General features: G+C 37.9%; 3 protein-coding genes across 7 annotated transcripts; 1 reads left to right on the plus strand and 2 right to left on the minus strand.

The window, feature by feature from the left end:
- Positions 1 to 26,764: 26,764 nt before the first annotated feature.
- inab (internexin neuronal intermediate filament protein, alpha b) lies at positions 26,765 to 31,899 on the minus strand. Its single transcript, XM_084107145.1, has 3 exons — positions 30,438 to 31,899; positions 29,488 to 29,612; positions 26,765 to 29,246 (listed from the first exon to the last, which is right to left on the minus strand). The coding sequence occupies exons 1-3, from the start codon at positions 31,467 to 31,469 to the stop codon at positions 28,991 to 28,993; spliced, it is 1,413 nt and encodes a 470-aa protein (XP_083963271.1). The 5' UTR covers positions 31,470 to 31,899; the 3' UTR covers positions 26,765 to 28,990.
- A 9,363-nt stretch (positions 31,900 to 41,262) lies between these two features.
- Positions 41,263 to 74,941, plus strand: nt5c2b (5'-nucleotidase, cytosolic IIb). 5 transcript variants are annotated; one of them, XM_084107137.1, is made up of 18 exons: positions 41,263 to 41,378; positions 43,460 to 43,583; positions 47,298 to 47,371; positions 56,514 to 56,631; positions 56,712 to 56,807; positions 56,904 to 56,995; positions 60,250 to 60,307; positions 60,931 to 61,024; positions 61,499 to 61,552; positions 61,658 to 61,741; positions 62,708 to 62,749; positions 62,831 to 62,938; positions 64,639 to 64,705; positions 67,843 to 68,013; positions 68,590 to 68,641; positions 69,600 to 69,660; positions 70,713 to 70,889; positions 72,054 to 74,941. In XM_084107137.1, exons 2-18 carry the CDS (start codon positions 43,480 to 43,482, stop codon positions 72,294 to 72,296), a joined length of 1,695 nt encoding a protein of 564 aa, XP_083963263.1. In that variant the 5' UTR covers positions 41,263 to 41,378; positions 43,460 to 43,479; the 3' UTR covers positions 72,297 to 74,941. The 5 variants fall into 5 exon arrangements, with proteins under 5 accessions (XP_083963263.1, XP_083963264.1, XP_083963267.1 ...); XM_084107138.1 differs by having other exon boundaries at positions 41,275 to 41,506; XM_084107141.1 differs by lacking the exons at positions 41,263 to 41,378; positions 43,460 to 43,583; positions 47,298 to 47,371; positions 56,514 to 56,631; positions 56,712 to 56,807 and adding an exon at positions 59,644 to 59,704 and having other exon boundaries at positions 56,913 to 56,995.
- Positions 74,744 to 117,633, minus strand: cnnm2b (cyclin and CBS domain divalent metal cation transport mediator 2b). Its single transcript, XM_084107130.1, has 7 exons — positions 115,983 to 117,633; positions 92,708 to 92,851; positions 86,984 to 87,121; positions 84,354 to 84,523; positions 83,826 to 83,919; positions 79,690 to 79,868; positions 74,744 to 77,367 (listed from the first exon to the last, which is right to left on the minus strand). Exons 1-7 carry the CDS (start codon positions 117,430 to 117,432, stop codon positions 77,155 to 77,157), a joined length of 2,388 nt encoding a protein of 795 aa, XP_083963256.1. The 5' UTR covers positions 117,433 to 117,633; the 3' UTR covers positions 74,744 to 77,154.
- Positions 117,634 to 118,876: the final 1,243 nt, after the last annotated feature.

Raw genomic sequence — 118,876 nt, forward strand, 5'->3', positions numbered from 1 at the left:
TGCAGCATCGCGTGGCGGTCGGGGACAGTGCCTTTGGACTGGCAGACCAGGGTGGTGGTCCCTCTTTTCAAGAAGGGGGACCAGAGGGTGTGCTCCAACTATAGGGGGATCACACTTCTCAGCCTCCCAGGGAAAGTCTATGCCAGGGTACTGGAGAGGAGAATCCGGCCGATAGTAGAACCTCGGATTCAGGAGGAACAGTGTGGTTTTCGTCCCGGTCGTGGAACACTGGACCAGCTCTATACCCTCTACAGGGTGCTGGAGGGCTCATGGGAGTTTGCCCAACCAATCCACATGTGCTTTGTGGATTTGGAGAAGGCATTCGACTGTGTCCCTCGCGGCATCTTGTGGAGGGTGCTCTGGGAGTATGGGGTTCGGGGCCCTTTGCTAAGGGCTATCCGGTCCCTGTACGACCGGAGCAGGAGCTTGGTTCGCATTGCCGGCAGTAAGTCAGACTTGTTCCCGGTGCATGTTGGACTCCGGCAGGGCTTCCCTTTGTCGCCGGTTCTGTTCATAATTTTTATGGACAGAATTTCTAGGCGCAGCCAGGGGCCGGAGGGGGTCAGGTTTGGGGACCACACGATTTCATCTCTGCTCTTTGCGGATGATGTTGTCGTGCTGGCCTCATCAAACCAGGACCTCCAGCATGCACTGGGACGGTTTGCAGTCGAGTGTGAAGCGGCTGGGATGAGAATCAGCACCTCCAAATCCGAGGCCATGGTTCTCAGTCGGAAAAGGGTGGCTTGCCCGCTTCAGGTTGGTGGAGAGCTCCTGCCTCAAGTGGAGGAGTTCAAGTATCTTGGGGTCTTGTTCACGAGTGAGGGAAGGATGGAACGGGAGATTGACAGGCGGATTGGTGCAGCTTCTGCAGTAATGCGGTCCCTGTACCGGTCTGTCGTGGTGAAGAAGGAGCTGAGCCGCAAGGCGAAGCTCTCGATTTACTGGTCAATCTACGTTCCTACTCTCACCTATGGTCATGAGCTGTGGGTCATGACCGAAAGGACAAGATCCCGGATACAAGCGGCCGAAATGAGCTTTCTCCGCAGGGTGGCTGGGCGATCCCTTAGAGATAGGGTGAGAAGCTCGTCACTCGGGAGGAGCTCAGAGTAGAGCCGCTGCTCCTCCACATCGAGAGGGGTCAATTGAGGTGGCTCGGGCATCTTTTCCGGATGCCTCCTGGACGCCTTCCCGGGAAGGTGTTCCGGGCATGAGTTCCGGAGGAGACCCCGGTGGAAGACCTAGGACACGCTGGAGAGACTATGTCTCCCGGCTGGCCTGGGAACGCCTTGGTGTCCCCCCGGAAGAGCTGGAGGAAGTGTCTAGGGAGAGGGAAGTCTGGGCATCCCTGCTTAGACTGCTGCCCCCGCGACCCGGTCCCGGATAAGCGGTAGAAGATGGATGGATGGATGGATGGGTCTTTGTAAATTATAGTGTGGTCTAGACCTACTCCATTTGTAATGTTTTTCTTTTAATTTCTTATGATTTGATACTATAAATAAAATGTAATTGAATTATTAGTAAGATTTGCCAGTGTGTAATTCTACATACATTTAATATCCTTTTATAAAGGACAACAGCATAGTCAAAAGTTTGAGGGCTGGTTTATTTTATAAAAACATCTTTCAACACGTTTATAAAAGCCAACCTAAATTACATAATGTACACTCATATACAACTTTTATAACGTTTGTCCTGCATGTTTCAATTTAATACAAAGTGTGAATGTGTTAAGGGAACTGACACATGACAATTTTAAGAGGTTTATAAAACAGCAGAGTGATACAGTAGCCACTGTACACACCATCTTACATTACGCAGCCAATAGCCTGATACATAACTTCAATAATAGTATATAATAGATGGTCTTAAAAGAGCTCTCATCCACAAATATGGGTTCTATGCAACTATTAACTAATAACTCTGTTACATTTCAGCTGATTTTAATGGATAAGTAAACAATTGATTGTTAAAGGGATACTCCACTTTATAATGAAAATTCTGTCACCATATACTCGCCCTCATGTTGTTTCAATCCTTTATGAATTTATTCAACTATTTACACTTGGAATTGTTACTCAAATAAATATGTTTAACTTTGAAACTTCTCTGTTAAAGAATAACAAGTTTTTTTTTAGCTAATGAGTTTTTTTAGCTAATCAATTGGCACCACTGAGGGGCACAGATTCGTCAGGGCACAAGCCACTCTGACTATTTTGTCAAGAGAGGTGAACTCTTCTTCTTCTGATGACTTAATCAGAAGACTAATGGGCACAGGTCCATGCAACATTCTGTACTTGGATCGTGCTTGACCAATTACCCTCTCAACATGTATGCGGACTGCTGCAAGTTTTCTGGAATCTTCCAGTTCAACAACGCCCAGCTGTTTTTTCCCCCGTGTAAAGGCAGGAGTTTCAACCCTTGCACAGTACAAGCCAACTTGTTCCTGAATCCTAAAGCCACGGTCTGCTAGGATCAAGTCTCCTGGTAGGAGATTATCCAAAAACCCACTGTTTGCTGTAATGTGAGCATCAGTTGACCGCCCACCCCAGCCCTTGGAGATGAAGGAGATTATTCCTTGTGGAGTTATACCTATTAGGTATTTTATGGTGTTGTGCGATTTATACTGAGAGCATGTCTGGGCCCTTGCCTTCAAATCTTTAGGTCTGTCAATGGTAATTTCAAAACAGTCTATTACTGACATGCAATGCTTGAAAGACTTTCTGAAACACATTGGCAGAGATGTTTGGACATCATTTCTGTCAGGCCATACCACACACACAGGTACTAAGTTGTCATTTAGTATATTAATGACATTTGTAAACACTCTTGAAATTGTAGACGTATGAACACCAAACAGATATGACAAAAAAGCAATCGGAAGGTTAAGCCTGATCCTCATTAATGTCAACAGTAGCTGGTGGAAGATGGTGATGTTTGCCGTATCCTTAAGTAATGGAGTTACCAGATCAATCATTGCCATAAACACTTTATAGTTGGGCAGTCCTGTAAAGGTTTTAAGTTTGTCACTGTTTTCAAAAGTGCTCTGTTCCAGATCTGAGGGCTTCAGCTTCTCCTTCAGAGCAAACGTATCACCCCGGAGTTGCTGACACTCAAATTCAAGAGACTCATTGTAGTCTGAAGTGAGGTTGGTTTGGCACATTGCATCACATTTGCCACTATTTTCACTAATACTAGCCTCTTCTACAATCTCCTCTTCAACCTCACATAACACATTCATCTCAGCTGACAGATTGAGGAGTGCCCTGGCAGCTTCACGTTTGTACGACGCCTGACGGTTTTTTTTTCTTCATTGCCTCTCTGACCTCATACTTCCCTAGACTTCCCAGGGCTCGCCGCTTCTCGGGGGACTTTGTGTGCGCAAACACTGACGGCACATAATCAGGGGATAAAGGGTCATCACTCTTCTGTCCTGATAAAACAAATCATCTGCCTGAGTACCACCAAGAGGGAGCTTAGAACCATGGTCCCAGCCTATAACTATCCTCCTGACACATCATCCATTTTCTATTTGTAAAGTAAATTACAAAAACAACCTCTGGATGGGAAAAGGGTAATTTACAATCACTTTGAATGCAGCATGAGGTCTGCTCTGTGTTGTTTTTTCAACTTGAGGGTGAGTATATGATGACAGAATTTTCATTTTAAAGTGAACTATCCCTTTAAATAGCCTCACATGTGTCAATGTTTACATTGCCTCTAACGTAAATTTATGAGCATCAGAGAGAAGCATAGACATTTAAGTGGCACCAAAATCTACTATTCCTGACATTAAGCTAACGTTAGCTACCTTTGTGAATGGGTAACGTTAGACTGCACAGCCCTATCACGCTAGCTGGTACTTGCTCATTACATAGCTAACTTAGGTTACTCATGTTACAAATGACAATTTGACTGGGTCTCCATCTGGACAAGGATGACGGTATGGTATTACACAAATTAAGTAAACGTAACTGGGAAATACATGAACCTTACCTTGTAAAAAATGCTCGCTGCAAATCCTGGAGTACTTGGAGGGCTGCCAGTCCTTTCGGCTGATAGCAGCAACCCATCGCTGCCTTCTCTCCACATCAAATGGTATTTGATAAAAATATATATTGGCTTTACCCTGTCTATTAGCACAGCCCACGGCACAACACGAAATAACCATTTTACTACTAGAACGAACTCAAACACGTACTCATTTGGCTTGCCGTCCATCTACAGAATAGCTCTTCCGCCGTCCGTCATGGCGTTCAGAATTCGCACGAGTAGAGCGTGACGTCACGTGCAAAGGGTCTATGGTATAAATTCCACTACCTTAGCACGTCTTCAGGTAGTTCAAAATGCTGCAGCGAGACTATTAAAAGGTATTCGCAAACGTGATCATATTACACCAATCCTAGCATCACTTCACTGGCTGCCGGTTCGCTTTAGGGTTGATTTTAAAATTCTCCTATTTTGTTTAGTGCTTAAATAACCTGGCTCCCACCTACCTCTCTGACCTTTTAGTGCAATACAATCCTACCAGAGGTCTTAGATCAAGGACACAGAAACTTTTATCTATCCCACGGTTCAGACTAAAACAAAGAGGTCATCATGCCTTTGCTATTGCGGGCCCTAAATTATGGAATAGTTTGCCATTTCAGGTTAGATCTGCATCTGACTTGTAAATTTTCAAGTCATGGCTGAAAACCTACTTTTACTCACTTGCTTTTAATAATCAGTAATTTGTGTCGTGTTTTGTTTTTATTTTTAGATACGTATTTTACAAATGTTTTCTGTTTTAATTTTCTACTTTTCTGCATGTCTCTTTCCATGTCTGACGTGTTCTTGTTGTATGATGTTTTGTAAAGTTCGTTGGTCAGCTTCGGCTGTATAAATTGTGCTAGGCTATATAAATAAACTTTGACTTGACTTGACATGTATTACCTTTGACTCTGTCAAGTCTCCAACTGCCTCCGTCACTGCCGAGCTAAGCCAGTCCTCCAGCCCCGCATCTGCTGGAAGTTTGCAGCTGTGACGTCGAGCCGCAGGCAGGGTAACCAGACGAAAAATTCGGGACAGTCCTGAAATCTAAACTGTTGTCCCGAATCCCAAATCCGGCCCTAATTGTCCCGAAAATTATACTAAAGCAAAATCTTTGAGTAGTTATTGTCTGATAAAACATTAAAAACTGTCCGTGGAGGTTGAGCCAGCCCCCGCCGGCTGCTCATTGGCTGCAGCATCTTTTTTTGAATTTCTACAAAGATACCATAGACGCGAATTTATATGCATTGATAAGCGAGCTTAAGTTGCAGCAGCCGCAAGTCAGTCGTAAAGGAGTGATTGATTAGTCGCGGCACCTTGTTCAAAAAAATACTTTGGCCTAATGTCTGTCGTTTTTTTCACAATGACATTTGAGTTCATGATTTTAATGTTGTTTTTTTGTGGCAGACTAAAGAATAATGACAGACTGTTGAGGTTCAGGTTTGAAATTCATTATATTTTATTATAGGCTATGTAGTCTAATATCATAGTAGGCCAATCTCATCTGGTCACCCTAGCCGCAGGTCATGCAACCATCAGTGCCTGAGCGAGTGTATCTTGTGGCTCCGCCTCCAGTCTCAGATCACCTTGCTCCGTCTCGGCCCGTCAACCTGTCATCTTCACCTTGGCTCCTCCCACCTTCGGCTCCACGAGACACCCTCGGCCTTTCGACTCTCACGGGTTCCCTCGTCCAACCGGCTCCCCCTTGGTCAGTCGTCACACCACCTCCGCCACTGACTTGCGGATCTACCGCAATGCTCCGTTCCTCTACCCCTACGGCTGCAGCAGGCTTCTCCTTCCCACGGTCCTCCATCACACCGGCATCGCCTCAGTCCTCGGACAATCTGGCTCCACCTTCATTCATCACCGCGGCATCACCTTGGTCTCCAGTGCCAGCGATGTCGCTTGATACCATCGACTCTCCGTCCTGGCTTGCGGATCCATCGGCCACGTCTCCGTTGGTCTAGACCATTGACGTGATCACAGAGGGAGCACATAGCTAATACCTCTGCACTCCTGATACTGGAGGGGGAAGTGAGACCAGTGAGGATGTGGGATGCAAGTTGTGGTATTGCCCATCATCACAACCTAACTGTTATAGAAAGAGCACATTGCTACCACTTCTAAACTCCCGGCACCGGGAAATAATAATAGACAAAAAACTGAAAAATGGGATGTAAGCAGCGGAATTGCTCATCTTTCCTCCTTTTGTCTATATGAAAAATGAAGGATAGACTGGGACGCAATAGCATGAATGCCCAATCTTTTCATATAAGTCTGTTATTTATGTGTCACCAGGGAGGCACATCAATATTGACTCCATACTCCTAGTACTAGAACAGGCAAGAGATGAAAAAGAGATGTGTTCTAAGTCACATTCACTTCACTACTATATCGCCCATCCTGCAGGAGAAGGGCAGCAGGTAGAAGAGTAGGATGCGACATTGTTAGAGCCCAAACTCTACACCTGCAACATCCCACACTCAGTGGAAGCATGTCCATATCATCGTCATCACAAGCCTCTGGAGAGACAACTATAATCTAACTACACTGCTACGGAGAGGTACGGATGCAGCACCAATGTGTTCAAGGGCTTGTCGGATAATGAAGTGGGGCGCTAACAGCAAAATTCTGCTTCCCTATCTGTGTGAAGCCCTTCCTCTTAACAACAGAGGGAACAAACTGCATAGATAAAAAGTGGGTCACGAATGTGAACACACCAACTTTACTAAAGAGCGTGATTACAAGGGAGGCACAATAATCGACTGAAAAGGTGAGGCAAATGTAGAGCCAATTATTTCATTTAAAAGTGACTGCGCTTCCGGGGCTCATTAAGATAATCAATACCACTGCGTTAGTTTGATTGTCATTCATGAAATGACAGATATATTCCTTAACCTCAGAGCTTGTGACTCTATTTCTTCAGGAAACTTGTATGATATAGGTCGCATGAGGCCCACCCCCTGCAATAGACTTATTTAATTTTCTCATCCATAACTGAAGGGACAAATATTTGCACAGGAGGGAGTAAAAACTTGACCTTGACCGCTGCTTCACTCATTTGTCCATAAAACATTTTGGACAATGTATCAGTGTCCTCCTTTATTTCCAGACTAATGCATATTACTTCCCTTAGATCCTCTTTTGGTTTCTCAAGACATTGCCTATGTGGCAGCAAGTGAGCGGCTGATGGCACTGGCTGCCTGCTTGGTGGCACGGCGGACAAGATCAGTGGTGAGGCAGAGCCCCAGATCGAGATCCTTTAACCCTCTGGGGTCTGAGGTGTTTTCTGGGCTCTGGAGGTGTTCTGACATGCTCTGACATTTGTGCTTATTTCTGTTACTTGTAACATTTTCATCGCTAAAGTCTGATTACACTGTATTCAGCACAAACTCTGCTACAATAATATGTGAGCAGCATGAATGTAAAAGTCTGTAGATTTGAGAAAAAAACCCTAAAATAATTAGTCACTGAAATAAGGCCATAAAACCTATACTGATAATTTGTTCACAAGACTTTTGAAAATTGTATCATGTAGCCTAGAATTTTTGCTTCAAAACTATTTGAAAATCATCCTGTCCTAACCCATTCACATAAAACAAATATATTGATTTAAAATTTGTAAGACGTGTGTATGCGAGGAGGGCGTGAATCATCATGAATATTGATGTATTTCACACCTGGGAAGACAAAGACACTCCCCTAATGGCCCTATCAAGTGGGACTGTGAGGGTACTTGCACAAAGAATGTGAGGAGATGTTAACCATCTTTGGTTGGCGGTTGCGCTGGCGCGATCACCTCGCTTTTTTTTCTTATCAGTGCGAAAGAGACTCAAATAACTCCAATGATTTTTGTCATACAGGCAAGTGTTATATATCATTCAAAACTCGTAAATGTCTACTTTTATTTGTGTACACTTATAATAAAAACAAAATGTTGTGCTTTTCGTAAAATAAAGAAAATAAACATGATGCGCGTTCTGCCGTCTCTCTCAGTGTGAAGTTCATTCTGAAACGTGACAGAAAATGATCTGTAACTCAGCTCTATAAAGTGCTGGAAAAGAGAGAGTCAATAGCTTTTAATAATAACCAGTATGGGATTTATCATTTACACTAGATATCGTTACAAAAAGCACCATCACTTCAAAGAATTAGAAGTGAGTAATAAAAAAAGAGTAATAACGAAAATATTAAATTACAGCAACACCTCCCGCCTTTCAGATGAGGCTCATGGCAGTAAAGCAGTTCATAAGTTTTCCACACAGAGCTTTTGTTACCTAGGCAGTTAAAATGTATTATACAGAATATGCAGTATAATTTGTCATGTTTTAAACAATTCTGTTTGAAACGCTACTATAAAACGTATCACAGCTGTTAGATGCAAAAATATATCATAATATATTATTATTCATCATATATCGTAAAAAATAAAAATCATAAATGAATGTACATCACATTTATGATCTTTAATTACCAGTGTTGTGTTGTTTTGCTACAGTAGCTACTGTGCAACTACTATATAGCCAAATATTGCAACTTATTTGTCATGTGTTTAAGCATTATGGGATGTGTCTGTATGCCTCCACAGTGCCCCACAGAGAATGTTCAAATGTCATGCAAATTTTTAAAAATCACATTGTGATATGACTGATTGAATAATTAAATTCACAGTGTCGTACATGGTACTGTAACAATATAATTTATCAGATTTTTCCCTATTAGTTTAAATATGGTATGATGTGTCGTCTGTCTCATATCAACATAACATACTGCCCACATGTCCACTGCGGCAAATAACGCATGTCTATGTACACCTGTGATGAAGGGCAGTGTAGCATTACCCCTCTCCCCTCCTCCTCTGCAGTATGACATGTATGCAACATGGGTGGGATGTGCCTGTGTGAGCTAACCGCACTGCTCCCTTCATGCATTACATCCCCCCACCACACACACACACACACACATTTCACAGGGTGTGGCACTCTGACACTTTTATCTCTCACCATCTTAATCCTGTTCCTTGCTTTTCCCAACCATATCTTTTTCTCTGCCATTATTTTCTCACCCTCTCGATATTTAGAAATAGTCCTCACATCAAAATTAAAAATGTATATATAAGTGTGGTACTGCCTATGTTTGGTACCAAACAAAGATAAAAAAATAAAAAAAATTACCTTGGGGAGTTCACTGTAAAAACAAATATTTTAAATAATGGTAAATTACTGGCAGCACAGTTGCCAGCAATCTACTGTAATTGTACAGTATTCATACTGTGAATTTTGGTAGTGCTTTAGATTACAGCCCAAAAAAGTACTGCGTAAGTCAAAATAATTTACAGCGTACCTTCCAGTAGTTATAAGGGAACAATATGTAAAGTTTGGTGAATAAAGGGGTACAGTTTCAAAACTGTATTTGAAAAACAACTTATTTCAAAACATATTTACAACACATCTAATTCATTTAAACAAGTTTGTTTTTGTTTTTACCATTTTTAAATCCTTAAAGTCCTGACAAAAAGTTGCATGTTTTGTCCCATTTTTTTGTTTATCTTGCTTGGCTTCTTCCTCCTCTTGTTCCTCTTCTTATTTTTCTTTCTTTCCACTGATAAATCTGAAGAAGGAATCCCATGTCTCTTGCTATTCTGTATTATGTATTAAAAGAAAATCCAATGCACCCAGAAATGTTTTTATAATGTACTCATCTTTTACCCTCATGAGATGTATTTGACTTTCTTTCTTCAGATGAACACAAACAAAAGTTTTTAGAAAAATAAATCCTCTCTGGGAATACATATAATGCAAGCTCATGCTAAAAGTTGAAGCATCAAACAGGACATACAGGAATAATTATGGTAATCCATATGACCCCAATGGATGAATCGATGTCTTCTGAAGTGAAACAATAAGTGTTTGTAAGTAAAATACCAATATTTTAAACGTTTTAAACTGTAGACTATCATATCCGACCAACTGGGCGCCAATGAGCACATGTCTGGCACATTAGCAGGGGTGTGTGTAAAGGGTGTCACAGCCACCCTGAAATATGATTGCCACCCCCCACTGGTTCTGCCAACACTATTGGGCTAGAGTACAGTCAATCTAACGATTCCTATATGCCATTGGATCAGAGAACTGTCAATTACTGTCTGACTGTTGCATGTAAAGTTTGCATTTGGAGCGCTCAACAACACCATTAGATCACAGAGCTCGGTCAACTCTTTGGCATGGTAACAATTTTTTTTAACCACACAATAACACTAAATTCAAAGGCTAATTTAAAAAACAGGTACAGTAAAAAGTGGACAAATCCTTATTTTGTTAGAGCAGTATTTGTGGTAGTCAAGAAATCACACTGTGAGATGGGCAGATAGCGTAATATTGCTCAGTGTGAATTTTAGAGGCAAAATAAACTGCACATTTCATGATGAATTAAGTGTGCTGTTATATTTGGACTCTATAAAGCATTCATCTCTTTCTGTCACCTCAGGTGTGCGTTTCTGCGCCAATGCATTGTTAAAGGATCAGTGTGTTTTGTAATTGTCCTATATAAAACTTTAATAACCATAGTATAATAAAATGTGCTAATTCACAACATTAATACATCCTTTATTAGACCGCTTTGTCGAATTTAACGCATCTTTACGGATGGTGTTGAAATGTGTTCTAATAGTGCTTAATGCGAGCAGTATCATACAGAGGGCATAATAGTGTTGTGTTATTTAAAGGGGAAGTTAATACAAGTAGTGCTGAAATGAATACCAGAAACATTAATGTTGCTTTTTAAGATTTGACTGGGGGGGCGCCTATAAGGATTTTGCCTAGAGCGTCAAAATGGCTAGAAACGGCCCTGGACGTAAGGGTGATGTAAGCGCGTCGAGAAACTCAGAAAGTCAGATATCGCTTTTTTTATTTTTTTTTATTACTCAACAAAATACAAACAATAGCAGACAATAACAATGAGAAACAAACAAGACAGGACAGAGACACCAGTTCCATATCAGTCAGTCACTTTCGACGTGAAAGCCCAATCACCTTTGAGTGGTAACAGAACAAGCCAATGCACATAGGCAAGTGAGATTTGCATCGCAAGCCCTCCCCCACTTCCGGGTATATAAGGCAGCATGCAAAAACTCACATTAAGCTTTAGCTTCGGAGCCGAGCTGAAGTTGTTTCACTCTGCTCTTCAATCATCATTCCTGGGTAGCAGAACAAGAGAGATCCTGTACCTGTTCAAGTGTTGGTGTGATGGTGCGTTCCAGAGGAGGTCGTGGTTGCTGAGTGAGCATGATCTAGTACAGTGGCTGTTCCCCAGACCTTGCTTTTCTATGGCCAGGAGTTCCCCTAGAACAAGACTGTCCAGGCATGTTGGCAACAGTTGCCTCCAGCACGGGCTGGAGTGCTGTATGCGACGAGCAAGCAGCCTCAGATTCCTGGACAGGACCTCGTCTGCAGTGGCATATCAATTGCCTCGAGTTGCTAGCAGTGCAGCTGGCCTTGCGCCAGTTTCTACCATTGCTGCGGGGAAAACATGTACTGGTCCGTACGGACAACACTTTGACCGTTGCGTACATCAAGTGTCAGGTGGTCTGTGTTCCAGTTGAATGAAGCAATTCACCCTCCGTCTCCTCCTATGGACTCAGGTCGCTTCGTGCCATTCACATTCCTGGCAAGGTAAATCGTGCAGCCGATGAGCTCTCACGACAGCTTACCTCCAGGGAGGAGTGGAGACTACAATCCGGACAGTCACATTCCCAAATCATAACATGGCTGTTTAAGAAAATAGCGTTTTGGATCCACATGCAGTTTAAGATTTTATTTAAAGAAAATAAACAGAGGTAAATCCAGACAGAGAACACAAGATTCCAGGCAATGAAAAAGATAATCCATACAAGGGAAAAACAGGAACTAAAAATAAACGCACACGATACATCCGATACATAACAAGCTAAACAAGGTAATGAGGTGGCGTGGTAAATTGACATGGGAAAACACAGTAACCAAGGGAACTAACAAGACACACCTGGGGAGACTAATCAACATGAAAAACTACAAAGAACTACAAAAAATGGCACCAGAGAGGAAATAACAAAAGTCCTCACACAAGACAGCGGAACACAGGCTGGGATCATGACAACTATATGGAGGAAAATCCATAAAAATCCTGGAATGTTTAACCTAAAAATCTTTCTCTTTTTTTTTGACTGAAGAAAGACATGAACATCTTGGATGACGTGGGGGTGAGTAAATTATCAGGAAATCCTATTTCCTAGAATCCTAATCCTTTAATGGGGGCCTGATCAAGGGGCTCAAAAGGGGTCCCACAAAGGAAGTTCAGAACTGTGGGAAGATCCCATAGTGGTGTTCCAACTAATCAGGGTGGACGTAGCCTCCTCACTCCCTTAGGAAAGGCCACAGGTAGGTGGTGTGAGCCCAGTGAGGAACCATCAAGGAAGTCTTGATGACTAGAGATCACAGCTACATAGACCTTAAGAGTGGATGCTGACCTTCCTGCTTCAAACAGCGACTGTAAGAGTGTGAGTACTGACTCAGTTGAACAGGATAGTGGGTTCAGCTGGGGATTTTTACACCAGTCCTGAAATATTTTCCATCAGCTATCATACATTGCCTGGGTGGAAGGGGCTCTTGCATTTAATATTGTGTGCCTGACCTCTGGAGTGCATGAAGTCAGCCTAGAACTGGTCCCAAGGGCCACAGCCACATTTGGAGAAACTCCAGCCAAGGGTGCCATATCTGCCCAGCCATCTGTGATAGGAGGTCCTTCCATGGAGGAATCTCCAGTGGGGTCCCTCATTTGAGTGACAGCAGACGGATGAAATCATGTCCGTGATGGCCACCGTGGAGCCACCAGGAGAATGCTGCGTTTCTCTCTCTGGACCCTGTCCAGTAGTGCATGGATGAGAGGGATTGGTGGAAAAGTGTACAGCAATAGCCCATACAAAATAGCCCATACAGTGTCAAAAATATATGTGGCATATATTCCAAATACATTGAAATATATTTGCATTGTTGTTCACTTATATTTATCATTTTGAAATATATTCTGAAATATAACAAAAATATATGATGTTAAGTGTGAAATATATTTACATTTATAACATGTAATGTAAAATATATGACAAAATATATGGTCATAAAATGTTTAGCTTGCTAAAGAAGGGTCGAAAATGTATTTTGATCATAGTAATTCCTCTACCTTTTCCCCTATACACAACAGTATGCTACCATATTTCACTACTGTATTATGACACACAGCTATAATAAATACTGTACTTACATTTAAATGACTGCAATGTACGATAGTGACAGATAGTTGCTTTCCTAGGACTATTAGGCCATATTAGGTGGCACGTACCTAACACTAAGTGCAATTATTAGATTTATTGTTGTTTTATTGACATCTTTCCTGAAGTCATTTAAATATTGAAAATATGCACAATATTTATGATGCAAGTATAACAGTGACACTCCAACAGTGAAGTGCACTTAAACAATAGATAGAACTCAATGTCTAACACTGCATACACACACTATTAAATAACTGTATTCAATTCTGTAAAAATAGGGAAAAAACTCTGCATTCTATGTGTTATTTCCTACATAAAATTGTCATTTTAGGCCAATAAAGCCAGTAAAGGGGCAGCCGTGGCCTACTGGTTAGGGCTTCGGGCTTTGGGCTTGTAACCGAAGGGTTGCCGGTTTGATCCCCAACCAGTAGGAAAAATGTGGGCGGGGGAAGTGGTAGAGCACTGCTCTCCCATGCCCACATCCACGGCTGAAGTGGTCTATCTAAAAAATAAATTGAAAATGTGTTGTTTGTGAAAATGTTAACTTTTTAAATTTCAAAATATATTTCAAATGAAACAATTTGCAAAAGTTAAAACATATATGAACATATATGTAAACATATATGAAAATATATTTACATATATTTAACTAAAATATATTTATTGGGCCAATTTCAAATATTTGCATATATTCCAAAAATATATTTTGAAAATATATTTCAAATATATTTCTTTTGTGTATGGGAGGTCTGGCCAGTTGTGTGCAAAAGCATCATGTCCCAATGGGGTGTCATGGGCGTGTTCCGAGAACCATAGATGGCAGTGAGGTGTATATGCAGAGGCGAACAGGCCCACGTGTGCCTTGCCAAATGTTTTCCATAATGCCCCTTACTACCTCCGGGTGCAGTCTCCAGCGGCCAGGATTCAATGCATTGCGAGACAAGGCATCCGCTGTGCTGTTTTTCACACCTGCCAAGTGCATTGCCTTCAGAGAGAAATCTGGGGTGTGCCCATGTCCAGAGCTCCTGTGCTAAAGCAAGTAGTGCTGTTGATCTGGTGCCAGCAAAATGGTTTACATAAAACAAGGTACATAGCTTGTCCATGCGCATAAGTACATGATGACCTTGTAGGACAGGGAGGAAATGTTTTAGTTCATGCAGAACTGTGCGCATCTCGAACATGTATATATGCTCCTGTGTCCTCTGCACTGACCACTCGCCCCGGACTCCTCTGTGGCTCCAAACTGCACCCCAGCCAGTCTGGGAGGCATCTGTTATTACTTCTCTGCATGATGGAAGCTGTCCCATGGCTATTCTGGATAGGAGGACTGCCACCTCTGAAGAGCAGCAAAGCACTCTAATGAGATACTTACTAGAAAAAGTCAAGTCACCTTTATTTATATAGCGCTTTTTACAATACAGAATGTATCAAAGCAGCTTCACAGTGATAACGTAAAAATAATACAACAAAGTTTGTTTCTAGAAGAAAATTGCATCATCATCCACCTTAAAGAAGGCAGATCAATAATATTGTTGAATATTAAATGTCCCCAACTAAGCAAGCCAAAATTCAGGCAGCATTACAGGTCAGAAGTCAGATTGGATCAGAACATTCAGAATATTTATCCAGTTCCATCTGGTTGGAAGTCAGAGTCATCATGCCGGTCATCAGACGAGTTTGATGAGGATCAGGCACTTCAGGGATGCGTTGTGGATGGGTCCAGGCGCAGGTCCACCATCTGATCTGGATATGGCCCGGATTTTTGAGATCGCAGTAGACGTGAAGGACTATAATGCGTTAAGAGCTCGCTCAAGTACTGGGAAGCTAAACCATTTTGTGCTTTGTAAGTAGTCAGCAATATTTTAAAATGTATACAATGTTTAATAGGGAGCCAATGCAGTATTGACAGAACAGGGCTAATACGGTCATACTTTATGGTTCTAGTAAGAACTCTAGCTGCTGCGTTTTGGACCAACTGGACTTTGTTTATTATGCGCGCAGGGCAACCACCCAGTAGAGCATTACAATAATCTAACCTTGAGGTCATGAACACATGAACTAACTGTTCCATATTTTTCATTGAAAGCATATGTCGTAATTTATATATATTTTTAAGATGGAAGAATGTGGTTTTACAGATGCTAGAAACGTGGCTTTTTAAATGAAAGATTGGTATCAAAGAGCACACCCAGGTTCCTAACCAACGACCAAGACTTGACAGAGCAGCCATCAATTGTTAGACAATATTCTGGTTTAATACGTGCAGAGGTTTTTTGCCCAATAATTAGAAACTCTGTTTTTTCAGAATTAAGTAGTAGGAAATTACTAGTCATCCAAATTTTTATATCAGCTATTCATTTCATTAATTTTGTAAATTGGTGCGTTTCGTCGGGGCACAAAGAAATATAAAGCTGAGTATCATCAGCATAACAGTGAAAACTAATTCCATGCTTCCTAATTATATCTTCCAAGGGTAGCATGTACAGGGTGAACTGCAACGGTCCTAGTACTGAGCCTTGTGGTACTCCATACTGAACATGACCGATATGACATCTCTTCATTTACTGCTACAAACTGATAACGGTCAGATAAGTATGATTTAAACCATGCTAATGCAATTCCACTAATGCCAACATAATTTGCGAGTCTATTCAAAAGAATGTTGTGGTCGATGGAATCAAATGCAGCACTAAGATCGAGTAACACTAATAGAGAGATACAACCACGATCGGATGATAAGAGCAAATCATTTGTAACTCTAATGAGAGCAGTCTCAGTACTATGATATGGTCTAAATCCTGACTGGAAATCCTCGCAGATACCATTTCTTTCTAAAAAAAGGAACATAGTGGTGAGGATACTGCCTTTTCTATTAATTTTGACAGAAAAGGTAGAGAGACTCTACAGCCAATCATCCAGGTATGGCAAAATCTTTAATCCCTGGAGCATCAGGGGTGTCAGGGCTGCTTGGATTTTCTTGGAGTAAGTGAGAGGCCAAATGGAATGACCTTGAATTGGTATATGGTGCCCTTGAATGAGAATCGAAGAAACCTTCTGTGTTCGGGTGCTATTGGGATATGAAAGTAGGCGTCCCTTAAGTCCACTGAGGTGAACCAAGATTGCGTACTACAGTACAGATATGTAATACATAAACACAGTAGATTAGTGTTAAAAATGGGCCATAAATTAACAGAAATTGCCTATCATGAAAAATCTTGCCCAGAATGCATTGTTTTCTACAGTACATTACTGTTTTAATGGAAAACAGTATTGTCAGAATTTGGCCGTTTTTAACACCAATTTCTTACAGTGTTATGTTTAAGGTTATGGTTAGGCTTAGGGTTAGGTTCCTGGGGGTAAGGATTTGGGTAGGGTTAAAGGGATATCCTAGTTCACCTAAAAATGTTTTTTTTTATATATATATATATATATATATATATATATATATATATATATATATATATATATATATATATATCTTCTTTTGTGTTCGTCAGAAGAAAGAAATTCATACAAGTTTGGAACAACTTGAGTAAATGTAAATGATGTAAATGAACTCTGTAAAAAAATTTGGGGTGAACTAACCCTTTAAAGTTAACAAAGTTATCTCTTTAAAGTAACTAAACTGTAGTCTGTTAAGTCATTTACTGACTGGGCAGTGACTGACTTAGGTTTTGGACACAACTGTTGAAGACAACACAGAATGACTTTTGCAGTGTGACATGTCATTTTGAATTAGTGTCACTGTTTTTAGTGCACTTTTTTTACTCTACATTTCTGATGTTTCATAAAGGTGTTACTGTTACATTCTCTGGTTTAGCTGTGCCAACCAAGTCATGATTTGTCACCTACTTGAAAGATCTTATTAGCAGAGGTAAAGGTGCAAACTCTCTACTTATAGCTTAAAATATATACAGCCTGAGGATATGGAGGCCATCTGTTATGAGAAAATTTTCTGTAGAATGTTCACACTAAAGGAAACACCCATCAGTCATAGTGCATTTGAGGAAAAGTCTCAAAGGGAAAGGGTTGTTGTCTGGTGCCACTGCAGCCAAAATAATGAGCCTCCTCTGAATAGACAGGTACCTTTTGAATGCTATTATCTAACAGGCCTAACAATCAAAAAGTAACAACACAATTGTACAACAACTTTCGACGTTGATATACAATTACATCATAATCAGGATTATGAGGATTATCAGTGTAGTTGAACAAACAGTGCATTGAGTGAGCGTGGTGTTTTTTTTCTAACATGCCATAGGTGCGCAAGCTGTCCAATCACATTCCTTAAGTGTGTATAAAAAGGTTTGTGCGTCACAGCCTGTGGACTGCCCGTTCTGGTATTTGTCCCCCTTCCACTTTGCAGGTATGTGTTGTTGGGCTTAATAGTTAACATCGAGATGTGTGGATTGATGTAACAAGTTTATTAATTTGGTTTATAGCTTACTTACGGACAATTGTCATTGTGATTGGTTGGTGGCTGCCTTCCTTTCTCCTTCAGCGTTCTCCTTTTGTAATCTTGTGCTTTATTGGTGTGTTGATGTTCTTTTGTGTTTGTGGGTGCACACAATTGGACTTACAACTATAGCGACAACATGGATGCATATTCTTTTATGTTTCAGTTCAGGTGTGTCTCGTTAATTAGTCTCATTAGTTCCTCTGTTTGCTATGTGTTTAAACCCTGTGTGTCTTTCAGTTCACTGCCATTTCTATGTTATTACTATGTTGGTTGTTCTGTTCATGTTCCTAGGATTCCTGTGTGTTTTGTGAAGATTTGAGTTTGTTCTTGAAATTAAAGTTAAAGCTGCTGCACTTAGATCCTGCCATCATTACTCATTTCAACCAACTGTGACAGAAGAACTGACCTTAAACATGGATCTAGCAGCAGTGAAGATTCTCCCAGGGGGATCTGTCCCACGAGGCCCACACACAGAGGTATTTGGATCTGGTTCCTTTCGTTCATTACGATGACACCAGCCTCTGTGTGTTTTTCTGGGCAGCTCTCAACGCAGAGCCCAGAGCACACCTGCCAGGAGAAGGGCCTTGTGGGAGATTGCAGGACTATGTGGAGTGGGGGCTTGTCCACAATGGATCCCTATTTAACATCGTGGAGAGTGAGAAGAAATCCAGCGTGTCAGCCACAGCCACCTTTCCAGTGAGGAAAAGTCCTGAGTCCGTTCCAGTGAGAGAAATTCCCAAGTATGTTCCAATGGGAACAATTCACCAGTCTGTTCCAGTGTTCCGAACTGCCAGCGCCACCCTGGAGGATTCCTGTTCTACTATGCCACGCCCTCACCAGCCTCCAGGGCGCCCACCCTTCCACCCCTGTGGATGTAATGTGGTGCGAGGGACACGTCTTCCGGGAGGGCGGGGTACTGTCATGTTTGTCACATTTTGAGTTTGTTTCTGATCTGTTTTCCTGTTCTGTGAATGTCTGTGTTTCTTAGGGGCTGTTTACACAACACAGTTTTCAACTAAAAACGGAAGACGTTTTATGCGTTTTTGCCGTTCATTTACATGACAATGGCTTTTTAGGTGCCTGAAAACGCAAACTTTTGAAAACTGGTTTCAAAGTGCAAGTTTTTGAAAACGGTCTCTGTGTAAACAACAAAAATGTGAATCTCTGAAGAAGATGATGTCTTGCACATGCGTATTACGTGTTCAGTTTATAGTGTTGTAAGGGTGGATTTCCTGCAGTGGTTCAAGCTGCAAGACTGCCGAATGACTAAAGAAACTTTATTAGCAAGATGGTAGAAAACTGCACATTTCTTGTCTATTCCATCCACTGCCACTTATACCAACGACGGAAATAAGCGCAGTTACAATAGCTTAATATGTGGGAGAGCGTTGCTAGACAGTGACGATGTTGTATTGCAATTTGTAGCACTTCAAAGTCAATACCAAATCAAAACTAGTTAGCACATTAGTTGTAATTGAAAAGGTTTAATGACAAAATATGGTTATGGTTACACTTAACCATAAAGAGAGAGAGAGAGAGAGAGAGAGAGAGAGAGAGAGAGAGAGAGAGAGAGAGAGAGAGAGAGAGAGAGAGAGAGAAAGAGAGAGAGAGAGGAGGTAAAGGAAGAGAGCCCCAAGAAAGGGACCCAGAGAAGAAGAGAGCCAGAGCATCAAAAGAGACAGAGCAACAGTTTCAATCTTCTTTTATCCTTTCCTGACCATGTGACTAAAACCCAGATGTGAGACATTCAAACTGACCAATCAGATAATTACACTTCCCCCACCATACTAAAGGTGTGACAATTCATCGACCCCCAAAGTACAAACATATTGGCCTACAGGCCTAGATCAGAAACCTTCGTGCCTTTAGGAACTCCAAATGGTCCTTGTGGTAGAAAGAGGGGTGGAAACAGTAAAGCAAATATCTTTGTTCATTTAAAATAGCTTGGATTATTTTCAATCCTACAGTGTCATCGCCATCTAATGGCCTGCCAGCAGAATACAGCGTTTTTAGTTGTTTCCGCGGGTCCGCTTGACGTCTGCTTGCCGCTTGACGAGTGATCGTGTTGAGATACTAGGATATACTAGATGGAGCTGCGAGCTTGTGCATGCCATGCATGAAATAAATGTTAGAAAACACAGAATCTGTCGTTTGTTTAGTAATTGTTTGCAGCAGTTTCAGTATTCACACAGTGGGGTTAACGCAGCTCATAACGGGGTTCATTTGAAAAATACGGAAATCCTTATGAATACTGTTCAGTGTATTGTAGTGTAGTGTAGGCTATGATCCTCAGTCCTGTAGTGTATGATGGCCAGCTTTTCTCTCTAACCATTTACAAAGTCGGCAAGTGTATGATGCCTGCTGTTTAAAAATCTGTTCAAATTTTAAAAGTCATAGTGTATTCCAGCCTTTAGTTAGCTTTCTAGTTTTCTATTAGTTCTGTCATTTGCCTGTTTGTTTACATGTTTGTAACTAATTTGATTTGAGTTTCAGTTCAAGTGTGTCTTTTTAATTAGTCTCATTAGTTCCTCTGTTTGCTGTGCATTTAAAGACTGAGTGTCTTTCTGTTCACTGTTAGTTATACGTCATTACTGTGTTGGTGGTTCTGTTCATGTTTCTGCCATTTTTGCGAGTGTTTTGTGAAGATTTGAGTTTGTTCTTGAAATTAAAGTTAAAGCTGCTGCACTTAGATCCTGCAATCATTCATTTCAACCAGCTGTGACGATTAGCTTGTCTATATTGTTTTGCTTGTTCATATTTGTTCTTTAGTTTGTATTTGCTTTGGTTTGCTTTTCTTGTATTTTTGTTTTACTTTGCTTTATCTGTACTTTTGCTTCGATTAAATTGGCTGTTTAGTCTGTATTTACTATGTTTGTATTTATTTTCTCTTTTTGTATTTGTTTGTTTATATAAAAGTGGTTTGAAAATCCACCTCCATATGGTATTAGATTTTGAACCTCATAGCAGGTGGTTTGCCTTCTATTTTCTGGTTTAATACCTAAATATCAACCTTTCGGTCTGTTGTATTTTTCAGTTAAGTGGTAGCATTAGTATAATTACTATCATTTTGTTTTTGTTGTTTGAAGGCTATCTTGGTTAACTTTGTTTTTTTGTTTTTTGTTTTTTTGCAGGAGCTAAGGCTTCAGGGCAACACTGGTCCTCATGTGGCCTTGGTCTCCTTTTCCATGTTTTTTAGTGTCTTCAATGTTTGTATATCCTAGCCCCGGTCCTACAGTCTGTTAATGTTTTAAGATTCATGCTTGATTATTGTTGAAATAAACCTTTTGTATTTTGGTATCTATGTCTCAGGCCCTCCTTTTGAAACCATGTTCTTGTGTGTCCTTTTGTAGGACTGAATTATTAACATGTCCCTGTTTAACAGGTTGGCGTAATCAGCTGTAGAGTTTCCCTTTCCGATTTTTCTCCCGCTACATCAGGATTATATATATGGTATATGAGATCAGTTGATCTATTGACTCATATTAACTATTATGAGATCGGTTAATCTATTATCAGGTTTTTTTTATATTGATTGATTAATTGATCTGTTAATCAACTTGTGGGTTTTTTTTTTTTTTTTTTTTTTCATTGAACAAAAACCTATCAATTGCTCAATAAGAATATTCCTTATTATGGAATTTGTGTACGGTTATGGGCATTAGTAATTATTAATAATAATCATTGATATACATTTTTAATGCATTTTTAGACTAAAATAACAAATGATAGCCTAAACATGAATCATATTTAAATGTTGTATTATAAAAATTCATTTTAAAAGACCTATGATGAAACATTGATGACAGATGATTGTGACAGGATGAGGGAAGACGGACTGAAGACATGGTTATAAAATATCAACAAGATTTTATTAACTAGAAGGCTGGCAGAAGTAACAGTGTGCACGAGAGCATAAACATAACACTAACACATACAACTAAAGACTGAACAAATACACAGAGGTAACAAGCTAAATGATGTGCAGGTGTGGTGGAAGATTAGTGTCCATGGAAACAGATGAGTGGCGGGAAACAAGACCAAGAAACATGTGACTGATGAAAACAAACTGAAAGTGAAACTAAAGATGAATGAGTCCAGATAACCATGACAATGATTGAGTAATGAATGAAATATACCCATAGAACCTTAACACTCACATACATAATACCATTCTTTTGTATTTTGATATGTGTGTGTGTTTGGGGATGGTGTAGTAGTTTGTCAAGTAAAATAGTGACAGTGTCTCTCTGTATACAGAGCTTAATAACCGTCTCTCTCGCTCTGTTGTGTCTGTTTGTACTATTTTTAGCTCAGTTTCTTACTCTCTCGCACCCACACACACATACAGACAACCCAGAAAAAGCACACTAGATAGGATCCAACGCTATCTCGCACATTCCCAACACTTTCCTTTTGTAACTCCATATCAATGAACTATTTGCTTCTTCTTAATTTCCTCAGTTGTTTTGCATACGTCAGATATATCTGATCAAGAACTCTTTCTCATTCCCTCTCTCCCCAGGATACCCATAAACTGATGACTCATTGTAGACTCTATGCAGTCTCATTACACAGTATCTAGTGATTTCCCTCAGGAAAGCCCCCGCAGGTTAGTAATGTTGATGAGAACTCAGTTCAGCTGCATCATGGGGGCTGTATTATTTATCATCCACATGGAAATACCATCTAATCCAGCTATATTTGAGGACTGAGCTGTTTTCTCCATTTTAACTTGTTCATTTGAATTGACAAACGATTGTTTAATGTACAGTAATAGCAATAGCATCCATTCTGTGGTCTAGAGTATGGATTGAAATGGCTCTCATCCTATTTTTAACATCTGGATAAACATTTCCAACCACATATGAAACAGTTTTTGTGGAACACAGCGTTAGAAGCATAATACTTTAAGAGACTTATTGAGGACAATAAAAGTCTATTTTTTGCAGATCTTCAGGCTGTTCCTTCATCTGTCTCCTTATAAATCCATTTTCTCTTGATTATTCACCATCTGGAGGGTGGGCTTCTGAAGTGTGCGTGCAGCTTCCCACAAGCATCTCTCAGTGCTGCAAGGGCACAGTGGGATGGGGCTTGGCAACAGTATCCACGGCAACAGTTGCTGCAGCAGACTGGTTAACACTTTGCTGACAGGTAACTCGACAGCCCTGTGCTCTTCACTGATTTTCTGTTCAATCTCTCTGTCATTTTGATGGGCATTTGTGATGATCAAATTGATTGGCTCATTGTGCCTTGGGCATGAAGAACTGATAAAGTCAGCATTTGTTAGTGACTGATGATTTAGATTGTGTCTTATCATATGACAGTTACTTCTTTTTACTATTTTTTCACCAAAGGTGATTATATTAAATGACATCAGCTGAATTATCAGTATTTTTCTCAAGACCCTTAAGAATGTATTGCCATTTTGTGCATAGTGTACGGTAATAATAAGATCTCTTTTGTTTCAGAAAAGGACTCTCTCATCATCCTTCCACTCCTCTTCTGCCCATGTGCAAGATGACCGCTGTCTGAGAGGAGAAGGTCAGGGTGAGGACACTTTGAGGTGAGATTTTCCCTCTCTTGCCTCATCCAGTCATTCCAGTCTTCACACCAGCTCAAACACACCAGGAGAAAAACATGAATAATTCAGTATAGCTTCTGTATGCATATGCATGTTTGATTGTGTTAAAGGGATAGTTCACCCAAAAATGAAAATTCTTTCATCATTTTCTCGACCTCATGTTGTTTTCCAACTGACTTCGGTTGTCCACAAAATGGAAGTCAACGGGAGCTGAAACTCCATGTCATTCCAAACCTTGCATTTTATTTTCTTTGGAACACAAACACTTTTTTTAAAGAATTTTTCCCACACAGTGATGGTTCATAATGCAAAAAGGACAAAAAAAACATCATAAAATATTAACTTTTATACCACTTTAGAAACTATATTCCAGGTTTTCTAAACAATAGTTTAGAGCAGGAGTAGCCAGATGGTGGCCGTAAGAACGAGGGTCCCAGGTGGAGCCAATAGCTGACAAGTCTATGAGCTGAGGTGGAGTGATGGGCTCAGTGGCTGGTGTTCGGAGCCGGGGATCCTTCTGCCAGGGCGGAGCTGGTGGCCGAGAGGTCCGAGGTGTATCCACGCAGCATAGTAAACAAAGGAGGAGCTGAAGGGAACCAGCGGAGGTGGGGCCGACGAACTGGTTGATTTTGGAAGAGGAGGCGGGAGAGGGAGGTTGGGCAGTATCAGTGTCTATGACAACTTGGTGCTGGGTGATGAAACAAAGAAGACTTTGAATTGGGTGGTACCACCGGCAACAGAGAAGAGTCTGAGCTGGGCAGAACCAGCGGAAACGGGAAACTCGTGAAATGCCCATTTCTTAATCCTCATAAAAATTATAATTCACACAGGCCAGTCTTAGCTCACCCACAGCAGCAGGATTGTGGGCTTTCTTCCATACCCTCGAACTCCACTAGCAGTCCCACGGTGAAACATAATCAGACAGACCATTATCTGGTCAGACATTTTTTGGGGTTTGGGTTCCAGGGCGATGGTGGGCTCAGTCCTTTTTTTCTGGCATACTCATAGAGGCAGACTCTGGCTCTCTATCATTGGTGGGCTCTGGCATCATGTCTGTGCACCGGGGCCATGGCTGGCTGGGCTCTGGGTCTGGAGTGGTGAGAGGTATGAGGTGGGGCTGGATGATGGAGATTATTGAAAAATAAAAATAACGGCTGCTTTTGGCCTGTGAAAACTTTTCTTCTGGGCCTATAATAATTGTGTATATATAATAATTATTATACATGCATACTGTATATGCATAGTTAACAGTCCGTTCTTTTGTCGCACTTTGGTATGTACATATATAAGTGTTTTGTGTGAACTACAATAAAATTTCAGCCACTAATTTTAATAGTCCTTTTTTTAACTTTAATTGTGTATTATATGCTCAGTAGTGAAAATGAGTTCTTAGCTTTGTTGCTTTGCAGGAGCTTTTTTTTTTCAATGGTATCTTATCAAACTTATTTCAGTTGGGCTTTGTTTTATAATTTTATTATTTATATATTATGTAAAACAAATCATTTAAAACAAAATTGTCATTAAAAACGTCATGCATCATACATGTCACAATCTGTCTTGCACCGTAATGGCCATGTGACATGAAAGTGGATAGCTAAACATTTCAGACGCCATCTATTCCCAACTGCTATAATTTTCCTGGGTGAGTTTTTTTGTTGTTGTTAATTTAACCTGATCTAATAGGTTTAACACATTCACATGCAATTAAACAGTGTCTATCATTCTGACATTAGGGTACATCTCTAAACTCTCTTTTCTCTTGAAATGCCAGTCTGCTCCGACTGGTCTATACAGAACAGCTGAAGAGGTCATTTAGACTCTATGTGCACTGAGGTGTGGATAACACATCCAAGTAACTCCAAGTAAGTCAATTTCTATACGTTGTCACTGGAAGGAAAGGAGATACAGAGAAAGAGATATTTGTGTAGATAAACAATTATACATCGTATGTGTATGTCTGTCCATACTATAGAGAAATGCTGACACTAGGAAGTTAGTCATCGATGTACAAATTACACAGTCTTTGATGATGTTAGTTTGGTGGAAACAGATGTAACGGATAATACAAAGAATGGCAAAGGAAAATAAGTCAAATAAGGCCTCTGTTTAGGTGGGTAATGGTGAGCGTTTGTCACAATGGGACATTCATAGCTTGTTGGCAGCATTGCAGGGATATAAATCTTTGAAGAACTGCAGTGCATGTAAGAGCCCACACAGCTCTCTACATCAGCTAACAGTACAGAGGTGCATTCATGAGTGTGTTACCACACGGTATGTGGGATTGATAAAGGCAAAGGTTGTGTGTGCTTGTGTATGTATTCACATAGCAGAGATGTAGCTTGATTCTGTGTGTCCATTGTACAATAAATATGTTTAATTTCTGAATGTATTTCATATCCATTGCTTTTTACTAGGAGAAAAATCCACAATGGACCCAGACTGTCCTTCCACTCCTGATCCAAAGACTCACAACTAGAATATGATGGATTGTGGGGTCACTGGATCTCCAAAGGCACAAAGTTGAAGGTGGAATTCCTGCTTTGTTCTTACTCACATTGTCTGTGGAGAAATCTGTGGCACATTGTTTTTGTTTTGTTTTCACATTGTTACTTTACTGTTAATATTTAATAAAATTTAATTTGTTCAGTAATGAACAGTTCTGAGATTTTTAATTGCTTTCACATAATTTGACAATTTATACATATATAGAGTAGGCTATATAGGCATGTATAAGTCAGGATTATTATAGTTAAACAAACGTATTGATATATTTAGTAATAATAAAACAAAACAGAAAATATAAAGACAAAAACGTTCAAAATATTATTAAAAATTATAATAGTATCTCAAAATCAAGCTTAAGTGTCATACTTAGCATTAATTGCTAGTTATATCAATGAAACTCCTTCCTCCACACTAAGAAAATAATATATCATCATCTGCTAGGCAGGATACACATAAGTAGGCTATACATTATATGTATGTTTTAAGTGGCTGACCATTGTTAATAAAATATAGATGCAACTGTTTAGTTTGCCTTTAACCACAACATCTTCAAATATGATCAATATTGACAAACTGTAAAAAGTGATCTTAAAGACTCAACTTAAAAAAGTGAGGAATTGCCTTAAAATTATTAAGTAAATAAACTTCATGCATAATTGAAAAAAATAAGTTATGTGGAATTGTCAAGTTCACAACTTAATTTTTCAATTACGCATGAAGTTTATTATAGTTTTAAGGCAAGGGGTTTCCTCACTTTTTTTTAAGTTGTCAACTGATCACTGCATGTAATGCCTTGAGTTCTACTGCAACAGTGAATTATAAGTACAATACTAAAATAAGTGCCATGAAACAAAATCACATTAAATTACCAACAACAGACACATTAAGATGGGTTTCATAATGTCAAGTCTTTATTGGTCATGTGCCATATAGCAATAAGATAATGATTAATAAATGACATTAACTACATTCGGCTTCTAAAGTTTTCAGTCATCCAGTACACAGTGGCTCCTACACACTACTAAATGGCAAACAAGGTCACATTCTTAACAGAAATAAAATATTAATGCACACCCTGCCAGATTGAGAAAGCTGCTGGTGGCTTAAGGCATTTTTAAAAACCTAGAGCATTCATACATAAACAGTAGCATTTTAGATGGATTGTTATATATTGGTGTAAAAGTGGGTTGCCTTTTTATGGAGGAATGTTGATCGCACATGCATTACAAAAGTTTGGCAGTGCAGGTTTGAAATTCTTCTTCTTCAAACTGCATTGTGTCGTTACGCTTTCTGCAATCACCTTCAGCCCTCCCAAAAATAATGGAACAATTCCTAAAACGTTCAGATTTGATGCTGATTTTTGTGACTGGGTTACCAGGTCTAGTTAATGAGCATCTGTGAGAATGGAAAGACAAATTTCCAGATTTGCCTGACACTCCCTCGCCGCTAAGTATGCCAATGTCACAGTGTTTATCGGAAAAATTACTTTCGACAGAAAAAGTAGTCCATTCACTTTGCTTTCTATAATACAATTCTTCAACTGAATTAAGCCCAACTATATAAATCCGTTCAAACTATCCATTGAAAGGGTGCAGCAAGTCAGGCTTAACAAATGGCATAGAGGCAAGAGGTAAGTGGTATCAAAACCTGGCAGTGTAGCAGAAGTGTTATACGGATATTTCACTAGCATTTACATTTAATATGTTTATGTTTACCAAAGGGATTTATTGTTGAGCTATGGTTTCACTATGACAGTGGCTTCTTTGCATGAGAGTACACTGAGTGTAGAGAACTAGATTCAAGTATGAAGTTTAGGTGTTCGAGATGCATTGTGATAAGTTGTGTTAGTGACGGCGTTTCCACGCTGTCGATGTGCTTCAGGCATCCATAAGTATAGAAAGATAATGTTGAGATGTTTATATATATTCTAACTTCTAAAGATAGTTAGATTTCTTAACAATTTCAAAACATTTGTTTCTTCCGCCCAAACACAACCAATTCTGGACAAACGCAGAAGCAGCAGGGTATACTGAACTTAAAGCTGGCTCAAAAAAATTCGCCATTTTTTGTTTCCCATTCAAACTTACACTTTCTTTTCACAATACCCATCTACCTATTTCTCAAATAATTCTACCCTATCCATTTTGTTATGACAGTTGATATGGATGAGATGCTGTTTACATACATTTAAGTGCCCTGACTTGATTGGCTTTACAGTATTTGTCAAAATGTTTATTAATCACAAGCATTTTACAGCATGTGAAAGGCTTCAGCAGTGTTGTGTAACATTCTCGTTCCCAGTATTGCCCATTGGCTGGTGAACTAATGCAGCCTTAAGTACTGAGAGGGATGGCAGGCACATTGCTATGAAAGTATTTGTAAACTGCTATTGGACCTACATACAGTCACCATGCAAACAGCAGACACACCTCATGCAGTGAGGATTTGCTATTAGGCTCAAATCCTTGTCATTTTAAAGGGTAAGTGGGTGTGGGTTGGAAGAAATGTTTAAAAATGAACTAAGAGCAGTCTTGGAGAGGAATTTGGCTGAGTGGAGTTTGTATATATTTATAGTTCTGGATTTTTATTTATTTATTGGCAGGAATATATGAGCATGCCGAGAAGTTAACTGGAGTCAAGAAACAGATGCAATTGTTACAAGGGCTGGCATGATGCACAGACAACAATAATTGCTTCGTCATTTCTTATGCTTACATTATAAGACAAGTTTTGTGATGGCTTTTGGAAAAACTGCAGCACAAAAAGCTACCTTCACTGAAGCTAAACACTTAAACATTTCCTTAACGGAGTGTGCTGAGAGAAACCCATTACAGTGCAGTTAACAGGAGCGATATGACTCTGAAACAGTGCATCCACAGAAATATATGCATCAAACAATGTGACACCTGGGGTGTCTTGAGTAGTTAATGGTTTGCTACAGAGGGACTGCTGCCCTGTGACTGAGTGCGAGGCTAATTAGTGGAGAATAAGTTGAAATACACTAGATTCCTCTCTGAGACTCTGTGTGGAGGGGATCTGAGTTATTTGGGAAAAGGAAAGAGAATAATGGAGAAGGCAGAGGGAGGAGAGGATGAAAGTAAGAGGGGTGAGACATTTAGTTTTTCTGGTTGGTGGGATTCAAGTCTCCAGAGTCGATCTTGTCACCCTTCTTGGAGTCGTCAGACTGGGAGGAGCCTTTGACGGATTTGCTGCTCTGCTGATGTTTGTCGTCATCATCCTTGTCCTCTTTCTTTCTGCTCACGCTAGTGCTGCTATACATACGGGACTGGTAGCTGTAGCCGGACATCGAGCCGGGGGTGGGATAGTTGATCCCAGTGCTGATACGTGTCTCCTCCCCTTCCAGCAGTTTCCTGAGACGGGCGATAAAGGAGAGGGTGAACAAAGAGAAGGTGGTGAGGCAGGGTGTGATGGAAAAGGTGGGGTGAAAGAGCAATACATTTCTGTATGAAAATCACATCAGTAGATGTCATAAGAGGAATTCTCACAATTTTCATTTTAGGTATGTTGATAAAAATAGATCAAATTACAGGATGGACATTTCACTAGCATTCACCTACACATTGTCACATGTCACATGTCAGTTGTTTATACCTGTAAGCAGCAATTTCTATGTCAAGAGCCATCTTGACATTCAGCAAGTCTTGGTACTCCCTAAGGTGACGGGCCATCTCATTCTTAGTGCCCCTCAGTTCATTCTCCAGCTGCCCAATTGAATCCTGTGTGATGTTACATGATATAGTTATAATAAAAAAGACTTAATGATTTGATTGGATGATAGACATAAATATTTACACTTAAAAAATAGAGGTTTTCGCAGTGATGCCATAGAAGAACCATTTTTGAGTTCCCCAAAGAACCTTTCAGTGAACAGCTCTCAAAAGAACAATTGTTCTTGGTGTGAAGAGCATTTTAATAATCTAAAGAACACTTTATCCACAATTAAGAATGTTTTGTGCAATGGAAAGGTTCCATGAATTTTAAAGGATCTTTATGGAACATTCAATGCAAAGAAAGAAAGAAAGAAAGAAAGAAAGAAAGAAAGAAAGAAAGATTTTACTGGGTTCCTTTTACATAAATGAAAATGTGCTGCTTGTGGAAAAGCTTTTAGATTTTTCTCATGGGCTAGCACTCATTATTTGCATTATTTAATAACACTTTGTTATCATTATTTTATGATAGGCCGAACTTATATTAAAAGGTTTGGAAAACCTTATAAATAAAATATCTAATACGGGCTTTTGATTTAGTTATGTCTGGGAAGTAGCTAATTTTAGCACCATGGACAGAGCAGTAACATTCACAGTCTGTGGTCACGCCCATTTCACAGGGATCTTTTGTCTGCTGTTTGGTTAACAGAAGCACAAGTTCAATCGCTGATATTTTATTTTTAAAAAACATTTGTTTGGCTATTTATTTGTTTTGGGTTGTTTTAAGAAAGCGCCAGTATCCTCAGTATTTTAATCATTTAAAAAAGTTAAACTCTTTACATGTTTGCCTTAACTCAGATGAACACGCGTAAAATCAAAATTGAGGAAACCAACCTGGTAACCCATGACCTCAGCGTTGTGACTGTCCTCCATCTCACGAATCTGCCTTTCCATTGATTCGTTGGTTCCCTTTAAACTCTCGATTTCAATGGTCTTGGACTGCAACTGTCTCCTGAACTCGTTGAGCTCTTCCCTACTCGCGCGAATGACCTCGTTGCTCTTGTTGGCCTGTTCGCTAAGATCGGCGAACTTGGACTTGTACCACTCTTCAGCGGACTGCAAGTTCTTACTTGCAATCACCTCGTACTGGCCGCGAATCTCCTTAAGGGCGGAGGTAAGGTCGGGTTTAGCCACTTCCATCTCAACGGACACCTGGGCAGCCTGGATCATGTTCATGAGCTCAGCCACCTCCTCCTCATGCAACTTTCTCGTGAAGTTGATCTCGTCCAGAAGGGATTCGATCTTTTTCTCCAGGTCTAGGCGCACCATGGTGGCGTTGTCCACGTCCTTTTTGAAAGCTCTAAGCGTTTGCTCAGCTTCCTCGCGCATTCTCATCTCCTCCTCGAACTTCTCCTGGAGTTTCTGAAGTTCGTCCTCAATGCTGTCGCGCTCGAACATCATCTGATTCTTCTCTGCGTTGAGTTCCTCGAGTTGGGACCTCAGTTCCCGGATCTCCTGCTGGTAGAGTTCGGCCAAACGGGACGGTTCGGTCTGGCGCTGGCGCAGGGTCACGAGTTCGGCTTCCAGCACTTTGTTGTGCTGCTCCAAATTGCGAACTTTATCAATGAACATCGCGAAACGGTCATTGAGACCTTGCATCTGCTCCTTCTCGTTGGTACGGATGATTTTGAACTCATTGTTAAGCGCTGTGCTCTGGGTGAAGTCTAAGCTTTCCAGCGTCAAAGATGGATAGGCAGATCGGGTGGAGCGCTTGTAGGAGCTTGGGATATTGGTGCGGGTCACGGACTGGTTCTTAAACCCGCTCCGGGAGCTGCTCATCCGGGATGGAGAGGCTGAGAAGCGGGTGGAGTCCCCGAAGATCTTCCGGTAGGAAGAGGCAGAGTAGATGTCGGATCCGTAGCTCATCTTGGCGTTTGAAGACAAGAGAGCAGAACACAGGCGGCGTCTCCTTTTATACCAGGACCGTCCCAATCAATAATTTACGGGTCCGTGCTACTCTTCGCATTCAACCTTCCCCACTGCAGATGTTTTAGATGGACAGACCCCGAATAAATCCGACAAATCAGCTGATCTATTGGTTAATTTTAACTTTTAAAAGCGCAAAGAGTGCTTTCTGCCCGTGTTCTGCTAAGTCCTTCGCTGGAAACAGGTCGGCAGCAGCGAGCGGATGGAACTGTCCGTTTTGGCGCAGTGCTGATGTCAACAAAATAGCCTACCTAAATCTATCGTTTATTTACTCACTCACACATCATAACGTCACATATATGGAAAATACCTTATGCCATCCCATCTGTGAAAATAATCACACCTATATCAAGTACACAGACCATACACATATCATAGCACTAACTTGTATTATTATTATCATTAGGCTATTATTATTATTATTATTATTATTATTAGCCTATTTATTGTAAAAATAAGTAAATAAATAAATAATAACAATAATTGCTCAATTGTATTATGTTAATTCACAAATGTATTATAATTATTCTATTAAGATCTGTTCGTAAAATATGTTTGTATGGAAGGTCAAATAGGTCTAATAACGAGTTCATTGAGTTCAGCTTCTGCTACCTACTTCCATGGTTGGTGCAGAGACTTCTGGGAATATAGTAATAATATAAAACGATGATTTATTGCTAATGAAAACCATCACTTTTGTATGTCCAATACGTTTGATCTTTCTATTTAAATTTGTTGGTAGGCTAATTCATATTGTAGATCCAGTTTTTCACTGTGGCATTTTTATTTTTAAATTACTGTAACAAAATTATTAACATTTGTACAGTGTAGATTATAGTAAAAAAAAAAAAAAAAAGTTTCCTTTTGTCCATTTTGAACCGAGTTATAAAAATATTAATGCAACAGAAGTCGACATAAACGTAGTGACTAGGGTTCCTCACATATCAACCAATAAATCACAGATAGCCTGTCACAGATTTAACCTGTCAGTGAATGTCATTATGTTAAACTCGAAACGACTGTAAGTGTAAAAGTAAGATCGGGCTAAACAGCCATCTCATAGCAGTTATACACTGCTGCCATCTGTTGGCTGCTTCGAGATCTCAACAGATTGAAGACAAACGAACAAGGTTAATTTTGGCAAACGTACCATGTCTTGTGTGGCCTTCATATTTAGACAGTATTTGTGATACCTTTTTTTTCTTTTTTTTTCTGAGATTGTAAATTTGGGTTGACAGGAATTTTGTTTTTAATGCACCACATGAACTCACGAACTCCACAGTAAGAGTATGATGGGGCATATAGGGCTCTACAATAAAATAAAATGTATTAAATAACACCATACAAGATACATTTTAGGTTATTTACAGTTTTTCTCAGTCGCTTTGGTACATTTCTTGAATCATCCTTAAGATTTGCAAACCAGTAGGTGCATTTTTCAAAACAATTTGTACAAACAGAACCACACAATGGATTACTTGCAAAAGCCTGTAACTTGCTCAGAATCTTTAGTCCATCTCTTAAAAGTAAGTATTTATTATGTCAATAAACATATCCGTGGCCTCAGAATGACAAGTCCTTGTGTCATTGCTCACAAATAAAATAGGCAAATGCTTAGTCATGTTGTCAATATAACTGTGTACTCGTCAGTATTTTCAGATGAAAACTATATTGATTGCAAGAGACTGGACAGGATTCACAGTTACATTTGTATTGTTGGTCTGCCAATAAATTACAGTACAATGTCACTGCGATATAAAGAAAAAGACAATACATATATGTGACCCTGGATCACAAAACCAGTCACAAGTAGCACGGGTGTATTTGTGGAAATAGCCAACAATACATTGTATGGGTCAAAATTATTGATTTTTCTTTTATGCCAAAAATCATCAGGATATTACAGTTTTTCTCAGTCACTTTGGTACATTTCTCAGATCAGAAATGAAATTCTCAAAACTACTTGTTCAACCTCCACATCATCATCTAGTCACAAAATGTATTAGTTCTCTGTGCAATAGTCTTACCCCTCAAAACATCTAGTCATTAGTTCATCGTATAAGTCATTAAATGCAAAATGGTTGATCTAGTTGTCATAAACTGTCAAGCATATTTTCTACACATTAGACTTTTTGTAAATGTGCCATGCATTGATGAATTGTGCAGGTGAATCTTGACTTTCACTAATGAAGAGAATGTAGATCAACCAATGAGAAACCAGTTCTCTGAAATAGCTCAAAGTTGCATCTCATGAACCTTCAATTGGCAAGCATATACACAGTGCTGCATGCAAAAGCAAGATCTGCCTAAGAGGTCTTTCCTGTGTTTGCCTTTCTAATGTTGTATTTTCGCCTTTGTGCCCCTATTTCTTTTTCTTTTCTATCACAATAATATTGTAATGGTTTTTTTTCAGACCACTAGTAAAAGTGTAACTGTGAATCCTATCCAGTCTCTTTCAATCAATAACTCACGTACAGTAGTGTGTAAATTTGTACTTTTGAAATGGATATGGCATACAGAAGAAGCGCAGCTTTGTACATTTCAATACAGTAACTGTCATCCAAACTGTTGCGTTTACATCAGGTAATACTAACAGAGTGCAGTGTTTTATTGACAACATGGATAAGCATTTTGACTATCTTGTTGTGGTAACACAAGGACTTTTCATTCCGATGGCATTGATATGTTCATTGACATGAATGCTTACTTTTGAGAGATGGACTAAAGATTTTGAGTAAGTTACAGGCTTTTGCAGGTAATCCAATGTGTGGTGCTGTTTGTGCGAATTGTTTTGAGAATGCACACACTTCTTTGCCAATATTAAGGATGATTTGAGAAATGCACCAAAGCGACTGAGAAAAACTGGATGTAAAGATCATGTTCCATGAAGATATTTTGTAAATTTCCTGCCGTAAATATATAAAACATTTATTTATGTGAGTGAATGCAGCACAATCGTGAACATAAATGGACAACTTTAAAGGCGATTTTCTCAATGTTTAGATTTTTTTGCACCCTCAGATTCTAGATTTTCAAATAATTGTGTATCGGCCAAATATTGTCCTATCCTAACAAACCATACATCAATGGAAATCTTATTTATTCAGCTTTCAGATGATGTATAAATCTCAATTTCAGAAAAATTCACCCATTGTGGTCCAGGGTCACATATATATAGGCCTATATATATAGTCAAGTCAAGTCAAGTCAAGTTTATTTATATAGCGCTTTTCACAATACAGATTGTATCAAAGCAGCTTCACAGTATTAAATTAAAATAATACATCAATGCTTGTTTCTAGTGGAAAACGTCCACGTTTGGTAATGCTGATCAATAGTATTGTTGATTGATTAATTAAATCAAATATCCCCAACTGAGCAAGCCAAAGGCAACAGTGGCAAAGAACCGAAAAACTCCATCAGGTGACCTAATGGAGAAAAAAAACCTTGGGAGAACCCAGGCTCAGTCGGGGGCCAGTTCTCCTCTGGCGTTTATGAACTGTACACACACATATATATAAATATATATATATATATATATATATATATATATATATATATATATATATATATATATATATATATATATATATATATATACTGTGTGTTTGTGTGTTTCATTACAGTAAGTATACAGTGTTACAGTATAGTGAACATTGTCTGATTACATGTTCTGTCTACAAACGTTTGAATGATTGAGGAGACGGTTGTTCTCCCAACATTCAGCTGCACCTTTCAACCCGCCTCGGCCGTAAGGTCATGATTGAGAACATGGTCCACAATAGGACAATAGAAACATCTCTACAATCTTGGCCTTTTCTACCTCTTCCTCTGTTTTGCCTCCACACCCTTCCACCACACTTACTTACTCCACTTCTTTTTCCCGACTGTTGACCCTGTTTGTTTCATTGTTGTTCTTCCATTGTCAGAATTTGTAACACTAAGTTGTCCACTGTATATATACTTGCCAAATAAAGTTTCATGAGATGCACCTCTGAGCTATTTTAGAAAACTGGTTGATCATTGGTTGATCTAATGCTTTACATTTCCCTTCATTAGTGAAATCAAGATTCACCTGTGCAATTCATCACTTTAGGACAAAAAAAAGTTTGATAGAGATTTATGGCAACTAGTTCAACCATTTTGCATTTAATGACTTACGCAAGGAAGTGGTACCAAGATGTCTTGAGGGGTATGACTATTCAACAGAGAACCAGTATAATATATTTTGATCAACATGACATAAGCAATTGATAATGTAGGAAACAGCAGACAGTTGTACATAATCAGTTGCATGAATGTACCAAAGCATTTGAAATTTGTTCAAAAGAATGAGAAATTGCTTTTATCATGTGCCCAAGTGACTAGATGATGTGGAGGTTCAACACAAAGTTTTGAGAATTTCAGTTGTGATCTGAGAAATGTACCAAAGCAACTGAGAAAAACGTAATAAAATCTTCTAACAAAATATTGAAATATTAATGAATATGATTGAATCTACCTGACTATAGCTACACAAATAATAAATGTAATCATTAAATCAAATTTGCTCTTAAACTTTTGTACTCCATTTTTTTCCAACTTTTATAACGGTGTGAGGTTAAAGATGATTAAAGCAATTAACCCAATTTACCACCAATGAAATATTGAAATAGACACTGAATTATATTTATTTAATATGTCAAATGTTTGTAAAGTGATGTAACCTACAGCCATGAACCTTTTATGCTTAAATATTTAACTGATTGAATTATGGTTTTAATGTTCATTTTTAGTTGCTGTCACGTTCTTTTTTTCTTTTTATATTTTATTTATTTTTTTGTCTGTGGGATACCATGAAAATTAGTGTTAGTTCAATAACTTACCTTTCTTCAGCTGTTCTGAAACCAAAAACGGAGTTTCCCATCTCAGGGTAAATCAACTCAGAGTTTAAGTTTTAACTCAGAGTTGGTTGAACCTCCTTATTGAAACAGGCCCCAGGTAATGTAAATGGTATGAACCATTTCAGGGGTGGCCAAAATTACGATTTAAAAGACGGACGGACGGACGTTTTGTCTAACAACAACATTGAACAGAGACAGCACAGTATAATGACAAACAGTGTCATCATGTACAATACACAGGAGACCATTTGAGAAAACATCTGACAGGTGCTGTGTGATGATAAAATAAATATCTAAATATATATGTGGTGAACATACAGTCATGTGAAAAAGAAAGGACACTCTTTAGAATTGTATGGTTTTGCGTATCAAAACATAATAAAAATCATCATGATGTTGTTGTTATGGTTTGTGTTTGTTTGTTCACTTTAGAGTTTGTTTTTGATCTGTTGCTCATGTCTGTTTCTAGGTTGGTTTTCAGTCTGTTAATTGGTTCACTTCTCTCCCTGTTTGTCACTATGGTTTCTAATTGATTGTCAGTTCTGTCCAGGTGAGTGTTGGTAATTAGCTCCTCAGTTTCTGTCTATTTAAGCCCTGTGTCTCAGTTCTTTGTCAGTTCTGCGTTGTGTCAAGTTGGTTGTTCTGTTCATGAGATTCTGTTTTGGAAGTTTTGAGTTTGTTTTTGAATAAAACAGCTGCACTTAGATCCTGTTTCATCTCTGTTGCAACCAGCCTGTGACAGTTAGCAGTTCTTAAATACAACCTCAGATGAACAACAACACATGACATATTACACAGTGTCATTATTTATTTGACAAAAATAAAAACAAAAAGACAAACTAAGTAAACCCTATGATTCAATTGCTTGTAGAGTCTCTTTTAGCAGCAATAAGTTGAATGAATAATTTTCTGTATGACAGTATCACTCTCTCGCATCGTTCTGGAGGAATTTTGGCCTGCTCTTCTTTACAACGATGCTTCAGTTCATTGAGGTTTGTGGGCAGTTGGGTTGAGGTCTGGACTTTGACTGGGTCATTGCAACAACTTGATTCTTTTCTTTTTCAGCCATTCTGTTGTAGATTTGTTTGGGATCATTGTCCTGTTGCATGACCCAATTTTGGCCAAGCTTTAGCTGTCAGACAGATGGCCTCACATTTGACTCTAAAATACATTGGTATAAAGAGTTTAATTTAGTTTAGTTTAGTTTAATTTTATTTGCACAAATGTTAAATGTATACAATAAGAGCAAGAAAATGCAATCCAAATACTGTGCAGGGAGAGGCAGAAAATCCAAAAGGGCTTATTTAAAGCCTCTCCTTAAAGGGTTAGTTCACCCAAAAATGAAAATTCTGTCAGTAATTCCTCACCCTCATGTTGTTCCAACCCTGTCAACTTTAAACAACAAGGAAAAAAAGAAACTTTAAAATTAAAGAAAGAGCTAAACTATAATAACAATATATAAATGTATATGACAGAATCAAATGAATTACAACATATATCGAACCCTGTATGGCTCATAAATGCATAAACAACAACAACGGAAAGCAACAATGAAATGATCCTTTATACATCTTTTATAATATATTGAAGATGAACATTTTCTTGCTAGATGGGATAAACCATTCCATAATTTAATACCCCTAAATCTTATTGAGTATTGACCTCTACAACTGAGAAATTTTTGAAGATAAAAATTAAGTAACAGTGAACCTGTGAATTTACTTTAAAATACATCTTAAATTGCTCTGGAATGTTACCTTCACTTGAATATATCTTATAAATAAAAACACATATTTGAGAAATATTGATATCATAAATATTAAGAACTTGAAGTGTCTGAAATAAAGGCGCAGATGAGGTATATGCATTTGATCGAGTTGCAATCCTAACAAAATGTTTCTGAGTAGTAGGAAAAGTGTTTGCCCAAACAATGTTACAATATGAGAGATATGGATAAATTAAACTACACTGAAAAAAATTTGGAGTAGGATTTACTTGAAAAAAGCTAGGCAACTTTTTCCACTCAGAAAATGCTAGTAAATTTACAAAGATTTGCCAAGTAAAAACCTAAACATATTCATCAGTAGCTTTAATTAGAAATCTTTAAGTTAAATTTACTTGGAATATGGAATTAAGTAAACTTTACTTAACCTAGTTAAGTGAAAGTAACACAGAAAATAAGTAATTTTAACTTGGCTAGTAAAAGATTGATTAATATCGATTTAGTTGAAATTTCTTTTGCATTACATTTCACTCAAACAATATTATTGAATTATACCAGTCATTTATAGTATGTGCTTTACTTAGATTATCTAAGTAATTTATACTACAGCATGTCAGATGTTAAGCATCATGTGAATGCAAAGACCTCAATACTTGGTAGACAATACACAATGACGGTAACATTTGATGGATCGTTTTTTGTGTTTGAATGTGTCATTTTGAGCAGAAAATTTACTCGAAATGTCACAAAATGGCAAGTTACTAATCCTGACAACAAAAGCAATGATAAAACAATGTAAATACAGCTGGAAACCAGTGAAAAAATAACCTCATTAATTATTCAAGGTCCAGTGCATGATGGGAACCCCAGTATCAGAAAAGCTGAGTCATTTTTACTTAATTTTATTGAGTTGATATTTATGCTTTCATTTCTACTCGTACTGATATGGAATTTACTTCGTTTTTTTAATTCTTGCCTGAACTAACTTTTTCATGTAAATTACATTGTTTTTTTTCAGTAGTATTTACTTCACCAAAAAAACATTTTTTACAGTGTATAGTAAAGAGTAAGAAGACATTCTGTAGTAACAAGATGCCTAACTCTCCTTATTATACCGGTAGATTTATGTATTTTTCCGCTTACATAGTCAGCGTGTTCCCTCCAACTCAGGCTCTCGTCAACAAAAACTCCTAGGAATTTTGTAGTTGACACTTGAGGCACCTCAATGGACTCAATTATATTTTTTGATAAATCCTTAGGATATAATTTTTTAACACTAAAAATAATAAAATTAGATTTATTAATATTTAAAGATAATATGTTTAAATTAAACCAATTAGCATAATCAATTAAACTATCATTTACATTCTTAATCAATAAATTAAAATTTGAATGAGAGAAAACTAACGTTTTATTGTCAGCAAACATTATTGGAGTAAGAATATTTGAAACATTTGACAAATCATTTATATAAATGAGAAATAGTAAGGGTCCAAGAATGGACCCCTGAGGAACCCCACAGAGTAATCTTTCTTTGCTAGAATAGCAACCCTTAAAGCAAACAAACTGTCTTCTATTAAATTTTTTATTTTTCAGCCGTTTGTATGTAATATCATGACAAACATTTATACAGCTTTTCCAATAAAATGAAATAATTAACTGTATCAAAAGTTTTTGACAGATCTATACTAATCGTAAAGATCATACTACATGTAAATTCACGGTTTTCAAGTGCAAGGTTAACCTTGTCAATCAGGTGAAGCAAAGCATAAGTAGAGTAATTTGAACGGAAACCATATGAATATATATTTAAAAACAAAAACACAACAAAATTACTAAAACTTAAATTAAAACAGAAAGCAGAAATATTAATGTTAATACAAACTTTAGTAGTATCTCGATACTAACAAAAATAAAAATATTAAAAATATTTAATAAATAAAAACAACATACCCTTTGGCAAATTTGGAAACACTTATAAGGTCTCATTTCTAGTTAACAGGAACTAACAATATTTCAGCAGGCAGCATTTATTAGTCTTAGTTAATGTTCATTTCAACATTTACTAATTCATTTTAAAATCAAAAGTTGTAGGCCTAGGCCTATCTGTTAACACTAGTTAATGTCCTGTGAACTAATGATAACATAAACAACCTCATAACCCTAACAGTTGTATTTTTATTAACCAACATTAACAAAGATTAGCCTGATAAATGCTGTAAAATTATATATTGCTCATTGTTAGATCATATTAGATAATGCATTAACTAATGTTAACATATTGTTAAGTGTTATCCAAATTTCTAATAGGCTAGTTAATTCTAATAATGATGAACAATATTTGTTATACAATTTATTAATCTTGGCTAATAAAAAATATGGGAACTCTTTATTTTACTTATTTACATATTTTTACATAGGCTATTTAACATGCATTCTTGTTAATATGTTGCATGAATTTACTAGTAATAACAGTAAATTATGCTTAATTACATGCAACTAACCCTCAACCAAACCCTAATCCTACCATAACCCTATAGTAATTGATAATTACACTCTAACAATGACACTTAACTAATGTGTAACCAAGATTATAAATATGGTTCATAATAGGCCTATTTCTTAAAGAAATAATTTATGCTATCGTTCACAGCAATTTAGATGTGTATATAAAATATGATCATCCTTTCATGTAAAAATAATTATTAAAGCTATGTGAAAATGATAGTTTTTGAAAATAAAATATTATTTTTTAAAATATTTAGTTTCAATTGTTTTTTTCCAAGTATAGTACTAGTTTCTTTTTAAAATGTAATCAATTTTTATTTATTTAGTCAGTTCAATCTTACTTGTTTGTGTTGTTGTTGTTGTGTTTTTTTGTGTGTGTGTGTTTTTACATTTTTCCACAGCTTTTCCACTGACGCCCAGCACTCCCTTTTGTGGCCTCCTTTTGAAAACACCTAAATATGTTTACTAGATTTAGTTAGCTCATTTAAACTATTGCGTTACACCTTAAAGTATTACCGTAAGCAATCAGGTAAACAATGATCTGCCAGTAGACCAACCATCTTCAAGAGTCTGCCTGTCCCGCCTTCGCATTTCGCCGTCTCTGATGTGTTGACAGGTTTCGCTCCTCCTCCTCCTCTTCTGGATGTAGCACAGCGCAAGCACCGCCTCGTCCTGCCCCTCAACAACTGCTTACAACACGGTTATGAAAAGACGAGCTTTTGATTCACATTAACAGTAAGACTTGCAGCTTCACTTTGAGTAGCTACTGCAGCGATTTCTGTCTTATTTATAGGTTATTTCCTGAAGCGATCGCGGTTTACAGCGCTGCCGGTGCACTTGAGCTTTTTGTGCATTGACGGAAGGTGAGTGAGCGAATCGGGTTGAACTTACAGTTGTTGTTAATGTCAACGGTCTGTTTGTAGGCTTTGTGTGAATGTCTATTCGCTACTGTTAAACAGATCGGTGATGTTTGATGCTCTGCGCGAAGCTCAAAATGATGTTTAGCAGTGCGCTGTGTGCTTCAGTCAGGATCTGACGAACTCCAGTCAAAATATATTTTACCACAGCGTAAATAAACAAGATACCAGACGCGATACCGAATATCATGAATGCTCAACGTTAATACATCCTTTACACATCAATACTGGTTGATTGTCAAGCTCTATTTCAGCCATTTTCGTGGGAAATTCTATCGCTGCTTGGCCTTAGCCAGCCCATATAACGTCCTCGAGGGCTTTGTCCTTGTTTTTAGCTGCTGAATGTAACTTTTTGTGGTTATGATTGTGCAAAAAAGCATCTAAATAGGGCAAGCAACAAATTGGTTCAGGTTAGTTGCTTAAATTAGTAAGTTTTCATCTCCAGTGTTTTAACTGCTGCTGTAAGATTTTGTAAGGAGGTAATGACTTGGAATAACATTTCGAAACTAAATCTGGGTCAAACTATTAGAGTTTTGGGAATACCTAAACTGTACTATTTGTGAAAAAGAGTTTAATATTGCGCAATATGCTACCCGCTGCAAGGTTACCAAAACCCATCCACCTCCAACTTCTCCCATGACAGCTGAACATCCTGCCAATATAAACAACTTTCAGAAAAAAAAGGGTTTTCTTTTTTTTGTGTCTATTTGGTGTTCAATGATCAAAAGGTCTCAAAAAAGAAGAACAACCTTCTTTCTTTTTCTGGTTTTCCCAAATATTCTTATGCAAATCCGTCTGATAGACCACACAAAGCCATTAGCCTAGCTGCCTGCTTGGGGTAGCCTATGTTTTTGCTTTTAAAATAAATGTAAGAGTTTTAACCTACTTTTTTTGGATGGAGGACTTTTTTTTCTGTTGTATAGGACATGGAGCATGTCTAAATATTTAAAAAAGAGAAAGAATGATAAAATGCATTTCTAAAAAGCAAGCTGTCCTACATCTGAGAAAAATGATGTCAGCACCGCCTGGAGTTCTTTTCAAACCGTACTGTCTCACTGACATCCCCTTTTCCCTCAACATTAGGATCATAATATAGACGGCTGGTGGGAAAAACTCCTTCCTTTGCCCTTAAGGTCTCCAGCTTGTTTGTGCAAGTCAGCCTTTGTGAAGGCCACTGGCCCCAGTTTGCTGACTCAAGCTTCTATGCTGCATTTCATTCATCTTGCTTCAATAGTTTGGATGGTGCTTAATTTTCTTTTCTGAAGTGTAATTTAACGTCTTTCAAGAGAAAGAGGGTAGAACATATTAGGTTGTCTGTGTTCTGCTTGCTTGCTTTCATTTTGCTCGCATACTTAAACTGTTTCCATACCAAAAATGAAGTATTTTAGACACATATTGTGAAACTAATTAGGAAGACACTTCTTTACCAGAAGTTTTGAAAATATAATACAAGACGTAGGCTACTACCTGTCAAGCAATAAACAAAAAATCGATTTCACAATGACTCTTGCTGTTTTTTGGGGTTTTTTTTACAGTATGTGAGAAACAGTCAGACAAAGCATTTCAAGGTTTAATGCTTTCTATTTAAATTCCTCAGATAATTAAATCAGTCAGCTGTTATTATTGTCTTTCTTGATTCTGATCCAATTAGATTAGAAGTTGGCACATAAGCGGGCCCAGAAGTTGTGTATTGGCTTGCTTAATAGGTGATAGAATCTACAGATAATAACTAATACAATCAAAGAAATCTAAGTGCATTCATTCTTTAATGGAATCTTTTGGTGCCTAAGATAGATAAGAACAGAGAATCACTTAAAATGCATTGCTTGAGGTTTTTCTATTTCTGTTTTTTTTTTTTCTTCTTGAAATGTTTAATAGGTCTTTTAAATCTCTTTACAGACTCAGAACTGACAAATTTAATGATGACGACATCATGGAGTGACCGACTTCAGGACTATGCAGACCTTCCGGCAAACATGGATGGCCTGGCAATGAAGAAATACAGGAGAGAGGCCTACCATAGGTATGAAAGAAGAACAGACTGACTGTATTGTATAATGACTAAGGCTTCCTTTTGAAGGAAATAGCATTTTGAATATTTACACAGATTTCACTTTAATTCTTTCTATTTAGAGTGTCATTTGTTTGCAATCCACTCATTTTAGAAGAGCCCATTGAGTCTCAGAGTGTATAATAGTTATATTTGTATACTGAGCATCCCATTAGCACATACTCTATGATTTGTGTGCTGCTTTAAGAATGTAAGCAACTCTTTCAAGAAAGGATACTAGTATTTAGACAGCAGCTCCACTGGTAATTTGGGATATTCAGCTAAAATAAGAAAAAAAGCTACCTAATTATAGGCCAAACCCTGCATCTATATTTCAAACTACATACTGGAAATGGGCATGGCGGAACACATGACTGAGAAACATAGAGGAGCTTGCAACCCCACAAACATCCCATGCAGTGGAGTTATGCAATCTTCAATATATATAAAGGTGGGTCATTCGGTTCTTCGCAAAAAACTGCCTCTTTAATACATGACGTCACACTTGTGGCATTAATCCAACCAAAGGTCACGTCTGTAAGTGTAGTTTACTCTTCCTACTTAACATGAACTTTGACTTTACATTTCTCCGTAGTGAAGCCAAAAGTTCACCATCTTTTTCCATTACCCAGATAAGTGGGTTGAGATAAGGAAAAGTAAATGTGAGTGTCAAGGCAAGGATTCCACTGTCTGTACAGTCTATTTGAGGTCCAAAGGCAGTGGTGTTATCTGGTGTGTGTGATGTGCAGTGAAACATTTGTCAACTCTCTGAAACTTAGTGGTGGAGCTATTGAATATATTACAAAATAGAAACAAGATAATAGTCCATGTATATTGCAGAATGACTAAATCTGTGACCCTCAGTACAGTCAAAGTCTTTTTAAGGTAACTCAGTTCATGCAGCGACCATCTTTGTAACACTCCCAGGCTATTTATATAGGTAATAGGCATACAATAACCTGAAAACCATCCATGGGCGGATTAAGTTCTACACAGGCCTCTAGGCTCAGGGATTTTCTCAGTGATGCCCCAAAATGTCAGCAACCATTCTAAAATATTCAGTCAGAACCAGATTTTTTTTGTCTGGAATGTTTTGGAATATTTTCAAACGGTTGCCAAAATTTTGGTGTATCACTTGTTGAAATGTCATCATTAAGAAATGGAGATCATTGACATTGACTAAAACAGTTAATGTTTCTCCGATAACATGTTTGGACCATGTCAGGGTCTATTTCGTGCAAACAACTTGAATAAGCTACAAATATTATGCTAAAGCAGCAATATGTAATTTTTTTCCAGCTGAAATATGACAACTCGTTACCAAAGAACTTAACTACAACTGATTTAATTTATCACCTGAGAACACAACACCCTGAACAGCATAACGAGTTAAATTTCCCAATTGTCTAAATTTTATTTTTGTTTTTTTGGGGCTAATTGTAAACATGAATTTTGGTTTCGTAAAAAAAAAATAATTGTGGTGCATCACTAATTTCAACAAAATATTACTAAACTTAAAAAATCTGACAATAATGCTGAAATCACAAGTCCCCGTGTAGTCAATCATTTCATCCCTTAAAAACTCACATTTGATCACCAAAATGACATATTTAAACATTTTTTCCAACCTATTTAAAAGTTTTTCGCAGATCCATGAATGTGCAAATTAGCCCCGTCTCCACTCACTCATACAGGCTCTCTACAAGTCGATGTATCAGAATGATAATGTGTTTTATGTATCGCTCTCCACAACGTTGGACTCTACAGTAATTAATATGATTAGCCTTTTCCTTGACTAAGTTATTAAACAGCTAATAATGTGTCGCTATTGTTACACAAACCATGTTCCATCTCATAGTCAGACTGCTGCCTTCTAAAAATCAGCATCCTTAGAAACACTTTTAACAACTCAGAACATCAGTGGAGAAAGGCATATAGTTCATCATAACATCGTAATACACATCATCATACACACAATTCACCCTCTAAATTGCTAAATGTACCCGATTTTTCATATCAACAGAAAAACACACCGGGATAACCTGGCTTCTCTTGAGACTCCCCTGCTTCAGAGCATAGTAGTGATATGATAAAGCCCACCCACATGTTGACGTGATTGCTTACAAGGTAGTTAAGTTAACATAACATGAACACTGCAGTTTTAGCAATGGTGTTGAATTATGAATTTGCATATGGTTTGTCTTAAAGCATACAGTATTAAAAACATCACATAGGCATAGACATATACACAACATTAAAAACTTGATTTTTATCACAGGGGGTCTTTTAAAGCTTTAATTTTCACATGCAAGTTCGTGAGTAAACAAACTCAAAAAGGCGGGACTTCCCAGTTTACAGGTGCTATATTTTTTCCATTCATTTCTATACTAGTGATCCGCCTCCTCCCCATTATAGTGTCTCTGGTACAGTATAAGTAGCCTATTACAGAAAAGGGCAACAATGAGGATCCATTTGAGATACTAGAGTAATCTGTTTACCAGCTGTCTCTAACTAGTGATGCACACTCTGTTGTCTGAGCCGCTGCGCCTGCCTGGTTCTTCCTGCTGTTGTTGATTGTTCTAGATGTCTTTGAAGGGAAGCAAACAACCCCTAAATCAACAACTGGCACAACAACACAGAATGCTATAGAACTGGCACAATCATTTTTGCAACAAGTCAGAAATTCAATGACAAGAAAGCAGAGAGAGGGGGCTATTGTTTGAACTGTGGGGGTAACAGGGTGAACAGGGAAATGGGCTTGACAGACCAGATAGAGCAGTGACATCCACTCAGAATGCAGCGCACAGGTTCTACCTGGAAAAGTGAATCATGGGATGTAGTCCAGTGTTATGCCACCACAAGGTAGGTTTGATCAATAAATAAAAATTGGATAGTGATAATACTCTTTTTTTTTTTTTTTAATTTCTCTCTTTTTTTTTTTTTTTTGTAAATTTTTATCGGGTTGAAGAATCGTTAAGCGTTAAGTCTCTAATCATCTTTTCTTTTTTGTAGTGAAAATATACTAAACATATATTCAGCTGCTGTGTGACAATTTTGAATTTGTTATTTCATATCATTGAAATGGCTTCCGGATGCAATATAAACTTTAACACTTTTGTAAAATTGTGGATGCAATGGCAAGTGCATACACAAATATCTGTCTGTTGTTTTCTGTGATTTATCTCTGTCAGTATCAGATTATATGCATGCACAGAGAGTGATTCAGAATTTCCTTTGTGTTCATATCTTGGCATTAAATATCATGACTTATGGACTAAAGCATAGAGTTGTCAGTGTGCACTTGCATAATGTTGTCCTACTGTTAGTTTAACTGCTTCTATTGTTCTCATTTGTAAGTCGCTTTGGATAAAAGCGTCTGCTAAATGAATAAATGTAAATTTATTTTATTTTTATTTTTATTTTATTTTATTATGAAATGATTTAGCATCTGACTGGAGTTTGTCTTAGTCCTGCAGAGATTGATTGATTGATTGATTGATATAAATCCTTCACCTCAATAATGTTTGAATAAGGTCCTTAGGTGCTAAATCGTTGGTTTTATAGACCTGAATTCTTACGAAATTCTGGAAAATCACGGTCTTGTTTTTAAACTTTTTAAATTGGTTCCTAATCCTTGCAGAATATTGCAACCAAACATACCTCTGACTGTTTCCCCTTCTTCCCCAGAGTGTTTGTGAACAGAAGTCTGGCCATGGAAAAGATTAAATGCTTCGGCTTTGACATGGACTACACTTTAGCAGGTGAGGTGTTTCCTACTTTAACTGATGATCACGCATAATTGTTTACAGTCAAACGTCTATTTTGATAGATCCGTCCCTATGTTTATGTCCCTCAAATGGATCCAGTAACACTCTTGCTTAGAATCTCAGGGTAAACATACAGTAGGATTCTTGGGTATATTTAGCTACCCCTCGTCTGGTTTTGGAATCTGGAAAAATGAGGTGATGTCTCTTATACACAAAGGGCCAGATTTACTAACAGCTTGCGCCAGCGCAAACCCTCTTTTGGGGTTAAAAAACTACTGTCAGAATTGACTAAAGACACGCAGTGGAAATTAGCGCTGAAAAGGCGTGGACACAGTTGTTTTTGCGGCTGACCTTATTGCATATGCATTTGTAGGAGTTTCCCTTTCAGATGCAAACTTTATGGGAGAAGAGTATTTAAATAAGGTGATTTACTATTATCAATAGTTTGTGCTAATCAATTTACTTGTATTTGCACCATTATTTACCAGTCTTAAACCAGATGCTAATTTGCGCTGCTCTTGGTAATTACGTTGGTAATTATGGAAATTATCCAGCTGCGTCTGTGTTCTTTAATTTGCGCGTCGTCAGTAGATCAAATGCAGAACTGTCCAGTCCCATCTGCACTTTTTTGGAATTGCGATCTCATACTAATTTGCCCTGTTTTGTAAATCTGGCTTAAAGTGTTCTATTTTATGTGGTCTAAACCATAGTTTGTCTTGTTGGCTAGGGGCTTAGTTTGTTTAAATGACTATCAACATAAACAAGCCAATTATTTACAGCTTAATATATTTATGTCAGTTAGGTGATCCAAGAACCAGAAATAAGAGAGGGTTTGTTTTTTATGGTGCAGCAGTTTAACATGGATCAGATGCATTGGGTTTCTGAAATCCCTTTGCTTTCTGTTATTGGTCCCAGGGACTCAGCTGCTGGTGGCGGATAAAGTCCTCACTAAATCCGGGCTGTGGGCCATGAGAGAGCAGATCAGTCCTTTGACAGTTAGAATTGATGGCTCTTAAGAGGTGGATAGCGTGTATCGTAGCCAACCGGCTAATGTGGCCTGAGCTGAAGGCTTCTCAGCTGTTGACATCCTCCACATTACAGCTGGCTGTAACCAAGTGCAAATGTTTACAAGTTCAAACCCTATGTTGTTTCTTATCCTCTGATCAGGTTGCAACCACAGTTCAGAGGTCCTCAAAAATCAATATCAGTCATTAACAGCAAATTCTTTGGCAAACATTGTCTTACAATCTTGAGATGTGCTTTTTAGCCATCTAACTTTTAATACATCACTCTTGATAGTTAACCAAAAAATGTGCAAGAATGAAATTGTTTACTCACCCTGATGTCGTTCAAAACCTGTATCACTTGATTTATTCTGCAAACACAAAAGACGATATTTAAAAGAATGTTTTAACTGTTTTTGTCCATACAATGAAAGTTCTTGCGTTCAAAACAACAATGGGCCACATTGACTTTATTTAAAAACATGACATTTGAAAAACAAGAAATACATATTTTGAAAAAATGTCTCGGTGTTAAACAAAATAATGAAAGTCATACAGGTTTGGAACATAATGGTGAATAATGATGACATAATTGTCAACTATCGCTTTAAAATTCTTTAATTACCAGTCTATCTTTTATTTATACCATTAAAATATTATACTCTCTCAAGAAAAAAAATCACTTTTCACTCTTGGTGGAGACAAATTTTCTTTTGACATTACAATGGAATATTAATAGATGTTAGTATTCGTTGTTGATCTCAAATCCAGGCTACAAAGAAGCATTGTACCAAACCATACAGGGTTTTAGGCCCACTTTCCAACACAATGCTAGATCCAAGCCCTGTTTAATATTTCCTGTCGCTTATTGAGTCCACTGCCCAACTAAATCCCCTTTGTGATTGGGAACAGCGTGCAAGATAATACCCAGCACGTGTACAGAGCTGTGGAACAAACTCTCCATCTAAGCTTGGTGTTGACAGCTCTTCAACCTGGCAGTCCATTAAATCACAGAGGAAGCCCGTCACCTCTGCATTCTTTGTATAGGCTAAAATCTTTTTCACAGGACAGAGAAATAAAACCCTGTTTAAATAGCAGAGAAACATTTACTTTTTTTAAAATTAATTTAGTAAATGATAGACACATTCAGTACAGTCTATATGCTGTTGTTTAAGAACCTGACAGCAGTCCAAAGTCAACCAGAGGCTTAATGCAGCCAGAACGTGTTAATGAGGGAGAACTTGATGGACGGACTGAAAGGTTGGGGGAGTTTGTTTATCCTGTACAACGAATATAAATTACATTACCTTACGAAAGGTAACATGAGCTATGAACTCATACCCTCATGCTGATCACGTATGCATGTGTAATAATCTGTCCAGGAGTGTATTCGGTGTATGGAGGAAGAAACATGAATCTTCACGGCCTGAGTGGACCTATAGGGTGATGCACAGCACAGGCTGTAGAATCTGGAATGACAAATATAAGAAGCATGGGGACTTTGGGGAGCTTAGCAAAATACAAAAAGTGTTTTGAATTTCATGTTTTCTGTCGACTGTTACTAATCAGTTTACCTAAAAGTAATAGAGTGGACGTATTTGTCATATATTATACAGAAGTCTACGGCATTATTTATCTGGCATCGTCTTACTGTCATCAGTCATGGAGGTGAAAGCTCTCTGGGGACAACTTAAATTAGTTATGATGAAGATTTGATCTTGCCCATTAAAACTGATATCCCCATTAAAAAGGGGGCTTACTAGTCTTTACTGGGTTTGCTGATCAGTGATGACCAGGCAAGGTTTTGGCCACAGACCAGATAAACCAGCTGAACATCAGCTTTGTCATGTTAGGAGACTAGCAAGCCATCTTTGGTTGGGTTTGGCTAACAGGGGTTTGTGAGTTTCTGAAAAGCTAATAATTCAATAATGAATCTAACTTCATTCCTGCCAGCTAGGGCTGCACAATATATCGAAATTATCGAAATATTGCAAATGTATATATCGCGATTTGCATATGGCAACGGCTTGCAATAACTAGGGTCATGAACAAAAGACGAAGAGAAAATCACTCACTGCTCTTGGCTAAATAACTTTTGTAGCTTTAATAAGAATCAGTATATATTTCATTCATACAGTGAAAACTAAGCAGCGTTTTATTTTTACATTTGATTATTCAGTTTCTGTTGTTAAATAAACCTAATGTAGGCCTACCTGAAACTCTAAACCCAGTGGTTTATACTGATGTTAAAATAACACTTCTTATGCTACAGTAAAACACTGCTGTTTGCTTTCAGAAGCTGTAGGGATGTTTTCTTGTCACAAAAAGAATGTGAAACACTCATGTAGGTTATATTTTACATTTTAAAGATAATTTAAGTTTATTTTACACACTTTAAGCATTATCGTATTGCATATCGAATATCACATTATTTAATGAGTTATCGCATATCGTAATTTTCTTCAATATAGTGCAGCCCTACTGCAAGCGCTGTGAGTTTAACGTCATTTGGGAATGAAATGTGCACTATAGGTTCACTTTATTTGCATTTACATTTGCATAATTTCCAACATTTTTGTGGACAGAAGTTTACAGCATTTCACCAATATTCAAGATTTGACGTGTTAAAAACTCAAAGGTTCGAACCTTTGAAAGTAAAGAATTTAAGACAAATATTTGTATTGTAACTTGTAGTATTAGTTGTTCTTGTAAAGAGTGAACCCAAGTATAAACACCCTTAAAAGTAACTGTTTCCATTAGCAGTCTTTGTTCTTTGATCTCAGCGTCAGAGGAGGGAGAAAGTCACACAAGTTCAAGTCCCAAGTCCCTACCATCGTCTCGGGTCAAATCTCAAGTTTTTTAGTAACTCATATGTTTAACTTTGCTTTTATATTTTCTGTGATTTCTGTCTATAGACTTGAGAAAATAACTTTGCTATTAAGTGCCGATATTTGCCCCCTTCAATTGATTTCCAACCTTTTAAAATGTATGCATCATCTTAGTGGTAGCATGAATGGCATTTGCACTAAAATTACAACTGCATAAACAATGTTATGAGATTAATGTTTTAAATAAAATAATTATGAATACAGAAATATGAAATTATGTGGGAAAAAAAAAGGTGGTGGCAAGTCATTGTCTTAATGAGTATAGAAGCATAGAAGCAGTCATGCACGTTTATTTTAAAGTGGCTGATTCATTCAGGAACGTTTTTTCAAAACCCTGGATCGAAACCCTTTGTGCTGGCAGAAAGCGATGCATTTTTTATAATTTTTTTCCGAATTGTTGACTTGATTGACAAGTTGACTGTTGATTTGAAGAGGCAAATGTCAACGAATTACGTTAACAAATTACACTATGAATGGCATGTTAACTACAAAACGTTAATAATTTACTTCTTGAAAGGCCTTGGGCCCTATCTTACACTCGGCGCAATGCAGTGCCAAGCGCGACACAAGTGTTTTTTGCTAGTGTCAGTCCAACGCAGTTATCATTTTCACGTCCTGTGCCATGTTGTTTAAATAGCAAATGCAAACTCTGCTTATTAAAGGTGAAGTAAGTAACTTTTTTACCTTAACCAAACAGCTTCGGAGTCATTGGAATAGTTATATGACTTTTTTCGGGTTGAATGGTGGTCGTCTCGCACCCCCCAAGCGCCTGTGAGCCGAAAAACCACCCTTGCAACTTTGGGCCGGCGGGCCAAAAATCTGCTAAAATTCTGTCATTATTGCGCTCCCTCACGCTGTTCGAACCCGAATGAAGAAGACGTTTTAAAGAATGTCCCATCTGCTTTGATGTCGTTGATCTCTGGTATCTGAGAGTCGTCAACGAGTTTTTCGACAGTGTTGTCAAATATCTATTCTGAAGCTGTAGGGGGAGCTCTATAGAGAAACCTGCGAGCAAAAAGCGAGAATACAGCGAAGAAATTCCCGAAACTGCATAGCCCTGCTTTAAACACACAGGGATGCACAGCAGCACACAAACATGCCAAATATTTAAAATAAAAGGATTACAATGTAAAAGATTATTATTGTGTACATAAAGATATGGTGGAATCCGGCTTGTCCCGTAGATGGTCTGCTTGCGCACTTTTACCTCGCACACAAGCAGTTCCGTTTGCGCTCTCGAGACGCGTTTGGTCTTTCCACTATCAAATTCCGTCATGTAAATAGCGAATCTGCCATGGCACGAGCGCAACTGGCATTTAAAGGGAATGGGAGATGAGACTCTAATTGGTTTAACACACGTAAATCCCAAAACACACCCATTAATCATTATGAGAATAGGGACAACCCTTTTAGAACATGCGTCTGGCGCGCCGACCATTTTTCCCGTCGTTAAACTAGCAAAAGTGGATTTGGACACGCCCTAAGTGAACTTGCGCCGTGCGCTATAGACCATGCGCTTAGATTGTTAAAATAGGGTCCCTTTTGTTAAATTTGAAAACATATGATGTTTTGAACATTATATTCTCTAGATATTAGTATTAACTATAAGAAACAGGTTAGCGTATACCTTTCCATTTTGAAGTGGAGAATGAAGTTCAAGTTTGTGGATACAGCAAATCTCCTTTTATGGATCTGGTCCAAGCATTTATATATCCAAAATAAATGATCTCGATTATCTTCTACCTTCTGTATTTGGCACTCTGCATTTTTGTCTGTGCAATCGCACAGACTCTGATTAGTGGTGCCGGTGGTTCCGTATATTGATGTAATATTGCTGAGGCTTCAATTGAACAGTATGGTTCATGTTAGGTTTGAGGTTCTGAGTTTTTTCTGTATTTCACAGCAATGTATACCTCATAACCTTTCTTTTTTATTAATAATCATAAACTAATGTCACCCTTCAAACCTTTATCCCACTTTTTTGTAGGCCACATATAATGAGGTATAGATATTCTGTTTGCAGACCTGCAGAAAATGTTTTCCTTTCACCCTAATAGTAGTGTGCTAGCTCAGGGACAAAATTGTCCAAGGTCAACACTGGTATGCAGTTAAGCAAAGAGTGATGATGGGAATAGTGACTGAGGAGGAAAAAGAGGCTCAAAATAGGTTTCGCTGTAGCTTCGTGGAACATAGTGAAGAGGAGAGAGAAAAACAGAAAGGGAAGGGGCAGCTGGGTTTATGTACAGCTGCTATATGGGTGGAAGAATCTGGCCTGAGTTAGTGACTCTGTTGGGGTTTGCTTGCCTATGTGCGCCAGTACTTCTGCCGTGGCTCTGTGGGGGATTGAGTTTTATCCACCTCCCTCTGAACAGCCTGTCTATCATACATGCATGAATATGTAAAGATACAAGGCCTGGAACAGACCTGAAACTCACTGGATGCAATTCTACAAATAACTTGGTCTCATTTAAAGGGTTAGTTCGCCTCAAAATGAAAATTTTGTCATTAATTACTCGCCCTCATGTCATTTCAAACCCGTAAGACCTTCGTTCATCTTCGGAACACAAATGAAGATCTTTTTGATGAAATCTGAGAGCTTTCTGACCCCTCCATAGACAGCAACGCAACTACCATTCTCAAGGCCCAGAAAGGTAGTAAAGACATCGTTAAAATAGTCCATGTGACTCCAGTGACTCAAGTGATTCAACAAAAGTTATTCTCGTTTCATAACATTAAGGTTGAACCACTGGAGCCGGTTGCACCAACAGGGCTTTACTAAGCCTGGTCCTAACTGCTAAGTAGGTCTTAGTTAAGACCAGTCTTTAGAGTTGACCTAACGTCGGTTGCACCAACCAAACTTAAGCCTAGGCTTAACTACACCTGGTCTTAGCGTTGCGCGTTCATGTGCAGTTGACCAGCAGCGTGCGTTGCTAGGTTACGCTGTAAACTATCTTCCGCTGTTTTGTTAACTTGTAACGTTAAGTGCCAGTGACACTCTGCGGATGGCCCGACATGCGGTGGATTTATGGACATTAATCATCTCCAACAGTGTTTTGAAACGCACCATTTGCATAAAAACGTAGCGCTATTAACAGCTGTAATGCTGGTGTCAATGCTGCGTTGTGGTTCGACACATACTGTAAGTCGGGTGACAGCTCTTCAACAAGTTCATATATATCTCTCCGACAGAATCGAAACCTCTCTATCAGCTCCTCATCATTTTAAATGTCCAATGGATTGCTTCTGTCCCTAATAACTCTCTCCCGTCTAAAAGCCCGCTCATTGTAAAGTCTGTATAAGGCGCGCCATGTCTTTACTGCTGAGTTATCAAGTGGTTACTACAGAAACATTATCTAACGGCTATTAACGCTATTATATGCCTAGATTTTGAATTTACGCCTGCTACTGACTAGGCGTAAGATTTACGCCCGGTCTTAGCGAGAAGAGGACTTAAGCCTGGATGGTGCAACTGTCGTAACTTTTAGGTCGGACTTAGAATGCTGAGTTAAGACCTACTTACCTTAAGACCAGGCGTAAGCCCTGTTGGTGCAACCGGCTCCTGGAGTCACATGGACTATTTTAACTATGTCTTTACTACCTTTCTGGACCTTGAAAATGGTAGTTGCGTTGCTGTCTATGTAGGCGTCAGAAAGCTCTCGGATTTCATTAAAAAAAAAGAAGGTCTTACGGGTCTGGAACGACATGAGGGTAATTAATGACATAATTTTTATTTTTGGGTGAACTAACCCTTTAACTCACAGATTGGTAAATTGTGGATGGTTCAAGTCAGTTTGATTGAACTGGAAAAAAAATAGGTTATGACAGTCTGTATTGTTTAGGAAAATAACAAATGAATTAGTAGAAAAAATATAAATTAAAATTAGATTGCCATAGCTTGTAAATATTTTTAAACAACACAGAGTTTAGTTTTTTTTTAAGTTTTATTGAATGTGTCACCTGTCAGTGACCGTCTAAGTGGAATTTATGTATTTGTTTGTTAACAATATTAGCTTTGAAAGACAAAATTCACATAATAGAACAGCTGCAAATACAAATGTGTTCTTAAGTAAGATAACAGAATAATTCAAACACAAGCCTATTGTAGAAAAACAGAAATCTTGCAAAAAACCAAACAAAAAAACAAGCAGGTTGTTGTGGTCAAACGTGTCCGTCTTCTGTATCAACGGACCCAGGAGTTCACCCCTGAGGCACTCCTCTGATTCTCATTCCTCACTCTCAAGAGATCCTTCTGGGTTTCTGCCCTTTGACCTGCCGTCTCATCAACAACAAGCCTAACACATTTCCAGCTCTTTCATAACAACATGTAACATGAGCTGAAGTGTCTGTGTACAGTACAGTACCAACCAGCTTTGCTGAAGCTGTTGTTCTAGACATGTCTTATTTCAATTTCTCCTTCATGCGGTTGTGAGGATGGAACAACAAATATAGGAGTTAGAGTCACGACAAATGCCTTTTGTTGCTTAAATACCAGCCAAATCCCTCTGCACTGGCTTGGGGTCTAATTGGGTTTAAAACTTTTAGGGCAAGTGGGTTTGGTTTCATACTGGATTAGATCACAGAGCATACATGGCCCTGCTAAGCCTCTGTAATATGAATGTTCTGGTACCCTCTGCTTGCTCTGCGAAAGGACAAGGTTGAGGTCGACACGTATCACAGGTGCTGTTCCAAAGAGCACTCCCAGAGAGTGTCTTTAAATACAACACTTACGCTGCCATCCATGCATCTTTCTGTTTTATTTTTGGTCAGTGGTTATTGAGCTCCCTCCCTTCCATTAAAATTTTTAAATTTACAGAAATTTCAGCCAAAAATCTTCAAAAATGTTAATGTGGGGAAGTGACAGTGGTTGTAAGGCATCATACTAAAAGGCATAGTTCACACAAAAGTGAAAATTCTGTCATAATTTACTCACCATGTCATTGAAAAACTGTATGGCATTCTTTCTATCGTGGAACACAAAAAAATATTTTGAAAAAAAAAATTCTGTTCAATGTTGAAAACAACAAATACCTTGGTGTGTGTTCCACAGCATAAAGCAAGTAATGCAGATTTTGAACAACATGAGGGTGAGTAAATGAAGAATTTTCGTGAACTATGAACTAAGGAATGAATTATTCCTCTATGGTACATTAATACTTATTACAGGACCAATGGAATTATCTAGTAGTCTGTTGATTTTTATTTATGTTGTCCAATGTGTCTCACTGAATGCCTCTCTATCTGTAGTATACAAATCACCTGAATATGAATCTTTGGGCTTTGATCTGACTGTGGAACGGCTGGTCTCCATTGGCTACCCACAGGAACTGCTCGGTTTTGTTTACGACCCCACTTTCCCTACAAGGTAATGAACAATTAGCATTGGATAATGAACAATTAATTGGATAATTAGCACATCTAACCCATTATTGTCCTTTTTTACAGAGGTCTTGTGTTTGACACCATGTATGGCAACCTCCTGAAGGTTGATGCTTACGGAAACATCCTGGTCTGTGCTCATGGCTTTAACTTCCTGCGAGGGTGAGTAATCCCGGCCCCCGATGGATGGGCTTGGTTACAGATCTCTGTTGAAGCCTGTGGAGTATGTGCTCAAAATGTTTCTGTGTCCCATGCCAGCCCTGACATCCGAGAGCTCTATTCCAACAAGTTTATCCAGCGTGATGACACAGAACGGTTCTACATCCTCAACACACTTTTTAACCTTCCAGGTAGGCACTTCATCACTGTCCTACATATCTCTGTCACTAGCTGCCATTCAGAGACACATTAACAGTGTCTTTTTGACCTCTTAATACTTGTGTGTGTGTGTGAGGAGTGTGTATTTGAAATTCCTCAGTTGAAAAGTGTTTGAAAAGTCTGATCTTTGTTCTGTCTGACTACCTGCTGCCATATTGTATATAATAATAAGGAACAGGTTCTATGAGGGTGAATCCACCATTCTCCTTCTCCAGTCACCAGAAGTTAGTGAAATCCTGTATTATTGTTTGGTGTATTACAGCCAGGTTACAGCAATGTTACAGAAACACAAAAATATTCCTGCTCAATTGAAATTATCCAGAATGCAATAAAAATTACGGTATTTTACTGTAATGTAGAAATGTGTTATTGTACTGTAGGTTTTTACAGTACTGTGCTGCTAAATCTACAGCGGCATCTACCACCGTGTCTACACCAGACGCAACCATTGCACATCTAATCAACAGCTAGAAGCTGTCTACACTGGACGCGACAAAGCAACCGTTGCAAATTTGTCCTTCCTATGAGAAGTATCGTGAGTGCTTGGAGCACGTCATAAATAGAACGAGGCATCAGTTTACTGTCAGGGATTTGTCGTGTCGCGCTTCGCTGTGTCATATCCAGTGAAGTCAACATCACTGATTATAATGTGTAATAATAAATATGATATATAATAATCCATTGTCTTTGGACGCGAGCAACGTGATGCGACATGACAAGTGTAGACATGGTGTAACAGTGTGGAGTTGCTGCAAGTGACTCCATAGTTTACCTGTTGACTGGTTTGGCTGCTGGATTGTTGTGCTATGGACTTAGCTGAGGCTATGTCTGTAGTCTCCCCTGATAGCTCTGCTCTTTGGGGCTCTGGGCTCTCCTGTAGCTGTAGCTCGGACTGGTTTGGGCAAGAGTACCCGTGTCAGGAAAGGTTGAGCAAGGAAGCTTCAGGGCTTTTTTTCCTAGTCCCTATAACACTAGCTTTCTCAGGAGCAAGGCTTATTTGTTACTGATGCATTTAAGCCTGACAAAATTGTGCTTGGTAACCTTCATTAGTCAGCATGGCGTAGTGGCATAGTGTCGCTGTGTTGACTTCCCTACGAAAGGGAACGTCTCTGGTTACTTATGTAACCCCCGGTTCCCTGAGAGGGGAATGAGAAGCTGCATTGCCATGCTTCGGGCTTGCCTATGCGTCTTCCTTCCTTCACATAATGCACACACAGTTTAATGGCTGATAAAAATTATTTATGCCCAGTGTAAGCCCGTCTAAATCAGTCCAATTTCCAATAGAACAGGTGAAGGTGTCGGCGTGTTACTGTCTTTCCACGTGGCAAAGTAATTTAATTCCATTTAAGCTTTTATCTGACTCCATTTTATATCTGACTCCATTTTATCACGACCTTGAATTTAAGTTAAATTATATAATAGTTTAACAATACATTTGATTGTTCTATTTAACTCTTTACTTATATTTTACCCGTTCATATTAGGAAGCTATGTCGCTCAGAGGTCCTCACGCCTTGTTTAACGTGGGTCTCACGATCACAATCTCGCCAGCTTCGGTCACTAAACAGAGGTAATTGCTATATACATGAGATCGGTCGCATTCACGCTTACACAATCAAAGATACTTTGGTATTGCCCCTGTGATTGCATACACTTGAAATTAAAGTAACGTTTACTTCAGTAGAGGTATGGCCACTACTACAGATGTAAGTCAACCAACTTTACTTGTCTTATAATAGCTTTGGATTGGCCATGCCGTGGTTTCCCACGTACACTTATAGGTAAGACACACCCAGATTTAGGTTGGTCAAGCTGCACTTTTGCTGCCCTAAATGGAAATTCACTTCTTGTCTTTACAAAACACGTACACTTGAATTAGTGCCTAATATTAGTCGTCACTAATCTAACGCAAAACTTGCGGTAACATACAAATCCGTTTAATCTACTTGGGAAAACAACTTCAGAGTCAGTCGGAATAAAATCAAATGTAACAATTAATTATGTCAGGTAAATGTATCATGCCAATTTCATGATCAGTTCAAAGATAATAAATACAAAACATCAAATGCTCTGGAATAAAGAGAAAAGATGTGAACCTGACATTGGAAAATACATGATGCTGTCTTGGCCACTCTTAGCATCATGGGCTAATTTGAGCTACAAATCGCCCTGAGCCTCTTGTTGCATTTCTTTATATAGACGGAAACTTCTTTCATATGGAAACATTTGCTAACAATGGGAATTTGCATTCAGAGTTTACACCTTTTGGGAGCAGGATGCCATTTGCCAGGAAGACACACCCTCCTCTGTGTGCAAGTTCTCTCTAAACTCTTAAATACCTTATTACCTTTTGGTTTACTTCTTTGGGAATGAGACATTTGTACCAGTCGCACTGAGACATTTCAAATGATACCAAACATGTGTAATACTGTATGATAATTATTCACATTAAACCATATAGATTCTTGGGTGAATTTTGGTGATCTCAGCATGAGAGAGAAGGAATGGGGGAAGAGGGAAAGAGATGTAGATTAGGATGATTCTGCGGTGAGACTTGCATCTCGAATGGTGCACAAGAGTGAGTTCCGTTACAAAATGTTAATTTCATTTGTTCTCTCAGAGAGTTGCCCTCTCTTCCAGTTTTTCCAGTCTTACAGCCAGTCAATTTTCTCAAGTCATTGGTAGGTGTGGCAAAATGTTACTTTTACACCCACTACCATTCAAAAGTTTGGGGTTAGTAAGAGTTTTTAATATTAGACAGTGGTCTCTTGTCCTCAACAAGGCTGCAATTATTTAATCAAACATACAGTTAAAGCAGTAATATTGTAAAATATGATTACAATTTAAAAATAACTTTTTACTCTAGTCTTCAGTGTCCTTTAGTGTTGAAAATGGTTGCGCTGCTTAATATTTTTATGGAAACTGATAAAAAAAAATTCAGGATTCTTTGATGAATAGAAAGTTCAAATGATTATAATTTATTTGAAATAATTGAAATTATTTGTAACATCATAAATGTCTTAACTGTAACTTTTAATCAATTTAATGCATTCTTGCTGAATAAAATTAATTTCTTTAAAAAAAAAAAAAATCTTATTGACTCCAAACTTACGGTAGTGTATAATTTAAATTATGTGCAAAAAAATTAAGTTGTTCATGCTTAAATTTGAGAACAAGTTTCACACTCTCTGTCTTTCTATATCTTGTACTCTCTCTCTCTGCACAGAAACATACCTCTTAGCCTGCCTGGTTGACTTCTTCTCAAACTGTGACCGATATTCCAGGTAGGAGTTCCAGTGACTATGATTCTATTACTCTGTTGCCATGGACACTGCATACAGCCATACCAGTGATTGATAATCAGTATCATTTACTGTGGGTGAGGACTATTTGATGCTCTATATTAGTCCACCAGAAAGCACGCTACAACTTGATAAGAAAATCTTAAAACAATTTTACAACTATGCTATAAAACAGGATGACACAAGCAGATTGTTGTCTGTGATTCAACTATGGTTCATGTTCATGCATGAAGTAATTTATCATCAGTTTACTGTAACTTACTAATGACTAATCACAGTGCATGTAAAGTAGGTCAAATAGAATTATAAATTTTAAACGGCATGGAAATAACTTTATTCATGCTCTGGGGGGGAAAAAGCAGCCAGACCTATGTAGATAAAATCTGTTAAAACGTAGTAGTCTGTGATTTGTGTTTTGGTATGGATGCATGTCCTCTGAAACACCTGTTGGTCCTTTTAGGGGGAGAGAGCTTTCCTGTTTGGCTCGGACAACCTCAAACAAGGGAAGACTGTCCCATTTAAACATGTCTGACTGTCGATAAAATGTGTCATGGCTGGCGCTCGGCGTCTTACTCTGCTGTCCCTTTGTTCTTCTAAACCTTTAGCTGTGAAACAGGCTTCAAGGATGGAGACCTCTTCATGTCCTTCAAGAGCATGTTCCAAGATATCCGAGATGCTGTAGACTGGGTACATTTTAAGGTACAAATGTTTTCTGTTTGTCTGTCTTTCTTTCTGAAGTCAATTCACCTTTATTCAAATAGCACTTTATACACAGATAAGCAAATATGATCAGTGATGCACACAGAGTTCAATTCTGCTGTAAAGCAGCTCTAAAAAGACAATAGTGTCAGTTCGGTTCAAGAACTGTCTAAAGTTCATCAGTTATGAAATGAGTTGAATTCAGCTATAAGCAGCTCTACAGAAAAACAGTGATGTCATCATCCAGCTCAGTTCAGTTCTTATCCAGTTCTCATCATCTTGTTAGTGCAGTCAAATCAACAATATTGTTGAATATTAGTTGTCAGAGTCAGAGTAATCTGCCAGGGTAACATTGCTGTGAACATTTAATAGCAAGCAGTTAGGATTAATAGTAAAATGAATATAAACAGCAGGTGTTTATTGGAAGTGTTTTAGATGCATGTCATAAACTTGCTCCGTTGCTGATTTACTCAGGGAACATTGAAGGAGAAAACAGTGGAAAACCTGGAGAAGTATGTTGTGAAAGATGTAAGTCTGTCTTTTAATTTTTTGAAGTTACTGATTTGCCTTTTTGTGCTACAGTTTTTGCAAGGGAAGTGTAATTCTAAAAAAAAACTTTTTTTCCATTTAAAGGCAAAGTTGCCATTGCTGCTGAGCCGCATGACTGAAGTCGCAAAAGTTTTCTTAGCCACCAACAGTGACTACAAATACACAGAAGTGAGTTTACTGATGCAAACACATTCATAAGCTCTCTTTCAGAACCTAGTGAGCTGCCTTGCTGCATACAGGCAACACAGCAGCATGCTATCTATCTATGGCAGCATGCTATCTATAAGGAAAGATTTGGAATGATTTACATTGGCAGCTTTATGTAAGCTAACAGCTCAGTAACATAGCACACACAAATGTTGGGAAAAATATACAATTTTAAATGAACTTCGGCAGGGTAGACGGCCAGGTATCAGCTGCATAATGGTCCTAGATGTTATTTTCACAATTCACAACTTTCAAAACCGTTTTTGTGTATCGAAAGCCTTTTGGAAAGATTTTGTCAGCTAAACAATTGTTATGTTATTAAACAACAATACAAGCCATTGAACACTGTTTTTTGGCCTATATCTCACAGCCTAATTTTTTTTTACATTTAAGTTTTTATCAGTGCCTTTTAGTATTATCAACACTTTTTGCAATCAATATTATAATTTTATTTTATTATGAATGTTTCTGCCTTAGCAATTGGCAGAAACCAACTTTTACTCACAAATAGCAATCTCTCATCAATTTCTAACCAATAAAATATTTTAAAGCTTTACATAACTAGAAAAAATTATATTCATTATAAAAATTGTCATTACTTTACACACATATATATATATATTTAAATTTCCATGACTTTTTATGGTCTAGTAAAGACGCTTTTAAAATTCCCTCATATCTCCAGATTTTCCAAGACTGGGAGAACCCTGGTTCAAATGGCGGTTGTTGAGGGAATTAATTAAAATGATTCCTTAAAAATCCCTCTGTATGCAGCTCTTTAGGTTTTGGATCAGAGCAACAAACAACCACACATGCAGCTGGTTTGTTTCATATTTGGACGCACATAATATCTGCCTCATGAAGCTATTTGTTTAAGCCGTCATCATCTTTTAACAAACCCAGCTTTTGTTTTGATTTGTTTTACAGAAAATTATGACATACTTGTTTGACTTCCCCCATGGCCCAAAGGTATTTTCAACCTCTCTTTGAACTTTTCTAAAGAGTTTCCTGCCATATATTGTTGCTCATAGTAATGTTTTTTTGTTGTAGCATGGCACTCCACACCGTCCTTGGCAGTCGTACTTTGACCTCATCCTAGTGGATGCTCGAAAGCCTTTATTTTTTGGAGAGGGAACGGTTCTGAGACAGGTGGATACGGTGAGTAAATAACACCAAAACCCCTACAAAAAACAGAAGCCAACTCTCCAAGTCAGCAGGTGTAGAATTGCACATTCTGGAACATTGTATCCTGCTGAACACAATCACAAAGAGGGTTGTCAGCACTGAGTATAGAGCGTTTATACTGAAGTCTGCTGAGCACAATACAAGCTGAAAACTGAGCACTGTTCTGTCTTCCCTTTGCAATATTAAGGGGCTAAACAGCTCACAGCATCACTAACTGGCCGGCAAGAGCCAATCTGAGCAGTGCAAAAAGTTCTTATTTTGTGGGTGTATTTGCACTATTACCTGATTTGCATAATTCGTTGATTACGTTGCATGCTAAACAACACAGGTGGTGTGTGTGTGCACACCAGGCAGGCACAATTGATTCTTTGTGATTCTTTGTTATTTATGTGCTGAGAAAATGTAACATTAAAAAAGGCAGAAATTAACAGTAATAAAGTTCATTTGTGGTTCTCAAACTTTTTGACTGCAATACCTCTCATCTTCCAAGAAAATATTCAGAGGCCAACCAAGATATTTCTGGTACTTCTGATGTAATGGCAAAGCTGCTTGTTTTCAAACTTTTGTATGTACAGTAACTAATAGTGGCAATATTTTCAAATAAAGTAATTATACATAATTAAAATAGCTAAATAACTGATTGTTCTTTATTGTTTACACATTACCAATTAGTGTTTAGTTTAAAAAAATTTGTCATGACATATTTCCTGATTTTCCGAGACTGTGAGAACCGTGATTCATAAATAAAAATGACAGTCATTGAGGGAACAAATTAAAATAGGAAATACAATAGCTACGTTTACATGGACACTTTTTGTTTCAATCAGAATGAAATCATTCCGATTGATGAATCCAAACATAGTGTTTACATGAACGCTAAATAAAGTCATCGGGACCGGGTTGATGTGCGCGTTTATATGTCACAGGCTTCAAATTGGATTTGATCTTTTGGCATGCGCACACTGCATGAATATACAGAGTTTCCTGCTGTTGGCGCATACTAACCATCAACCTACCATCACTTCGTTTCTTTGTAATAAAAAGCAGACTTAATATTTATCTATTTCGGGGTCCTGATTAGGAGACAGTGGTCAGATGAATCATTGTGTCATGCTGCTAAAATTTATCAAGCAGAAAAACACACCCTTCCTGCGCCCAAAACAAGGCGTCTGTGGATGAAGCAAGTACTGATGGGACAACGCTGTCCTGCAGCACTATAGAATTTACACTATATTCAACAACATCGGCTCATTTCGTGCATCATATGTGAATACGCCATTTCTACGTCATTGCATATTTCGCAGAGCTTTCCAGTTTCTGTTTTTAATCTGATCAAGTCAAGTGTTTACACGTCCTATCGAATGGTTTACAAAAGGTTTAAACCACCCCTTACAATCCAAATTAAATTTGAATTGGATTTGATACGTGTGACTTTTTTATTCGGACTGTGCTAGTAGTCTGATTACAAATGGATTATTAGGGTCCGTAAACGCAGCTAATGTCTGCTTAGATTTTTAGCTTATTTTAAAGCTTATTTTAAGTCTTATTTTAAGTCATGTTGAGGCCCCCTAGTTGGCCTCAGCCCTTTTGTTTATAACCACTGAAGTATACATTGAATGAATATTCAGAGAGTTTGGACATCTAAATATTAATCGGTCTGTTCTCTATCCCAGACCACAGGGCGGCTGAAAATAGGAACATACACTGGACCTTTACAACATGGCATTGTTTACTCTGGAGGTACTGGAAATTCTTGGTTAAAGATGCAAACAACACACTCACAGATGTATCTCCCTGAAGGCCCTGAAACATATTCCACTGATGACTAACATTTAGACCACAAGTCTATTACAGATCCACACTTTATCACATGATTTTTTAACTGCATGTGTAGTCACTTAGTTTTGGTTTGGTTTTGGTTTCATGTGTTGACATTAGTTAACTACATTAGTTTACATGAACAAATGCTTCTAAAGCATTTATTCATCTTAGGTAATGTTAATTTTAATATTTACTAATACATTATTAATATCAGAAGTTTTATTTGTTAATAGTATTTAATGGACCTGAGCTTGCATAACTAACAATGAACGGGTGGTTTTTATTAACTTTAATATTAACAAAAATTGATAAATACTGTACAAATATACATGTATTGCTCATTGTTAGTTAATGTTAGTTAAGGCATTAACTAATGTTAACTAATAGGGACATGGTGTAAAGTGTTATCCTTAGTTCTGATTCACTTAAGCATTGATTGGCTGAGATTTTCATGATAGTCATATTGAGATTATTTTGGCAAATATAGTGCTTGTGGTTTAAATTCATATCGCCAGTTCTAGGCTATCAAGGCTGAAAGAGCAAAGGCAAAAAATCACACTGGAACAGCAATTCTCATGTTCATCAGGGAACATATTGAAATGAAATCATTTCAAATTTATTCATTGTGCAACCTTTCTCTGGCCATTGAATATGCCATAGAAATGATATGGGTAACACTTTATATTAAGGGTCCAGAATAATGCATTAGTTAAGCATTAATTAATGAATAACTTGTTCACAATTAAGCATTAGTTAAGCATGAACACACTAGTAATTAATTTGTAACTTTACATTTTAAGGGTCCTTAATTATGCGCTAGTTAAGCATAAATAAACTAGTAATTAATGATTTACTTGTTCACAATTATGCATTAGTTAAGCATGGACACAGTAGTAATTAATGATTAATTGAATGTACAGTAAACACCTTTTAGCCATTATTTACAACTTAATAAGCCATTTATTATTTTTTGTGTAGTGATGCAATTATATTTATGTCCCATTCTATTAAGTTAACTGAACAATAAGATAGTAATTATGTTTAATTACTGCTGGTTTTGCAGTTATAAATTGATAAAATAGTGTAATAAAGACAATTTGACCCCCTATTCTAAAGTGAAAGTTATATCCTCATTAGTTATGGCACTTATTGAGTGATATTTAAGTTTGACCAGAAGTAGCCAATAATTAAGGCTAAACTGCCATTAATACAGTACTAATAAAGACAATCTGACCCCCTGTTCTAAAGTGAAAGTTATATCCTCAATTCTGGCACTTATTGGGTGGTCTCATTGTTATAGAAGTATTAATACGTAACTTTTACAGACACAAAACATACTTTTTTGTACGTTTGGATCAATGGTGAAAGGTAGGCTACAACATGGACGTATCGGCAACATTTAAACATAAACATATTGCACTTTTACAGCAAAAAAACTTTATATATTATATACAAATCTTTTATATAATAAAGATATCTGTATAATTTCCCTTTTTACCTTTTTATAGAAATGATTTATCCCAAAACTCTATATAAAAGAATATAAAATGATACACAACGTAATTGACAGAAATTATTAGGATTATTTAGGAAAAGGAAAATTTTAGTAACAATATAGTATTAAAAATATATTTTGAGCCACTAATCCCACTCAAACCTCTAAACCTACCCATACACATTTCTTGAAAATATAGAGTTATAAAGAAAAACATAACAGACAGAAAAATGTAATCACAATAATTTCTTTATAAAGAAAATGTCAAAAGCGGTACCAATAGTAGTCCGAATGACGATGTGTTGCAGCCGCAGTCCTCTCTGGTGATATACTAGTTTTGTTTCAGGTAGAGAGCAGGATTTAAGTTATTAATCCATGAAAAGGGTATCCCACTTCACTTCACGGCATGTCGCAATCTGTGACGAAGCAGGCGAGAACCAATGAGCATTTGATATCTGCCGTAAAACTTGTTGTGTCTAGCTTTTTGAGGCAGCAATTTTTTAATTCATAACAAGCTCGAGATTTGTATTACAAGATAAATAATGGTTAAACGATTACAAAATGTTGTGACACTGTCACATAAGAGACATGATTTACTGCTCTATTCAGTACAATTATTTTATGTATAATAGAGTTTTAATTGGTTTACATGTTTTCTTAGTCCATTTTATTCCTCTTAACATTTTAAGTGTGTATGTCTTTAAGAAATGTATGGTTGGCATGTCATGTGAGGGATCACATGACAGGAATGTTTTAAGGTTTTAAAGTGCAGTTTTGTTTAACGTAATCCTTTGAAATGAGTCTGCAGTGGAAGTCACAAACAGAGCGAAATGTTTTTAGTGCTGTCAATATTGTACGTTTCAGTGTATGAAAACATAAGTAAATGTATGTGTTGTAGAACCACACTTTACGTAAAAATACACATTCTTGTGAGATCACGTTGCAGAATAACTAAACAAACCAATACTGTAAATTAGAACCTATCTTTAGAACAAAGGGTAAAATTGTCTTTAGTACTGTATTAGTGACAGTTTAGCCTTAATTATTGGCTAATTCTGGTTAATAAACTTAAATATCACTCAATAAGTGCCATAACTAATGAGGATATACTTTTCACTTTAGAACAGGGGGTCAAATTGTCTTTATTACAATATTTTAGCAATTTATAACTGCAAAACCAGCAGTAATTAAACATAATTACTAGTTTATTGTTCAGTTAACTTAATAGAATGGCACAGAAATATATTACATCACTACACAAAAATAATAAATGGCTTATTAAGTTGTAAATAATGGCTAAAAGGTGTTTACTGTACATTCAATTAATCATTAATTACTATTGTGTCCATGCTTAACTAACACATAATTCAGGAGCCTTAAAATGTAAAGTTAATCATTAATTACTAGTGTGTTCGTGCTTAACTAATGCTTAATTGTGAACAAGTCAATTATTAATTATTGCTTAACTAATGCATTATTCTGGACCCCTAAAATAAAGTGTTACCATTACATGTGAAAATGTCAATCTATTTAAAAAATGTATGTTGTCATCTCTGCCCAGGTTCCTCTGACACTGTGTGTGATTTACTCGGAGTGAAAGGGAAGGATATTGTGTACATTGGGGATCATATTTTTGGAGATATTCTTAAGTCCAAAAAGCGACAGGGTTGGCGGACGTTCCTGGTGATTCCTGAATTGGCGCAGGAGCTGCACGTGTGGACAGACAAAAGCTGTGAGTGTCGCCATATTTCAGTAAAATAAGCCTATTTGACCTGTTTCACACAGCACGTAAGCAGCACACATTGATTTGGGGTGCCCATTATTAATAGGTTACAGCATGGTTGGCATAGACACATTGGCGATGAAGAGTTTTGGTGCTGAACTACATATCCTATGTAAACCTATCTTTTGCAATATAGGATTTAGAGCAGTTTATAGCTATATTTTGGGATTTGGGTTCCAATCCATGAAGTTTCATTACCATTTTTATGTAAATGTAATCCCTCTTTGCGTATTTAGATTTGTTGACTATCAATTCTGTAATAATTATATTATGATCATTACTAAATTAATTACTTAGTGTCGTAACCTAGAAACTACTTAAAGTTTTGTATACATTTTTTGCAGCAGTTCTATAACAACGCAAACACTGTCACGAAACAGACCTTCTTGTGAGAAACTCAATAAAGAAAGGAATGCTCAGAAAGAGAAAGACGAAAAAGAGTGTCAGATAATATGTTAACACTTGAAAGGCTAAGGAAGAGATGTGAAACCCAATCATGACAGGGTTCTGCTCTCTCATTCACAGCTCTGTTCGAGGAACTGCAGGGCTTGGACATTTTCTTGGCAGAACTATACAAGTGAGTAAAGCTGCCTCTGTCCCTCAACACGTGTGTCCCTCAACACGGGGAGGGGGGGTATGTTATGGGGACAAAATGTTCCCACAAAGATGGCAATATCCTAAATCCTTGTCCTTGTGGAGAAATGTTTTGGTCCCCATGAGGAAAACAGCTTATAAATCATAATAAATTATGTCAAATAGGTTGGTTTAGGAGTAGGTTTAAGATTTGGGGATAGAATATTCAGTTTGTCTATATAATGTCCAAAATAATGATAGGAATACCTGTGTGTGCGTGTGCATGATCGGGTGAGTATATATGTTTTTAGATCAGTTTTATGAAAATAAAATGTTGACATTTTAAACTATTGAAGGCGTTCACGCCATTTCTGAATTACTGTAATTGTGAGATTCCTACTTAAGCGCTTTTAATGACAAATTACTAACTAGAATTTTCTGAGCTTGTACCGCTTCATCAGTAAAATGTAGTTAAGTGTTTAATTGATCTCATAATATTTCTGTTTAATAATTCCTCTAATTGTCTTTTGTTGGTATTTTATTAAGGCCAGATTAATCTGAATAAAAGTTTAATGTAGCTAACAGAGTTTGATAACTAATGACTAATGTCCTGCTAAATAAACTAGTTTATCAATAAGGCATTTGCATAAAAACTGTTGTTGTATTGTAGTTTTGTCTGTTGAATACTCAAAATACGCATTTTCATAATCATATTCATTTCATATTTCATATTCATGTTGGAATTTTGGCCATAGAAATGCATAATTCCAAGCCTATGTGAACCGCTCCGAGTAGAACATCCAGGCTGACATTATGGTAATTACACACCATAATCTCTCTCGCTGTCCTTATACGACCTTCTAGGGTCATAGGGCTTGAGCCTATCCCAGTTTCTTAGGCCAGAGGCAGAGGAAAGCACCCTGACTGTACTTTTCTCTCACTCACGTTCTTTCTTTCTCTAGGCATTTGGACAGCAGCAGCAATGAGAGGCCAGATATCAGTGCCATCCAGAGAAGAATGAAGGTACACACAGACACACACTGAATCACAAACGCGCATTCCACATATTTCAATTATGATCTGATTTTACTAGATATGAAACAGTATCTATCCAACGATCGTATGTGTATTTAATGTACTAACGTTTAAATGACTCATTTGATTAAATGCACTTAATGTGTTCATACATGTCTTTACATTGTACTTAAATTTATAATACTTTATACCAGTAATTTCTGTAATTACATCTATTATTACACTGTTGACCTTTCCCTTACACCTTAACCCACCCTTAAAGGGATAGTTCACTTTAAAATGAAAATTCTGTCATCATTTACTCACCCTCAAGTTGTTTCAAACCTGTATGAATTTCTTTCTTCTGCTGCACAGAAAGATAGATATTTTGAAGTTAACTGGAACCATTGACTTCCATAGTAGGAAAAAAAAGTACTATGGAAGTCAATGGTTCCAGTTAACTCTTTGGTTACTGACATTCTTCAAAATATCTATCTTTCTGTGCAGCAGAAGAAAGAAATTCATACAGGTTTGAAACAACTTGAGGGTGAGTAAATTATGACAGAATTTTCATTTTAAAGTGAACTATCCCTTTAAACCTAACCATACCGCTAAACCTGTCCCTAACTTTACCCGTATCCCACCTCAATAGCAGCAAAAGTGTTTTGCAATAGAGCATGAACACAATAAGTACATTGTACCTAACAATATATATTTTTTTATTTATGCAAGTACATTTAAGTGCCCTAATAACTTTTAAAGAGTTTAGAGTTTAGAAATATTATGGGTTATTTTCATGAAGAGTATCTGTGGAATGCTCTTGAGACAATAATTTAGACTCGTTCCTCAGTTTGCATAAACGAACAGGAAATGTGTTTACATCAATGCTTGTAATGGCAGCTTATAAGTCTTGTAAGTTTAATTATTGCCCATGGTAATCAACAGCCTGTCACATATGCCGTCCATAAATATTTGGATGGCATTAATTAGCTACAAGAGTGAAGTTATATATATGTATCATGCTGATTCACAAATTCTCTCTGTGCGTCTTGGCTCACCAGAGAGTGACTCATGACATGGACATGTGCTACGGGATGATGGGAAGCCTGTTTCGCAGTGGCTCTCGGCAGACTCTGTTTGCTTCTCAGGTGATGCGTTATGCTGATCTGTATGCTGCCTCTTTCATCAACCTGCTCTACTACCCCTTCAGCTACCTGTTCAGAGCCGCCCATGTTCTGGTGAGAACACACCCATAAACACACTCACACTCATAAACATAGGCTTGGATTAGTGATACAAATACCAATACAATAGCTGGTACCAATTCCTATAATAATAATAATATCATTATTTAAGGTTAACTGTTCATATCAATACAAAAAAATAATAATAATTGTATGTTGCCTTAATATAATATTTGTCAATTAAACATGCTTAGATAGGTGTTTTTTAAGTAATTCTTGAAATATAGTGTCCGTAATAAAAGCTAATAAAGAAATAAATTAAAGTGAGTGTCTGGGTTTTTCTTTTTCTTGTAAAAGTTGTTGTTTGATTAATATGCAATGCAATGATTTTATTATATTTGCACATGTATCAAAATACTGGATTTGTGTCCAGTGTTTTATTTCTCCAGTTTACATTCACCAGACCAACTGTCTCTTCATTAATATCATTAATACCATTAATACCAAGATGGCCATTTTGACAATGAAAAGTGCATTTGATAGTTCATACTGTACACAAATGTTCAAACGTGTGTTTTTATTATCTGATTAATTATTTCATTCAGCAAGGATGCATTAAATTGATCAATAGTGACAGTAGAGACTGCTCTTATGAACTTTCTATTCTTCAGAAAATTATAAGCAAAAATTATAAGCAGCACAACTGTTTTCAACATTGATAATAATAATAATAAATGTTTCTTTGAGCACCAAATCAGCATATTAGAAAGATTTCTGAAGAATCATACAACACTGAAGACTGGAGTATGGCTGCTGAAAATGCTGGAATAAATTACATTTGAAAACATATTTAAATAGAAAACAAACTTATTTTAAATTGTAATAATATTTTGCAATATTATTGTTTTTACTGTATTTCTGATCAAATGAATGCAGGCTTGGTGAGCATAAAAGACTTACCCACCCCAAACGTTTGAATGGTAGTGGCATAAGCGCAAGTCCTACAAGTCATGCTGTACTAAAAATAGAAAAACCTGAAAAGAAAAACTAATATGGTTACATTTTTCTAACTCGAGTATCAACTGGTGCTGAAATACCGGCTCTGCCTACACAAACACACCCACTTTTTTTCCTGTTCACTTGGTTCTTTCTTCTGTGCCTGGTGACCTATTTAACGTACCTGTTAAACATGCTTCTTTTTTTCTCTCTCTTTCCCAGATGCCCCATGAGTCCACAGTGGAGCACGCCCATGTAGACACAGAGACCGAGTCTCCTCTGGCCACACGCAACCGCCACTGTGTGGACTGCAAGGACATCGACTGCAAAAGAAACCAGCTCACACGCTCTATCAGCGAAATCAAACCGCCCCATCTGTTCGCTCAGCCGCCACAGGAAATCACACACTGCCACGATGAGGATGACGATGAAGAGGAGGAGGAGGAAGAAGAGGAGGAAGAGTAGATGTTTTGGCCTATTCTAGGGTAAAGATACATAGGACGATGATGAGAGAGTGATGATGATGATGATGATATCGAGTGAGGTAGAAAAGGAGGAGTGGATGTATGAAGTAGACTAATTGCCAAATCAAGCTCAAAAAGCTGATGTTCATAGTAGAGTTCAGTTCACCCTCCAGTAAAGATGACTAAAAAGAATGGACGAAAGTTTGTTCAAAAATACGTTGGATGTTATCTGGAATCGTTTATCAGTCATTATATAAGCACATGTGATAAACATCCAGTGGAAACACTGTGGAAGGACACTCATGTGTTTACATGAGAGTCATGTATGTATCATACATGTAGCATGTTGGCTAAATCTTGCATTCACTTTCATACAAAAGTGTTTAAGTCAGTAATTGGATCCTTACAGGTACACAACTTAGTTTATAGGTATGTTATAGTCAGATTTGTACTATTATTTTATAGTTTTTATCAGTTAAGACAACTTTTGAGTTGCCAGTCCATCCAGTCAGATTAACTTGGTTACTACCTCCTGCAAAGGCTGTATACAATAATTGTCCCTTTGAAAAAAAAAAGTGTACGTGTGTGTATGTTGGCAGGGTGTCTGTGTTGAAGTTCTGCATGTGTTGGGAATCTAAATGAAGCACAGAAAAAACGAAGCATGGTTCATTGTGACGTGCATGAGGAAATGCGGCCAACACAAGAATCCAGTTACTTGGCAACAGCATGTAGCCACTTTTTTTTTTTTTTTTTTTTTTAGAGGTTCGCTGTTAACCTCTTGTTTTTCATATTTTTTTCATGCAAACATTTTGGCTAGAGCTAGTGCTACAGAGTAGCGAACAGATGCCTGTCTTATTAGGGTTCACATAGGCGCAAAATGTTTCCGAACACACACAGACTCGTCATTTCAGCACCTGTTTTAAACCGTTACAATGTCACATTAAACAGTGACATACTGTATTTTTATACTCCTACATGAGCTAAACAGGACGGTTTAGTTTTGTCTTAGTTTTGTCTCATATGTTGCTTGACAGATGCAAAGTAAACTATTCAAACATCATATACGTAGACAGTAAGTGACCTTGATATGCAAAAATAAAACGTATTAAACTGTTTTATGGCCTGAGGAGCTTGTCGAGATGTATCGGCCATTGAGAAAATAGTAAAATGAAGTTAACAGCTGGGCATTCTGAAACTGAGAAAGAGAGTGCTGTTGCTCTGGTGACTGTTTCTATGGAAATTAATGTAGTCCTGGCTAATGTGTGAACTCTGTTGATGGTTTACTCCCATGTGGACCAAAACGGTGTCAAGAAATTGGGTTTGATTTAGACACTTTTAGGTGTCCCCACAGGAAGTGTGTGGAGTTTTTAAGAAATAAATGTCATTCTTGAGTGTTACAGTGGGTCACGGTTTAGGGAGGAAGTGGTTTTAGCGCTGGGAAGTGTTCCAAGTGCACAAAACAGGTATTAGGATGGTTAGTGTGACTTTTATATGCATTATTCAAAGAATAATAGTAGGTAGGATCTGATTGAATGAAGCTACCCAATCATAGCGTAACGTGTATTACTCGATACATATTGTAACTGTATGTTCTTTTCTTTTTATTTCAGAGAGTATAGTTTTTCATGGGTCTGACTGTCAGTTTTTAAAAGGGAAGACCAAGTAGGTCTTATAGTATAATGGTTTGTGGTTAGGCACAAAAAAATAGTTTTCTAGGTTTTCAAGCGTCTGTTTCAAGAAATTTAGAGATATTTTTAACTGTACAATGCATATTTTGTCTGTGTCAATTTCAGTTTGTAGTTTAAAAACAACTGGACATCCTAAAATGGGGCAGCTCTTGTTCTTGGTCCCAGTCTTTAGAGACTGCAGTATAGAAAAAAAGTGTTTGTCCTGCAAGATCCAGCATTTCTCTTTCCTCTGTTTTCATTAGCTTTTTATACAAACTCAGCATTGTATATAATATGGCTGGCTCCCTGGACATGGATTAAAACTAGTCCTGGGCTAATTTGCACTGGTGTTGGCTGTTGTCCTTTTTAGTTGTCTATGCAAGGGACACTGGCTTAGATTATATTTAAGAATAATATTATAGAAAAGGCATCGAGTTTAAACAGTATTCATCCAATTATCCCAGTAGTCATTATCTCCTTAACGGGTGAAGATCTCATCCGTTTAGTCATAGATAGCATTGCCTACATCTGTTTCGACCAGTGTTTTCATATTATATTTTGGCATAGTTTACAGTTGCGTGTTGAACATGCCAATAACTTATATACTGTATACAATAACTAATATACTGAGTTTTTCCTCCTTTCTATTTTTTACCTTTTTCCTAATTTCTGAAATCTTTTTTTAGTTCATGGTTATGATTGCTTTCAGATTAGCAAAGGTGCAAAACGGTTGCATCTGTAAAAGAGATCAAGAGCAAAATAGCCATGGCATTTATTAATCCCATTTCTTTTTTTCTTTTTTTTTCTTTTTTTTTTTCTTTTTTGTCATTTGTTTGTTTAGGGCATGTGATTTCATGTCTCCAATTTTTTATTTTGCTTCCTGAATTATGATAGTTTCTGATTTATAGAGTTCTAAACCTATACAAATGGGAAATTGCATTGCAATGTAAAATAAATATAATTTTCCTTAATAAATTCACCATTGGTCTCCTGTCGTGTTTACTTCTGAGAGCGTATGACTATTTTTCATAACAGGTTTTCTCCACTCTGACAAGGACAATAAGTCAGTCACTTGGATTCTATTTCTGATTTCTGTAATTTGTCCAAAATACCGCTACATGTCAATGTACTGCATATTGCACATTAAACGTGGTATAAAACATCAATCACAAGCAAAATGGTTGAAAAACATGAGCCTGACAAGTCATTTGTCTATGCATACTGAAAACAAAAATTATATGATGCAACAATCACAGTCAATCAGAATATATTTGATGTTTAATATGCAAAAAAAGTTCAGAAAGAACACAGTACCATAGTGAAACGGATGAACGTTTAATAGCACTTTATCTAGAACCATTTTACTCCCTAGGGTTTATATTTTAGTAACAAAGTAGCTACAATTCATTAACAAAGCAAATTAAAAAAAAAAAAAAAAAATGTAAAAGGCCAGAACCTGTATTTAACCCCACAAGAGCATCTTTCTAGGAAAAAAATAATCAAAGTAGGCTTTCATTTACTAAATAAAACCCAACAATCTCTGATCTCACCTCTAATGTAAAATCTTTGGTATAAAGAACAACAATTTTAAGATACCTTATCAAGGTTGAGCTTTGCTAAATTGTTAGACCGTAGTGCCAAGCAGTGGCTGTGTGTGGTACTGACCCATGTATAAATAGTAGAATACAACAAGCAATGCATTCCTGTTATTTATCTGTTACGGTTCAAGTAACCATTGGAACACATGAAAACATCTAGGGCGAAGTCTTAAAAGCTGCCTGAATCAGATTTACCACAAAGTCTGACATTGTAGAAACAGGGTCATGCAGCTGCCACCTATACGAACATATAGGAATAGTTATTGGAATGAGTTATATGCTGTTTGTTGATAAGCTGTTTTGGGTCTATGAGGATATGGGAGGGGGAGAAAGCAAAGGAAAATGTGACCACTAACATTTCGGCAAAACCTTACTGCCACTATTGGTCATTTGGAGTATGGCAAAGGGTCACTTCAGTGACAGTTCAAAGAGAAAATGTAAGTGGTTATCATTAACAAAACAGTAAATACATTTTTAAATACAACTGTATGCATAGCAGGAGTTTCCAGCGTTCATATAAATAACCATTGAAGTCAACATTACAGACATGAAGAAGAAGACTGAGTGGAGGAGAGACCTCTCTTACAGACGTGTGATGGGTATTACAATTTAATGTAGTAGTTGTTTTAATGACGTGGTAAGACTCATTTTGTTACGGGCTGGAATCGCATGAATGCATATGGATTCTCCCTTGCATAAAGTCCTGACAGGTCTTTGCGTTTAGTTAAAATAAGAAAGCGTTCGGCTTTAAACGTAAAGTTATTGTGTCTTTGACAGACTTAAACTTTTAAAGCAGACAAATAGGACCTGTTCATCCTTGGAAGTGAATCCAAAATATCAAATATACAAATAATCTATAATTTACAATACAGTAATCATGATAAATCATATTTTAAATAAAATGTGTTTCATTGCACTTGTTAAAAAAAAATTAATATGATTTTTAAAAGGCAATATAATGATTCATTAAAAAAAACAAAAAAAATGTGTAAAAGGTACTGTGGGATATACCAGATTTCTGAAATATACATGTAAAAGACCCTTACCAGTACATATACAATGATGTTTTTGAAACTACATATAGCATGTGCATGATATCAGTGACACTCATAGAGGCACACATGCACAAAGTACAGACAGGTGTTTGCATGTGCCGACAATTATATCCTCAGACATGCACGTATATACAAATGCGTACAAAATAAATAAATATGCGAGTAGAATGCTCTTGGTTCACGGTTTCCTTCAAAGCAGTATTTGGAGCAGTCTTTGATTTACCCTATTACAGCATCTGCCTGGAGTATTTCTTCTTCTGTGTTTGTGAACATCACAGGGCAGTTTGAGTGTAGCTGGAGGGGCTCGTACGAGCACAAGACTGTCCATCCTCCAAACTCTTTGGCTGGGGGGACATAAACACTGTGGTTTATCTGGAATCTTAACGGGACCGAAGCGTGTCACTGGACTATCCCATTTTGCCTTGGGTCAACCCAAGCTCTGGCCCCAGTAGTACTGCACTACCAGATTAGAGTTGTTTGGGGTGGCGAGGCAGCTCTAGGGTTCTGCTATCGGCTTCGCTCCACCACCCCGCTGAGGGCTAGATGGCCCCCTCACTGTGTCCTGTGTGGTTCGACTTGATGTGGGCGACGCAGTTCTGTGTCTGGTTGAACAGAGCGGTGGTTTCATCGGTCACTCCGTCGTGGAGCTCTGTCAAAGTCATTTCGATTTTGGTGTACTCGCTCTCTGAGGACTGTGGCGTCTTGTCAATACGTGATGCCATGACGGCGTTTTGATACTGTTGGCGTGTTACCTGTCAAAACACACGGGAAAGGGGGTTACAAAATAACCTTTATTACACTGTGTCCTCCTAACTAGATGGCGCAAACACAAGATAAAAGGTATTTTTCCATGGTAATCAGAGCTTTTGTTCTCGCCAGCCGTGACAACAAGCGTTTCTATTTTAGAAGCAGTTTCTATTTCTGCGACGTTGCAGCTGGAACAACAACATACAAACAATGACAGTGGTAATCTCAGTTACTGATTATGTGCTTTATTTAATGTTAAAAGGGTCTATTGTGGGTCTATATTTTGAATATAATTTTACATGACCTTTATAGCCACACTGAAGCAACAATAGATAGTTTACTTCAGATCTTGCAAATAAATGAAAGGATACATAAACATCTATTCAGACAAAGATGATGCTCTTCTGATTGGCTGCGATTTGTGATTCCTTTTTTCTCAGAGCTGTGGCACGTCTGGTAATGGCCCCCCACACATCAATCCCGGTAAATTACCGTAAAAATGCCAGAACGACTTTACCGGTAAATTCAACAATGTGCTGTTCACACAAGCAACAGGGTTTACCGGTAACAGACCATTCACACATCAGTTCCAAAATACCAGTAAACTCTGTGATGATGTAATTAACCGGAAGTTTATGCCTTGTTCCTGAAGAAAGCAAGTTTAGTTTCGGCCATTGCTCTTTCAATGGCTTCTGATTGGCCCAAATCACTTTTTACGTCAGCATGTTCACACAGCGTATATACAAGTAATTTACTGGTAATGTTACATCTTCGTTTACTGGTAAATTACCGGAACCAATTTCCCGGTATTTTTTAAAATGTCCTGTTCACACATGATCTGTTCCTGGTAATTTAAAACTGTATATGTGAAAGGGGCTGTTTGAATATTATTGTAATGCTTCTGATTATGACACAGTGTTGGTGTTCTTTTTAAAAAAAATAAACTAAATCCTGCCTCTGTTTAACCATATTACCATGACTGGGCTGGCCATGTTTCCAATCCAACAAACATTTTCTGGTTCATGCGCCCGAGTTGTCGGTTCCAGAGCACACTCCTGTTGCATTTCCTGTTTTCAGTTCCAGGATGAGTCTTTTCCTCTTTCTTTAATGACAACACACTCTTAACCCTATAAAGCCTCCTGTATCATATTTGATAAACAAATTTCTAAGGCCTCTAAATTATCAACATGATCAAAATGGTCTGATTTTATAAAGTAAAGTAAGAATAAATGTTATGAGTTATATTCAAAGATGAGCACTTACTAGACTGAAGCAACTTAGGTTTACTTGATTATCCATACATCATTTAAAAAACGTTTTTAAATGTGAGAATCAAATATTCATAAGGCTTTTGAGGAAGGTTTTTTTCTTTTTTTTGGTGTACATCTCTCACTCATCAGTGTATTGCATTGCATTATGTTTTGCCCCACATAATAAAAACTACTTTGATCATAAAATTGTCTTACATATTAATCATCTTACTAAGGCATATTATTGGGAGATACTGAGCGACTACTGATATTTATATGCATTTTATGTAAAAAGTCTGTTATACTGTTATAAAGATCTTATTGATTCACATTACAATCTATCAGAAGCTTTTTTTTTTAAACATGCACCAAATTGCATATTTCCGCTAGGTTTTGGGCATCTAAATAAAATGTAGGTGTTTTTCCACCTCAAATACAAGCTCCATATTCTCCTATATCATACTATGAGCCATAAAAGCCTGATGTATCAAATAATATTTTTTATTTTGAAAGGTTCAATAAACTGATTGTATTATTTCATATATCAAATTCCACAAAAAACATTTAACACCCATGGAACCTTTCCATTGCATTCGGGCCAAAAATAGTTCTTCTAAGGAATCACTGTGAAAACCTCTTGTATTGAGCTCCTTCCATAGCCACATCAGAGCCCATGTCAATGACCATCAAGTCAGCTCAAGTATCCATCTGCCACAGACACTAAACCAGGGCTCACGTATGTCACAGACCCCTACTCAGCGCCAAATTCCACATCTGTCCCAGAGCCAACACCTAAATCCACATCTGCCATTAAGTCACAGCCAAAGATTGTAATTGAACAACAGTCTATGTTAGCAAATGAGCCATAGCCACAGTCTACCTCTGAACTACAGCCATTAGGCCACAATCTGAACCCCAAGAGCCACAATGGCACCAAAAATGTGCAGTGGATGTCTTCTGAAGAATTAAATAGATTCTAAATATTTTGGGCATGTTGGTTATGTAATGAAAAAAAAAAATGAAAAAAAAAGTTCATAAACTGCAAGTGAGCTGGCGTGTTTGTGCAATTCTGTTTACCTTAATGTACTGTACGTCTGACACAGCTCTGACAGAATAGTCTGGCACATAGATCTGCAGGAAGGCATTGAGCTGGTTGTTACTGCTGCCCAGTGACGGTGTGATGGATTCAATCCGCTCGCTACGATTTAACGAGTCAGAATGGTTCAGTCCAAATGGCCGAGGAGGAGATTTGTTTTCTGCAGAGGAAAAAGGAAAGCATTGTGACTTCAATAATCAGGACAAACATAAACACGTAAAATCAAGAGCACGATAGGGAGGAGGGACACAATGTAAAACTTATCAGCCTTGCTCATTAATATTAATTATCTGACCTGATGTAGCAACAATGGCTCAACCAATGACATGAGTTAGGGGCGGGACTATCTGTTTGTCAGAGTAATGATAGAATTGGGGAGTGTTTCCAAACCTGTCTGAAAACTGCTTTTTTTATCTGAATCACACACTTTACAAATCAATTAACATTTAAATACACTAGCACTTTTTTAATAATTGATATGAATAAAAAAAATTAATAAATTAACATTTTTACTCAGCAAGCAGGCATTAAATTGATCAAAAGTGACTGTAAAGACTTTAAAGATTTTTTGAGCACCAAATCATCATATTAGAATGATTTCTGAAGTATCACGTGACACTGAAAACTGGAGTAACGGGAGGAATGCATCACAGGGGGAAAAAACATTTTAAAATATTTCACAATATTAATATTTTCACTGTATATTTGATATAATAAATACAGCATTGGTGAGTTAAAGAGACTTCTTTCAAAAACCTTCAACAATTCTACAAGACTCCAAACTTTCAAACAGTAGTGTATGTATATAGATGTTAATGGCTTTTTAGTACACTGAACCCTTTAGTGACTAGACCTTCAAATCCAGCTTTATATAGACAATAATTAGCACATGGTATATTATGAATTTATAATAGCTTTTTAGAACTCAATAATTGCATCGCTAGTTATGAAGGGGGTGTTTCATGTATGTAAAAGGGTTGCCGCTGGCAAGAGTATGATAAAAAGCCTAAGAGCTTTCAAAGTGAAGACTGGCTTGTTTTTTAATTAAACACAGCTTATGTTTTCCACTTCATAAAGAGGGGGAATTTACAAGTGCACACACACAAACATATTGACTTTACTCACACACAAAATACTTGCTAACAGACACTCAAATGAGCACACTTCCACACTCCAGCACATATATTTATTCTTTCTTTCTTTGTTTCTCCTACACATAAACGCACATACAAATACACACACACAGGTTTCCACAGTGGGGTGTGTTAATGCCACAATTTGGTTGGAATGTATGTAATCCGTGTTTGGATGTGTGAGTGGAGTGGGGGAGCCACCGCGTCTTTAGTTCAAGGCTCCAATGCTGGCCTGAAGGGGCCCAACTCTGAACCCTACATGCTGGTAGTCAGCATGAGGTTTGTGAGAACCGGGAACAGTGTGTGTGTGGGTGACTATGTACAGAGGTGTGTGTGTGTGTGCGTATGGCCCCGCTGTCGCCCTTTACTCCAGGAGGCCTGCGAAGTAGAAATGTGTGGGAGGAATTCTGTGGGTTTACTGTAACATACGGTATGATTTACAGTAAGTAACAGACAGACTAATGTCTGACCTTGTCATTGTTTGATTAGTCATTTTGGTTTAACTATACCTGGAGATCCAGCAACAGACTCAGCCCTAATGACCACAAAGGTACGAGAAACTGCAGGGAAGAATAAAGAATAGGAGGGGGAAAAAAGCATCAAAAGAATGTGGGAAACAAAAAGGTGACTGAAAGGTAGAACTGAAGAGCTCTAGAAGTAAAGAAATCACTAAATACCACTTGTTTTAATCCACATTAGAAAATATTCTCCATTCCCACATAACAAAGCACTTTTGGTATTACTGTAGGCCCATTTTCTCACCACCAGAGGTCACCTATGTTCTGTGATTGTCCCCTAACTAGTGGCACATGTGACACTTGGTTAAAATTTGGCATACTATTCAACCCCTATCAATTTCTGATGGATCTAACTATGTTACAAAATATTTGAAAATACCCTATAGTTATTTAAAAATGAGTCAGTGGATACTTCCCCCCAAAGACTTAATATATTTATGTTCAGTTGGAGCAATGAAATTTGTAATCTACGAAGTAGAAGACTATAACACTGGAAGAACTAGAATTAAAATCAGTAAAACGTCACTGGTCACAGGTCAAGTTGCTTGATAAGCTACAGTATATATATTAAAGACCCACTGAAGTGCCTTGGAACATGCAGCTTTGTATGATGATTTGACATCATTTCCACTGAAACAGGAAGCTAAGGCGGGACATATTGAATGGCTCCTCCCCCTTTTCAAATAGCCAATAGTGTTTAGTTTACCTCACAGACTGCAAGTAGTTCCATGGAAGCGAATCCAAGTGCTGATGATACGTTGGATTCAATAGTAGAGGATTCATTCATTTCATTCTTAAGCAACTTACAGTTGGAAAGCGGAATAAAACTCGAGCGTTTGAGTAACCGAACACACATCTCCAACCCATATTGCTCCGTGATGTGTCAACAGTCGCTTTGGCCAGGTGGTATTTATAGCATAGGGGGCGGGACGCTTTATATTCTAGAGAGCATTTGATTGGACAGAAGATGTGATGAGAAGCTGAAGTCCGCGATCATAAAAATCTGTGATCCATTTTAGCGGAAATGAGAGACTTAAAGTTTTGAATGCTTATATCTCCTAAATGCGAATTTTGTCATTGTTTTGGAACACACAAGCTTAACATTCACAACCTTATTGCTAACATATTCATACTAAAAGCTAAAAAAAAACAAAAAAAACACATACATTTTGATTTCAGGGGGCATTTTATTATGAATAAAAATAATAAAAAATGTCTATTCATCCATCCATTTTCCAAACCGCTCGTCTTATGCATGATTGCTATAATAACAATAATAATAAATGTTATTATTTATTGAACATTAGAGTCTTTTATCATTTGTATTTATATACTAATGAATGCTGAACACTGATAGCTGCACAAATAGTCTACTGTGGAATACACAATATCTCAGTTGTTTAACAGATTTCTTCTGAGTGCAAAACAAATGATAGTCTCAAATTCTCTTGCCATTCTAGATACCATGTGACCTCTGGAACAAAGCTTCTGTGACATGGTGTTATTTTCTGATAGTGTATACAATAATATAATAATGCCTGACTGGGATTAGTGCATCATAGTACCAAATCATAGTACACTGAAAACAGTATGTCAAATGTGCCAGAATGAGGCTCCGCTTCCTGTGGATCTTCAAAGTATGTATCCGTGCATATACTTTTTGGGCTAATGCTGCCCACAACTGCTTGCACTGTTGCAGGGTATGTGGGTGTATCCTGTGGTATCGACTGAATTTTGTATTGCAGTATTATTTTTTTTAAACCAGCATAAAACATCTAATGTAAAGTGTGTAATTTTTCTAAAATATTTAGGCCTACGTTTAAGATTTATGTATTTAAATTGCATTGGTTTACAGTTTTAACATTTACAAACTAATATACCTAATGTGTCATACTTAGTTAAACGGGCTAGAAACAAGCAAGATTTCTGCACTCCAAAAAAATCATGGAATAGTTTTTAATAAGTTTAAGTTTATTGTCCTTTCGGAAATTCTATTAGATCTTATTTGAATAATCATATTTTCAAAAAAGCATTTATTCAAATGGCTTAGAGTAAGCACAAATCTTTTCATTGTGAAAACAATTACATTTATGCAGTTAAAAAGTATAAATATGTCTAGCTATGGAACAAGTAAGATTCAATTAGTTAAATGTATGATTTAAAAAAAAGGTCTTATTGATGATAAATATATAAACCTGGTAATTGTGTATTTAAAAGACATTCAGTTTATTAGTACTATTACAGAAATCCTACCTGTTTCTTACGTTTTATGTATGACAGACAAATATGCATCATATTAAGTTTATTAGTTTATGTTAAAACTGTAATCCAAATCTAAGAAAAGTTTATATGAAATTCAAACACATAAACCTTAAATACCAGTAAGTACAGCGCACATAGCATATAGGTTACTTTTCATACTTTGTAGAAATACTGTATGCAAATGAATGTATTATTTGTATTTACCTGGAGAAGCGGTGAGAGCCATGATCCCATACGAGGAGAAAGCTCCAGCTTCAAACTTCATTCCCTCCTTCCCTGCCTCCACTTCCACCTTCCCCTTAGAGAACAGATCACATTGAAGACCAGACTTTCAATACAGCTAAGATTATTTCTTTTTTTTAAATAACTTTAAGTGGATAGTTTTACAACTATCCACTTAAAGTGGATAGTTGGGTTCGATTCTCAGGGAAAGCAAGAACTGGTAAAAATGTGTACCTTGAAATGCAATGTAAGTCGTTTTGGATAAAAGCGTCTGCCAAATGCATAAATGTAAATGTAAACTAATGGAGTTTCTTTCAGTATTTCCTTTAGAATCATGTCTGTCTTTAACTATACTCACTGAACTAAACATTCATCTTTTACGTAGGTACCCTAGTTCTTTCATACTGGGCGTGTTAAATACTTGCGAAAATCCCAGCTTGTTCTAGGCTAATAACCTCAATCCTTTCTCTCTATGCCCTCCACGGCCCTGGACCAAACAACCAAGCTGACCTGCAGAATGAGGATGAAATAGTCCACGGGCTTGTTGCGGTGGAAAAGGTAATGCTCGATGGCCTTCTTATTCTTCTCATTATATTTGACCTCCTGGATGACGTTGGGGTGCTTGAGAAGACGCAGAAGGATCTTTTCAGACATCTGGCTGGGACTGAATAACTCAACTTCTGTAAGGCAAAAGAAGACATGACATCATCTTCCTGTTCCTATGGGTTTTTCACAATTGAAATTGTTACCTCAGAGCCATTCTAAACCATGGTTAAAGGTAATATTGCATTTTCAGGTTTCAAAATGTCACACGGTATATTAGTAAACCCTGGGTAAATGATGCTCTAACATTTTTTTTTGGACGAACACGGCTTGTAGCAAATACTCTGTTTTAATAACTGCTTATCCATCGGTGACACTGTTCTGACTGTTTAAAGTCTTCTGAAACAAACAAAAGCAAAAACAAATGTTCATTCCTGTTCACACTCGCAGCTTTCAACATTTTATTGTTCTCTCAAAAGCTGAAACTTAACAGAGTGTGAAAGTTTCTGTGACTACAAAGTTTATGAATAAGCAATGTTGTATTATGATGGTTGTCTGTTGCTAAATAACTCACTGTAACATTGTTCTGTTTACAGTATATGTGTCACCTGGCAGCCGATCGCTCCTTGACCAGGGAACGCTAATAGTATTGTATTTGTTAATCAATGATTAGCGTAAGCCACAAAGGGGAAAGTTTTTAGCAAATCCTGGAATTAGGTTTAAAGGGGAATACTACTCAGAATGGTTTGTCTCTATTATACACAAACACCCTTGGGACCATTTAACAGCAGCTTGATGGATAGTAACGCAAAGGGTAATGACTTGTAGGGGGCTGTGCCAAATGCCTGAAGATTTCTAGAAGAATGCAAGAATCAGCAATGCAGGCTGCATTTATTTGATCAAATATTACAGTAAAACAACTTTAAATAATTGTTTTCTATTTAAGCATATTTTAAAAGCTGAATATTCAGCAGCCATTAATATAGCCTTCAGTGTCACATGATCCTTCAGAAATCATAATGATATGCTGATGTGCAGCTCAAGAAACATTTATTTTTATTATCAATGTTGAAAACAGTCATGCTGCTTAATATTTTTTGTGGAAACTGTGATATATTTTTTCAGGATTCATTGATGAATACAAAGTTGAAAAGAACAGCATTTATTTGAATGTTGAATTTATATTATAAATGTCTTTAGTGTAATTATTTTTTTAAATAAATTGTATGTATTCTTACTGAACAAAAGTAACATTTTCTTAAAAAAAAAAAAAAAAGAAGAAAAGGTTACTGACCTCAAACTTTTAAACAGTATTGTAAATGGCTACTAAAAAAACAGCTTACAGAAAACAAATTACAGTTTCAGGCAGACACTGGTTTGTTGCAACAGAAGAGGTAATGTCTTAAGATAAAACATTTATTTACACTAATATTAACAAATGTATTCTATACATTAGAAATATAAAGTGCTTTCTAGGAGACACATACACCATGAAACAAAATGTGGTAGCTGTGTGAGAGATGATCTCTGCTGTGAAAAACAACAACAACATGTTTTAATTACTTCTTTCAGCTGTTTGCTGGCTTTTTCCATGGCTTGGAGATAGAGATCATTATTTTATACACTAATAAAGCAGGCCACCACTCTCTAAATATAGCCCAAACCGTAGTATACAAACAACATCAACATCATGACTTCCACCAAAAACTGCCGTCATTTACCTATTAAAAAAAAAGTTGCTTTAGATGTTGGTTATACGGTAAAAGTTACTTTTACAATGATTTTTACAAAATATATCTATTTCAAATAAATGCTATTCTTTTCAACTTTCTATTCATAAAAGAATCCTGAAAAAAAAAATGTTTCATGGTTTCCACATAAATATTAAGCAAAACAACCGTATTCAACATTAATAATAATAAGAAATGTTTCTTTACACCAAATCAGCATATTATAATGATTTCTGAAGGATCATGTGACACTGAAGACTGGAGAAATAGCTGCTTAAAAATCTATTTTGCCATCAAAGGAATAAATAACATTTTACAATATGTTAAAATTTAAAAACAGTTATTTTAATGTTTTAATAATATTTCACAATATTACTGTTTTAATGTATATTTTGTCACATAAATGCAGCTTTGGAAAGCAAAAGAGACCCCAACTTTTTGAAAAGCACTGTATGTTATTTATCTAATATGAGATTTCATGTTTAATCAAATTGCTTCCCACAGTCTGGGTTTAAAACAAACATCTGTCGATACAGAACAGCAACAAAAACGTTAACAATCACAAAAATCCTACTCTGGCTTATGCACCAAATCTTTTTCCTTTCTTGGAGAAACACACTATGAAACAAAAAGTAACACAGAAAGAGTGAGAAAAGATGTTTTCTCTTAGCTGCTTGCAAGGTTTTTAAGGTGCAGGAAGTCACTCTTCTATACACTAACCCAAACAAGCTGCTTCTTTTTAAAAGACATCATGGCATGACTTTCACCAAAACCAGAGGCAAATCTCCTCCCCTGTGTGAGCACCCTAACCATACTACAGTCACAGGACACACTGGGGTAAATCAAGCAGCAATGCAGTGCACTTGCCTGTTGCTAGGAAACGCAGAGTAGCCAGTAGAAGCTGAGGTGATATTTTAACCTTCATTTCATTGTCCATGTGCTTGAAAGCCGAGAAATCCTGCTTCCTCTCTCGATGGGCGATTTTCTTTTTTGTTTTGTTGTCGGCTGTCAGAAAAAAATGGGATGACAGAGGAAGAAAGTTTTTAAATTAAATTCTTGAATGATGTGTAAAACATCTTGTCTCATATGTTTGTGAAAATATTTGCAATGACACCTAAAAAGGTTTTTGGGTAACACTTTACAACAAGGTTCCATTTTTTTACATTAGTTTACCCCATTGGTTGACATGAACTAACAATGAAAAATACTCTAAAGCCTTTGTTAATCATAATTAATGTTAATTTAAACATTTACCAATACATTGTTAAAATCTAAATTTGTATCTGTTAATATTATTTAATGGACCTGAGCTGACATGAACTAACAATTAACAGTTTTATTTTTAATAACTAATGTTAACAAAGATTAATAAATACTGTTGTTAGTTAATGTTAATGCATAAACTGTAACACTGATCCAAAGAAGACGACAAGTATTAGGAAATAAAACAAGATTTATTAAATAACTCAGAATAGGTAGGCAAATAACGATCCAAACTATGCGAGACGGTGTGCTACGCACAAACAATACCAGACAATGATTAATACAAACAGAAGAACTTAAATAGACAGAGATAATGACCTAAATAAGCAGCTGTGATAATTGAGTTAGTGTCCATGGAAACAGATGAGTGGCGGGAAACTGAACATATGACTGAAAATAACAAACTAAAAGTCCATGAAAATGAAACTAAGATCAAAATAGCATCCAAATAGGACAGAATTTGGATGCAAATATTCATCAGCTCCTCGTCCAACCTCGGGGGTTGGACGAGGAGCTGATGAAGGGCTGATGAGAGGATATGGCGGAAGGCTGGTGAAAGCAGGCAGGATAGACCAAGGAGTTGATGATGGAGGAAGAAGCCAAGGAGGAGATGATGGACGGAGTAGCCGGATGGTGATGACCCAAAACTCAGCCAAGACGATAGTCCACGGCAGAGTCGATGGAGGGAGGACCCAAGATGTTGACATGGCCGACGACATCCGTGGGACGACCAACGGAGACAGAGCCGATGTTAGGGGATCCCAGGGCGCTGACAGAAAGCTGATGGACCTAAGCGACACAGCTAGTGCTGGAGACCAAAGCAGAGCTGCGGCAACGATCGTTCGAGGTGAAACCGGAGCATCCGAGGACCCAGGTGGAGCTGGAGGAAGGGCGGAGCCCGCTGTAGCCAAAGGGGTAGAGAGCCGGAGCGCCGCAAATTGATCGTAATTCCACAACGCTACAGAGTGACGGCTGACCGAGGTGGAGCCGGAGGGATGAGGAAGCCTGGTGAAGCCACAAGGCCAAGGATCTCAGGTGGAGCCGAGGGTGGGAGGAGCCAAGGCGTCGCTGACTGGTCGACGGGCAGAGGCGGAGCGGAGGGATCAGTGGCCGGAAGCAAAGCCGAGGGATCCTAACGCTTAGGTGAAGCTGGTGAGAACACAAGGCGTCACAGGGGAAGGTGAAGGGCTGCAGGAAACCAGCTGAGGCAGGGCTTAAGGACTGGCTGAGATCTACAGTGGAGGTGGGAGAGGGAGGCTGGGTGGGTGGGATCATTGGTAAATCCGAGTTTTTGCTGGGTTATGATACTGTGATGATAGTTCTGATGATGAAAGGACAGGGTGGGAAGCACCGCTTCAAAGTCCCAATCAATTAACCAGTCTCCTGTGTCAAGCTCCACCAGGACTGCTACCTGGACGATGTTTGGTGGCTCGCACCCCTGGTCAGACATATGCTGGGGATTTGGCTCCAGAATGTTATTAGGTGCTGTAGTCACAGGCTCAATGTTTGCGGCGGGAGGAAGCTCTCCGTCTATGGGGGGCTCTGGCGTTGTCGTCTCCGTGGTTAGGGGTGATGGTGGGCTGGGCTCTGGGTCTGGCTGTGGTCTGGATCAGGGGTAGGCGCTCTCCAGACACCGGATGATGGCCTCCTTCCAATTAAGTCCTGTGGTGTCTGGGAGGTCTACAGGATAGTAGTAGTTTGCCCCGACCCAGAAGAGAGACTTTAACGTCTCATCATTGAAGGCAGTATTTAAAGCGAGCTGACATAACTGAAATGAAAAGTCCATTAGAGGAAGCCCTTTTCGGGCTAGGGCAGCAGATTCCGCTGCATAATCCATTCTTGGGTCCAGTATTCTGTAACGCTGATCCGAAGACGACAAAGAGTATTAGGAAATAAAACAAGATTTATTAAATTACTCAGAATAGGCAGGCAAATAACAATCCAAACAATGCGAAACAATGAACTCAATAAGCAGCTGTGATAATTGAGTAAGTGTCCATGGAAACAGATGAGTGGCGGGAAACTGAACAAAGGAACACATGTGACTGAAAATAACAAACGAAAAGCCAATGAAAATTAAACTAAGATCAAAATAGCATCCAAACAGAACAGAACTGTGACATAAACTAAAGTTAACTAATGGACCTCATTGTAAAACCATTCACCATTAAATCCCATGTGACATGATGAAATGGCCGCCAGGTACACTTTGACCATAGAGAAGGCCTTCCCTTCATCTAGTTTCTCCTGAAGGAGGAAAGAATGAGAATAGGTGGGAAGGCATTTAACAGGGTCTCTGGCCAAGGATGTGCTGATGCATCCATCCCTTGATGCAACTGTCTCCTTTAGTGAGAAGAACAGGGGACAATGGGTGTTCTCATCCGCAGCAAACAGATACACATCTGCCTTGCTATATTTATCCAATACCTCCTGAACCACCTCTGGGTGGAGCCTCCATTCCTCTGAGTGATGATTCCCCCTCAACAACAGGTCTGCCCCAATATTTACTAGGCTCCAGACAATGTATATGTATTAGTTTGACTGGTTCTGTCCATACTCCACTCCCTCCATGATCGCTCCACAGCCCTGTGAGGACACGTCTGTAGTGTCCACCTTGCAGTCTGAAATCACTCCCATTGACAACCCCTCCCTCAGGAATTATTTGTCTCGCCAAATGAGCAGATCCCTAAGAGAGTGGGTTGAAACGTGCACCTTCTTGTGCAGACATATGGAGAAATTTAATTGCAGAGAACAGGTCCATTTCTGACAATCTCTCATGAAATGAACAACAGCCCCAAAAGCCCTACTGCCATGACTGAAGCCATGAGTCTCAGTCATATCATACAAAGCTGAAAAGAGTTTGTCTAACCCAGGCAAAACTGATTCACACAGTTCCATAAACTCTCCCTTCTCTGCTCCGAGAGGGTTGCCCAGTAAATTATTGAGTTCAGGTCCAAACCAAGAAATACCACTAATTGTGTTGGGGTTAATAAGCTCTTCCTCTGGTACACTACGAACCCCAAAGAATTCAAATGTATTAATACTGCCCATGTATACACCCCCGCCATCTCCCTTGATCTGGCACAGATTAACCAGTTGAAATGCTGATATCCTAATGCCCTATTGTCTCAATGGTGCCCATGCCACTTCCACACATTTTGTGAAAATGCAGGGTGCTAGAGAAAGGCCAAACGGGAGAACCCTGAACTCATATGTTGGGCCTTTGAACGCAAACTTAAGAAACTGTCTGTGCTGGGGATGTGAAATATGCTTCCTTTAGATCGATTAAGGTGAACCAGTCTCCCCTCTGAACAGAATGAAGCAGAAATGTTTGTGTCAGCATTGTGAACATCTGAGGTCCAGAATAGGGCGTATGCCTCTGCCGGTATCACCTGAATTGCTTCTTTGAGAAGGAGAGAATTTATTTCCTGTCTTAAAATGTTTGCATTCTTTCCCGGCACTTTTTCCCTGTCTTATCATTGAGAAACCCGGGGGTTTTCTCTCAAATTGCAGCCTGTATCCCCTTTGGATTCTGCTTAATAACCACTTGAAGTCTGTGCAAGCAAGTGCGACTTGCTTTCCACCAGTGCTGTGGGTGGCGTTCTAACCAATACAGTTTCTACAGGGTGCTTGTGTATAACAGTATTGTGATGAAAACAATCGCTCTTCATGAGATTTTGTATGATAAAATTGTCTGAATTTCTGAATTTGTTTGAAGGGGAAACTACAAGAGGCCACACGGTGTTTTTGTGTGTAAACTGCTTTATTTGATTCGACAACACAGAGGAAACGGGTGTGTGAAAGTACTTCTTGACATTCTGTACTCGACCCCGGGGTGTATGCAGCAAGAAAAAGATTTGGGTTTGTGAAACCGCCTGTTTCTTCCTTCTGCCCCTCGCAGCTGAGGTGGGTGGGGGCCTGGCCTTTGCCACCTGATCAAAGGACTTTCGTTGCCAGGTTGTTTATCCTGTTCATACAGAACCCCCATCCCATCTCAAAAATCAATGCTTAGAACTGATCAGATCTTTGAGGTGGCTTAGGGGCGACAGTGGATAATCCGAATGCCGATGGGGGATCCAGATGGCCTGTCCCCCATGTCTAGCAAGGAAAAGCCATACACTGGGACTCTGGATAACAGTGGTCTTTCCCAGTATTTCATCCATGCAATTCTGGAAAGGTGGAAGTGTCTGATGAACTGTCAAGGTGGTAGGAAGGAGGAAATTCTTGTCTTGCCTTCAGCATTTCAACCAGTTCACCACCCGGCAGCAAGCCTCGTGCAGAGTTACACACCCTGCTGCCATCTGCTGTTCGTCTACCCCTGTAAGATAACCTGGGGACTCTGTTTGGGGAACAAACAGATCTTCCAAGTCAGCGATGGAAATGGAATCGTCGTCCGGTAAGACCTTCAGGAATGGTTCGATTTCCATTTGAAAGCGACCGGTTCCCCAAGCACATCCGAAGGAGTAAGCTGGTCAGCCTAACTTGTTATTGACATAGGAGATTCCGTGTCCTCCGGAGATGCCGTGCTGTCTCTCCCCTGTAAGGGATTGCAATACACGTCATGTACACCACTCTCCTGCGCAGCACTCCAGGTGAAAGTTTACTGCACTGCTTACAGGAGATTGGTGTCTGTATTGCTGCTTGGGCATGCCCTGGGCTCAGACACGGCGGGCATACCACATGCGGATCCCTAGTTGCAATAGTTGTGAATTCACATTCCCTAGGACAAGTGTGTGAAGGTGCTCTGGACTTGTTAGGCTTCATAGAAGAAGCCATGTTCAAGTGGTAAGTTAACTTTTTGTCTATTATATATGCTTGGTTAAGCAGTTCACTACACTTCTTTTTTTATTTGGCCTGACGCTCTATGACAAGTGGTAGGTTGTCTTTTGGACAGTTTAGTCTCGTCAAACTAACACTAAGTGTACTGAAAAAAAGGCCTCGTAGCTTGTATGCCACGAGTAAAGAGAGGTAGGATGCAATTTTGAGACAGCACTGATGTTTATATAGGATGGGGTGTGCTTCCTGGGAGGTGTGATTGCATAGGGCTTCACGGATGGCCATGCAAGAGGCCTTTCCCATATTGAGATGTCAAACGAGTCGACCGATAGAGAACTAATGTTAACTAATTTAACCTTGTTGTAAAGTGTTGTCAAGTCATGAAAGGTAAAGGTTTTTGTAATGTCATGCTATTGAAATTTACATACTACATTAAACTACTACATTAAAAATGCTAGTATTGTATAACTATTTCATAAGAATTTTACAATGTACTATTTAAACTGCTCTTTGTAAAAACATGCAAAAGTACATGACATTCATAGCACATACTATATAAGTCTGTTTCATCCAAGATTTCAGACTTGATGATTTCTTCAATGACATCCTCCAAGGTGATAATGCCAAGAACTTCGTAGAAGGGGTCGCCTTCTCCTTCGTTGTTAACCCGCTGGACTATTGCCAGGTGAGATTTACCTAGAAAATAATACATTTGTTTAGAGGTCGATTAAGACGCACATTCTTATTTTAAAGTTAAAGCTGTTTGCATATAAAGGAATATTTAATGTGTTTTCAAACTGTATCAAAATGTAATCAAGCTTAAAGTTATAGTTCACTCAAAAATGACAATTCTGCCATCATTTACTCTTAGGAGTAAATATGACTATTTTCTCTTTAGAATAAAAAAAATAAGATATTTTAAGATATTTTTCAACAGTTTTTGTCCATAGATCAAAAGTCATTGGGGTCCAAAACATATGAAAAAATGAATGCTGAAGAAAGTCAAACACCTCTAGGCTAGAGGTGTCTAGGTTTGGAATGACATGCATGTGTGTAAATAATGTCAGAATTTTCATTTCTGACCACACACACATATCCTACAATGTATAACTGCTGTTGGCAGCCTGATAATGGTATTAGCATAAAAATGTTAGGCAATGGCAACAGTCACATAGTGGTTTCTACACCAAATCTTAACAAATTATCCAACATATGTACTGTACCTGTACAACCAACACTCTAGAGTATATCAGAGCGTCTATGGCAAGAAGCCACACTCTCTCCCTCTGCTAAGTTCAAAAAGTCTGACCCTGTTTCCCAAAACACCTAAGTGTTTTGTCTTTGATATTGAAGGTCTAGAGGTCTAGAGTAACTGGGTTCAGTCTCAAAATACGGTGTATTGTGTCTTTGAACAAAAGTAGTCCAGTCTTGGTGAGATATCTCCACTGGAGTGGACAAACATGTCATAAGCATTGTGCTGTCTAAAAAAACGTTTAAAGTAAGATTGAATGAGCTCCTGCTTCTGATAATTGGTGTTTATTTCAACTAAATAAAAACTGAAACCCTGTAAAAGGACAAGGGTGAAACTTTCAAGTTTCTCCTGAAGCTTTAATACATATCCCAAAGACAAAAGTGAAAACCTCTTTTTGTTTATTCTATCAGGAAAAACACCAAACAAATTCTTTGCCTTTTCTCAGCTTGTGAACTTTTAGAAGGAATTTTCCAGAGGGCCAGGCTAATATTAGACCTGAAATGAAGTTTCCATTCCACTTGGGCAATATTCTCACCAAAGCGACTGCTGGGTGATCTGATCTGTCTCAGAGCTGGTCGTTTATATGCAGATGGCCATTTGCTGAAATACTAGGAAGCCTGGGACGCACTTGTGGCAAACCCCATGACAACACACAAATAATGATTGGCTATAAATCTCTGCTTAAGGAGTGTGGCCTTAACTTGAGTGTGTGTACCTTATTTTCCTTATTTTGCCACTGCAAGGACTTCAATTAACCTAAGGCATGTAGCTTGATTCCCTAAACATCCAGGAATATGTTGGAACTAGTGTACTTTTTGTTTGCGAGTTATATTTTATATCACCAAATTTTGGGGTAAATTAAAATATAAAAAAAATTAACTGAACTGTCTTATTATCTAATATAATTTAATTATAAATTGCATTCTCATTATTAATACTCAAAGGTCACTTAGACCGATGACCTGCTCTAGAATCCTAGAACCCATCTGCACAACACTATAAACTAAATCTCATTTAAGGTAAGATAAACCTTGTCAGTCAAATGACTAAACCTCAAAAAGAACACTTACTAGGAAATAAAGTTACACTAGTTATAAAGGGTGATTATGTGATATGTGACAATGAAGTAACTTTGACAAAGGTCACCAGTGTTACCACAGAAAACAACTCCACAAGATAGTATTTAAATAATATCAGTCAATCCTTTGTATGCAAATGGAAATGAATCACCCTTAAAGAGAGGACGTAAGAGCAAGGGTCAAGGGGTAGTAGAAGTCACAAGACTAAATAAATAAGTGCTCAAGCATTAAATCTCAGCACAAAAATAAGGGTTTATTCAGGCCACAGTGGAAAAAAACATGTTTACTTTATGTATTTTCCTTCATAGGTTCCCTTGAGTACACCATATCTCACCCCTTCAAGGAAACAAGGATATTAGCTTCTACTCTGTTCCTGCTGGGATTATTTATATCCCAAGGTAGAGAAAAAAAAAAGAAGATTACAATTTTGTTTCATTATTTGTGGTCACAGCTTGAAAAAAGAAAAGAAAACTCACTGAATTGAAGCTATACTCTTATAAAAAAAAAAAGGTGTGTTTTATAATTCTGAGGATAAATATGCTTTTTTTTATATAAAATCACTGCAGTGGTTTCTAATGAATATCTGTTTGAATAATGGAAGATGGAGAAAACAGACAGTCATTATATATTTGCAATTTAATCGGATGACATTATGAAATCATGAAATATACAGCTTTAGGGCCCTATCTTGCACCCAGCGCAATTGACTTTGTACACCGTCACATGTATCATTCCTATTTTGCACCCGACGCACAGCGGACTTTTCCCTCCACAGACGCACGTCGGTAAATTAGGTAAATTTTGCAGTTTCAGAAAACAATTCCGCCACAGACCAGGAAAAACCTAGTCTAAAGTCAGTGGCGCATTATTCAGATGCTATTTTAAGGGCCAATGCTTGGCCATAATGTAGCGTGTGCACAACGCGCATACACTTTGCTTATCTCATCTACACACAGATGCAGCAGTTCCAATTTTTGCAAACCTACATAATTACAAGGAAAATTATTACCACACAAGGGAAATCATTGCCCCCTTTTCCACCAAAAAAGAACTGGTTCGGAACTGGTGCTGGTTCAAAGTTGGTTCAACTTGCGAACCTTCTCAGAACCTGTTTGTTTTTCCACTGACTAGAGAGCCCAGCGAACGACGTTGTTATATCACTGTGTACGTTGCCATAGGCTACGTCTTAGCTTTCCTAGAAAGGCTTGCGCCAAATTCAAACATAACAATTACAATGTTGGACTACATTGTCTTTATGCAAATGTTTCTCCTTGCTTCGCGATCCTATATTGGGGTCAGAAGAAGACGTTTAGAACACATTTGTGCTGCTCGTCTGGATTACTATAGACGGAGATTATGCTCAAGAAGTTCGACAATAACCCCGCCCCCAGCCCCCGACGTAAGCATGATGTGGTTAAAGAACGGTTCTAGTCCAGCAAAGAGTTGGTGCCGCTTTGGAACCAATTTTCCTGGCCGAGAACCGGTTCTTTGGCTGTCGAAACACGAAGAACTGGTTCGCGAGTAGGCACCGGCTCTGAACCGGCACCAGCACTGCCTTGGTGGAAAAGGGGTAATTGTGGTGTCCATTAAGATGTGAAAAAATAGGCATAAATCTAGCTTACATATTTACCCAAATTATTATATATGCCTGTTTAACCAAAGCTAATTTGGGTGGGTTTCTCCCATCCCCATACAATGTCACTTCCTCTGTCTTTTACGGCCCTGACAAGAATGTTGGTCTCCTCTGGCTGTGAACCACTCCTGGCGTGCGCCTGGCAAATCCGCCGTTATAATAGCAATCCGCCATGGAACAAACGCGCTTGCATTTAAAGGGAATGTGAGACGACGCTCTGATTGGTATATTTCACGTTACGCCCAAACCACACCTATGAGTAATGTAGCTACTTCAGACCAACCCATTTTAGATTTGCGTCGGGCGCAAGAGTCATTTATCCCGCCGGTATAATAGCAACAGTGCCCGAGATCCGCCCACAAAGTTACGTGCGTTACACGTTTGATACTTGTGTTTTAGATCGTTAAAATAGGGCCCGTAATGTTGCTTTGACACTTTTTATATTTCATATAAATTTTGTGGGCAAAACGGTCCATTATGGTGTTGCAATGTATAAAGCACTGCTCAAAAAAGTAGATTCTTTCAAACCTAACAAGTGGAATCTGCTGTGAAATTGAGAAATCTTTCGGCTCACACGAAATTCCTAATAGTGTGAATTCTTATTGAAAATATAATTTTACCCCTGGAAATTTGCCAAACAATCGTAAATAATGATAATTCTTTACTCACATATTCAGAAAAACTTAAAACATAGAGAAGTTAAAGCATAAATGTACAGTACAAAACCTAACCCTTTTTGAATGGTTAACACATTTAGTGTGAAATCCAGACTTCAATCATTTTATTTCAAATGTATATCTCATGATTGCTTCATTCCTCATAATTGTGACTTTCTGTCTTATACTGTAAATTATTTAAAGTTGATCTCAGAATTACATGTTTTATTTCTTACTCTGTGTGCTTTGTATACAGCGGTGGACAGTAAAGTAATTTTACTTTGTTACTGTATTTAAGTAAGCACTTAAGTACATTTTCTAAGTGTCTGTTCAGTGATTTCTTAAGTTTGAAATTACGAGGAACAATATGTTTTATAAAATGTAGTTTTATAAATGTTCTTTATGCTTTGGAATGTAGTGAAGTAACAAGATTTTTTTTCCCAAAATAAACATTCCCAAAGCATAATATTGTACATTTTTACTCCACTACATTCCATACAAATGTCATAGGGTTACGTATGTAGCCCTGATTCCCTGATAAGCCCATTCTGCTTAAGAGTCTGCCAGGCTGTACCTTACAGATCTAGTAAGGAGCATAGCCTTACTTTAACATCCATGCTGGAGAAGGCGACATATTAGGGAGTGGGTCGCTTCACGAGTCAACCACCTCAACCTTAATCCGTACAGCTCTACTTTAAAAAAAAATTACAATATTGCTCTACCCATTAGGAGGGGAGCATAAGCCCAAACATAACCCCTATTCCTATCTATTCTATCTATTCACCAGTCATCTCCACTCACCAGACATCTGTCGAAGAGCACAGCCCTGCTTACGTCTTTTACAATACAGTGGGGAGGGCAACAAACTCCTCGGGTCTCCCGATAAAGGGCTAACAGGGTGGAAAAATGGGCCAAACCGAAATCTGGACCACATCAACATGCCTAATCCATGTCAAATCCTAATAAAGACTGGAGAGGAAAGGTCTTGAGTGTCAAGCTCAACTAGGGCTGGGCGATATAAAAAAAAAAAAAAAAAAAAAAATTATATATATATATATATATATATATATATATATATATATATAGCACTATCATGATGAACTTTTTCATATCGGTCGATATTGATAATTATCACGATAAATGTCAAATCTTTATTTCTTTCAAGTTTAAAGGCATAGTTTTGCCTTAGTGAAATTTGTAGAAACCAGACCATTAATTATGGTTTGAAACTACTCTTTATTATCAGAACATGACAAACACTTCATGTTTTTGAATTCTTTACACTTTTCTAATAATTTTTCCATAACAAAATATCTTAATAGAAAAAATGTATTTCTTAGTTTCTGCATGTGCTAACGGGTGATATTGAGTCATAAAACAGGTTTGTGTTGCCTGATTTTTGATGGCACATTTATTCGGCACAGTTTGCAGTGCATGCTGGAATATTAATATTATTACATGTTTTGTCTCTTAGAAATGCACATTTGACAATAGCTTGAGTTTGGATGCAGATGTAAATTTATGTTCATTAACAAAAACAGTAACATCTGTTGGTATGGTATATGGTAAAATTATATATTCTGACTGTTTTAACCATTGGTCTTCCATAGTAGCATACATTTAGATTATAATAACCATAGTTAAAACCACACATTATAGCACCTCACTACCATGGTAAAATGTAACTATATGGTTTATATGGTATTTGTATGAGCCTAAATACATTGAGTACTATAAATGCACAAATACTATTGCTTAATCAAAAAAATACTATTATATTCCATTGCTCCTTTAACATATTTAACACATCTATATTAACCAACATTTCTGCCACAATTCCATGGTGCAGTTAGTGTTACTACAGCAAATCCATGCTAAATGATGGCGATTTGTAGATTGAAAAGCCTTCTGACTGTATTGTTGCGCACAGTGTTTATCCCATTTGTCAGCGCTGTTTCATCTGGCTTTAAACTAGTTTAAATAAAGTCCACTTAATACTCATCATACAGTAAGCTCCTAGTATGCATAAAAGTGAAGAATGAAGCAACCAGGAAGGAAAAGAGAGGGGTAAAAGCCTAAATTTTATTAAGCTCAATCACCTGTCTTTCCCTTCCTTTCCCTTCTTCTTCCCAGCACGGTGCCTCTTCCCCATACTCCTCTGAGAACTCGTACAAGGAGAAGGACCAGAAGACTTTGGAAGTGCCTGGCCCCGGCAAGGGATATATTTTATATCCCTATATATTCATCCCTATATATTCCCTATATATTAATTCATTATATATTCAGCAGTGCCGAAAAGCGTGGAAGGCGAGACTTGGTCTTTTAATCCTCCTTAACGGCCAACAGGTTAACCTACAAATACCTTTCTATCGCCACCACTGCCGCCATGGATAGGCCGATGAAGTGGGCTGACTGTTTAGTGGTGCGGAGGGGCCAGGTCTGTGGCTGTGAGCAGTTCAGTGACTGCCTTAGGGGATAGACCCTCACCCTGGTACAAGGTACAGTATTAGGTCAGCCTGGTATGCCTGCAGCACCACCATGATGGACAGGGCAGCACAAGCCTGACCTGTTGCCGCATACTATTGGCCAACCAGCCTAGATGTTATCTGGCATGGCTTGGATGGCAGAACAGGAGCATTTAGTGACAAAGAAGTCCCTGAGGAGTGATAGCTTGATATTTGCTTATCTCATATTCGAATAGCTCATTGTATGCAGGCCTTTGATAGGAGCGGAGAGTATTAGACTTAGTTGTAATGTCTGTTACTGACTCCATATCTAGTTCCTCAGAACCAGAAGCACCCCTTTTTACCCTTGGGCGCTCCCCGTGACGTCATCACAATGAATTGGCCTGTGGTATGGGCATGAAGTTCCACGTGCCTCAGTTCCACGAGGACGTGTCCCCATAGCGTCAGCAGCTGACGCAGCGCTGAGTTCCCTCAAAAGGGAACATATCGTTCCTTGTAATTTCAAACTGAAGAAATCACCACCACCTCTCAGAAGCAAAATGATAGCTGAATTGTGAACAAGTTGATTCTTTCCAATTAACCTGTTGAATTGGTTCACAAATCACACTGGAAGATTCTTTTGTGAATCTGACTGATCCGACTGTAGCTGTTCTTGAGACAACAACTTTAAATTACAACAACTAAAATTAGCCAAAAACCAAGATATTGTTGGAGCCTGAGGGTACACAGACTAGGACTGGGTAAAAAAAATATCGATTTCTCGATTTTAATTGATTCTCATTTTTATGAACCGATATCTATTCTTAAATCCCAAGAATCGATTAGTCATCCTGTTTTCAGTTGATGAATGAATGGAACATTGTAGCACGCATCCCATCCAATAAATTGCAATAATCTTTGTGCTTTGTTACTAGTGATATAAAACAAAGTCTCAGATTTCAAATTACGTCCATTTTCTTACGAAATTCAAAAACATAAATACCGTTTTGGCGCTGTGGCGTGAGATCGCTCTGGCGCAGCTCAGCTCAAGAGAAAGCGCAGCGCGGAGCGCACATGATCTTCTCTTCCGCCTTAATAATACCAGTTACAGCACGAAATAAACATGAATGAGCATCTGAAAGTGTGTTAAAAGATAGAGTACAACTTATCGAAATCCGTATCATGTCACATGGAATTGCTCAATCATTGTTTCAACCGTGGAAAGACGTCAGTAAAACAGCTTGTAAACAATGTCATGTAACGTCACATTTACCTCAGAAAAACCATATCCAGTGACCATAAACTCCTTAGTCAGCTAAAAAAAGGAGCATTTTGCTAAATATATTCACCATATTAAATATACATTATAATTTTTAATGTTCTTCAATATTTAATGCATGTTTGAATAAATCTGGCAAGTTTTTATGACAGCCACCATTTAAATGTTTATATTTCATATAACTTTATTATTATAAAAATAAATAAAAAAGTGTAATTTAAGTGTTTGTATACAAATCAGTTAATTTTTACCTTCAATATTATAGAAGGCTAATGAAGCCTAGTAGGCTACCACTGACTCCCATAGTTTACAGCATTAGTTAAGAGATTTGTTTTCCTTGAGAACATTTTCCATGCATTGTATGTACCTGATATCCAAAATAATCAATACTGAATCGAATCGAAATCAAAATCGAATCGAATTGCAAGCTTGTGAATCGAAATTGAATTTATAATATTTATAAGTAAATCTGCTGTAAAAGGGTGAACTGTTGAATCACATTGAAACAAATGAATGTGGATATGTCTGCATTTGTGCATCACATTCTGTACAGGGAAGGCTATAGGTAAAATAACACAAATTAATGCCCATGCATCTTTACTTTTGCTCTAGAAGTTTCAAATGACATAAAACTAGTATGTTTGCATTGAGTTTCTCTTTAAATATTATTGTGATGTCTGTACATTGAATTTTTATACCATCTGTACATATTTATTAATTGTGTTTATATATATATATAATTGTGTTTTTCCAATTTTTTTTTTCAATACTACATGGTATATTATTTCACTTGTTTGTACACTTGAATTAAAATTAACTGATATTTTAGTATAATCAATGTTCAATGTTTTGATTGTGTTTAATGAGTTTTGGTAATGAAATATAAAGTTTGATTATTTGTAGTTCAATACATATTAAATGTCTAATCTTTCATACTAGTGCTAAATAATGAAATACAGAAAATAAATAACTAAAATAAATACCGAACATGGTTCATCAATCAGTGCTTTTTACTTGTGTTTCATAAGTACTCAATAACTTTTACAGGAGTTAAAAATGAGTACTTGTACTTTTACTGCAATATTTTTAGGGTATCTGTACTTTAGCTCAAGTACTTGGTTATTTTGTCCACCACTGTTTGTTTGTTTGTGTGTGTGTGTGTGTGTGTGTGTGTGTGTGTCTGTGTGTGTGTGTGTGTGTGTGTGTGTGTGTGTGTGTGTGTGTGTGTGTGTGTCTGTGTGTGTGTGTGTGTGTGTACCATGCATGTGTGTAACCAGTTGTAACTGCAACTACATTTATTTACTTATTTTATTTCTGTCACATCCCACTGGGTTGCCACACGCCCAAACCCACTGTAAAATCTCACAGGTCCAAATTAACACTCCCCATAACCGTACATTGACCATAAAAATAAAATAAAAAAACTATAAAAACTTCACAAACAATATTATTGCTTCAATAAAAATCAATACAGGTAAAAAGAGATATGCAAATATAATGGTGGATCATTTGGTCACATTTGTTTAAATTGATCACTATTACAATCTTCAGCACTATCGTCGTCAACGTCATCTTCATCCTTATTAAGACATTTACACACGTTGTATATCATTTAGTATCATTTAGTAGGGATAATAGCTAAGCAGTAATTTGTGAATATAAGATGGCCACACAACCCTGCATGAGAACATCTACTGCTCCCCCTCAGCTCTTCTGAGACTCATTGTGTGCTCTTTTCCACCATTTCCAGTTTAAGTCTTGGAATGCAGTTTGTCATATTTTTCCACAGCCTAATTCCCACCATAAATAGTCACGAAACAGTCTCAGACAGACAGTGATCAGCCTTCTCAGAAAATATTTTAGTTCTGACAGCTACTGGGACACTGGAAATGAGCGGTGGGATATCACAGATTAAGTGACGTATTTCATAAGAGGACTTTCTGAGAAAATCATTACATTGTTATCCAAATGCTTGACCCTAAATTTCATTTGTAACCTTGTAACCATAACCTATAAATAGCTTTAATCTTTTAAAAAGATTGTGATCAAATAAAGGACGGAAAAAAAATCTGGGTATTTATACATAGACTTTATGTCAAGATCAGTAAATAATATTAGATGAATAATAATCTTAATATATCCAAATATTTGACCTTTTTATGACAAAGGAAGTTTAGATCAGATCGTAAAATAATATGTGGTGCAACTCCCCAAAAATAATTAATAATTCATGATATATTATGAGAAAAATATTTTTTACCTTAAAATAATGATTTTTTGTTGTTGTTGTTTTAATGATTAGGGCCTTAGATGTGTACACATGTATTCAATGTATAAGGAAAATATATTATTTTATTATTTTATGATGACAGGGAGTCATTAAATAGTATGAAAATAGATTTTCAAATTCTGAAACCAACATGAAAAAAAAAATAAAAAATCTATGAACATACTATGAACTTGGCACGTGCATTTTAAACTACATTTTTAAAAAGATTTTGGTAACGCCTTAAATTACAGCCTGCAAAGTATTGTATAAGTAAAAACGAATTGACAGCGTAACTTAAACATCATTATGTAGGTGTACAGTTTGTGGAATAAAGAGGTTACAACCAGGAAAATTAACAAATTATTTTATACTGTAAGTATATTAGAACTAAGGGGAACTTATTCTACTATTGGGCAACAATCTTACGTTTGAGAGCAATTTAGTGAGAACATAAACTGCATACCTTTTTGTAATAAAAGTGTACCAATACATATAGGCTTTTAAAAAAAATATAGGGTACATATCAGTGCATTTACACAGTATTTTTTATTTATTTTTTTGATAGCAAAAAGGTTCACTGATTAAGTTCTTCTTTGTTTCAAGGCAAGTAAAACAAACTATTGCCTGTTACCCTCTTATTCGATGAAGTTACAGGGTAAGTACAATAAAAAAATACATACACAATCTGCTTCATTTCAAATACTAAAGTGCTGACAGAAAGTAGCACGTTTTGTCTCTCTTTTTCTGTTTCTCTTGCTTGGCTCCGAAAGTGCTACTTTCTGTCAGGACTTTAGTATTTGAAATTAAAAATGTTTTAAATGAATAAGAATAAGTATTGTAAATGTGTTTTGAATTAAGTTGTTTCAAACAAAGGTTTCAGAGTCAGTGTGATATCAGATTGTGTGTGTGTGATTTGATTGTACATACTCTGTAACATAATGGAACAAGAGGGTAACAAGCACCACTTTTATTTACAGCCCGCAGATGTCACATTTACCCTGTAACTACATGAAACGTCTCGGTTACGTATGTAACCCTCGTTCCCTGAGCAGAGAACGGAGACGTTACATTGTGACGACAAATGGGGTTTCACTTAAAATTCTTTCATCTTCGAGAATACAAAACGAGCCAATGGCAAGAAAATGCCATGGGTCTGCGGAATTTGCATAGCGTAACTCCGCCCCACCTCGTGGGTATATAAGGAAGTACGCTGGCAACATGCAGTTATGTTTTCTCACTGTTCGGCGACGCACAGGTAGATCTGTTTGCCTCCCTAGACTCTTGCCACTGCCACTTGTTTTATTCCCTGACCGAGGGGACCCTCGGCACAGATGCACTAGCTGATAGTGGACACCATTGTCCTGGCTTATCAGAAGCAAGGTCGACCATGCCCCCTAGGGGTGAAGGCACACTCCACCAGGAGTGTGGCTTCCTCCTGGGCTCTAGCGCATGGCGCCTCGCTAACAGACATCTGTAGAGCTGCAGGCTGGGCGACACCCAATACTTTTGCGAGATTATATAATCTCCGCGTTGAGCCAGTGTTCTAGCATGTACTCACTTCCACTAGCCGGTAACAGGACCTGCTCGGTGTCATCGCTTGCTGCGCCATTCCACTCCACAGACTGGATATGTGCGCTATTTCACTCAGATAAGCTCTCCTTAGACCCTTAGTTCCTTCGGCACTGTTGATGCCATCACCGGAGTGCATGCCCGGTTGGTCAGCCCTCGTGATTGGCTAGGTGCTCCATGTGCATGGTTCCCCCGTTGGGCAACCCCCACATGTGTATTTCCACGGTAATCCCCCTCTTGCCATCTCGAGGTTGAAACATTCCACCCTGCGGGCTGGATACCTCTGAGTTTTCCATATGCATCCCGCTCTCGGGTCATATGTGTATTCTAAGTCCTCCCTACGGGTAGGCGCTGTGTTACATATTCCACCTGGGATATGCCACCCAGTGTACCTTGGTATTCCTACCCTTCGTCCGTGCTAGTCTCACAACAGGGAACTCAGTCTTGCGCAGGGCACTGGAAGACAGTCGCTGTGGTGTGATTGAATTGGGACCCCAATTTCGTCATTCACTGACGTAACTCGTAGTGACTGAACAAAAGGGAACGTCTCGGTTACGTATGTAACCCTCGTTCCCTGAGGAGGGAACGGAGACATTACGTTCCTCTGCCACAACCGCTGTACCGCTGGAACGGCCTGGAGTTCAGTCTTGGCTCCTCAGCGGAAAAACATGATGTGAGATTGCCAGCATCCTCCTTTTATACCCACACGGTAGGGCGGAGTTGCGCTATGCAAATTCTGCAGACCCATGGCATTTCCATTGCCATTGGCTTGTTTTGTAGAACTCGAAGGTGATAGCCTTCTAAGCGAAACCCCCATTTCGTCATTCACTGACGTAATGCCTCCGTTCTCTCCTCAGGGAACAAGGGTTACATACGTAACCGAGACGTACTCTGTTATTAATGTGCCCTGGAGCAAGACTCCTAACCCCAGGCTATTCCAATGGAATAGATGTAAGAGTCCTGCAACTGATATACTGCTGTTCTGGATAAAAAATCATCTGCTTACTTAATAAGAAATACTTTAACTAATGTGCTGTTGAATCCTAATCAAAGATGGATGCTACATAATATACTAAGCTCTAATAAAAAATAAAAAAAACTCTTTAACCACCCCAAAATGTTTTTAAAAATCAGGTCAAGTTTATTATAGATTTTTTTTTTTTTTAAGTAATTTTAAAGTCCCAGTGCAAACCCCCACAGTGATTATGAACTCCGGCCAAAACAACCTCCAGATAATGCTGCTGCAAATCAGCCCGTTTTCTAAATATAAGCCCCCTTTACAGCATGTCACTAAACTTGTTCCTTTTTTCCTGACAAATATAAATGGACTTCAAATAAGATTGATATCATCTAAGAAAACTAACTTAGCAGTTTCATCTCATGGCTTTGTTTACATAAACCAAACTACCGAGTGCAAAACTCAGTTTACTCACTACACTGACCTCCTTGTTAAAAAGGATTAATTTCTTTACTCTGTAACTAAACCAACCAACATCTTTGGTTCCTCAGTGAAGGTTCACAATGAATAACAGTGATCTGTCTGTGAGCGTTGCGTTACAGGAGCCTGAGCTCTGGGTTAATGCTGCTTACAGATTCAGCATCATTACAAATGAGTTTCTTTCAGCAAATATTTTAGAGAATGCTTGATTCTATTAATTTCTACTCAAGTTACTGGTTTGATCAACAACAAATGCTTGTTTATTTGGAAATGACTTTTTTTGTGGGTCAAAAGAGCAATTGTATTGTTATCCACTAGTAGTCATACAATAAATGTAATACAATAAATAAAATTGAGGCTAGATAACACTAACAATAGAAAAACTGCAAAACACACTGCATGGATTCTTCAGGTTCATTTCCTTGCAGAGAGAACACATATACTCCCTTAACTTTTTATCACCATGGGTTTGACTCCCTCACACCATTCCCAGGATTTGCAGGACTTTGATTAGGATAATTCAGGAAGCATCATCTTCATAGGTGTCCTTGGTGCATTTATCTAACAGCGGTTTCATTGTGACATCCAGTCTGTTGGAATGATGAACTATAAGGAGTTATAGATAAGACTGGCAAAGTGAATACAGTTGATACGTAGTTGCTACACATGGCATTCTTGTACTATGACTACAGTGACTATGCTGTGTGGATTAATGAGGTCGAAAAGTGAGTTTTATATTCTTTGTGGTGTTGAATTTACAGAGGGAAGAAATGTTAAAAATAATAATAATGAGAGGGGGGAAACTTCTCATTCTGTTTTTTATAGCATTTTTGAAACCCTCGCTGAAAAGTTGTTTCTTGAAGGGATAGTCCATCCAAAATGAATGGTGGGTGGTTTCATGTGGTTCCAAAGCTGAATGCATTTCTTTCTTTTGCTGAACACAAAAGGAGATATTTTGATGAACTTTGGGAACCAACAAACATTGAGGTCCATTGACTTCCATAAAAAAATAAAATAAATAAAAATAAAAATAAATGTTAAAAAAGCTAGCGGACACATTTCTCAAAATATCTTATTTAATGTTCCAAAGAAGAAAGTCAGTCATATAGTTTTGTAACAACTTGAGGATGAGTAAATAAATCATGACAGTGATGTTGGGGTGGACTATCCATTGAATTGCTCTCCTAACAACAGGGAATGAATGGTGGGGCAGGAAATACTGTCTGTCTGCATCAGTGAAAGAACTTTAACATTTGATTGTTAACAGAACCACACATATAATTGGGTTTCAGTATTTCTTTCTTTTTGGTTCTGAATAAGGATCAGTTCTCAACCAAAAGTCCCTGGTATGCATTATACTCATTTTGAACAAAATCAGGCCAAAACAAAGTTTGTTCGGATTTTGTTTCAGGAGTGCAAAACAGCTTGCCAAAGCGAACTTTCTGGCAAAGTTTTCTCCAGCTGGTAAACGCCTTCAAACTACCATTGGTGAGTGGCGATTACATGATTAGTAGGTGTGCTCTGGGGCTTTACTTTGTTTGACATGGAAATCTTCTCCAGTTCATTTCTTTTGTTCATTTGTTTGAGGTCAAACGTCAGCGATTAAAACATGAACCCACTGGAGAGCCGTTTTACAGTAGAAATTAAAGTTGTAATATTAATTGAAAGAGACACTAACACTGTTTTTTATGTTTAATATTATAAAGCTGCTTGCTTCAAAGCAATCTATTGTATACAGTGCTATATAAATAATTGTGACGACTGGAGCGCCTAAATGGAACTGAATTGCAGAGCTGCAAACATTTCCACCTGATCAGACCGCTGTGATTGTTGTTTTTGTGTTTATTTTAATTTTTATTGTGTGTTATTGAGAGAAAAGCGTGCACAACTGCTGATGTGGTTTTACCCCAAAGAACAAAAAGAACCGCTGTTAAGGAATGAAAAAGAACTTCAGGGCCTTTCTACACATCATGTCACTTTTTGTAATCTTTTGGGAATCATGGGCATCACACCTTTAAAAGTGGTGGGAAGAATTACACACGAATTAATATAAATTAGATTATGCACATATAATTTAACACAATCGTTTAATGTTTTGTTAAGTAGTCTGTCATGCATTAATTAGGAGATCAGATCTGCAGTACTGAAATGTAAACAATAATATAATGATTAGAAATATCCAGATCCAAATCAATTCAATGCCAACTTCAATAGAGGGTATGCATTGACGTCACTTTCCCGCCGGAACACGCCCCCCTCAGCCGGACTGAGTGGCAAAAGAGCTGCTGCATGACTGGATTTCATAGGGGAAACTGTGGATATGCGAGTAAAACAAACAATTATCAGTTTAAACTAAAGGTTGGACTCGATATAGTATTCATTACAACTTACCAAAGATCCAGTGATCCATGGATATTGACATGCAGCCAGGAATTGTGTTTCGATTTCGAAGCTGGGAAATACATAAAGCTAATTTGCCAATATAGGGTATGATGTTACCCCTAAATTCAGCATAATGACACAAAATGATAACTGCAAATCCAACTTTTCCATGCTTGGAGTCCAGTTGTTTCTATGAATTGCAACAATCCATTTGCTTCTCTGTTCTGTAGCTTTCAGCAGTCTGTAAAAATATACCTCAGGTTTCTTGTCAAATTTATTTGTACAGTCAATCGCAAAGCTCTTTCCTGTTTTAGATGTGTTTTGTGTGTTTTTCGCAGCATTCACGCTGAAACCAAATGCTGCCACTCTGTCTTTCTGCCACTCAGTGGGCGTAACCACAGTCATTCCGGCCGACGGTGATGTCATGCGCATGCCCTCTCTTGCACACTGAGTTGCTATTTTTCATGTTCCATGATTTGAAGAAACAATTATTCTTCCTGACCAATTCAAGCACTCAAATGAAATGTCCTTTGATTGAAATGTGCAAATGAGAAGATGAAGACAGTATTTTATTTCTAGGCAAGCTATCCTTTTCTATCAGCTACAGTAACAAAACACTATTTGATACATGCAAATGAGCACGTTTTCAATCCAAGCCAACTGAGCTGCAAATAACAACTGATACCACATTGAAAACAATTCACAGTGGCTGGACTCCATTAAGCTAAAAGCAAAATAAGAAAAGAAAGTTTTTTAACTGTCATGCCTTACCCTCTACAAGCAGACATTAATTAAATAAAAAAATAAATTAAATATTAAACTATTTTAAATTAAATTAAGGCTTCAACATATGTCTTTCAAACTACAACACTTTAGCAGTAGTAAAAAGTGGACATAAAACAAGTATCATACACCATGCAACTGGTCGTGAAATGTAGCCTAATAGATGCAAGTAAGAGGCAGCCTGCTTCAGCCATGAATTTTTGGGCCTCGGATGACGTGCTGTTTAACTTGAGTTAAGTTCAGTCATGTCTTTATCTGACACTAGCGCTGTATTTTATACTCCATGGAAGCACCCGTTTGGCATGGCTGTTTTTCCTCTCACTAAGAGAGGGAGAGAGAACTGCTTACCGCAATCACTGTTGCCAGCCAGAGCTCTTCTGGTTGGAAGACTTCCATGCCAAAGCATTAGGCAAGGGTTTGTGTCGCTTGTAATTTACGACATTGAGGGAAACGGGCAAAAGGACAATATGGGAGGGGGGTCGGGGGAGGGGGCATGGCACGGAAGCCTTGGGAATGCCAGGGGGTAGTTTTGAAACCCAAGTGGGTTCTGCAACTCTGAATGTGTTGTGAAGTAGATGGCAGAGAGAAAGAGGGAGAAAGGCAGAAGAAAGAGTGTTTGGAAGAGAAGTGTTACGTCGAATTTGCTTGATCTTTAATTACAGTAAAGCAGGAGAGCTGGATCCAGATTTTCTTTCCAAGAATTGAAGTACAGTGGCAGACCTTAATTTAGGCAGAAGCTTAAAGGGAGTCTCAAAATACAGCATTAGTGGCATAATATTACTCTGATATTCACAAAGATTAATGATGTGTGAAAACTAAAAAAAACCCTGTTAAAAGTAAAAAGTAGCTACATAAAATCCATTTAAACTCTGAACATGAACAATCTGTCCTTCAAACTGCTCCAAACTCTCCTTAAATCTCCCAAAAATACTACAATCTGTAAATAATAACATCCAAAAAGTATTTTTGGAAAGTACATGTTTCCATTTGTATTTGTCTGGAAGGTTTCCAGTTTCCAAGCGGAGACAGATTAATGAGTGAGGAATGGATACAAGCAGACGTCTGAATCAGAGAACAATTCGATTGCATAATAGTCAGGAAAAATAAAAGGCCATTACTCAGCACTCAATCTTTGATTTGACAAAGACTCAACCTGATTCTATTAGAAGTGATTTTGCCAAGCAACTTCTAAATAACTATTTCAAAACACTGAGTAACACTGAGTAAAACATCAATATATGCTTGTTATCTTTGTTAAAATGAACAAGACACAACAGAGGCTAGTAATGCTAGATCAGACAGACTTTGTTGAGGTACTGGCACTACTCAATTGTTTAACTAATCGCTTTTGAGGCCATTTCATGTTCATGTACCAGAATTTGAGGAATGTAGGCCATTTGAAAAGCCACGTCTTAGCATGCGCTTGAGCTGCACACGTGGAATGACAATGGAGAGCATGTTCAATAACATTTAACCCTAGTCCTGACATAATTGACTACTACTGCCAATAGCTTGACAAAATCAAAATAAGACATCACAACAGTACTTTAATTCTGAGAACGTTTATTTTTTCTTCCCTATTGTCAAAAATATCTGACTGAAATGGCTTCTTGAATGAGAAAATGTAGGACGGGACTTGATTTTTTCCTTCAGGAATTGATTGGATTGCTGTGGTTTGCTATTGCTGTGATCTCATGTGAATGACAGGTTGTCCTGCCCTTGCGCCAGTAAGCACGTCATCAGAGAAGAGACAGGATTTCGTTGTGGAAGGGAAGTTATTTTAATGGGGTTTATGCGCAACAAACGTAAGTATTCTGTAAAACGGGTTGAGTAATTTCGGGGTTCAGGTCTTTTGCATGTGCTTCGTTAAATATAGAGCTGTTACTCAAGATGCCTTCAAAGGAGTGAGCAAAGATTAGCATAACTTATTGAATATTATACTTACCGTACGGTTCGGGACGTTGTACCGTTACACCCCTAATATATATCATACCGCCCATCCCTAATCTAGGCCTATTAGAGTTAGTATAATATGTAATTGTGAGTCTGAGGGCGTTTTCACACTTGCAGTTTAGTTCGGAACGGGGCATGGTTTGCATTAAAAATTGGTAATGGCATGCGGACCAGGGTGTGCACCGATGTACCGAACCCAAGACTACCTAGAGGTGGTGGTTTGTGCCGCGATTCGTGTGAATGTGAAAACAGGTGCAAACGTGTTCAGGAAGTACTGTAAAGAAACCTGTGCATGCGTTTTAGGTGATTACGATGTATTTAGTTCAATAAAACACATGTAAGGGATGATAGTGTTGATGATTTACCTCGGATACAAGCTAGAGTGAGCCTGCAGTGTATTCACGCATAGCGAGTGCAATTATTGTCAATCCACTTTTTTATCCTCAAAAGAGTCTGTTTGCAAGCAGCAGAAAATGCCTTCATGCGACACACATTCAGAGTGTCGTTTACTCAGCTGTGCATAGCACCAAAAAAAACCCACAATATATTTGACCCGCGTTCTTTTTTCCATCATGCGCCGTGCACGTTTGTGATGACGTAAGATGAACGCAAGTGCACCAGGGTTCGAAAGAATAAAATTGAGAGTGAAACCAGACCAACACAGCGGGGGCGCCGGGAACAATCACGCTCGGACACGGACTGCAGCAAAAGTGCCCAGAGTAAAAACGCCATAAGTGTGAAACCATAGTGTGTTCAAAGGGGGATCCCACACACTACATCCAGCAGAGTTCCTGCCAATATGACGCAACATAATCCCCACCAGCAAAAGCAAGTGTTACCAAGTACTGTATACGCTCCAACATCTCAGCAAAAATCATTACACTGATTGATTGCTCATCAGATGAACAATGTCAAAATTTAAGATGCTGGGTTGCCACAAAAATGAATCTGATTTAATTGAAGAGGATGTTATTTGAATTGAGCAGTGAAAGAAGGAGGGATGTCATCTATTATGAGACATAATGCAGCCATAACTAGGCCAAGTGAAGTAAAAAAGAATTCCCACGTTAAAACAAGAGGGAAAGGAGGTTGCTGAATCTGAATTAAGCATAGATTGGCCTACATTAGCAGGCAGGTGGATTGGTTCAATACGTGCAAGAACTCATGTGAAGGCCAACCACCTTCAGTGGCCCTGCGTTACAATAATAGTACTGTACTGTAAATGAACTACTGTGGTTTATGACATCTATAGATGTCACTACTGATAACATGACAGGTGCAAACTAATACGTATGCAGGCCTTTTAAGGAGTATTGAACATTTGTGATATATTTTGAAGGTATAACAACATGAATATGAGATAAGATTAAGTCTCTTAATTACTGATTCCTATAATCGTAATGACAAAAACATGATCGCAAAACACTTATTTTGGAGATACAGATGAGTGTGGAGTCACTGAAGGCCAAGAGTACATCTGCATGATTTAAAATGATAACAAATCTTCCTATCTCACATAAATTAACAGATTGATCGCCTCAAGCGGGTGATAGCAATGCTGGCACTGAACCAAGTCATATTGGTGGGTTAGTGAGTTTAGGAGAGTTAGGCTCTGATTTCATGACCTTTGTCTTTACGTACTTTGTTCTAACTTTTTGCAGTGTTTTCTACATCCTTCTGCAGCTAAATGAGTTTGATGAGGTAAGTATTATAAAGAAGTCAGTAACCTTTCTGTACTAGATTAAGCTCTAAATTAACTGACAAGATGTATGTTGAGATATGATCAAGCACGATGAAAGCAGGATGCGTACTTGCTTCCATTTGCACGTTTTTTTTAAAAGCATGGACTAGATGAACACCTTTGCCTGCTGCAATCAGTCTTGTTGTTTTTCAGCATCTTGCGCCATCGAGCATTGCATTTTTATAAAGCTCTGTCAAGGTAAAAAAATAAATAAGTTTAACTTTGAAAAAAGTTGCACTGTGTTCCATTCCTTTGGATTTTGAATGACCTCTAATACTTTAAGTTCAGGGATCAACAATATGGATTTTTTTTATGGCCAATTGGGCCAGTAGTTCTGATTTTTACTTGCCCTGCCACAAAATAATGATTTTTATGTTTAGCAAGCCACTTTTATTATCTTATTTTTTTCATTATATGTTGAAGGGAAAGCCAAAAATGTTGTTTTGACATGTCGTTCCATATATAAACACACATACTTTGTATACATCACGTATGGTAAACAGAAACTTGTGCACGCATCATGTATTCGTTATGCTCTAGAACAAACCTCGTTGGTCCTCGTGCATCACACACGTTTGAGCATGTTATGTATGTGTCAATCATTGTTTAAATGTAAATAAAAGCTTAAATTAAATCTGTTCATATAAAGCGATCGTATCTCTTCACAAGACTTGGATTAAGCTGCTTGATTCATATGGATTCATTTTATGATGACCTTTTTCAACATGAGAGTTTTTCAAAACAACATGAGAGTGCGTAAATGATGATATTTTCAATTTTGCATTTGTTCACTATTTTTTTTAAACAAAAATAATATATACCACAAGCTGAAAATTATAGTTATAAGTAAGATTTTTTTATTTATTTATTTTTATTTTTTTGACAAACCCCCATATGTATTAATCTTGGTGACAAATTAGCAGAATTTGCAACAAAAATGTACAATACATTACAGAAAAAAGTTTGTAATGTATGAAAAAAATTGATATGCAAGTTCAATAAATGCAAATTGTTCTATGCTGCATTGACAGTTTTCTCAACTGTCTCACCCTGACCCTTGATAGTGGGCAATCCTTATTGTTGAGCCCTTAAGTTATTTATAATTTATAATTACCCACAAATAAGAAAAAGCAACTCTGTTTAGCATAGAAAATAATAAACAAAATACCCACTCAACATGTAAGAATCTTTGCAGCAGCAGCAAATGCCTCCTGAACTGCACAGCTTTGGGTTAAGCCCAGATGATGAACAATGCAATTCTCATTAAACACAAAACTGCTGTTTGGCAGGGGTCCCTTTATGACACACTAATTATTTCAATCATAAAGGAGCTAGTCTGTAGCTCTAGGAATTTTAGGGCTGACCTTCAAGGTCATGATTGCAGTCAGAAGTCCTTCTCATTCGGACCCAAATTAGTTGACTATTATAAGACATCTGAGTCCAAGCATCATCTACCTCATGTTCAAATGCTATCATGTAGCCTAAGTCGGCTGCAGAAATAATAAAAGCAACTTTTGCCACTCAAAAAGCAAAATAAAAGAGAAACAAATTACACTTTGGTGTGCTTGGCAGGAGTGATGTATTTTGTTCCTACTTTGGATGGCTGTGCAGCTCCACAAGAGGCATTAGATTAATTAACACTGACTTACAATACAAAGCACTAAGTTTGAACTGAGAGAGTGCCCAAACCACAGCCAGATTGACGTGAAACTTTGTGCCCACTCCCCTAATCAGTCATTAGAATACCAACAGCCAATCGTGAGTTTCCTCTGGAGAGAAGCCAAGAACAAAAGCATAGCAAAAGTTGCTAAAATTCTTATAATGGCTGTGTATTCTTGTAGTCGCTAAGTCATGTCAACGTTTTGATGCCTTTTCCCGCAAAAAAAAAAATATATAGGCTAAATGATATGTATTAATGCAGATGAACTACTATAGTTCATTTTTATATTAATTGTAAGCTGGTTTGACTTTAAATAAAACATCAGATTTGCAGAGGTGTGGATAATGTCATAAGATTGTATGAGGCTGTGTCTAATGCGAACTGATAATGTAGGCTAATTGGTAATTACATTTATCAAGTTTGGTCTGTACATTATAAGGTATGATTCACACCATTAAACTTTAAATCTACTCTGTCTTTTTTAAATCTGTGAGGAATAAGCTATTAAATACTACAGTTTTCTTTTTCAGAATGTATAAGAAATTTCTGTCTACTTAGAAAATTCCCATCAAGACTCACCATTTTACCACATAACACAAAATACAGATCATTGAACTGGCATGTTATTTCATGCATTATGAAGTATTACACCTAATAACCCCCCTGAGTCATCCTTTAGCAACTGTGAGTACACCTGCAGTGTATTTCCATTGCATCACTACATTCTCACCACTGCTGCAAGCATTAACCCTTAGCTATGTGAGGGCACATCGAGATACCGCACTTCCCTGCACTCAGGCACATTGTAATTTTTTCGTTTGTAGGGTCCTGAGGGCAGCAAGTGAGGTCAAACAGGCCTAAGCTGATAACTCAAAATAGTTTTAAATAGTGCAGGAACACTCAAGAAAGAGCAAGCAATGGGTACAGAGAGGAAGTATTTAGCAAACTCTGAAATGGGATGACCATGAATGACAAACTAGACCTTAAATCTCAAAAGTTCACATTATTACTAGAACAAATTATTCCCATCAATGTAGCACTATAATATATATATATATAGTGTTTACAGAGTTGATATGCTTTTTTTATTCTTAAGTAAACTAATCCAAATAAAAAATTATCCCAAAAAAAATGCAATCTATTACTGGAAGTAAAATCTTAAGGCATTTAAACTTAAGTTTTATCCCAATTTAGCGAGTTTAAATCAATATAGGTGATAAAAAGTGGGAAGACAGGGGACTATACAGGATAACGTGGGATGAAATAATGATGGGGGACATACCATAATAGCCTATACGTATGGTTTTACATAATTAGCCTATAATCAATCAAACCTAAATATCTGAGTACCTTCAAGTAAACTAAATGAATGGACTATGTAGGTTGCCTTCCAGGTCAATGTTTAAATACCTGAATAGACATATGTTGGACAAAACATCTAAAAAATAACTTTTTTGAAGAAAAGGAAATGTGGAACCTGTAAATGAAATCTAGTCGTGCGTAATACAGCCGGTGCGTAAAAGGCACGCGACTGCCTTGATATAGACATGATGCATGATAGTCTAGCTTTCATATGACAATGAAACCTATATGCAACGTAGAGTAGGCTTAAATAGTAGGAAAACACTCAATGCAACATTGTTTAAAGACACATCTTCAGCACATCTCTCAGCGCGAGCGCGTTCTCACCTTTCTTGAACTCCTCCAGCATCGCGTCGAGTTTAGTGTCGTTGAAGACGAAATGTAAGGGATGGCTGTAGAACTTCGTTATCGTCTTCAGCGGGGTGCAGTCGTCGGGATCCACAAACGCAAGGTCCTTCACGAACAGCAAGTCCACGATGTTGGACCGGTCGCCCTCGAAAACCGGAATGCGCGTGTAGCCGCTCTCCATGATCTCACTCATGGAGTTGAAGTCGAGCGTGGCGTCGCCGGCGATCATGAAGCAATCGCGCAACGGGGTCATCACATCTTCCACTGTCTTAGTCCTGAGCTCCAGCGCGCCCTGAATGATGTTTAACTCCTCTTTAACCAAGTCATTATAGGGATCCGTGACCCTCAACATCTCCAAGAGCTTCTCTCGGTTGTACACGGTGCCAATCTCCTGTCCGAGGAGATAATCAAGCAGTTTACTTACCGGATAGGACGCAGGGAAAGTGAGCAGCATGAAGAATTTAGTCAAGAAGATTGTATTCGCACCCACAGCGAGACCGTGTCGTGAACATATAGCTTGAGGCACAATCTCCCCAAATATCACAATGCCAATGGTTGACATCACTACAGCTATCAATCCAGAACCGGCGATATCATCCAACAAAATGGTCAAGGTTGTGTTGACCAGAACATTCCCCAGAAGAAGCGAGCAAAGCAGGTAGTTTCCTTGACTCCTGACAGGTTCGATCTTCCTGGCGTAGTTCTTCTCCTTCTCCGTCCCGCAGTTCTGGACGATCTGGAGCTCCATGGGATCCAGCGCCATCAGACCCAAGTTCAAGCCGCTGAACATGCCCGAGAGGCAGAGCAACATGGAAATAAAGGTGACCTGAAGCCAGAAAGGGAGCAGAAACTTTCTCTCCTCCACCACGATCACTTTGGTGTCCTCTCCATCGTGATAGATCCACGTGGTCTCCGTCCACGGGTCGTGCATGCCAGCCACAGCAGGTGTGGAAGTGGCGATGCACAGGTAGTACGCTTTGCTCCTCTCAGTCTTTCGCAAAGGTTTGACCTCGATTTCCACGATGCCAGACGTCTTGCGGGTTAAAATGATGCTGGGTAAGATCAGAATATCTGAAGTCCTGATGCCACAGGGGTGCAAGCCCGACGTATCCTCCTGACTCTTGTTGTCTCCCGAGGAGCTGTCGATGTTGCCAATCACTCGACGACTCTCGTGTTCCGTAAAGGCGATTTTGGACCACGTCTCGTTGTTAATGTTTTGCCCGTACACCCTCAATCTCACCCGAGACCTCTCACTGACCCGCAAATAGCCCCTGTCCATGAAGGAAATGTCGTCCGTGTCCTCCAGTCTCAGCCCGATGATGACAGTCTCCTCTCCCCCTCCTTCCTTGCCACTTGTGGGAGTAATTAAATAACTGCTTGCAGTAAAGAAAATCAAAGTAAAGGCTCGGACCCGGCTAAGTGACGCCATTTTTTGAGGGGGTACTGGAACCGACTGTTGATAATGGACAGCCTCTTGAATGAAATGGCTTTTAAAAATCAGAGCCAATCCGGCTTCATCTCCGCTGCGCGTCGCCTTGACTTGTGCATCAGGTCTCGCTGAGTCCCACTACGCGGCTGAAACTGATCACACTTCAGCGAGAGCAGCGCGAACTCGTGCCTCTACTGATGTCTCGGTGACAGGCGACCTGGGCAGCCAATCCGGTGGCGCAACTGGACGTTGGGCGGGGCCTTCGCTGCTGAAACAGCCAATGAGCTCCGTAAACAGTCGCACTTAATGCAAACGAGCACATACAGAAGTTTCCTCGTGACTGTTTTTTGGTGTTTTGAGAGGGATATTTGGTGACAGCATTTTTGAATAATGCCAAGATACACTCAGGAAATGTAATAAATACCTAAACAAGATTTTAGAGAGTTTCTTCAACAGTAGACTTTATGGACAGCCTATAGGGACAACCTGTGGACTGATACATTCATATCACACTCACTAGACTGTTTAATTTACAGTCTATTTACAATGTCCAACAGTAATTTGGCATCACAAGAGAATTATGTCTTAATAATTTTACAAAAGGAAAATTAAATTAAATTGTGTCAGATAGTGCTGAAATGACAGTGGTGGGAATTACATTTTAAACGTTTTTAAAAATAAATGACATATCTTAAAGTAAATTAAATTGCCTGAAATAAAATAAATCTAAAACAGATATTTGCCTTGGTTTTTCTTAGATCATCTCAAAAAACATCTTCACTTTTTCCCCCTAAGTACTTGGGAGGAATACAAAATATAGGCCTATATATTTTATACAAAATAAAAAAACAAATGTATACAAAATTGTTGGTTGTGCTGGAAATTATGCCACAGTGAGGAACAGCATCATTTGTTTAACATCAAATGAAATTGTTGTATGATTGTTACATTTATGAAAGTATTACCATCTCCTATATTTTAGGGGGTTATTTCCTTAAAAAAAGTAAATAAATAAAAAATAAATAGAAAAGTGTAGACAGGAAAGTATGGGTAAGAGGGGAAGTGGGATCACAGCATGTCCCAGGTTGGGCTCTCGGAGACCCATATATCCGGAACATGTGCACAGCTGCACCACAGATCTTACAATAATTCATATCTTTATGTTGGTTTGAAAGTTTGTGTCTGGGACAAGGGTGAAACAATAAAATCTACACAAAAATCATTTGAAGAGAAGCAAAAAAAAGTTGAAAAACATTAGTTATAAACCCCTGAGACAAAAGTTCTCACAGTTGGAGAAACACCACCACAATGCAGACATTTTGAACAACGATTCAGTGATTACTCAAAAACTTATAATAGGTAACTATTTACCTTATATAGATAAGACAGGGATTAGAGAGATCTTAAGAAATGCAAGAGGTGCAAAACCTATGAAAGGATGTAA

Source organism: Abramis brama (genome assembly GCF_963993115.1).
Source record: "Abramis brama genome assembly, chromosome: 2".
NCBI lineage: Eukaryota > Metazoa > Chordata > Actinopteri > Cypriniformes > Leuciscidae > Abramis > Abramis brama.

Excerpts from the sequence above, each read along its gene's own strand:
- inab (XM_084107145.1), bottom strand. The coding sequence starts at position 31,469 with ATGAGCTACGGATCCGACATCTACTCTGCCTCTTCCTACCGGAAGATC. Across the intron at positions 29,613-30,437 it reads CTGAGGTCATGGGTTACCAG|GATTCAATTGGGCAGCTGGA; the intron begins GTTGGTTTCCTC and ends AACATCACACAG. Across the intron at positions 29,247-29,487 it reads ATAGAAATTGCTGCTTACAG|GAAACTGCTGGAAGGGGAGG; the intron begins GTATAAACAACT and ends CGCCCGTCTCAG.
- nt5c2b (XM_084107137.1), top strand. The coding sequence starts at position 43,480 with ATGATGACGACATCATGGAGTGACCGACTTCAGGACTATGCAGACCTT. Across the intron at positions 47,372-56,513 it reads CATGGACTACACTTTAGCAG|TATACAAATCACCTGAATAT; the intron begins GTGAGGTGTTTC and ends CTCTATCTGTAG. Across the intron at positions 68,642-69,599 it reads TTCTTGGCAGAACTATACAA|GCATTTGGACAGCAGCAGCA; the intron begins GTGAGTAAAGCT and ends TTCTTTCTCTAG.
- cnnm2b (XM_084107130.1), bottom strand. The coding sequence starts at position 117,432 with ATGGCGTCACTTAGCCGGGTCCGAGCCTTTACTTTGATTTTCTTTACT. Across the intron at positions 84,524-86,983 it reads TCTGCGTTTCCTAGCAACAG|AAGTTGAGTTATTCAGTCCC; the intron begins GCAAGTGCACTG and ends TTTGCCTTACAG. Across the intron at positions 83,920-84,353 it reads ATTTCATCCTCATTCTGCAG|GGGAAGGTGGAAGTGGAGGC; the intron begins GTCAGCTTGGTT and ends CTGTTCTCTAAG.